The 121,896-nt window shown below is 35.6% G+C and overlaps 11 protein-coding genes and 4 long non-coding RNA genes across 21 annotated transcripts; 8 read left to right on the forward strand and 7 right to left on the reverse strand.

Moving 5' to 3' along the window:
- Nucleotides 1-10,955: 10,955 nt before the first annotated feature.
- On the reverse strand, nt 10,956-13,760 carry LOC149709155 (steroid 17-alpha-hydroxylase/17,20 lyase-like). Its single transcript, XM_089863926.1, has 6 exons — nt 13,702-13,760; nt 12,993-13,139; nt 12,710-12,918; nt 12,153-12,281; nt 11,987-12,091; nt 10,956-11,497 (listed from the first exon to the last, which is right to left on the reverse strand). The coding sequence occupies exons 1-6, from the start codon at nt 13,758-13,760 to the stop codon at nt 10,956-10,958; spliced, it is 1,191 nt and encodes a 396-aa protein (XP_089720052.1).
- A 1,708-nt stretch (nt 13,761-15,468) lies between these two features.
- Nucleotides 15,469-20,147, reverse strand: LOC149709156 (uncharacterized). The gene is made up of 5 exons (XM_089864561.1): nt 19,758-20,147; nt 17,209-17,337; nt 16,961-17,083; nt 15,767-15,866; nt 15,469-15,616 (listed from the first exon to the last, which is right to left on the reverse strand). The coding sequence occupies exons 1-5, from the start codon at nt 19,797-19,799 to the stop codon at nt 15,495-15,497; spliced, it is 516 nt and encodes a 171-aa protein (XP_089720687.1). The 5' UTR covers nt 19,800-20,147; the 3' UTR covers nt 15,469-15,494.
- A 65-nt stretch (nt 20,148-20,212) lies between these two features.
- LOC149709157 (uncharacterized) lies at nt 20,213-25,121 on the reverse strand. Its single transcript, XM_089864560.1, has 8 exons — nt 23,878-25,121; nt 23,240-23,814; nt 22,038-23,166; nt 21,864-21,954; nt 21,621-21,743; nt 21,222-21,443; nt 20,821-20,920; nt 20,213-20,555 (listed from the first exon to the last, which is right to left on the reverse strand). The coding sequence occupies exons 3-8, from the start codon at nt 22,091-22,093 to the stop codon at nt 20,425-20,427; spliced, it is 723 nt and encodes a 240-aa protein (XP_089720686.1). The 5' UTR covers nt 22,094-23,166; nt 23,240-23,814; nt 23,878-25,121; the 3' UTR covers nt 20,213-20,424.
- On the reverse strand, nt 23,004-24,081 carry LOC149709158 (apicoplast pyruvate carrier 1-like). Its single transcript, XM_089863927.1, has 3 exons — nt 23,878-24,081; nt 23,675-23,814; nt 23,004-23,166 (listed from the first exon to the last, which is right to left on the reverse strand). Exons 1-3 carry the CDS (start codon nt 24,079-24,081, stop codon nt 23,004-23,006), a joined length of 507 nt encoding a protein of 168 aa, XP_089720053.1.
- An 8,561-nt stretch (nt 25,122-33,682) lies between the features above and the next one.
- Nucleotides 33,683-34,955, forward strand: LOC149709159 (uncharacterized). The gene is made up of 3 exons (XR_016381317.1): nt 33,683-34,101; nt 34,176-34,760; nt 34,821-34,955. It is a non-coding gene; the product is annotated as an uncharacterized LOC149709159 (long non-coding RNA).
- A 2,828-nt stretch (nt 34,956-37,783) lies between these two features.
- Nucleotides 37,784-40,367, reverse strand: LOC149709160 (uncharacterized). The gene is made up of 7 exons (XM_089864562.1): nt 40,166-40,367; nt 40,012-40,100; nt 39,844-39,949; nt 39,478-39,787; nt 39,181-39,395; nt 38,734-38,999; nt 37,784-38,477 (listed from the first exon to the last, which is right to left on the reverse strand). Exons 1-7 carry the CDS (start codon nt 40,214-40,216, stop codon nt 38,195-38,197), a joined length of 1,320 nt encoding a protein of 439 aa, XP_089720688.1. The 5' UTR covers nt 40,217-40,367; the 3' UTR covers nt 37,784-38,194.
- Nucleotides 40,368-43,224: 2,857 nt separating this feature from the next.
- On the reverse strand, nt 43,225-45,599 carry LOC149709161 (uncharacterized). The gene is made up of 4 exons (XM_089863249.1): nt 45,369-45,599; nt 45,055-45,269; nt 44,697-44,962; nt 43,225-43,651 (listed from the first exon to the last, which is right to left on the reverse strand). Exons 1-4 carry the CDS (start codon nt 45,496-45,498, stop codon nt 43,429-43,431), a joined length of 834 nt encoding a protein of 277 aa, XP_089719375.1. The 5' UTR covers nt 45,499-45,599; the 3' UTR covers nt 43,225-43,428.
- An 11,354-nt stretch (nt 45,600-56,953) lies between these two features.
- On the forward strand, nt 56,954-58,473 carry LOC149709162 (uncharacterized). Its single transcript, XR_016380187.1, has 3 exons — nt 56,954-57,591; nt 57,705-57,810; nt 57,872-58,473. It is a non-coding gene; the product is annotated as an uncharacterized LOC149709162 (long non-coding RNA).
- A 6,751-nt stretch (nt 58,474-65,224) lies between these two features.
- On the forward strand, nt 65,225-68,498 carry LOC149709163 (uncharacterized). Of its 2 annotated transcripts, none has more exons than XM_089863251.1 (5): nt 65,225-65,693; nt 65,753-65,858; nt 66,247-66,556; nt 66,704-66,921; nt 68,136-68,498. In XM_089863251.1, exons 1-5 carry the CDS (start codon nt 65,614-65,616, stop codon nt 68,151-68,153), a joined length of 732 nt encoding a protein of 243 aa, XP_089719377.1. In that variant the 5' UTR covers nt 65,225-65,613; the 3' UTR covers nt 68,154-68,498. The 2 variants fall into 2 exon arrangements, with proteins under 2 accessions (XP_089719377.1, XP_089719376.1); XM_089863250.1 differs by lacking the exon at nt 68,136-68,498 and adding an exon at nt 67,033-67,286.
- Nucleotides 68,499-70,523: 2,025 nt separating this feature from the next.
- LOC149709164 (uncharacterized) lies at nt 70,524-71,580 on the forward strand. 2 transcript variants are annotated; one of them, XM_089863252.1, is made up of 4 exons: nt 70,524-70,732; nt 70,855-71,101; nt 71,162-71,315; nt 71,375-71,580. In XM_089863252.1, the coding sequence occupies exons 2-4, from the start codon at nt 70,961-70,963 to the stop codon at nt 71,557-71,559; spliced, it is 480 nt and encodes a 159-aa protein (XP_089719378.1). In that variant the 5' UTR covers nt 70,524-70,732; nt 70,855-70,960; the 3' UTR covers nt 71,560-71,580. The 2 variants fall into 2 exon arrangements, with proteins under 2 accessions (XP_089719378.1, XP_089719379.1); XM_089863253.1 differs by lacking the exon at nt 70,524-70,732 and having other exon boundaries at nt 70,833-71,101.
- A 179-nt stretch (nt 71,581-71,759) lies between these two features.
- LOC149709165 (uncharacterized) lies at nt 71,760-75,554 on the forward strand. The gene is made up of 7 exons (XM_089863254.1): nt 71,760-73,380; nt 73,444-73,535; nt 73,597-73,702; nt 73,757-74,067; nt 74,133-74,336; nt 74,427-74,692; nt 75,221-75,554. Exons 4-7 carry the CDS (start codon nt 74,065-74,067, stop codon nt 75,441-75,443), a joined length of 696 nt encoding a protein of 231 aa, XP_089719380.1. The 5' UTR covers nt 71,760-73,380; nt 73,444-73,535; nt 73,597-73,702; nt 73,757-74,064; the 3' UTR covers nt 75,444-75,554.
- A 2,924-nt stretch (nt 75,555-78,478) lies between these two features.
- LOC149709166 (uncharacterized) lies at nt 78,479-79,665 on the forward strand. Of its 2 annotated transcripts, XM_089863255.1 has the most exons (3): nt 78,615-78,808; nt 78,905-79,170; nt 79,299-79,665. In XM_089863255.1, exons 1-3 carry the CDS (start codon nt 78,668-78,670, stop codon nt 79,519-79,521), a joined length of 630 nt encoding a protein of 209 aa, XP_089719381.1. In that variant the 5' UTR covers nt 78,615-78,667; the 3' UTR covers nt 79,522-79,665. The 2 variants fall into 2 exon arrangements, with proteins under 2 accessions (XP_089719382.1, XP_089719381.1); XM_089863256.1 differs by having other exon boundaries at nt 78,479-79,170.
- A 13,625-nt stretch (nt 79,666-93,290) lies between these two features.
- LOC149709167 (uncharacterized) lies at nt 93,291-95,205 on the reverse strand. Its single transcript, XM_089863258.1, has 2 exons — nt 94,778-95,205; nt 93,291-94,358 (listed from the first exon to the last, which is right to left on the reverse strand). Exons 1-2 carry the CDS (start codon nt 95,203-95,205, stop codon nt 93,560-93,562), a joined length of 1,227 nt encoding a protein of 408 aa, XP_089719384.1. The 3' UTR covers nt 93,291-93,559.
- Nucleotides 95,206-101,791: 6,586 nt separating this feature from the next.
- On the forward strand, nt 101,792-103,975 carry LOC149709168 (uncharacterized). 3 transcript variants are annotated; one of them, XR_016380191.1, is made up of 6 exons: nt 101,792-102,086; nt 102,139-102,350; nt 102,417-102,634; nt 102,704-102,810; nt 103,036-103,145; nt 103,255-103,975. It is a non-coding gene; the product is annotated as an uncharacterized LOC149709168 (long non-coding RNA). The 3 variants fall into 3 exon arrangements; XR_016380192.1 differs by having other exon boundaries at nt 103,033-103,975; XR_016380190.1 differs by having other exon boundaries at nt 103,036-103,975.
- Nucleotides 103,976-104,181: 206 nt separating this feature from the next.
- Nucleotides 104,182-105,142, forward strand: LOC149709169 (uncharacterized). Of its 2 annotated transcripts, XR_016380189.1 has the most exons (4): nt 104,182-104,238; nt 104,444-104,718; nt 104,824-104,946; nt 105,011-105,142. It is a non-coding gene; the product is annotated as an uncharacterized LOC149709169 (long non-coding RNA). The 2 variants fall into 2 exon arrangements; XR_016380188.1 differs by lacking the exon at nt 104,182-104,238 and having other exon boundaries at nt 104,377-104,718.
- Nucleotides 105,143-121,896: the final 16,754 nt, after the last annotated feature.

Below are 121,896 nucleotides of genomic sequence, written 5' to 3' on the forward strand. Positions count from 1 at the left end.
GAGGGAACTATTTACATGGCGTATGTGATTCGGTTTTGTAACCTTCCTCCAAATATAAAATGATGGTGGGAAGAATCGTGGAACAATTACCTTGCTTTGTGGTACACTTCTCTCAAAGAGATGTAATATATACTTCTGCTTATAGTAAAAGCTATTTAGGTCAAATGAAGTAAGAACATCTACCATAAAATATTATTCGTTCATTTTAGAAAGTGTTCGAATCTCCCTAATGAATTTAAGGCTTGTTTATGTTTAAAAACATTCCTCGGTTTAGTGTTTATACTTTATGAAAACAAGATTTTCCTTGGCCGTGAATCATTACAAAAATAATAATTATCTTCTAAACAAAATGTAATTAGGTACATGAATATTCTAAAAAAAAAATAAGTGTTACTATATCTTAGAGCCATTTTTATTATTTTTTTATAACTCGGTCCTTGAATTTTTATTTTAATGTGAATCCAAAATGGAATTTATTTGGGTAAATCTTTTTTGAAAACCTATTACTATTAATGTATGGGATTTCCCATTTAACGAGTCGAAATTAGTCGTTTGAAAAACATTAACTTTATTTGCCTCAAGGTTACCACTGAAAGAAAGGACTTTTCAATTGGAATTTTGAGACAATCGGGAAGAGGTTCCTGATCATGTCGACACCATTTAATAATCTTTACCCCAGATATACGAAAAATCTGCAAATATTAATCGAATTTTTTTTACTGCATTTAAATTCAATGCAACCTTGCTTAACTTTCGGTTATTCATCAAGCTTAAACGTTACTAGTCTAGCACCGGGATAATTACTTCATTTTAATTTTAATTTTAGAATGTTAATTAAAAACATATTTGTCGACTGTTTTCCTGTAACCTTGATAGTCGCAAGATATTAATGAAACAACTGACTAATGTTAAAGTCTTTGTATTAAATGTAATTCATATTTTATGAAATTGTTGCCGAAGGGCAGGAACAAAGTCGGGCTCTAAATCCTGTGATTATTATAATTAGCGAACATAAGTTAGTCCGTCTTGACATATTTGGTTTCCAAACATGCGTATTTCAAATACACTATTTAATTATCATAGCTTTGAATTTTGTGATGACGTATTTTGCACCCCTTGCTTAACGATGCAGTTAATGATCGTCTGGGTACTGCGCTGCAGGCCCCGGATTCGAACTCTGGTCTGGTCTTTAATAATACCATGAATTTATTTATTAACATGAATATATATCTGCATTGACTAGTTGAACTACATATTCAGGGATGGGAGGGGCTTAGTTTGAGTGACGTCAGAGGATTTCTGTCGGTTTGTTTTTAAAGCTAAAGCTCTTGTCACGCGGAAGGCTAATTATGCTTGTAAATTGATCAACTACCGCATTAATTTAACTCCAACAGCAGGGAAAAACCAGCATCATCAATTCTCACGATTTAAAATGTTAGTAGTTTACTTTCAACCGTTACATTAATTTTCATAATGGCCAAGGCTTAGCACTTTACCAACAGTTTTCAGTTTCAGATTAGGAAAAACCATTGCAGGCACTTATTATAATTTCCTTTAAAATATCAATATCACTTTCGGACATCGTGTTGAGATATTTATTCACGTATCGGCGATCATTTTTAATATTCAGTTGACGCACTTTGGTGAACCTAACCGAAAATTGTATCCCTCATACAATTTTGTTAAACTGGTCGTCTGCTGTTCGAACTTCCAGGTGTCTCGATTTTGATTGGCTACCGCGATGACGTTAAACGCGTATGTAATAGAAAGGTCCCTCCCATCCCTGAATAACATGATAGAAAGGCTAATGATACACATATATATTCATGTTAATAAATAAATTCATGATAATACAAGTAACTAGGCTTGTTTTGTCATGCAGCTAAAGACAGCATAGCAACAGACTGAAAGAGAAACTATAACCTTAGTTTTGTTATTATAAATCCGTTGACACTATTAGTCTCTAATCAAGAGGATCGAAATCTTTACCTATAAATACACCCGAAAGTTCTTACTAGCAAACTCTCAGAATGACTTTTCTTTTAAACAAATTTGATATCGAAGAGGAAATCTTGAATAATTATCCCCGCTAGCTCAATATCGCCCTTAACGAAAGTTTCAGAGATAGGCAAACCCGATCTTCGTTACACTACCTGTTGGAATTATCAAACGTCCATAGATAAAAAGAGAAAGTAGGCCTATACTTCACTAGTTGTTACCCGCGGTGTCGCTCGCATGTAATAAGTGCTTACACCAAAATGATATAAAGAATGGGTAGATTTTACTGATGACTAATATTTTTATAGCACCCTAGGAGCGAAGGCACTCGGCATTGCCCGTCAGCCCGTCGGGACATTGTTTATTACTTCTCAATTATTCCATAAAGAAGGGTTTTTAAATTTCAGGCCGCCATTTAAAAAGATGGCAACAAATCGAACCCAAAAGACCATTCAGCCCGTCTAAAGGTTGAAGGAAACCAGTGTACTAAATATTTGCTAATCGGTTGAAACGCGCGGACTCGGTTGCATAGAAAAGATTTTTTACATTTCTGGGCGCCATATTTTAAGATGGTGGCGGTTTGGAAAAATCTTTCTTAGTACGCGCCTACTACTTATGAGTAACGTTACCGCAAATTTTCCGCCTTCTAGGGCAAGCGGTTTTGGGCTGGGTGTCGATTATCACTCAGTCAGTCAGGACTTCGATTGGTTGGTTCGTGTGTTGGTTGAGAGGAGGGTCGTTTGCGTCTCATTTTACATGACCAAATTCTGGGAACGAAGTAGTACTTTTTATTTTAACTATTTACTTTTGCTCTCATTGTATTTAATCACATATTTAAATCAAGAAACTAAGACGACCGCCGTAGGGCTTACTTAATCACCATGGTGATACTATGTGAAGGAATACCATTACCAAAATAAGAGTTTTTTTGTATCCATGCAAATATAGGCAAGGCAAACAGTTTCATTAAACTAAGCAAAGAAAAAAATTAGTCTCTTTAAAATAACCACAAAAATATAATTAAATTGAAAACAAAGTTTAAGACACGTTCTAAAAATTAACCTTCAGTTACAATAACTAATTATAAAGACACCACAAATAGAATCTGCCCGAGGCTATATATATATACTTTGGTTAAATGTAGGAGAGAGAGAGGCAATGAAAATCACCTCCTAATATAATAACTAAACCCTAAAAAAAAATTATTTGCTAAAATCATGAGCTTCTCGCATGCTACATGATACATTAAGATTAATAAAAATGTTTTCTATAGAGACAGGATAAAGGTTAAAGATTTAACCCGTTATATAGAAACGTTAGATTCAAAGGGCAAGTCCAATTTAAAATGCACTTTAAAAAAATAAAACACTTTAAAAATGTAGGTGGTACGTTTTACCAAGAAGCTGTATCTAGTTTACTAGGCAGAAGGTATAAATTCGCCAAATTTCTAGCTTTATTTCCAGTCCAAACGTAGGTCCGGAGTTAATCCCCGCCTCTAAATTACAACCAACATCTCATTTGTTCTTGAAAAATCACGTCAGCACGACGCGAATGACGGAAATTACGTATTGTCCGACCGAGGAGAGGCGAAATAGCCCGGCGGCCTCCTTTTACGTCCCCCTTATATTTTGAAAGGGGGGCTGGGACTATGACGCGCGAGTACTTAGGCAACTTAAACCTTCTCCCTAGTAAACCAGATATCGCTTCTTTGTTTTACTAAGTAAAATTTTTAAACTTTTGAAAAAAATATTGTAGACTTGTTTACAATTTTACGATTTAAAAGAGGCTTGCCCTTTAAATATTGCCCGAAAAACATTTTTTAAATTCTGTCCACGTATTCTTAATTTAGAAATGGAAAATTCTGTGAGATTACAGGTTTCTTATCTAAACTTAAATCTTTTTCGACCTTGAATTTCTAAAATATATGATTTTATTTTATTACAATTTTTTTCTTTTATTTTTGACGAAAGTAATTAATATCTTTGGGGCATTCAGTTAAATTTAAAACTTTTAACTAACTGATACGTGCTTTACATATTGAACAGGGTATTTATATTTATGAAACTTAATCCCAGACTAACTAATAACATTATCCATGGATCTTGTTAACGCTATAGAGGATGCAGGAACTGATTGATTGAAAGCTTTGTTAATAATGCACCAGCAAGCGAAGGGCTAATCACTGTCCATGTCCCTGTACACCGATTACGGATTACAAGTAATCATTTAGCACTAGGGCAGAGTTTTTACCTCTCAAAGTGTCGATGACGTCACGGAGAGGTATTAAACTGGACGCGTCTGTGTGTGTGTCTGTCACTGCGTTCGCAGTTGGCAAATCTAAACAAACGTGTTCGCATAAAGCAATTTTTGGCTTTTACTCCCATTGTTAGGATTAAGAAGTACGAGACGATCGGCTAGGGTTACGAGAAACGTCTAGCCTCCCAATGGCAGTGCTTCCACCAATGGTTCTCGCAATTGAGGGAGGTTGTGAATCAATCGCCTTAAATTAAATTTCCGAAAATTTGTTGAAGAGGCATACGCTTGAATTCAAACGTCAACAATAGCTATGTCGAAAATGATTTTAGGAGTAAAGTTTCTTAAAACGATTTAACTAGAAATCAGGTAAAATAATGACGATTAAAATAATTAATACCAATTATATTTATTTATTTATTTATTTAAGAAAAAACCTCTTAATTGCGTCTCGATTTGGAGAGGTTTATTTTGGTTTCCCAACTTGTTAAAGATTACCCGTAATAGCGTAATTAATTTAGCACACTCAAAGGTACCGCCGTGTACACCGATTACACCGAGAGTCTCTCTCGGCGAGAGACCGGCAACTTCCCAGCAAGATGATCGTTAGGATTATAGAATATCAAGGTAACTCCTTAAATCTTGTAGCAAATTCCAATTGACTGCTCAGGGCGCTCTCAGAGTACTCTGAACAGTGCTTGGTGTTGCACTGGTACACATCGAGATCACTTCTCTTTCGTAGTTACTTATTCCAATTGTCACACGCTCGGCCCAAGTTCTGCTCGGAGCCGATCTGTATTAGAAGACAGATTATCTATTTTAAATTCATGACATACGGAGTTAGTTACTTTTCTAACCATTATTCCAAAAATATACCTAGATACGGCTATCTTCTTTATAAATTATATATTAAAGTATAATGTATATTATTTAAACTAAATTTACTCGGATTCTGGATAAATGTACGTTGCGTGAGACAAGGTTTTTTTTCTTTATTTGTGCGTCATATATTTCCTTCTAAATTTCTATCTCTCCATAGTTATTAAATCGCTATTATTCCCTAAAAATAAAAGAAAATTGAAATAATAATAATAATGTGGCTCAATTCAAGGTTAATACAGGCGTTTTAATTATAATTGCGTACTTGTGGTAAATTCCCATTTTAATCAAACGTATTGTGGTTGTCTGCAAATGAACTTTATAATATACGAAAGGTTAGGGCGTAGTAATACGTTATGTTAATTCTTCATAAGAAGAATGAGTTAATAAATAAGACAAGTAGAAAAAGTGTCGGAGTAAATGTCTTTAACGTGTTTATTATACGAGGAACGCGTGACAACTATCTTTATTGTTAGACTGCAAATTATGATTTTTGTGGAACATTGCCAAGCACTTGGTTTGAGAGCAGTTATAGCGATAAGTATGACATTTTCTATTGCCGTAATCCTAAATTTGATAAGGGCAACTCTAAAATCATACCATAAGTTTATAAGATATGTTACATAAGTTTGTCACTAGTTACAAACTGGAGCTTGTCATAGATTCTCGTAAAGTGACGCTTGGTGAGGCGCTGTCAAAGGCTTATTACCGACTAAGTATGAAGATGGATTACAAAACAGAGTGCAGGACTTCAATTCTCTCTTGTCGTTCTCGAACTAGCACTCAATAAGTCTCTGGCATTACGAAATAGAAGTAGTGTCATGCTTATGGAACATATCTTATAAACTTGGTAATTCCTATTGGCTCTGGCTCAACATGAGTCGTTTCTATGAGTGTCCTGATAAAAAGCCTACTGGTTGGCGAAAGTCATGTTTCACTACTTTATTGTTATACTTATTGATTTCTTTAGTTACGTATGGTTTTTGCGTTGGAGTATGTTGCTGCCGTTTTGTAAATACTTGGCCGACTTTTAAAAATAATAATTGCATTTTTCTTAAAAGATCTCTGTGGTTAACAACAAAATGTTGCATTTCGACCTATTGAAAACGGTTCAAATATTTTTATTGTAAACGCAACTTATATGACTTCATTATGTATTTATTATTATTAATGAATTAATAATAATCTGCTTTTATAAATACTCCTTAATATTAAACCTTTTCATATAAGAGATTTAATGAAAAATATTTACATCTATATGTCACCAAATCTGCATAATTCAATCATTAAGAGTTAATATAAAAAATTTTTGAACAATATCCTTAAAATACGTTATTAAATTTCAGTTTAAAAATATGTTTTTCGTTTGGCAAAAAATCAAAAACTGGCCTTCAATATTTCATTAATCTCAATTATTTATATTAATGTTTTAGATTCAATATTAATCGCCTTACAGGTAGTGAGTAAAACGCGTTTGTACGAAGTAACATAATTGTGGATACAAATTTTTCTTAATAAATATAAAAAACATAAAATCGGTGTCTAAACAGGTAGAATAATAATCTGGTATACTCGTATTAAAATTTATTAAATAACGGTTTTTCGACGTGTCTGAATTTAATAAAAACCTTATTTAAATTTTAAAACTGGCAAAAAGAAAACATCGAAAGTTCTTTGTATTTTGTGGCGAATCTTTTCCTAAAGTACTGTATTCCAATAAATTTAAATATTATTTTTTGGCAAAACGTACAATACATTTACCTTAAATAATTTTTTACAATATTCAGGAAACATCGTGCATTATTCAATACTTTACTATTGTCTTTGAGGTTATTTTATTATTCAAAATATAATTATTTTTAAATTGTTGTCTTCTCGATTTGTTTTCAAAAATTTAGATTCTTAGAAAAAAAATCAACATTAAAACTCGAAATATTTCAAGGACGATTAAAGGAATGAATAAATTTTAAACTAATAGTAGGGGTAAATTGCCCGAGGGGTGAAATGATGTTCGGAACATCTGGAGAGGCTTATTTCGCGTAACGTCATAAAGATAACAAGTTGGGAAAACCAAAATATTACCTCTCCGAGGAGGACTACTTACAAACTTACTTACCCAGATATGGAAATGTTTCTTTTTTTAAGAACAAATACTGAAGTTAAAATTTATGAAATATTAAAGCAGTATACAAAGCATAGCAAATATACTGTAAATCAGACGACATTTTACATCCAATAAGGATATACTTGTACACATTAAAATCATCCGATGGGGGAAAAACGGGAAATGAAGAGCTAAACCTTTGGAGGGATATTACCTTTACGTTTTTGTAAAGGCCGAATTTTCTACTCCTCAACTGTATACCCTCTATGTTCAAAGCCATATTCACAACAGGGTTGCCATGTAAACACTATCCTCTCGTTTCACCTCAACGATTTTCTTAGTTTGTCAACATGACTGTTAACGTTACATAACACCAAAGCTTATTTGTGGATACACACACTGGAAATAAATGCGCACCATAAATAGCATGAAAACACGAAGCTATAATCCGATTACGATCAGACCTTTCACTGGTCTGGGCTGCGTCCAGCAGAGCTCCCCAAAATGACAGCGGATTTTGGAAAACGGTTACCGGTGAGATCTGTCGTCATAGCTTGTTTCCGGTCATCGGTGTTTTAAAAATGACGCTAGCGCAATAAAGCGTGCAAGGTACCAAGGCTTAACAAAAATTGTATGATAACATATTTAAAGAGATAGATAACAACGTCTTTTATAATTAAAATTAGAAAGTAACATGTCTCTTAAAATTCTCGCGTCATCAAATGGTTTCACGCCAATTAAATAGCTATAGTCCCATCAGAATCAGCAAGAGCTATTTGTATTAATTCCTCCATGTTTTTTCGCCAAGCTGAGAACTACGCGTTTTACGTCACGTTTTCCCAAAACCCGACTATTTTCTTTGAAGACCGCGCTGGCTCAGCGCTGAGCACCGTGACGTCAAATTCAAAAGCAAAATCCCGTCCTGTACGACACTGCTAACAGCGCTGAGCTCTGCTGAACGCGGCCCAGATATCCACCATGATTATAAAATCTAAGCCTAATTATTTAACAGTGTATTTAACTTTCGGCTCACTCTGAACCGTTAATGTCTCTGCATTACAGAAACGAAAACCAAACCCAAGCGTTTACTTTTTGGTTCACTAGGCCTATTGAAAAATAAAAGTACATTTGACCAATATCGTTGCGTTCGTTTTGAAATCACTATAGAAAGGATTATGCTATAAACAGATGTAGTATAGCTTAAGTAATATATAAACATCCATTTCAAATAACAATATTAAAAAACATTCTTGGAATATCAAAATGAAACAGAGCTTTAAAGCTACAAAAGTACTAAATGCATCGTAATTACGAAAAAGATTTCCACATATTCACTTTATATTATGAAAAAGTGAATATTAAGGTTCTGTAGGATTTCTTAACACATCAAAACAAAGCGAACTGCTAACTCGGCGCACTAGTGTGAAAACGGACAGACACACACAGACAAAAAAATAGACTGCTTTTTAACTCTTTCCGTTTTAATTTTGAGTTTAGAAACAAGATTATCTTAAATATTAAAATAAATATAATTAATATTAAATATTTTCTTCGTTAGTTGTTCGCCTTATTGAGCGTTACATCGTCTTGATAAAGAACAATTAAACATTCTTGAGAGACTTGACTAATATTGGCGTTTAAAATGAAGCATACGCCGGTTGCTTCACCTTATTCTAATAGGTAGTATATAAGGATTTCGAATCGCAGCTATGGATAAGAACAGCGCAATTGCGTGAACCTTTGGTGGAAGCCCCGCCATTGGGAGGCCGGACGTTTCTCGTAACCCTGGCCGATCGCCGCGTATGTCTTAACCTTAAGGATGATGATGGAGTAGAAGCCAGGTGTGCAGACTGGTGTCCATGTGGGATGGACAAAAACTATGACCAGAAGATGGTGGTGTAGAAGCCAGGTGTACAGACTGGTGTCCATGTGGGATGGACAAAAACAATGACCAGAAGATGGTGGTGTAGAAGCCAGGTGTACAGACTGGTGTCCATGTGGGATGGACAAAAACAATGACCAGAAGATGGTGGTGTAGAAGCCAGGTGTACAGACTGGTGTCCATGTGGGATGGACAAAAACAAAGACCAGAAGATGGTGGTGTAGAAGCCAGGTGTACAGACTGGTGTCCATGTGGGATGGACAAAAACAAAGACCAGAAGATGGTGGTGTTAGAAGCCAGTAAGTACAGACTGGTGTCTTTGTGGGATGGACAAAAGCAACGCCCAGAAGGTGGTGGTGTTAGAAGCCAGTGAATACAGATTGGTGTTCCTGTGGAATGGACAATTGACTAGTCAGATGAAATAGTAATGGCCAGTTGAATTGTGGATAGCCTCAAGTTTTGAATTTTCCGGGAACTGTGAATGCGGTCCGGAAATGGCGAACACATTTGCTTCGATTCGGAAACTGCGAACGCGGTCCCCTGGGGTGTAAGTCAATAACAACAGCCTGACACACACACACACACACCCACCCCCACACACACACACACACACACAGACATGCCTGTCGATTTTAGAACCTCTCCGTGACATACGTCACTCGGAGAGGTAAAAATTAATCTGCTCGCTGAATCTCATCTGGGTAGAATGGAAAATTTGTAAGGTACGTTTGTGATTTAGCGACATCTATTAGACTATTGGAATTTTAATTCTAGCTTTACGAAATTTGTTACAAACTTAATTGAGTTTTATCATGTAGGTCTTGCTTTAGATATTTAAATATTTTATTTTATTAATATATTTCATTGCTGTTTCGTTACTTATTGTAAAATATACATAGTAGGTGGAAGATACAAAACGATCAAGTTTTAATTTTTCTGCGCGGTGTGTGAGTGTGATGACTTCTTAATTGCAATTTCTTTATTAAGGGTTTCAATGCATGTGGGTTATTATAATTGTCTTCGGCAAGGATTCGTTTAATCAGGTTTTAGTATGTTATTATTAGGGGAAGAAAATGAGGTTTACTTGGGAGGTCACGGAAGGGGGTGTTGGGGTCAAGTCACCTCCGGGGGACAGTCGGCACTTATGAAGCATGAGTACCGAAATTTTCTGTATTCCCCTCAAACTTTGTCGCCCAGAAGTTTGGCTTACATGATTGCGCCACATTCCAGACTAAATTGCAATAATACTTTCATTTAGCGTATTTGATAAATTTTTAGAGGCTGCTTCACAGTTTCAATTACAAATAACAAGTAGTCTTAACATGTTTTTGAAAACATAGGCTTCTTGAAGTGTGGATTATATTGACGTTATTTCACGTTTTCGCATAAAAACATAGAGCGAATAAGGTGTCGGTGGTTCTACATCGTTAGAGATTAATTTTCAGGCTTAAAGGGCACTATTTATAAAGGCTACGTTGGTGTGGCGTATTATAGACGGCCGGTAGACCCTTCTAGATAAAACCCACACCCTCCCGTTATGTTAAAGAAAAAATATATGTCGTGGCAATAGCTTTTTAGCTACGAGTGTGAAAGACTAAATCGCTTTTACGATTATGATCTGTGAGTGTGTGTTTGTGGTTAGTTTAAATATTGATTAATTCTTTGATTAAGTGCGTGTAAGAACTGTACCCCAAACATGGGACCATCTCGTAGATTACCTTGGCGAATTAGAAAACGTGTTATTGTCCTACTTTAGCGCATACGAATTTAAGATACCCGTAATATCACCAACCACATATACCTAGCTAATACATAGATCTTAATTTGCGTGACTTGTATTCAAACTGGTAGAAGTTTAACTTCGTAATCAACGCTTAGGTTAAACACCGGATTGTTTTGTCTTTCTAATTCGGTTTTTCCCGAATATGAAACTAAACAAATCTGGTATTTTTGCAAAAGATTAGCGAGAATGAGGAAAAGTATATTTTTAGCCAATTTTTCGCCGATGCAACCCCTTTTCCCCTGACCAAAGGCCGAAAATCCTTCGATTTTAGATTTGACGTAACTCCCATCTTCTTCCAAGAAACGCTCTGGCTTGAATTTCATGGGTTCTGACCAGAGAGTAGGATCGAAGTGAGCCGATTCGTAATTTAGTAGAACGGAGGTTCCTTTCGGAATTTTGCATCCACCTATTTCAGTGTCGTTATTAGCTTTAGTAATTGCACCAAATGGCACTGGTGGTCTCATTCTTAATGTTTCTGATATGACAGCGAGTGTGTAAGGACACTGATACCGGTCTTCTTGGAGTGGTAGTCTGTTACCTGCATTTAAAGAAAGATAATTATTTCGTTTAGTAGAATGTTCTTTGTACACTATCAAATCTGATTAATCTCAATAACCACAATGCTTTAAAAATATTTTTAAGCATTATTAGAGTTATCCTGATTTCATGGCCCACGCGGTTTCATACTCTACAGTATACTCTATGATCAAAGGCAAACAATAATAGTAGAAAGTGAATAAGAAATAAGTCCAGAGTCTATTGAAATATTTTTTTTTCCTTGTGGTATACTAAGGGAATATGAGTATGAATGCAGAGATGGAAAATAGAAGATTTGCACTACGAAGTTCATGATCAACAAGGAGCAAAAAATTGAAACAAAAAGAAAATGGCTGAGCTATTTTCGTTGGAGAGAGGAAAAAAGATATCGTCATAAAAAGAAGTTCTGATTGGTTGCCCAAGAATCTAGAGAAAAATCGTGATGTCACATAAGGACACCTTTGTTCATCTATCTCTTATTTCTATTGGCCTTTGTTGGAATGAATACAGAAATTATATCGGAAATACCGTCAATTTCATCTTCTTATACCTATTTTGGCCAACAATTCCTCTCGTACACGTTTTTGAACATCGGGGTAGGTAACAAGAACAAGGAATATCCATGTTAGCGTTACTACACTTGTATCAGTTCCTCCTTAAATGATTTAAAAAATATAAGAATGTGGAACAATTTATTAAATATATTGTTGCGTTACCTAGCAATAGAATTCCGACAATCTTCTTCAAGTTATCATCTTGTAAATATTGGTTATGTTCCATTGTGGTATTTTCCCTTGCTTCTTGGGAAGACTTTAGGACAGAGTCGATGAAATTACGATTCATACCTATGAAAAGGAAATGAAATTAATACGTATTTGACTCAATAAGTCATAAATGTAATTACAAAACCCCTTAACATACGCTATTTCTACAAAATAAATATAAATAGTTATAGGCCTATTTATTTTGTAGAAATATAATTAAAAATAGAAAATCCATATATGTTAGGGAAATATTTTTTTCACTGAGATAAGGCTGATTACTGCTAAGATTTGATCATTAAGTTGAGGGTTCACAATGTGATGCGTGATAAATAGTCAACACGATTAGCAGTCGATGCTGATTGGTTGAAACGTTGCTTAGAAAACTCGTGTGTGGAGACAAGACGCGAGCGAAGAGCTCGAAATTCGAAAGCTCGTTATCGATAGTGTGGGCATGCCTTTAAACGTACACTTTTTAATATTAAAATTTTTAGAAATATATAAATTATCACCTGGCTCGAAAGTTTTCTTGTTTTCTTCGAACTTTTTCGTTACAAGTTGACCAAATCCTCTACAAGCTCTCCTTAGAGACAATTCTCTGTGGTAGTAAAATGGTAATAAAAGAATGGACACGTCTCCCGGTGTGTTTCCTAAATTATCGTGCATTGATTGACTCATTGTGTTTATAACATCCAACTCTTGTTTGCTTAGGTTTTCAGCTCTGTTTATAAAATTAAAAAAACAAAAATAAGCAATAAACTTAAAGGAAGTACAATTGTAAATTAAATACTGCACCCGAAAGTAATGTCAGAAACGATATCGGAAACTAGGGTTTCAATTTCGTGCGCTGGGTTGAAAGATTTTTTTGAGAGCATACTTCTAACGCTTTTCGCCACTTTGCTTTCAGTTACCGTCGCTAGTTTCTCCAGCTCCGCAAACCTTCTATAGAGATAGACGTAATACTTATAAATAAAAAAAAATAAAAATAAACATAAGGAGTTTATTATATAGGGAGTTACTGTGACCGGCTTTGGCGATAAAAAAATTTCCTGTTCAGGTGTGATGAGATTAGATGTGTTGAACATTTTTCAAAGGGTATTTATGACACCATATTTATATCTGATCAAATTCGATTTAAAAACATTGACTAGCACCTTCATAAGTCTTTTTTTAGCAGAAAACTGTAGTCCCCATCCTACTTGCTCTCACAGAAAAATATAAACGACTCTTATAGGTATTGCATTTTAGAAAAAAAAAGTAGGTGGTCAGGACCCGAAAATTCAGCATAACGCGCTGCGGTTGCAGCCTCAGAAAAATTTATCGCAAACGCCTAGCTGGAGGAGGCTTCTGATGTGAACTTTGATTGGGGTTATAGGCTTATGGTAATATCAGAAGTACTGGTATCAATTTAGGTATAGTCGAATTGGCGGGGTTTTGTGGTAAAAGGAGCTAGTCTTTTAATTGGTGATATATCTCATTCCATAAAAAGCATATAAATACAAACCTTGAAGAGGCATGTCCTATTTTTCGACTGATTTCCCATTTCTTTGTGTGAGCTTCCATTACTATAGAATCCATGTATTCCAGAAAAGGTCTAGCTTAAATAACATCAATAAATATTAGGATTATCATTTTGTTGAAAACATGTAAATTGTTCTTTGAAATTTTACGTACTAGATCTCAAATTTGGTCTGGAAATTACGTCGTTTCTTCTGGTTATTCGCACTTCTTTGATGTGTTTCCAATCGTTTACAATTACGAATGGAATTGAAGCGAACCAAATCGTATAAATGCTGCCATATTTCTTCTTGAAGCCTTCCATCAAATCCTTCACCGGTTTTCTAGTGACAAAATCAAAAGAAAGATAGCTATCTCATAAGAACCTTTTCCGTTGGTATTTTAATATGATGGAATATCCCCGCAAGCGTAAATAGACTTCGATCCCCTCAAGCGTAAATAGACTTCGATCCCCTCAAGCGTAAATAGACTTCGATCCCCTCAAGCGTAAATAGACTTCGATCCCCTCAAGCGTAAATAGACTTCGATCCCCTCAAGCGTAAATAGACTTCGATCCCCTCAAGCGTAAATAGACTTCGATCCCCTCAAGCGTAAATAGACTTCGATCCCCTCAAGCGTAAATAGACTTCGATCCCCTCAAGCGTAAATAGACTTCGATCCCCTCAAGCGTAAATAGACTTCGATCCCCTCAAGCGTAAATAGACTTCGATCCCCTCAAGCGTAAATAGACTTCGATCCCCTCAAGCGTAAATAGACTTCGATCCCCTCAAGCGTAAATAGACTTCGATCCCCTCAAGCGTAAATAGACTTCGATCCCCTCAAGCGTAAATAGACTTCGATCCCCTCAAGCGTAAATAGACTTCGATCCCCTCAAGCGTAAATAGACTTCGATCCCCTCAAGCGTAAATAGACTTCGATCCCCTCAAGCGTAAATAGACTTCGATCCCCTCAAGCGTAAATAGACTTCGATCCCCTCAAGCGTAAATAGACTTTGATCCCCTCAAACGTATTCAATTCAAAACAGTTAAACTTATCCAAGAAACGATATAAGTTATTAAAGTCAACACAATTAACCATCAGGCAATATTCAAATGTTAACAACCATTTATTAACCTTAATATATGGAAAAAAGTTTGAACGATTTAATATAAGAGTTGCTCGATTCATCCACGTGAGAATCGCTAAGCCTTTTTTGCATTATAAAAAATCTTACTTAATATATTTCCAAAGACGGGAAGTGGAATTGGACCGGGTGGTAACTCGGTACATCGTAAATATATTTGTGTAAATGATATAGTTATCCATATTACCGTTACAATCAAAAACAATTCGAATAAACCATCGAAAATAAACATATTTCTTTTCCGGACCAAAAAAACTTACAACCGTCTTAAATACTTATAATAACCTGTTCTGCCCATATAGAAAAAATTTGGGATCTGGTAAAGGGTTTTTTCAATTGAGTATAATGAACCTACGGTTCTTTTTTTCCCCTTAAAGTTTCAAGGACAGTAATTATTTCGGGTGCCCTTGCAACGAAGTTTTATTATAAATTCTTTCATTTTTTAATACAGAGAAACGGAAATAGTATATTATTATGATAAATTACGGTAAAAGATACAAAACTCGGAAAAATTTTCCCAAAAATAATTATTTGGGAAGATTCTTTTGACAATCTCAGATTAAATTCAGGTCAAAATCGAATTAAATATTTATAAAATTTAGTTTTATTTAGTGGTATTTTGATGAAATACATTGCTCTTTTATTTTTAACACCATTTAAAATAGAGTATTGTAAGACTTGCTAATATAATTGATCAATATAGGTTCGTCCAGTTTATTTGGGATTTCGCTTTTGGATTCAGATTTCTTAACTGGTAGCATTATGATGTAAACTGAGCCTAAAAAGTAACATTTTAATGAACATGAACTTCAGAAATGGAAGAATGAAATTGATCTTTGTAATGATGAAAGTGAATTGCAATTTGACGGCAATTTCCGTTTATAGCCTAGGCAAAATCAAAATTTTGTAATTAGAATTGTATGCTTACTAATGATGGCAAATGACAGTTGAAGAGTGAACATGTATCTCCATTCCAGCAGATCTTGCAAGGGCTGGACAATTGCAGTCGATAACAGGCTACCCACAAGCTATGGAAATATAATGTTTTTGAATAAAAATACGGCGCAAACAATTTCGGCGCCGGTCATTTAGACTATGGGCCACAAGGGGTAGTTTTTTTCGGGGCACGGTATCTTCGACGCCGGTTTCAAACGGATTTTAGTCGCCCGAACTAACTCTGTGTTGCTAAATTTCGGCTTTGGACACAAATCTTACATATCATCGCGTTTTTTATTCAGTCGCAACATTGGCATTATCGTAGAATGCGGAAAAGATTTATGACACTGGAGACTAATTACGCTTAGCTTAAAACTCAAAAGTGGTACGATAACAGTTACCTTAAACCAGAGAAACATTACAATGTTGGGATAGGTTAGGTTAAATATATAATGTGATACGTGCTAGTGTAAAACACATAAAAACCATTTGATAATAAATGTATCGGTGTATTACGTCTACAATGCCCGGCGCCTAAATGCCGCGGACCAATAAAAATACGTTATGCATAGCTATCGATAAAAGAGGACATTACCTGAGAAGTGCATACGAGTCCGACTAATTTCCCCGAATGAACTGGACCAAATATGCGTAGTACGCATATGGGCACGACAGCGTAAGTGCTTGTCGCTGCTGAAAATGCCACGAACCCCAATAAAGCGAAACAAATCATGAAGGGCAAACGTGGAAGATAGGACGCAAAATATAGCAATTGGATACTACAACCGAGACACAGTGATATTACAAGAAGACCAATCTTGATAAGAGTGAAAGAAAATATTAGTAAGATTGTGTCAATAAATTGAAACACAATCCTATAAGTATGGATTGAAAGGATAATTGCAGCCTTGAAGGTATCATTTACAAAAGGATAAAGGCGCGTCTTCTGGTGACGTATTTCTTTTGGATGGGCGTCTAATTTTGATTGGATTTGCCAAAAGGAGAAACAATAGCCTACTGTGATCATCACCCGACTCGACAAAGGAAAGAAAATCATTGTTTATTCTGTTATGGTTTTAACAAAGGCAGCCTACGGGAGATCCATACTTATAGAGAGTATTATTAGGTTATGGTTTTCATTCATTGAGTTTAATTAAGAATTATGGAGTGAAATTCTTTTCCTTACTTTGTGAGACGTTTTGTCCATCAATATGCCTGTTAAAACTTTTCCCAGCACTATTCCGGTCATTGAAAATGATACAGCATTCGTAATTTGATGGTCATTTTCAACAATGGAAAGTCCGTACGTCTAACGAAAAATAACAGACTAATAGTTAGTTGAATTTGTACCGAATTGTGTTGGTATATAATTCAAACTTTTAATGATTTCGAATATTATTCTAAGAATTTCAGAGCGAGTAAGGTAATAGTTACTTTAAAGAATGTGAAAATATAAACAGTTGGTAACGTCAGGAGAAAGAAAGTCATCCACAAACATATAAAGTATTTCCGCTTTAAATAATCTATTATACAAAATTCCGGAGTGATGCTATCGCTACCCTCCTGAAAAAAATTAAAATGTATAAAAATAAATGTTTCTGTTGATCATTCACGGTATGTTCAGATGTCGGTAACGCCGACTCGACATTCGAGCAACTCAAGGTTGACGTAGATATAAGTTTTCAAGAAAGACTAGTCCAGCTGACCCTCTTCCGTTCTGATTATTGCTAATGAACTTGATGTATATCAAGTTCATTAACGATAATCGGAAATTATAAATTACACGGAACCGAAAAGAGACTGTGCTCATCACCTGTGAAGGTTTATAATAATCATGTTCCTTGTGAAGATTTTGCGTGGTTTTATAACCGATGGTCAACTTGATAAAAGTCTTTCAGGGTTCTCCCTAAGGGTTCCGACATTTGCACGAAATCAAACAATCCTAGCCATGAAATCACAGAGGAATTTTTTAAATCACTGACGAAATATAGAAATAACAACTTTTTTTTTGAGAATGTCGAAGCCCTCGGTTTCCCCGGTCTTATGTGTTAAATAATTTCTAGCAAACTACATTGGTTGCAGAAATCTTTGATTTAGAGTCTTGAAATAGTAAAGAAGAACCGAGAAAGTTCAATGCTAAAAACATTATTCCCAACTTCCAAAGGAGCCCAGGCACTCGGTCAATAAGCTTTTCGTCCGTAAAATACCTACAAAAATTGCATCTATTTTAAAAAATGATGAGACAGGAAAAAGACACAAAGTAGAACCCTGATTGGTCAACCAAAAAGCATACACAGAAAGCGAGACTTGGCATGCCTCAGTTTAGTTATTTCTCTATCCCTTGTCTTAGAGATAGGTGATGATAATGGAAAGGTAGAAATCATACAGAGTACCATGTGCTTTGTAGGATAGATTGAACTAAAATGCCGATTCCTCTCTCAAGGCATGACCATGCAAATGATGTAAGAAAAGCTTGATGTGGGTGGCAGGTTCGTTCTCATGTTATAGATAGGGGTATACTGCTTTGTACCAATATATGCGGTCATATGTGACCTCAGGCTCGTTCAATAATTGTACAAACCCATCGTTATCTCCGGTATTGTTGTATTTTATGTTACTAGGATTAACTATTACAGTGTACATTTCCGTTAACATGATGGTTCCAATGCCGGAACCAGAAGTTATTATTCCATTAACAGTACCGTAGTGTTCTGGAAACCACTGTAGTACCGTACCAAATTACATTAAAGGAACGAAATTATGATTCGACTTCAGTAGTTAACATATCGTACGCATGGTCCAGCTAGTATAGCGGGCATGAATGCTAATCCACCTCCAATCCACGCGAAGCAAGCGAAGGTTGCTAAAAAGCTAACGTAGTTCACAGATATTGTGTAAACAGATACGAAGAAGAAACCACTAAGAAAAACAGATTATATTAACAAAGATTTGAAGTTTCACCGAAACATCAAGAATCACATCCATATTGGCTATGGATATTTTGTAAATAACTTTGCTGTTGGGCCATTAAACTAATGGACATGACTTCCACTAACATTCCACAGTCATGAACTGCATTTATTGGCCCATGTCTCTAACAGAGATTAAGTCTTAAAAGATAACTCTGGTTAACGAAAGTTCGAATATAAAGGGGACACATTAGAGAAAAGAAGGCTATGCTTCACTCATAATGCATTTCTTCACATGAAACGTTTCAGTGCTGATGAACATTCTTATGTGCTACTACCAGCCTGAGTTCATAAGATATGTTCCATAACCTTGTCCTTGGTTACTGAGAGCTTGTCTGGAAGTGACGTAAGTGAAACGTTATAGATTCTCGTAAAGCGACGCCTGTTGAGTCGCTGTCAAGGCTTAGTACGGACTAAATAATAAGATGGACTGCAAAAACGAGTGTAGTCAATTCTCGCGTCGTTCTCGAACTAGTTTTTAGTAAGTTTCTATATAGCATTACGAAGTATATGTAGTTTCATACTTTTGGAATATATCATTTAAACTTATGCTTCCAGGAATAAAAAAGCTAATAGGTTTTGTGGGCTGGAATTGAATGCTCTCCGTCATTATGGCGTCTTTCAAAGTGTGATTTAATTGGTTGGACATCTGCTTATATTCCTAGCTCATGTTCTAAAAGGTCATACGATTGTGACGTATAGCAACGCGAGGTCAGGAGTGGCAGGGAGATAAATTAGTCGTGACGCACAATATGTCATGAGTAATGATTAGTCTATAGTTCCTTTCTCAAAGACAGCCTAGATACGTTGAGAAAATGACTACATAAAACTTCCTCTTATCATACGAATTCCTGCTACTACATGGACATTTCATTAAAACTGTATTATAATGTTACAATAAAGCGAACATAATAACAGAAACTAATGAGCACCTGTTTGGTTCAATTCCGCCACAAAAGTGCTCAACTGAAAAAATTATCATAAATCTTTCACAATTTTTATTTCAAATCTTACCTTAATATGATTGTTCCTGAATTGCGGGTAAGCGATAGCCATACGAATCGGTTAAATATCCAGCCGGTATAAGTGCTAAATTCGTACTAGCATCAATGAGACTGAGAATCCATATCATGTCTTTCATCTTGATTGATGTATCAACTCGATTTCTTAAATATGAAAACACGTAAGGGTTGAGATTTCCAACAGAACCAAAAAATCCGATTGTAAGGAAGATTAAAAATCCACCGAGAACCGAAGAGTAAGCTCTCCATGATTGAAGAATCATCCGTACAGCGGAGAACATTTCCAAACTTATTATTTTTGTATTTTCGTGGTACACTATGCTACGATATAATAGTATTTGTGGGTATAGCAGTAGAGAGTCGCACTGATGTAAGAGAGCCTTATTATGGCAATATAATACTAAAAGCGAGAAGCATACCATTAATACGTACAACCTTGGCCTGTGAAAAGGGTGGGAAAACGCGAACGACTTAAAAGATAGATGTAATTCATCACATGTTTTTTCCACGCACATTTTTAAAATGCAAAATGGTTTTTAGCTAGTAGAGTAGCTTTATAGGTAAGTTTATTGTTGGAACACAGTAGTTGAGGTATTATTTTAATTTGAAGAAAATTAACCGAAACAGTAAGCGTTATCATCTTTTATTTTTAACATAATTTAAAATATAGTATTATAAGACTTGCTAATATAATTGGTCAATATTGGTTCGTCCAGTTTTTTTGGGTTTTCAACTTTTTTACTTGTGGATTCAGATTTCCTATTCGGTAGAATTACGATAAAAACCGAGCCTTAAAAAATATCAAAAATCATCACAATGAACACCCTTTGAAAATCAGACAAATGATCACTTTGTGCCCTTGGGATAAAGTACGCCTCCGTAGATGGGGTCAATATAAGGGGCAATAATTATAATTATTTAAGTATTCTTTAGAACTTTAAAATTTCACGCGTTTCAACAATTGATAATTGAGGGTCCTACGGTCGGTTAAGGACCAATACTTAAATGTATGTATGTTCGTAGCGTTGGCTTTCTGAACTTGATTTTATACTTACAAATGATGGCAATTACTAGTTGAAGAGTGAGCATGTATCGCCATTCAAGCAGATCTTGTAAGGGTTGAACCATTGCAGTTGATAATAGGCTGCCCACAACCTATGAAAACAAAAAATTCTCAATTAAAATAGGGCTTGCTTTGGTATCGACACAAGTTTATGTGATATGTTCCATATGTATGTCATTGGTTACTGAGACTTTATCATTAAGTGTTGTAGGTGAAACGTCATAGATTCTCGAAAAGTGACGCTTGGTGAGGCGCTGTACAGACTAAATAGGAAGATGGCGCTGCAAAACCGTCGTTCTCGAGCTAGATCTCAGTAAGTCTCTGGCATTTCGAAGTATAGTTAGTGTTATACTTATGGGTCATATCTTATAAACTTATGGTAGCGATAATTACTTGAGCAGTGGATACAAGTCCGATTAATTTTCCCGAATGAGTGGGGCCGAATATGCATAGAACGCATATTGGCACGGAAGTGTAAGTGCTAGTCGCTGCTGAAAGTGCAACGAAACCCAATAAAGCGAAACATATCGTGAAGTACAGTCGTGGAAGAAAGGACGCAAAATATAGTAACTGGATACTACAACCGAGACACAGTGATAATACTAGAAGGCCAATCTTAATATTAGGAATATAAAATAGTAGTTTTAGTAATAGTCCTATCACACACTCTAGAAGTATGGATTCAAAGGAAATATATATCCCTCTTCGCGATCCATACTTATAGAGAGTATTATAAGGTTATGATTTAATGTAAAGGTCCAGAATTCAGTCTTTATTAAGGGATAAATTTACTTTATGAGACGTTTTGTCCATCAACACGCCAATTAAAATTTTTCCCAGGACTATGCCGGTCATTGCGAAGGATGCAGCATTCGTAATTTGATGGTCATCTTCAACAATTGAAAGTCCGTACGTCTTACGAAACGATGCAAGTTTGTTGAATTAGAACCGAATTTTGTTAGTATATAAATTTCCAAAATGTTAGTGAGTAAGAATATTTTTCTGAGGATTTAAGAGCAAGAAGCATAGTTTTACTTTGAAGAAAGTGAAAATGTAAGTAGTTGGTAACGTCAGAAGAAAGAATGTGATCCACAAACATATGAAATCTTTTCGCTTTAAATAATCTCTAATAAAAAATTCTGACACGTTATTGTCGACATGCTCCTGAAATACAATAAAACGAGTAAGAATAAGAACATAGTTACATACGCCAATTGACACCATACACCGCTGCTGGTACCCCTGCTGGTACCCCTGCTTGACATCCAAGAGACACGACGGTGACCATTTAGCCCATGGATCGAGAATAGTTAACGTTGGTGGCCTCGATAAACTAAAACCAGGAGTTCATAATAATCCCCCTGCGGGGGGGGAAGTATGAAACTGGCCATAGAGCTAATGGTAAAAACCGCGAACAACAAGATTCTGTCGTTGCGCATAGAAAGGATTAGCCTGTTTATGGACATACAACCTTACAGTATATCGTAGTGGTATCTATACTCCTTGGTTTTCGTTCCAAAACACCCGTTGGCTGGGATCTCCGTCGAAAAGAAAAATGGCGATATGGTGGACGTAGAAACACGTTGCAATTCTTATATTAAAGATACTGGGAATAAATTTGTCCAAACCGTTTTAATTTAACCACGGAATCCTCACTCACACATATCACAACAAAACATCATTGACGATCGTTTAAATGTTTTGTAGAAAACTAGAAACCCCGACTAAAAGCCAAATTCTTAGCCAAGGCTTAATTTACACCGTTCCGACAGCCATTTTCGCTCCCAAAATCAAAAGATATAAATAGTGCTAAACCGGAAGTGTGTAAGTTAATGCGCGTGGGCGCTAAAAATGGGGTAACTATTTCTTTGGGAGTTAAGCGGTGTATGAATCCGCTGAGCTTTACGGCGAAACTTTATTGTTACGGGCTTTTCAACCAGTTTCGTACTTCGTGTTATTATGAACTCCTGCTAAAACTAAGGACCTTTGCTTGTGCCGTGTTATGACCATTGATTGGGGGATTTATACTGTTGATTTCTCATCGTCTAATTTTGACTTTACTCATATCATATCACGAAAGCTTGGACCCAAAATCCACAATTTTTGTAACAAATGAGTTTTTATAACGAAGTCTCGCACTTTTGCAGGAATGTCGGAGCCCTCGGTTTCGAGAACTTATAAGTTAAAACATTTTAAACTAACATTTTTCTTGGAAATAGATGAACTAGAGTCTTGAAAGAGTAAACAAGAGCCCAGAAAATTCAAAGCCATGAACAAGATTCCCATCTTCCAAATGAGTCCAGGAACTCGATCAATTAGATTTTCGTCCGTAAAATACCTGCAAAATTTAAAAGGATTTCCATAAATGATTCTTAAAAGGGAAAATTCTCTTTGTGATAAAAGATTAATACATCACAAAATAAATTCTAAACTACAATGTGGTTATTCCACTTCGTCATATTTATAATTGTTTAAAATTGGAAGATGTGGATAACCGTGCAGTGGTGGTAGGGCTTTCGTGGTTGTCAGATAAGGGAAAGTGAAATTCGGGAGTGCTGTCCACCAACTAGTTTTAGCAAGGGAAAATTAAATTAACATGAAGTAATAAAGCGTAGACGATGTGTGATTAACACTGATTCAGCTCTCAATGCTTCAAAAGTAGCACCACTTAGGTCAGTCAGCGTATGTCCCATCTATTTCTATTTCACATTGATTTTAATGATTTGGTACGCCATTGCACGGGGTTTGAACTCGTGAAAATGCGGGTATCCTACATCCTTTGTGCTTAGATATGGGGGCAATTGTGTGAGCGCTTGGTGTTCTGGGAAAGAAATAATTGCACAAACCCTTCATTATCTCCAGTAGTGTTGTATTTTATATTATCGGGATTAACTATGACAGTGTACATATACGTTAACATGATGGTTCCGATGCCGGAACCGGATGTTATTATTCCATTAACAGTACCGTAGTTTTCTGGAAACCACTGAATTGTAGTACAAAAACGCATTAGGGTAACGAAACATTCAACTTCAGTAACATAACTTACGCTAGGACCAGCTAGTATAGCTGGCATGTATGCTAATCCACCACCAATCCACGCAATACAAGCGAATGTTGCAAGAAAGCTGATGTAATTCACAGTTATTGTGTAGACAGATACAAAGATAAAACCGCTATGGAAGACGTGATGTTTAAATTCAGAATTGAAGTTGCGACTAACTTCAATTTCAGTTGCCACAAAAGTGGTCATGGACCATTTTCAAATTAGTTCGAATTGTAAGCAATAATTCTACAAATGGAACAATATACTACTAAAATTGGAATTTATAGTCTAAAGTAGCTCATCTTGCCATTGAACTTAACTCCAAACAATAAAAATTTAAAAGTTACTTATTGGCAGACGCATTGAAGAGAAACGGAGTTGCAAATGCGAACTGATACAATAGTAAATCAGTAACAATTTTGTTTACCATGAATCTATATAACAACGAATATATCTGCACCTCTGGGTGAGATTTGGGTGGGGTTTAGTTAAAGATCACATCATTCACGTGCTAAAGGTTTCTTTCTCAAGTGTTAATAATTGGCTAAGAGGCAGCAGTGACCGCCGGCTCTTAAGAGCTAAGTCTTAAAACGAGTTTGATTTCTGGGGTAACGAAAATATCCCTTGCACTTGTTATCACGACTCCTGACATCATTAAATTTGGTTTTTAGAGGTGTTTAATATGAAATTAACCGTATCTCGAAAAATACACGTTAACAACTTCACAACATAATATCCAAATGAGACTACATTACCATAATATGATGGTTCCTAAGATTGCAGGCCAGCGATAGCCGTATAAATCAGTTAAATATCCAGCCGGGAAAAGTGCAATATTAGTACTAGCATCAACGAGGCTGATAATCCATATCATGTCTTTCGTCTTGATTGACGTATCGACTCGATTTCTTAAGTATGAAAGCACATAAGGATTCAGATTCCCAATAGAACCAAAGAGCCCGACTGTAAGGAAAATTAAAAATCCACCCAGGACCGAAGCGTACGCTCTCCAAGATTGGACAACTCTTTTCACAGCGCAGAACATTTTCAAACTTTATGACTAGTTTTGAGTAGGATGCGATGCTACTAAATAATAATTTCGGTACAGCTGGCAGTATAGATGTTCACCCGTTAATACACCTACTAGATGAGTGAAAATCTAGTTAAATACATAAACAACTTTGATTGTCGTGGATTTTTGTTATGTTTTAGAATTTAGTGATGCCACGAACATTCGGTTACTATTCGGTATTCGGCCTATTCGGCCATTTTTTTCGTATTCGGTATTCGGCCGAATATTTCGTAATATTCGGCCGAATACCGAATCTCCAATCATGAAGGGAAAAAACGGAAAAATTACTCAAAAATTATTTATTTCAATAACAATTTTTACTTTAATATTTATAATCTACCAGTGGTAAGTTGTGATGAATAAAAAAAAGCATATAGTGACACGATCTACTCGCAAATGAACCAAAAACCTAAAGACGCTATAGACGGGTCCTATAGTGTTAAAGAGAGAGCGTTGAAAAATCGTAACTTCCCCCTTTTCATTCCTCCTTCCCGAGTTTATCACCAACGTTGAAAGCTTCCACGCAGGCGCGCGGTAGCAGAGGCGGTAGAGAGCGGATCTAAACAGTGTATCCCTCTCTCTGCTTGCGCGCCAATATTGCGCAGAGCAGTAATCGCGTTACAGCTAGTGGCGAGAGGAGAGGAGAGTTTTCCCACGTGACCCTACATTTCGCGTAGCCGTCTGCCTATTCATCTCACCATATGAGACCTGTCCCATTGCGGTCCGTGCGGGGGATATACGTATTTCGCGGAACGGGTTACAGCTCATAACCGGTTTCGCGCGAGTTGCACATATCTCACGCCCGAATATTCGGTATTCGGTATTCGGCAAAATCAATATTCGCGGCATCACTATTTTAGATATTGCAAAGCTTTTTGAGCGAATATTCCAGTTTTAATATAAGTTCCTCAGATATGTACCAAAAGTATGCCACTGGTTACTGAGAGCTCTTCATGAAGTGACGTAGGTGAAACATCATCGAATCTCGTAAAGCGACGCATGGTGAGAAGTTGTCAAAGGTTTGTACAGACTAAATAGGATGATAAACTGCAAAACCTGGTGTAGTCAATTCTCGCTTGTCGTTTTCCAACTAGCTCTCAATAAGCCTCTAGCATTACGAAGTATAGATACAGTCATACTTATGGAACGTATACTTATGGTTTTATGAAGTGAAAAACTAGCGGATACGGTAGTTTCATTTAGTAGTAGACGGATATGACGTTGGGATCAGGTCACCGCCGACGGACACTGGGTAGTCGGTAGGTTTCGCGTTCCTTCAAACAAAGACAGAAGCTTGGCTTACAGGAGGTTGTCACACCACTACCAACGAGATATACAAGGCCCATGAACGCTCGCTTCGAAGGGGGGGGGGGTCCCTCACCCATATTTGACTTGTGTGGTTGATAGCTGGCGCTTTTTAGTCTCTTTAATACACTTACTAATAATGAAATCCCGCCGCGCGCTCCTTCGCTCGAGGGTCTTAACTTAGAGCAGGCAGCTAATCACGTGAGGTTTACGTAATTTTTTAGCCTTAAACGCGCCTCTAGCGGAGAATCGTGGCGATTTAAAAGGTCCGGAAAAAATAAGAAAATTGGCGCCCGCATGGGATTGGTATATCTCTTTGGTAGTGGTCACACGACGTTTCGCGTAAAACAGTTAATATGCTTCTTGAGGCGTATCGAAGTTAAATGTATCCAAAGTTGAGGGAGTTCGCCCAAAAGCTTTCTAACTATTAGATGACTTTTTAAATGAATTTTAAAAAGTTTTTAAACTCACCTTGGTTTGCGTCTAAACAATAAACTATTGGCCCACGTAAGAAAAGTTAAAACTTCAGTCGCCTAATGCTAAGTCAATAGAGGTATAAAATATTAACTATAAAATTTTAGTTTCGTCTAACGTAACAAATTCAACCTACAGCCGTAGATTTTAGAGTACCCTATCACGCGTGTTTTCCACGTACACTTTTTGAAGTAAATTTTTTTTTGATTGTAGACTAGCTTTAGTAGTAGGGCACTGGCGCTCTCCGTTCACACATGAACAGTGAATTATAGAGGACCAGAATTGGGTAAGGGAAGTTCCCGTAAAAGCAACTGCGATTCCAAAATCAATGACTTAGTTCAGAACTGCTGTTTTATGAAATAGAAGTATTTAACTAGCGTTTTGAATAATTCTTAATCCTACAGTTTGCATTTGCTTTCAAGTACAAATAGATCATTATACCACAATTTTTACTATTCTAATACTATTGAGTTTCAAATAACCAAACCTAACCTAACCTTACCCGACTTAATACCATTGGGGGTTCAAATAAACAAACTTAACCTAACCTTACCTGACTTAATACCATTGGGGGGGGGGTTCAAATAAACAAACTTAACCTAACCTTACCTGACTTAATACCATTGGGGGTTCAAATGAACAAACCTAACCTAACCTTACCTGACTTAATACCATTGGGGGTTCAAATAAACAAACTTAACCTAACCTTACCCGACTTAATACCATTGGGGGTTCAAATAAACAAACTTAACCTAACCTTACCTGACTTAATACCATTGGGGGTTCAAATAAACAAACTTAACCTAACCTTACCCGACTTAATACCATTGGGGGTTCAAATAAACAAACTTAACCTAACCTTACCCGACTTAATACCATTGGGGGTTCAAATAAACAAACTTAACCTAACCTTACCCGACTTAATACCATTGGGGGTTCAAATAAACAAACTTAACCTAACCTTACCCGACTTAATACCATTGGGGGTTCAAATAAACAAACTTAACCTAACCTTACCCGACTTAAAACCATTGGGGGTTCAAATAAACAAACTTAACCTAACCTTACCCGACTTAAAACCATTGGGGGTTCAAATAAACAAACTTAACCTAACCTTACCCGACTTAAAACCATTGGGGGTTCAAATAAACTAACTTAACCTAACCTTACCCGACTTAATACCATTGGGTGTTCAAATAAACTAACTTAACCTAACCTTACCCGACTTAATACCATTGGGGGTTCAAATAAACAAACTTAACCTAAGCTTACCCGAATTAATACCATTGGGGTTCAAATAACCGAACCTAACTTAACCTGACCTAATACTAGTGGGGTTTAAACTATTTATATTCAAAATGCTTTACCTCAAATTACCATCCTTTCCCTGATTGGCTAACGAGCTTCCTGCGTCGTTCTGAAGTGTAGTTTCATGTTAAAGTTAAAATAGAGATGTTGAATTTAAATATCCTCTCTTGTCAGATTACAGCATTAAATTTTAGGGATTACCGGTGACCCGCCAAGTTATAGTTTATTATGCTAGCAGCAAACGAAGTAGGAGTTATTTGTCTGTACTGTTTTTCACGTACACCTATTAAATTGAATAATACTTACCCCACCTTTTGTCAAGAGAGGCCGATCCCTATAGAGTGTCGATATATCAAGCATCCCTGCTTAAACTCAGCAGTTAAAATTGCCTAATGATCAGCTCAAAAGAAAACTGTCTGAACTGAAGCACGAGCTCATCAATTTGGAAGAAAACCTATCGTTATATAAAAAAATGGGGATCATAATAACACCCTTAAACATTCAACCACAAGAAGCATCTCCTCAGGCCATTGCAGATATACAAAATTTTATAAACTGTTTCATCGCAAATCTTTCAAGTAGCCGTAAGTTATTTTTATGTTATGTTTCCCTTGAAGAAAGGGGCGCCGCCAGAGGTTTGCCGTTAGAGGGAGATCTATGCCTACACGCAAAAACAGCTATTTTTTTAAAGGTATGTCTCTGGTTGCGGCCTGAAAAAAAGCTTATAAGTGCTAAGTTTTTAATCTCCAAAAATGAGTTAATATTAACTTAAAAGGGTATAATAGCTTATAAATTAGACTACCATAAATATGTGAATATTAATGGTGACGTTCAAACCACAAGTTAATGGAGTATAAGGTTTTAAGTCTTATTATAATCCCACCGGTTTTTGGTAATATTTTACAGCAAAAACTTGAAAGAGCCCCACAGCCGACAGATACTGCTGTGGAGAAAATGTAGGTAGCACGTTTTTAATCGAAAGTATTGTATTATCTTTCTATAGCAATGTTTTCACTATAGAAGGTAAAATATTTAGAAAAACAAAGGAATATTATTCAATGCAGGTTCTTTATTTAACGTAATTTCTAATCAAGAGGTGTCGCAACGTGTTTTTTGGTATGTGATGTGAAGTCAAGGTCTTAAAGAAACATGTAATAAAGTATAGTATGATGTCAATAACATGATTTTTTTTATTATATTCACATTTTCACCCCTGCATATGCGAGTACTGGTTTTAAAAAATGCAATTTGGCAATTTGCACTTGATGTCGATTTGATGTTATCCTTTCAACAGTGCAGAAATTTTGAAATAGAGATTCTAAGATCATTTTTGTCAGTGTTACATTTAGATTATTTATTTGCGAGTTGTAAATTGGTACAAAGCATTGCTACAATGAATGCGTTTAACGTTACATTCATTTCAAAGGGAGCTATGTCATTTTACACAATACAATTTTTTTCACGATATGACGCAAAGGTTAGAAAGAAAAAACTATTCCAAATAGGGGATTGTAAAAAAGAAAGAGGTCACGTGAAAGTGTTTTCAGTACTGCCAGATAACTTTAAAAAGAAGGCTGGACATATTTAAAACGTCCTACTACACCCCCTCCCCCGCCCATCTTTTTTTTTTGTGGGACAAGGCCTAACTGAAAACTTTATTTTGTGGATTTGGATTTGGGCGCTGCAGATAATTAAACCATAATATAATAAACTTTTAAATTAATCAGTCATAGTAAATTAAATAATAAATTGTAATTACTTAACTTGAATCCATAACGATATTTTTAATCCCCAGCCTTGGTTCTTAAAGTTGACCTAAAGGAGCGTCTGCTCAAAGGTTCAAAGCAGCTGCACCACGTGACGAAACACTTTTTAGTGCCTTCCCCCCTATTTGTTTCCCCTCTTAATCTTTTTTACAATCCCCTATTGCTATATGAGTATACTGAATAATATTTTGTTCCATTAAAAACCTATCAAAGTGTTATCATTAAGACTATTCAATAATAAGGATTTACTAAGATAAACTTTAACATTTTGTCTTTGTCCCCAAGACAAAAAGTTTAAGACAACGTGTTTTTCGCAACATGTATCAGATTTCTTTGTAAAAATAATAATACAGCCTCGACCGCCTTGGCGATAAGAGATGCAAGGATTCCAACGAACCATATTTGAAAGACCGGTAATAGAAATCCAAGAGCCAGCACGGTAATATCATTTGTTTTAGACAGTTCGAAGTTGATTTTAAATCTTATTTGAAACGCTTTGTATCTCAGACATGGAGTTTCTTGAGAAGTTTCGAAGAATCGTATTGATCTTGAAACATAAAGTAAGTTATTTTGAAAATTCAAAATGTTACAAATAAAAAAGAAGCTGTGTTAATAAATAAAGCCGCTTTGAAGCGTGTAGTGAAATCGCTTATGTTCAATGACACATAAACTAACTACTTGTAACTAGTTGTAGTTTATAAAGGGATTTTGATCAATCACAACACAAATACCAAAACTTACAGATAATCAATGCGCTCCAAGATGTAACGAGGCAGCCTTTTATTGTAGAAGTAGTGAGTGCTTCCAAAGTAGTATTTTTTCGTTCCAGTGTAGACAACTTTATCTTTACTCAACATGTGTAGAAATTTATGATCCATATTCTGATTGTCAAACACTGCTACTTTTCCAGCATAAAACTCTTTCTTGATGTGATCTATGTGATCAAAGTAAATTCCGTTCTGATCCATTCTATCATTCAATTCCATGAACAAATGCGATTTGTCCTCCTGCAATAAATGAAATATCAATTGAACTTTCAAGAAGGTATTGACTAAATACCATTTTATTATTTGCTTTCAATTGATGCTTATCTTACCCCCACACTGTAGCTATTTATCCTTGCTTTTAAGTATGTATCCATATATTACTTAAAAGTAAGCCCACGTAATATATGATGAGTTTAAACTGAGTTTAATAACAAACGTAAAATACACGTATATGATAAACCTACCATAAAGATTTTAAATAAACTTGACTCGGTGCAAATTGCAGGCATTATTTTGGGTTTCCTAAGTATATCCTCGATGGAGTTAATGTAGTCAGCCTTCGAAATCATCAGTTCACTTTTTAAATTGCCAGAAAATGCTCTCATTAAGACGCTAGCTGCCAAAACCCAACCACCGTAAACAAGAAGAGATGGAGCTCTCCGTCCAAAATCATTCTGAGCTAGAAATATATTTTGAAAACATTTATTGATCTTGTTGAACTGAATCTCATCAAATTGAATCTGATTTTTCAACTTTCTTACGATTCTGTAACAAATTGGCAAGTAGAGTAAAGATGAAGCTGAACACGGAATCCTTTTTTCTGGATCCACTTCCTCCATATTGCAGATGGTTGATTATTAAGGCGCAGAACGGAAGGATTAGAGTTGTGATGGCAGTTGTGATCCAAACACCTGGACTTAATCCTAATATATTGTAACGATCCAAACCGGAATTGTTACGAGACACAACAGATAGGATGGAGACCATTGGAAATTCAACAGCCGAAGATACGTGCGTTTCATGGAAAATGTCGTTATCCAATCCCATTGGATACAATAATCCATCTATAATCTAAAGCAAACGAGAAGTACTCAAGTGCATAGTACATGCTGCTTATTATTGAAGTTTTACCCCATGTCTGACAGCCTCAATTGAATTAAAGTGTGGATTGTCAGTTTGTGTTTGGGCTGTGTTATTGAGAAGTTCGATTATGTGATCTGGAGTCACATAAACCACACTAAAAATAAATACTTTGTGAATGAGCAATGTGTTTGAAATTTATTATGATCTTTTACAAACAAACCTTGCGTTAAAAATGTTACAGTATACAAAGTGCCCATATTTATACAATACAAAGTAATTATTAGATTGTTTGCAAACGTCTCGGCTCAATTCCTATATGGTTTGAAAATTAAAAACAAATATTCTGGTTTTCTTACTCTTATTTAAATTTTACTTACTCTTGGAACATTGAATTTGAATTCGTATAAATCATTGCTAGAATTTGCCATAATACTTGGGACTCGTGTCTGCGTTATCACCAAAGAAATACTCCATTTGTTCTGAGGAAACTTAGTTGATAAAATATTTGCTAAAATATTAGATGTATCGCGTAACACCGTTCTGCCAAAGCATTTGAAAGTTCACTTACAGAAATTTCGTTTCTCTACAAAAACAATCTTCATTAACATCGCACGAAACACTCTCCATATTTTAAATTAGATATATTTCCCAGTAAAAGAGTGTTTGCTTTGTATTCTTTTAAATTAAGTTAATCGAAAAAACTTTTATAGCGAAGCGAAACATCGTTTTAAATTTCAGTAACTTTATTTTAGTTTGTTTCGTTTTATATACTAAATGCAAAAGTATATATATTAAAACAAAAAGTCTTGTTTGCCTATTATGCACCTAGCAAACGATGCAAGTCGATCTCTCTCCCAAGTACGGGCAGTTCTAGCTACGTCGTTTTTAAAAGTTTTTTTTAACCTAAGTTTTCGTATGCTCAAATGCAATGCACTTGATTATATCATCGGGTGCTTCTGGTGAGTTTTCTCCTTAGAGTTCGAAGTACAGAATACATTGTCACTCAATTTTTAATTGCTTTTTTTATTTTAAAAAAAATAACTTTAAAATAATGAAACCGTGATAATTAGATTTAAAACACTAATTAATCTAATTAATGGGAAAATAAATTATTGCATCAGTATGTGCACTACACAAGAAACTGAAGGTAGGCCTACAGCAAGTAGACCTAATCCAATCCAATTCCCACAACTCTAAGTAGAAAAGCTTAAAAAGGGGTAGGAAATTAGGGAAATGGGCATGACCTGACGCTTTTTCGCGAGTTTGTTCGAGACTTTTAGTTTAATAAATATTTACTTTTGCTAAATGTAAATATTCCCATATGGAACACGGAATAACCTTTCGCTAGATTACAATATGAAACGAAATATATTTAATGCACCTCATAATATTTTCAGGAGATAAAATGAAGAGATGATAATAGAATATTTAAGAAAGGCTTTTGACCATTTTACAAAATGAAAATCGATCTTTTTCCTTTCCCTATTACCCGTAATTAGGTTTCATATGAGGCAAAGTAGTTCCTCTCTCTCTCTCTCGTTAGAAGAGAGAAATTTATTATCGTGCCCCAAAACCTTGCGAAAGTTTCATTTCCACAGCATTTAAGTACGTATCACAGTTTAGAATATCATATGGCATTATTGATTTGGGAAACTTATATTGTCTACGATGTTAATATGATGTTATTAATTTTACCGTGGAATTGTTTACTGCAATTTTGTAAATCAAGTTGTTACAGCATATTCTTAGCGTTACATAATATTCAATACTAGCTATGTTATTTTTATGAAGTACAAAATTAGTTCTTTCAACGTGATTGAAAGGTTTGAAAGATGCTGCTGAGATAACATAACATTTGTGTTTGGAGAAAAACTAAATTTGATATATTCTACACTGTACTGATATGAAATACAATTGTAAGGAATATGTAAAATAAGGATTTTGCAATCAAATGACAAGCGTAGTTTTTTATCCTCACATCTGTTTCCAAATATCTTCTTCGTTATGTTTTCGAGAAATTTAACCTCGATATTTTGTTTTGGTTAACAATATGAAATTTTACGTTTCAAATATTATAGTGATACTGAATATTACATTAAAACCTTTTCTGTGCTTTTTTATCTATGTCCCCAGCATATCTCGCCTACATTTTGGGAATCAAGGAGCAATGTGAATTCTCTCCACCTACGTCACATTTGCCATTTTCAATATTTCGTTTTCATTATGGTTTTGAAAAGAATAATGCCACTTCGACTGTCTTGGCTATTATAGATGCAAAGATTCCAAAGAGCCATATTTGAAAGACGGGTAATAGAAATCCAAATGTTAGCACGGTAATTTCGTTTGTTTGAGATAGTTCGAAGTTCATCATTGTCCTGGTTTCAAATGCATACAATCTGTGTGTCGGTTCTTGCTGAGATGTCTCGAAGAATCGTGTTGAACTTAAAACAAAGTAATTAAGAGACTTTAAAATTTCAAAATTTTAAAGCTAAAGTTACAATGTTTAATTATTTCACGTAATGTTAGGCCTTTCATGAGGGATTCAGATCAGTGAGAGACATCTTTAATGGCGGGCAGAAGATTGTCAATATAATCAGGGAAAGATTTAACTTTAGAAGTAGGAATGGAGAACGGTTAGTATGCACTTCAGGCCGACTTATAGTCCAGTATAGAGCCCCTCCCTCCAACACGTAACGAAAATTTTAAATTATGTTATAGGCTCACTTAAAGTACGTTTTGATGACGTTGCTGACGGGGACGGCGAAAAATATGTAATTCCTTTTTACCTCTGTCGCTATGACCCGTATCTTCTTTCATACTCCCCCCCCCACGTCCCGTGGAAGGGGGTCCGGGACTTTGACACGCGCCCTACTCTATTCTCAATTCCTTCTTCTAAAATTAAACCTATCCCTTATATATTAAAATACGATACGTTTGAATTTGGCGTGTTAGTGCAATTTTTTAAAGTGTCGTTGTACGAATATAAAGGTGCATTAACTAACAGATAATCAATGCGCTCCAAGATGTGACGAGGCAGTCTTCTATTGAAAAAGTAGTGAGTGCTTCCGAAAGAATATTTCTCCGTTCCACTGTAGACGACTTTATCTGAAGGTAAGCTGACGAGAAAGGCAGATCCAATTCTCATTACACTAAACAATGCTATTTTTCCAGAATAAAACTCTTGCTTAATATGATGAATGTGATCAAAATAAATTCCGTTCCGATCCATTCTCTCATTTAATTTCACGAACAAAGGTGATTCATCTTCCTGCGTTAAATATTACAATAAATGATTTCTTCATTATCATGTATGAAAAACCTACCATAGAAATTTTAAAGAAACTTGACTCGGTGCAAATTGCAGGCATTATTTTCGGTTTCCTAAGTATGTCCTCAATGGAGTTAATGTAGTCCGCCTTCGAAATCATCAGTTCACTTTTCAAATTTCCAGAAAACGCTTTCATTAAGACGTTAGCTGCCAAAACCCAACCACCGTAAACAAGAAGAGATGGAGCTCTCCGTCCAAAATCATGCTGAGCTAGAAATATATTTTTAAATGTTTATTGATCTTGTTGAACTGAATCTCATCAAATTAGATGATAGAACTCGATTTCTAAACGTTCTTACCATTCTGTAGCAAAGTGGCTAGAAGAGCAAAAATAAAACTGAGAACGGAATACTTTTTTCTAGTTCCACTTCCTCCATATTGTAGATGGTTGATTATTAAGGCGCAGAACGGAAGGATTAGAATTGTGATGGCAGTTGTGATCCAAACACCTGCACTTAATCCTAGAATATTGTAACGATCCGATCCGGAATTGTGACGAGACACAACCGTGTGGATGAAAACCCTTGTAAACTCAATACCCGAAGATACGTGTGTTGTTTGAAAATCGTCATCGTTCAATCCCATTGGATACAACAATGCATCTATAATCTAAAGCAAACGACCATTACTGAAGTGTGCACTGCATGCCTATAGATTTTTACCCCAAGTTTGACAGCCTGAATGGATTTCCAGTTCTCATTTTCAGCGTATGCTTCCCCTGTTTCATTTAAACGTTCGACTATCTGAGAGGGTGTCACATAAACCACCCTAAAATTAAGATTTTCAGTATGCGCTAATCATCTGAAATGATAAATCTTTTCAAACAGACCTTGTGTTAAAAATGTTACAGTATACAAATTGCCCATATTTATACATTTCATGGTAATTATTAAAGTTTTTGCAAATGTCTCGGTTAAATTCCTATATGGTTTGAAATTACTAACAAATAATCTGGTTTTCTTACTATTATTTAAATTAGACTTACCCTTGGAATATTGAATTTGAGTTCGTATAAATCAGTGCTGGAATTTTCCATAATACTTGCGACTTCACGTTTGCGTTATCACCGTGATCTTCTGAAACTTTGTTGTTCGAATATTTGACTAAATAAGACGTTCTTTCTTTTAGAAACGTTTATTGCATCGAGTAACACCGTTATGCCAAAGCATTTGAAAGCTCACTTGCAGAAATTTCGTTTTTCTAGCAAAACATTCTCGGAACATTAACCCCGCATTTTCTTCATTATCATCGCACGAAACACTGTCCATATTTTAAATTAGAAATCTTTCGCGGTAAAAGACAGTGTTTGCTTAGAATTCTTTTAATTAAGTTAATCGAAAAATGTGGATCTAGCGAAGCGTTACATTTGCTTCTTTTTTCTTAAATTTACTTAAGTTTGGTTCTTTTAATATGCTAAATGCAAAGTATATATTTTATGACATAAAGTCTCTTTTTCGCACCCTTGTATGTGGTTAGCTACTTATGAACCAAGCAGACGATGAAAGTAGAGCTCTTGCCCAATCATGGGAAGTTCTAGATACGTTATTATAGGCAATTGTTATTATAATTATTTTACTTTTGTTGCTGGTAGATTTAGTTCTTGGAGTTCGAAGTACAGAGTATAGTGAGTGACCGCTTAGTCCATGCGAAATCAATGATTAATTACGTAACAAGGCGAACTCTAAAAAATGAAAGCACTGATAATTATTACTTTCATCACCATTATGCGGAAGATATAAGAAACCGCAGGTACAGCAAATAGGCCTCTGCATAGCTCTCGTGATTTTATCCAATTCCCGCTTCTCGGAGTAGCTAGGCTAGAGAGGGGTAGGAAATTGGTGAAACGGGCATGACCGGACTCTTTCCTGAACATGTACGAGACTTTTTGTTTTAAAACATGTACTTTTGTTAAATATTCCCTAATGGAACACCAAAGAAGCTTTCGCTAAATTACATCCGAAACTAAATATATTTAATGTACTTCTTAATGCTTTCAGGAGATAAAATGCAGTGATGCTAATGAAATATTTAAGAGAGACTAAGCAAACATTTTACGAAATGAAAATTGATCTTTTTCCCTTAAATTGTGTTAAAAGTCAGCCAGAAAGTGTGGCCCGCTTTTTAATTTCGTTGGTTCTTTTTAAACCCATGCATTATGAGGAAACCTTTGTTTACCCCTTAGTTCCCCTCTCTGGTTAGAAGGAGAACATTCCAATAATGCCCCAAAACTTTTGGAATATTTCATTCTTACAACATTTAGGTGTATCACTGTTACCAGAAGTGAGATGAGACTAGAAGTATTGAGCTAACCAAATTCTTCACTCGGCGAAAGTGAATATTCTTGATAACACACCAACGGTTGGCCCTCTAGTGGCGGTTTCAGAATTTCCCCTCCAAAACGTGAGACGCTCGCGGTGGTAGACGGCCGAACTAGATTCAACACCCGCGTCCGTGTTTCGCCGCTTTAGGTTGAGGGGAAGGGGGTAAGAAATTTTTTTGGAACTCGACCAATTTTTTTCTCTCCAGCGTAGGCGCGATTGAAGCGGCGTAAAATCCTCAAATTTGTTCACTAATGCCAGGATCTATTACCAATGCTAGAGCCCTTCACTTCTAGTCTCATCTCACTTCTGCTGTTACGAATATGCCATTATTGATTCGAGAAAGTTATATTGTCAATATGATGTTGTCTATCTAACTGTGGTAGACAATTGAGGAAAATATTGGTAGGATAGAAAGTTTTTTTCAACCTTAGATACGCGTTATTTTATTGTTCTTTTTAATAAATAATGTATCAAAGTGTTACAACGTATTTTTACCTTTACACACTTTTCAATACCGGCTATGTTATTTTCATCGAGCTTAAGGTAACATTTGTGATCTGAGAAAATCAAAATTTGATATTTACTACACTGTACTAATAGGAAATAAAGTGCTTTCGTAATGAATGTGTTAATTAAGGATTTTGCCATTTTCGGAAAAATTCAAATGACTTTTTTGTCATCAAGGCATTTCAGCAGAACATCCCAAGATCATTAGATGTTTTGGAATTTTAACGAAATTAAATTGGATATGGTTTAATATGATCAAAATATTTCGCAGTAATATTTTGTTTCTACAAAAAATAAAATACCAACTAAACTTATATCATTCAAACTTTACAAAATAGAAATTGCTAACATTGACTTAGTAATTATATTTCCGCCACTTTTGAGTAGGGTTAAAAGTCAAACGTGTTTTTCACTCTATGCACTTTTTGCGCCTTAATCAAGATTTCTTTTTCACTGTCGTTTGAAATGAATAATACAGTTTCCACTGTCTTCGAAATTATAGATGTAAGGATTCCAAAGAGCCATATTTCAAAGACAGGTAGTAGAAATCCAAGTGTTAGCACGGTAATTTCATTTGTTTGGGAAAATTCGAAGTTCATCTTTGACCTTTTTTTAAACGCTATCAATCTCAGACACGGAGTTTCCTGAGATGTTTCGAGGAATCGTGTCGATCTTGATAAATAATGTAAAGGAATTTAAAATTCGAAATGTTAGAAATTGGAAAGGAGTTGTGCAAAATAATTTAAACCGCTTTGAGATGTTACAAATTCTTGGGGAAATCAGGCCCCAATCAAATTGGAGAACTTCTAACGTAATCAAGAAAGCTAAATTACTTCGTTTAAGGCGTGTAGTGTATTCGCTTCTTGATCATGTTTTATTCTGGTAGTTGACACTTAAACTACGGGCCAAAACACAAAAACCGACTTACAGGTAATCAATGCGCTCCAAGATGTGACGAGGCAGTCCTTTATTAAAGAAGTAGTGAGTGCTTCCAAAGGAGTATTTCTCCGTTCCAGTGTAGACGACTTTATCTGGAGTTAACTCTTGTAGAAAGAGATGACCAATATTATTGCTGTCAAACAGTGCTACTTTTCCAGAATAAAACTCTTGCTTAATATGATGAATGTGATCAAAGTAAAGTCCGTTCTGATCCATTCTCTCATTCAATTTGACTAACAAAGGCAATTTGTCCTCCTGCAATAAATAAAATACGGAATGAACTTTTAAAAAAATATTGATTGAATGCAATTTTATCATTGCTTTTTTGACCCCATTGATATTTATCCTTGAATTAAATTAAGAATACATGTCTTATTTAAAAAGCAACCGGAAGCGATGTATGAATAGTTTTAACTGGAGTTTACAATCAACGTACCATTGAGGTCTTGAAGAAACCCGACTCGGTGCAAATGGCTGGCATTATTTTGGGTTTCCTAAGTATGTCCTCGATGGAGTTAATGTAGTCCGCCTTCGAAATCATCAGTTCACTTTTTAAATTGCCTGAAAATGCTTTCATTAAGACGTTAGCTGCCAAAACAAAACCACCGTAAACAAGTAGAGATGGAGCTCTTCGTCCAAAATCATACTGAGCTAGAAATGAATTTTGAAAACGTTTATTGACCTTGTTGAACTGAATCTCATCAAATCGAATCTGATTTTTCAACTTTCTTACCATTCTGTAACAAATTGGCTAGTAGAGCAAAGATGAAACTGAACACGGAATCCTTTTTTCTAGTTCCTCTTCCTCCATATTGTAGACGGTTAATTATTAAGGCGCAAAACGGAAGGATTAGAATTGTCATGGCAGTTATGATCCAAACACCTGGACTCAATCCTAAAATATTGTAACGATCCATCCCGGAATTGTGACGGGACACAACAGATAAGATGGAAACCCTTGAAAACGTAATAGCCGAAGATACGTGTATTTCATGGAAATCGTCGTTATCCAAACCCATTGGATACAACAATGCGTCAATAAGCTAAATTAAACTATCATTACTGAAATGTGCAGAACATGCTTATTATTGATTTTTACCCCATGTTTGACAGCGTCAATTGAATTCCAGTTTGGATTGTCAGTATGTTCTCGTCCAGTCTCGTTGAGAAGTTCGATTACGCGATCCGGAGTCACATATTCCACCCTAGAAACTAATTATTTCTGAATGCGCAAATAATAACAAATTTAAATTACTTGCAAACTCACCTTGTGTTGAAAATGTTACAGTATACAAAGTGTCCATATTTATGTGATAAATAATTGGGAGCAGAGATGCAGATGTCACTACTATCTTCCTATGGTTCGAAATAAAAAATTATTAGTCTGGTTCTGTCTCTGTAATTGTTATTTTAAGGCCTACTTTTGGAATATTGAATTTGAATTCGTATAAATCAGTGCTGGAATTTGCCATGATACTCGCGACTCGAGTTTGCGTTACATCGAAGAAATATTCAATGTGATATGGTGACACTTCGTTCTTTGAATATTAGCTAAAATAAGACGCTATTTTTAAAGAAACGTTTGCTGTAACTAGTAAAACCGTTCTGTAGAAGCATTTGAAAGTTCACTTACAGAAATTTCGTTTCTCTAGAAACACATTCAGGGAACATTAAGCTCGTATTTTCTTCATTAGCATCGCACGAAACAGAATCCCAGTATAAATGCGTGTTTTAGTTATTTTAATATACAAAATGCAAAAGTATATATATATAATACAGAAAAGTCTCGCTTTCCCACCATTAGTTCTTTTGCCTTAGTTCTTATATGCTTAAGTACTGTGTGCACTTTTCTTGATTATATCATCGGATGACTCTGGTATGTTTTCTACTCAGAGTTCGAAGAGCAGAATATATTGAGTGAGTCAGTGAATGAGTTACTGCAGAGTCCACTTGAAATCAATTATTTATTTTGTAACTTTTTAATTTAAAAATTGAATTCTAAAAAAAATTAAAAACCCTGATAATTAGATTTGAAACATTAATTATTAGATAAAATATAATTTACCTCGATCTATCACTACAATTCAGCAAACTATGTTATTTCAAAACTCAAGAAATCGAAAGTGGAGCAAATATACCTCGGCATAGCTTTCGTGATTTTTTTCAAATTCCCGCGACTCGCAGAGGGAAGGCTTGAGAGGGGGTAGAAAATTGAGAAAACGACCATGACCTGACGCTATTTCCTGAGTTTGTATGAGATTTTCTGTTTTAAAACGTATACTTTTGCTGAATATTCCCTAATGGAACACCGAAGAACCATTCGCTAAATTACAATCTGAAACTTAATTTATTTAATGGACTTCATAATGTTTTCAGGAGATAGCATGCAGAAATGCTAATAAAATATTCAAGAGAGACTGTTCATTTTTCGAAATGAAAATCGATCTTTTTCTTTAAATGTTATTAAAAGTGAACCAAAAATTGTGCCCCCGCTTCTTAATATCGACTTCTTTTTCATTTGGTCTTTTTAAGCGTATGCATTATGAAGAACCCTGTGTTTACCCAGTTATTAGTTTTCATAAATAGTTCCCCTTTCTCGTTAGAAGGGGAGTTTTTCAATTGTGCCCCAAAACCTATCGAATATTTCATTTCTACAACATTTAGGTACAAATCCCTGCTACAAATATGGCCATGAGTGAATCATAGTATATGATTCACTCATGATATGGCATTATTGATTTGAGGAACTTATATTGTTAATATGATGTTATCTATCTAACTGTGGAAGCCAATTGAGATAAATATTCGTAGAAACAGAAGGGAATAAGTGAGAAGGGAGACATTAGAGCCTGCTTTGGTAACGAGAGTCCGACCAACCTCAAGAAAACCGCGAAAACTTTGCGCAAGTACACAGCTTTTAACCAATTTACTGCAAAAATAGTTCTTTAAGTTCTCCGCGGTATCGGCCCATTTGTCTGCTAGATTTTCATTCTCCAAAGGCTTAGGGCTGTCGATGTTTCGTTCTTGTGTAATTATAACCTCAAGTATGTATTTTATTGAAACTAATTTATATTTTTTAATATTAATTCAGAATAATTAGTTTTCATCTATTTATTACCTTCAAATTATCTGATTTTGGTATGTTTTCAATACCCGTGTATCTAAATTAATTGCGCAGCTTGATTTCGTTTTTATCTCCTTCAATGTAAAGTTGTAAACAAAACTACTTTTTATACGTCAACCTTCTTATCTGACGTCACAGCTAAGACAGAAGTTAGATAGCCAATCAGTGAAGTGTAGTTGATTTGAGGTTAGTAAGACTGTTGTTAAGAGTGTAAAGCATTATGGAGATATAGTGTGTCCCTTCTCTCTTATTCCCTTCTGGTAGAAAATGTTTTTCAAACTTCGATACGGGTTATTTTATTGTGTTTTATAATGTATCAAGGTGTTACAGAAAATTATTAGTGTTATATACTTTCAATACAGGCTATATTATTTTCATAAAATGCAATTTTTTTCAACGTGCTTAAGGTAACATTTGTGTTTTGAGAAAAACAAATTTGATATTTGTACATTGATAGATTGTACTAACAGGAAATTAAGTACTTTCGTAAAGAATATACACCTTTGTAAATAAGATTTTCTTTTTCTTAATGGTTGATCCAATAAAAGCCTTTATTATTATTATTATTATTATAAGGATTTTGCCATTTTTTAAAAAATTTAATTTACAAAGGTATTTTTTCTCTTTGCAAACAGTCAAATATACAATCTTTATCCAAATATCTTCTTCATTATATTTTCAAAAAGTTTAACTTCGATTTAGCATCGGTTGTTATATCATCAATATGTGTAAATACTAATGTATGTTAACTAGGCCCAAAATCTGACCACCATATATAAGTTACAGCCGCGGATGTAAGACGACTGTATATCTGGGCGGAAATAGCTATATAGGTCACGTGGGGAAAAGAAACTATATCTCTCCTTAGAATTCTGAGTGGTGGGTTTGAAACTTCGCTCATGCGCAAAGAGAAAAGATGCCAATTTCTGTCTCACTTACAAGTTTGGAGGGGAGGTGTTACAAATCATATTTTTTTCTGCTGAATGGGTGTCTTAACAAATTCACTTGTGAAACGTAAAAGATGGAACTCTATATTATGTTAGCTTCTATACATATCCAAGATATTCCATCACAAAAACTGCAAGTTATTCTAAAGTTATTTCTAGCTTAAGCTACTAATGAACATGAAAAATCAGAGTTTAAACACATTTTTTCATCACCGTCACGACCCTTTGGTTTTTTTTAAAAAAACAACAAAACATTTTAACTTCCATGGCAACCCTTTTAATTTGATTTACTTCATTAGCAAATTTCAAGTCGTGTATCATCAAGACATTTCAGAAAAACATTCCAAGATCATTAGATGTTATGACATTTTAACGAAATTAATGTTTTTTATTTTATTTTTGTTTGAGATGTAAATATTTCGTTAAGGTTTGGGTATCAATACACAATATTTATTGGTTCTTAATCAAAATAACTTACTAAAGTGATATCATGAAGACTTTACCAAAATAAACACAGACTTTGCAGTTTTTCCGTGACCAGAATCATTTGCGCCAGTTTCAAGAAGATATGAATGTCAAACGTGTTTTTCGTGCCATTTTCAAAACATGGTTTTCAATATAATTTTGAAAAGAATAGTACAATTTCCACCGTCTTGGCAATAATAGATAGAAGAATTCCAACGAGCCATATTTCAAAGACAGGTAGTAGAAATCCAAGTGTCAGCACGGTAATTTCATTTGTTTGGGAAAATTCAAAGTTCACTTTTGCCCTTCTTAAAAAGGCTTCCGATCTCATACACGGACTTCCCTGAGAAGTTTCCAAGAATCGTGTTGATCTTAAAACATAGTAAGGTAGTTTGAAAACTCGAAATGTTAGAAAGGAATGAACGTTATATTAACTTGGCTAAATCAGGCCCCAATCAAATGGTGAACTGACAACATACTGAAAAACTATATGTTATTGTCTAATTGCGTGTAATGTAATCGCTTCTTGATGACCTGTATTTTGATAAATGACGCTTTAACTAATTCGGGTAGCTAGTTGAAGTTTATGAACTGAATTTGATTAACCAAAAAATTATTAAATGTACTATTGGATATGTACAAATTCTAACGCATTATAGACTCCCAACTACGCCAAAAGGGCGACCAAATATGTGTTACACCCGCAGATGCTATAAATCGTCGCGGATATACCTCGGTCAAGGGGGGGGGGAAGAACTAAATCTCTCTTGAGAAGTCTGATTGGTGGGTTTGATATTTCGCCAATGCGAAGAGACAAATTTATGACTTTATCTCTCTCTCGCACAGGTTTAAGTATGGGAGAAATTTTTTTCTCTGCTGAACGGACGCCTCACCGAAATGCCTTGTGGAACGTAAGAGATGAATGGTGAACTGACAACATGCTGAAAAACTATATATTATTGTCTAAAGCGTGTAATGTAATCGCTCATTGATCATATTCTGTTAAATGCCACGTTAAATAATTACGGGTAGCTAGTTGAAGTTTATGAACTGAATTTCATCAGCCCAAAAACTATTAAATGTACTATTGGATTTAAGGGCGACTAGGATTTAAGGGCGACTAAATATGTGTTACACCCGCAGATGCTGTAAATCGTGGCGGATATACCTTGGTGAAGGGGGGGGGCAAGAACTATATCTCTCCTGAGAAGTCTGATTGGTGGGTTTGAAATTTCGCCCATGCGCAGAGACAAATTTATGAATTCATCTTTCTCTCTCTCGCACAAGTTTAAGAATGAGAGATAATTTTTTCCCTGCTGAACGGACGCCTAACCGAAATGCCTTGTGGAATGTAAGAGATGAGACTGCATAATACGTTAGTATTTACGCATATTATCAATGCATAAAGTAACATACAAGTAATCAATGCGCTCCAAGATGTGACGAGGCAGTCTTTTATTGAAGAAGTAGTGAGTGCTTCCAAAGGAGTATTTTTCTGATCCAGTGTAGACGACTTTATCTGCACTCAACATCCGGAGAAATTGATGCTCAATATTCAATTTGCCAAACAATGCAAGTTTTCCCGAATAAAAATCTTGTTTAATAAAATCAATGTGATCAAAGAAATTTCCGTTCTTTTCCATTCTCTCATTCAGTTTCATTAATAAAGGCGTTTTTCCTTCCTGCGTTACATAAAGCATTTATTGAATTTAGTTATTTTCAAATATGGTTTTAGCGTCCTCTTACGGATATAACGCGTTTTTAAAGAGCTTACCAAAACATCTAAGAAGAAACTGGTCTCGGTGCAAATTGCTGGCATTATTTTCGGTTTCCTAAGTATGTCCTCGATGGAGTTAATGTAGTCAGCCTTCGAAATCATCAGTTCACTTTTCAAATTTCCGGAAAATGCTTTCATTAAGACGTTAGCTGCCAAAACATAACCGCCGTAAACAAGTAGAGAGGGAGCTCGTCGTCCAAAATCATACTGAGCTAGAAATATATAGTTTTCAAATTGATTATTGCTCTTACTGGACTGAATCTCGTGAAAATGAAACTATTAGATCGAACTTGATTTCTCGACGTTCTTACCATTCTGTAACAAATTAGCTAAGAGAGCAAAGATGAAACTGAACACGGAATCCTTTTTCCCACTTCCGCTTCCTCCATGTTGTAGACGGTTGATTATTAAGGCGCAGAACGGAAGGATTAGAATTGTCATGGCAGTTATGATCCAAACACCTGGACTTAATCCTAAAATATTGTAACGATCCAACCCGGAATTTTGACGAGACACAACAGTGTGGATGAAAATCCTTGAAAACTCAATACCCGAAGATACGTGCATTTCACGGAAATCTTCATCATTCAATCCCATGGGATACAATGATGCGTCTATGAGCTAAAGAAAACAACAATTACTCAAATGCATAGTACATGCTAATTACGGATTTTTACACCGTGTCTGAGAGCCTCAATTGAATCATAGTTTGGATTTTCAGTAATATGTCGGTCTGTCTCCTTGAGAAGCTCGATGATACGATGCGGAGTCACATAAAGCAGACTAAAAATGAGTTATTTCTGTATAAGCAATGTAATCGTAAAGAATGTTAATTATTTGCAATCAAACCTTGTGTTGAAAATATTACAGTATACAAAGTGCCCATATTTGTATGATACATAATATTTTGCACCAGAGCTACAGAGGTCTTCGGTATCATCCTACGGTTCGAAAATGAAAATTGAAAAGACAATTACAAAAATACCTACAGGTAAACCAGCACAAAGGGGCGGGCTGTCATCGAAGGTTATTTCCCTAGCGCCGAGAGGCAATTGCAGGCGGATTCCGAGCTCACTACACGCGAGATGCTTGCCAACTCGTACTGCCTTTGCGGAACTTCTTGGCGTGAGGGAAATAATAATCCTTTGCGATTATTCTTCTCATATGAGTAATGTAATTATCAATTGTATGGTTTTCACTCGTTTGTTAGGCTTACTCTTGGAATGTTAAATTTGAATTCGTATAAATCAGTACTGAAATTTGCCATAACTCTCTTGACTTCAGCAAAATTCTATTAAACGGATCTCCGCGGACTTCGTGACTACAATGTGAGGCTGATCTTAATTAAAAGGCGTTTTCTCTCTCCCCTGAATGTTTTACGTATTATTTTTCGGATAAAAATGAAATTCAATATTTTTGAGGCTTGGACTTAGAGTAAACGCAATGTTTCATTTGTTCACATTCTACTTTAATATTAACCCTTTCTGAGATCAATAGTGACGCATTTTCTTGATTATGATAGCGCGAAACACAGTGCAATACTTTAAATTTCGATATCGACCCAGATTAAAGCTTTCTTTGCATTGAATTATTTAGTGTCATTTTTCTGGTAAAACTAAAATATAATACATTTAAAAGCTTACTTACAGTGAACGAAAATGATCATTAGTTTTGTTTCTATAGTTACTATAGTTTTGCGAACACAAAGCTCGTCTTTTCATGTTGAACTTTGCAAGAAACACAGTAACATATTAAATTATCATATCGACCAGGAATAAGGGTGTGGTTGCTTGAATAATTTAAATTAATGTAATCGAAAACTCTGTAAGTTTTGCTCTTTTATTTTGCTTCAAGGGAGGATGAAAAGGAAAGCCAAGTGATTTTCTATCGATTATACTTCTAATTATAAGATCAATTCACATAGTGAAACATGCATGGAATACTGCATAAAAAGTTAAGAATCGATAAAAAATGTTGTGGTTTCCTTTTCATCTACCCTTTAATGTATATATATTCCCATATGGAACACAGAAGAATCTTGATTACAATCTCAAACTAAATTTATTTCTTAATTTAGTTTAATTTACAAATACTAGTAAAAAATTCAAGAGGAACTTTGTACATTTTAGGAAATGTAAATCGATGTTTTTTCTTACATAGTTTGAACGGTGACCTATATCTAATCTTCCCTGAAGATGAATTCGCCTCTAAAAATAAGCGGGGTTCTTTTAAGCCTTTGTCAGCTTAGCGCTAATGGGGAAAGCTGAGTTTTCCCTGCAATTCGGTTACATTGGAGGCAAAATATCAATCGCTTTATTACACTGTACATCTGCCTGATTTGACTATGGGAATATTGATTTGCCGAAATCAGATTGGCAATTTTTACGCAATTTCATTACGGTGTAATTTATTCAACCTTGGAATATATTTTGAAAAGCAATCATTCGGAGATCGTTATTGTTAAGACTACAGCTTTTTCCTTTAATTGGAAAATTGTCAATGTTACAAGAGTAGTTACAATGCAATTTTAATTACAAGCTATATTATTTTTACAAAATGAAAATTGAAGGTTTTTCCATGTGATTGAAAGATAAACCATTGAAAACTGCAATGGTGAGAAGTGAATACTAAATAACACATTTATTATGACATATAAAATTTGATATAATTTACATTGAACAGAAACTGAAAAAGCGTTATCTGGAATAATTTGGTAAAATCAAATATTAGGATTTAGCGAGAAATTTTAATATTCCCAGAATATTTGCATTACAATTAAAACGCATTTTTCTTCACATATTTCAAATGCATATACAAGATGATTTTTTAAAGTATTCGTTTTCTTTATTATTTCTCAAAGATTAGAACGACTTTGAAAAAATGTTTCAAGTCGACTGTTGTCAGATTTGATTTAATTTTGCGAACCCAAGTTAATAAATCCGTTAAGAGCTGCAACAAAACGCATTAGGATTTACTACTGGTAACTTATGCCAATTACTTTGTAAAACTTCTATAATTCGTCAGAAAATATGCTCTAACAGTTAATTTTAGATAAATTACTTGGGTTTCACATTAACATATAACGAATTGTTAATGAACACGGAGTCAAATACATAGTTTCGTCACCATGACAACACTTTGGCTCCCTTTTAAAGACACAAAGCACTCTTATCTTCGTGACAACCCATCAAGCAGGACGTTATTCGATTTATTTTCTTCATTTGTACAATTTCTAAAACTTACATATTTCGACAGACAATATGCTTTTGCAGTTAATTCAAAATACATTACTTGAGTTTCTCAACTATATAATGTATGACTTTTGGACACGAAATAGGAAAGTTCAAACATATTGCTTCGTTACCGTGACAACACATGTCTCCAAAACACTGATCCCCGTGACAACCCTCGAGCAGGAGCTATTCGATTCATTTTCTGCATTAGCATAATATCATTAAGACATTTCAGTGAAACATTCGAATGTCACTGGATACAAGTTCAATCATTAACCGAACTCTTCAAAGCAAGTTTTGCCGTTTTCTCAATTTCAGAATTTATTTGGATGAGGTTTGAATTGGAGGTGAAGGAAGGTAGAGTTACGGAAGTCACCTTTTATTTTTTTAATATTTTTCATTGAAGCTTGAATAATTTCATTTACTAAAATATAAATTTGAATCTATATTTTCAAGACCGAAAAAATTGTCAATCTCTATTTTCAAGACCCAAAAAATTGTCAATCTCTATTATAGAGAAGCAAAAAATTATCAATCTATAAATTCAATAATCCAAAAATTGTGAATATATATATTCAAGACTCCAAAATTAGTGAATCTATATTTTCAAGGGTCTACAAAATCTAAATGAAACTCATTTGAGTGACGAAGCCTGAAATTTACGAGAATTTGAAATTGGGTGAGTGACAATTGGACGACAATGAAACCGACAGAGCGTCAATGGGTTGGATTGAAAATTAGTTTTGAAAAAAATTGTTAAGAATCCACAAATGTTTTGCGAAAGACCTCACCTGACCAAACTAAACCAAACCTTGCATGACCTGGTCTCACTACACCTATCCTAACAAAAATTTCTCTGTATATTTCCAAGAACCAACAAAATTGTGAATCTACTCAAACATGTCAAATCTGACTACGACGAACAATTTTAAATATAACATTCCAACTGTGAGTACAAAAACTTAAATCTGCCTTTGTCTGTTTTAGGCAGTTTATTTTTAAAAATATACAATCTGATTTTTTGTTGTTATTATTCATCCCAGAGACACGAGATTGATTTCAATATTTGCACACATTATTACTTACCTGACCAAGGAACAACATTTCTTTTTGGAAAATTCGTCTATTGTAACCTTCTCAATGCTACGTATGTTTGTGAATCCTAGTTCTTTGATTTTGTCAATCATAAACCACCGAGTTATGTTTGAAGATTTAGAGTGGATCGATCACATAATTATCGCGAATTCTATCAGATGAAATAGGACATATGAGCTACTTCATATGTGGTTTTACCCCAATTTTGAATTGACTTGCATTTTTAGAAACATGTTGAAAATATATTCTTTTGAATGCCAGACCTGTGCTGTGACCTAAATTTTGATACCTTTGAATTTTTCTTGTAACCTTGCACTAGAACCCGAGTTATTTCACGTATTCAAGTAGTCGTTGTGTTATTTGACGCCACACCAAACAATATTTTGGCCAAAAACCTAAAGAGTTGAGTTGTTCGGATATTGCCTATTTTATTTTCACTCTTGTATCTATAATATGGTGGGAAAACCTGACTTAAGGAAAGCATTAAGGCATTGAAAAGTGTCAAACTTGTTATTGTTATGTTACTCATGGCGTCTCATTTATTAGATTGGTCTATGTGACTCATCAGGGCATACTTGAACTTTTCAATAGTTCCGACTTTACAAGCACGGGAAATGTTTACGATTCAGTTGAAGCTACAAAGCGTGGGGCAATTTTGTTGCATTTCTTTTATCGCTCCTGATTTTTAATTTTACACGGAGTTTTGATTACGGTAAAATTCAAGGAAGAGCCCAAAGCGGCTGTCCCGGTGTCTGCAGAGAGAGAAAGAGAGATAGAGAGAGAGAGAGGTAAAACGGTGGCGCTCTGAATGAGAGAGGGGTGAAACGCTGGCGCTCTGAATGAGAGAGGGGTAAAACGCTGGCGCTCTGAATGAGAGAGGGGTAAAACGCTGGCGCTCTGAATGAGAGAGGGGTAAAACGCTGGCGCTCTGAATGAGAGAGGGGTAAAACGCTGGCGCGCTGATGAGAGAGAGAGGTAAAACGGTGCCGCGCTGATGAGAGAGGGGTAAAACGCTGGGGCTCTGAATGAGAGAGGGGTAAAACGCTGGCGCTCGGAATGAGAGAGGGGTAAAACGCTGGCGCTCGGAATGAGAGAGGGGTAAAACGCTGGCGCTCGGAATGAGAGAGGGGTAAAACGCTGGCGCTCGGAATGAGAGAGGGGTAAAACGCTGGCGCTCTGAATGAGAGAGGGGTAAAACGCTGGCGCTCTGAATGAGAGAGGGGTAAAACGCTGGCGCTCGGAATGAGAGAGGGGTAAAACGCTGGCGCTCGGAATGAGAGAGGGGTAAAACGCTGGCGCTCGGAATGAGAAAGAGGGGTGAAACGCTGGCGCTCGGAATGAGAGAGGGGTGAAACGCTGGCGCGCTGAATGAGAGAGAAGTAAGAGAGATGAGGCCCTTGTAGAGAAATAATTTTCGTGAGCCGTGTAAAATTAGTATTAAGGCCCAGCCCTTGGGCCATCTTGTTCCCATACATGTCGACCTTAAATTATCCGTAGTTTAATTTACATTTCCCTTTAACTTTAGCTACTAGACGGGTTATTGTATCCAATGGGACTAGATGAGAGCCGTACAAAGGAAACTCACATATCTCCTGTTGTGGAAGTTTCGATGGCTCAAATCTACACTGTCGTATCTCGCCTGGGTTCAGGGTCGGATCGCTATAATATATTAGGATTAAGTCCAGCTGTTTGGATCGCAACTGCATTCACAATTGTTCTCATTCCGCTCTGCGCCTTTATAATCAACCGTTTGCAATACAAAATAATGGGAACTAAAATGGAGGATTCCGCTTTGCATTTTATCTGGGTTCTGTTGTCTGATCTGCTTCAAAATCGTAATATCAGACAAAGAAATTCTTTTTTAAATACTTCCGTTCCGAAATTATTTTATTTTTCAGCGCAAGGTCATTTGGGTCAAACGTTACGAGGATTCTTTATTTACGGAGCCTTTACTTTGTCATCTAGTGTTTTAATGAAAGCATTTTCTGGGAATTTGAAAAGCGAACTAATGATATCAAAGTCTGATTACATTAACTCTTTCGAAGACATCTTGAAGAAACCGAGTATCCGTCCCGCTATTTGCACTGAAACACAATTCTTCTTCATATTCATCGTAGGACTTGTGGTTTAAATAATTATAACACAATGAAAAATATATCCATAGTAGTAGCACTTAGGTTCCCTTTTAACAAAGCGCCCCTGCCTTTGCATCTAATGCGTCAGGAATCCTAGTACCCTTTGCATTTATCCTGCCTTTCCCTCTGAAGTGAGAGCTAGCCTGAACCTTTTCTAATGTGCCCCTGCTTTTCTTCAATACGTCTGCTGGCCTAACTTCTTTCGAAGGTATTTGTCTCGATCTTCTCATTTAATTAATCTAATAAGCTAGCCAACTCACCGTCGTATTTGAACCATTATTTTCAATGGCTGCTAATGAATCGCCTATTTTTTCAAATTTGATTACTGATAACTTTTGTTTATAACATTTTTGTTTTTTGAGCCTTGACAATCACAAATTATAATACAATTCGATAACTTATGTAACTCTGATTTAAACGCTGGATTTGAGATTACATTTCTACAGACCCCAAAGTGCTCTCAAAAACTGCTTTTTTTCCCGAAACAGCAGCCGCTATTTCTAAAACGGCAGTTTTGAACAACGCCCCTGTTTTTAATGGAATTGCGGTTGCTATTTCGGGAACTGCTCATGCAAGGAATACCCGTCTTAATTATAGAAAAGCATTATGAAAATTTGACATCTCAGAAAAACATTTCACCCGACCTGGCCTTTAAATAGCTTGATTTGGTCACTTTCACTTAATTTTAGACATTTTTTTAATACTTACCCTGCAGTTTGCTTATCATGTAACATATTATTGTGAAATTGTATTTCTTTGAACGCAGGAGGATTCTTCTCCTATATATGTCAAAATGCAAGATCGAATGGACAAAAACGGATTGCATTTTAATGAAATTCTAAGAATAACAGAAGAGTTTTACTCTGGCAAAGTTGCCTTGATTCAAAGAGGCGAAATCCAGTGGAATTCTCTGACCATGTTGAGCAAAGATAAAGTTGTTTACACTGGAACCGAAAAGTATGCCTTTGGAACCTCTCATTTCTTGTCTAATAGAAGACTGCCTCACCACATGAAGGAACTCCTTGACTATCTGTACGTGATTCATTAAGCTGGTATTTTACGCGTTAAAGATGCTGTATAATTTAAGCCTTCACTGCTCTGGGCGGTGTATGAAATTTTGACCCATTGTCACTGCCTCTATTTACTAAGAGCCTTGATAGCTGTAGATCCAAGCGTGCATAGCATCGTTCGAAAAGAAACGAGCATACTATCAAAGACAAATTGAAATGACATTAAGATAAGCGACCAAACTTCACTATGAAATGTATCAACAAAAAACAAAAATACTCTTAAGTTGCCGAATGTCTGAATAGCCGATTCATATCCTTTGGAGAGAGGAAAAAGGTTACGTCATTAAGTATAGCCTGATTAATGTATATCAGAAGTTTAAAAGATATTTTCCATAAGTTTTACGCTACCTATACTACGTCCACTGAGGGCTAGTTCGAGAACGACGCTAGAATTGAATGCACTAGGTTTTTCAGTCCATCTTTTTATTTAGTTCTGAACTAAGTCTTCGACAGCGCCTCGCCGGGCGTTGGTTTACGAAAATCTATGACGTTTCACCTAAATCATTTCATGACAAGCTCTCAGTAACCAGTGACAAACTTACGTAGCATATCTAATGAACTTATGTTTATATACGTATATATGGAAAAAATAAGGGTAATTTCTTCCACCACATTCAGTTATTTCTCTTTATCTTTATAATTACCAAGAAAGCATTCAAACTATTGATAGTCTCCTCTTGTTTGCTTTCAATTCGAAATTAATTAGATTTTTTGGGGTGTTTTTGATTTTTTAAAAAAAAGTACAACTTTTTCTATCTAGTTCAACGAGATTCGTTGAGACTGATCAGAAAGCTCAAACCACAAGATACAGCGCTTTTAAACGAAGAGAGGCAATGTCTTTTGAAAAACCGCAATTGAATGAGTTAGTCGTGTTGAAAATGGGATTTTTGTTGCCAGTCTTTGTTCTGTGGTTCTACGGAATCTTTGCATCGATCGCCGTCAAGATTCTAGAAGTTGCCTACTTTTTCATGTTTATTCGTAATCGTGAAGTGTAACAGTTTGGAAAATAAGTCTTTGGCCATTCTTTGTTTAAACAAGAACCAACGGGTACCTACTTTCTTTGAACAGTAGGTTCTATTTGTGGTAAAACTGTTAAGCAGTAAATGTCAATCCACAGTACACTTTTCATCAGCTTCATATGAAGTTTTGTTTTCAATTTGTAAATAATAGCACTAAATGATATAAATACTACAAATGAAACAATGTTTACCACTTTTAACGGACTTTTCGAACGTAGCACCATGTAGGAAACCCAGAGTTTCAATTCCGCAATGTTTTTAGTATTTAACATGTAAAATACATTGCCTATTTGAAAACTTAATTTTACCTAACTCAAACTTACGAAATAACACTTTTAAATATTAAACGAAACTAGGAATATGAATTATTTATATCATTAAATGTAAAATATTATATTGACACGATTTGCATTTCGTCAGAAAGATATTGAAAAATAGAGCAAAGTTTCTTAAATGCTTTTAGCTTCAAACATAGATTTAGTAAACGACTCCATTTCCATTTTTCTCTGTGGCCTAAAAATGAACTCAATTGTTGAAAACATGTATATGCATAGTAATGGTTTTAATACCATTACTATCTGAAGTAGGATAAGGGACTAGAAGTAAAGAGCTCTAATATTGGTAATAGATCCTGGCACTAGTGAACAAATTTGAGGATTTTATGCTGCTTCCATCGCGCCTAAACTAGAGAGAAAAAAATTGGTCGAGTTCCAAAAATATTTTCCTACCCCCTTCCCCTCAACCTAAAGCCGCGGAACACGGACGCCTGTGCTTGAATCTAGTTCGGCCAATCCACCACCACGAGCGTCTCACGTTTTGAAGGGAAAATTCAGAAACCGCTACCAGAGGGCCAACCGTTGTTGTCTTATCAAGAATATTCACTTTCACCAAGTGAAGAATTTGGTTAGCTCAATACTTCTATTCCCTTATCCTACTTCTGTTACTATGCATATAATTTATTTACACAAAATCTGAAGGCAAATGTCTTTTTCGTGAAGACATTTAGGACAATACAAATCAATACAGTGAGAAAGTTACTTAAAAATGTCATTTTTATCTCTCTTCAGGGAAAATCGGGTCTCACTTCTTGCATTTATATACATAGTAATGGTTCTGAATAATATTACTAAAATCTAAAAGGGCATGAGAAATTTTTTTTAACTTTAAATGAAGTATCTCTAATCAAGATAGTGAGAAAGATACTTATACACATCATTATATTTCTGTCCGGAGTAAACACGATCTCATTTTTTGAATATATATATTCACAGTAATGATACTGAAAGCGAGCTTTTTAAATTACATTAAATAAATGGCATCAGAAGGGGATAATAGAAGAACGATGACACTCTGTATCCTCTTAATGCTTTAGTTACGTAACGTCATTCTTCCCTGGCTCACCCTTTTAGTTTGCTTTCCCGCTCATCAAACTACAAATAGGCATCGCACCGTAAGGTGAATTCTATAGTTGTTTGGCACTAAATCCGCAGCAATCATCCCACAAACCTCGTCTTGACGTGGGACAAAAATGCACAAGCGCGTCTTGCCAAATATTTAAACGCTAATAGAGTAATGATGATGGAACTATTTATCGCGTAAGCGATTCGGTTTTTGTAACCTTGCTCTAAGTGTTCTGATGTTGGGAAGAGTGACGTTACACTTACCCCGCTTTGTGGTACACTTCTCTCGAAGAGAAGTATTATATACTTCTGATGGCATTAAACTAAAATAGATGTGGAGATTACTGTCATAAATTGTAGACTTGCGTACTGTGCATTTGTAATAATTGTAGATCAAACCTTGCTCTAAGTGTTCCGATGTTGGGAAGAGTGACGTTACACTTACCCCGCTTTGTGGTACACTTCTCTCGAAGAGAAGTATTATATACTTCTGATGGCATTAAACTAAAATAGATGTGGAGAATACTGTCATAAATTGTAGACTTGCGTACTGTGCATTTGTAATAATTGTAGATCAAACGGGATTGGTTCATTTAGGTACAAGCCTTTAAACTGAATAAAACCTATATGTTCGCAAAATCAAACTTGACATATTTTACATTGAGCAGAAACTAAATAATCCGTGTTGTGAAATAATTTTGCAAAATTGGGATTTTGCCAGTTTTTAAAATCCAAGAATCCTTTGCAATACTTATGAGACCGTTGAAATGAAAACATAGTTTTCCTTCACGGACATTCTTTTTAGTAATTATTTTCCGAAGAATAATAGGACTTCGAAAAATCGACAACATATTTGAAATCGAAGGCTGTTGACAGATTTGCCATAATTTTTGCGAATTAAAATCAATTTATTTATACAAATTACTTAAATATCTGCTCCATTAGTATTTGCTACTGGTATATTATGTCAATTACGATCTAAGTCTAAAAAATCATGTCAAGAAAAAATGTTACTTCGTTATTTTTGCTTAATATTTAAACGCTTATTGAATTTCACAATAGCATAATGCCTTGTATGAAAAGTTCATATATTATGTTTCGTAACCGACTTGCAGTGGCAACACTTAAAATAAAGCCAGGATTAATATTACTATTAATATTTTGAACAAGCACAATACTGTGATTTCCATGGCAGCCCTCGAGCAGGGAGTATTAGTTTCACTTACACAATAAGAACTCTTTGTAAGTTTTTTCAGTTCCCAAAATCATTTGCGCCACTTTTGAGAAGAGTTAAATGTCAAAGTGTTTTTGCTCTATGCAATATATGCGCACTCTTTAAGATTTAGTTTTCATTATCATTTTGGAAAGTGTAATACAACTTCGACTATCTTCGCAATTATAGATGTCAGGATTCCAAAGAGCCATATTTCAAAGACAGGCAATAGAAATCCAAGTGTTAGCACAGTAATTTCGTTTGTTTGAGATATTTCGAAGTCCGTCTTTGTCCTTGTTTCAAACGCATAGAATCTATTAGTAGGTTCTTGCTGAGATGTCTCGAAGAATCGTGTTGAACTTAAAACAAAGAGACTTTGAAATTTCGGAATTGTGAAGCTAAAGTTACAATAGGGAAATAAGCCAGCTTAATTACTTCACGTTATACCCTCTTCACACGTACTCAAAATAAGCCATAGTTTGTTTATTTTAAGCCATATTTGGTTTAAATTAAGCCAAAGTTTTTAGTCGGTTTAAAAGGCTTAAAACGAACGATTTCACACGAAATTTAAATTTCCCGCCAAAGTGATGAAAATTCGCATAGTGTGCCTCCACCTAGGTACCTACGACTTTTCTTCTCGAATAAATGGCTGATCGGCGAGGATTAAACCTAGGAGGATGAAACCATAGATATAGTAAAACTATATATCTATGGATGGAACCAGGCTAGGAAATAAGACAGGTTTACGGGTCAAAAACCAGTTTATTAATAGCTTGGACCATTTTTTTTATTCAAAACGTGAGGGTCACTGGTCCCAATGACTAGTTTATTAATTCCTACTTTTATTAAAAATTGATATGGGGACCTCTTTAATTATTTTCATTTTAACATAAATTTAAACTCCATGAGTCCAGTTGTGTATACAACCCTAAGCCGAGAGAGAACGACCAGTCCTGGGACCAGTAGAAAAATAAATAGGGGAAGGGTCACTGGTCCCGGGACCAGTTTCATATTTAAGACATCAGGGGTCACTGGTCCGGAGGACTAGTTCAGAAATAAACCTTATTTCCAAGCCTGGATGGAACTCGTTCCATCCTCCTAGGTTAGGCCTAATGTTTGGAGACAGGAAAGCAGCAGACTACGCGAAAAAAATTGACCCAAACCCGGAAAGAAAAGGTTAACCGCTAGACTTCGCTGTTTATTAAACAAGCCTAACTTCAGTTTAGCTAAACTCGGTTTAAAAATCTTTTCCGAGTGAAACACTAACCATAGTTTATGAAACAAACTTTAGCTTATTAAACCTGCATTTTATGCCTCGTGTGAAGAGGGTATAAGGTTAGGCCTTAATGAGGGACTCAGATAAATGAAGGTAATCTATGGTGCAGTCACGCGTTGCACAAGCTTGTCAATATATGGTGCAAAAGTAAAATTTTGATTTTTAAATTGGTCTTTGAATGACTATAAAAATGTATTTACTAACAGGTAATCAATGCGCTCCTTGATATGACGAGGCAGTCCTTTATTGAAGAAATAGTGAGTGCTTCCGGAGGAGTATATATCCGTTCCAATGTAGACGACTTTATCTTGGGTTAAGTGTACGAAAAACGAAGATCCAATTTTCATTTTATTAAACAATGCTATTTTTCCAGAAAAAAAGTCTTCCCTAATTTGATCAATGTGATCAAAATAAATTCCGTTCTGTTCCATTCTCTCATTTAATTTCAAGAACAAAGGTGATTTGTTTTCCTGCGTTATATATACCATTAATCGTATGTAAATATCATTTTTGGGTTGGTTAAGCATACATGAAAAACCTACCAATGAAATTTGAAAGAAACTTGACTCCGTGCAAATTGCTGGTATAATTTTGGGTCGCTTAAGTATGTCCTCGATGGAGTTAATGTAGTTCGCCTTCGAAATCATCAGCTCACTTTTTAAATTGCCAGAAAATGCTTTCATTAAGACGCTAGCTGCCAAAACCCAACCACCGTAAACAAGAAGAGAGGGAACTCTTTGTCCAAAATCATGCTGAGCTAGAAAAATATTTTGAAAAAGTTTATTGATCTTGTTGAACTAGATCTCATCAAATCGAAATTGATTTCTCAACTCTTTTACCATTCTGTAACAAATTGGCTAGTAGAGTCCACATAAAACTGAACACGGTGTTATTGTTTCTAGTTCCACTTCCTCCATGTTGTAGACGGTTAATTATTAAGGCGCAGAACGGAAGGATTAGAATTGCGATCGCAGTTGCAATCCAAACACCTGGACTTAAACCTAAAATATTGTAACGATCCAACCCAGAATTGTGACGAGACACAACCGTGTGAATCACAATTCCAGAAAACTTTATTCCTGAAGATAAGTGCACTATATCAACATCGTCATCGTTAACTCCCATTGGATACAACAATGCGTCTATAATCTAAAGCAAACTACCATTACTGAAGTGTGCATTGCATGCCTGTAGAATGTTTTACCCCAAGTTTGACAGCCTGAATGGAATAAAAGTTTGGATTATCATCGTATGTCTGCACTGTCTCATTGAAACTTTCAACTATCTGAGAGGGTGTCGCATAAATCACCCTAAAAATTAAATATTTCTGTATTCGCAAATCATCTGAAATTTATCATAAACCCTTTCGAACAGACCTTGTGTTAAAGATGTTACAGAATACAAAGTGCCCAAATTTAAACAATTCATAGTAGTTGTAATAATTATTACAAACGTCTCTATTCCATTCCTATATGGTTTAAAATTAAAAAGAAATATTCTGCTATTCTTACTTTTGTTTAAATTATACTTACTCTCGGAATATGGAATTTGAATTCGGTACTGGAATTTGCCATAATACTCGGGACTCGAATGAGTTGTCGCGCCAAAGCTATTGAGGGTAATTAACAGAAATTTTGTACTAGAGTGTATACGAAAAGTTTGGTCTTTTGCCCTGAAATATTCGTTTTATTTAAAGTAAAACTCTTGCATAAACATTTAAAAGAGTTGACCTTCATTAAACGAAATGTTTCATTATTTTCGTTTCTATAGTAACCGTTTCTTGGAACATTAGGTACACATTTTCTTGATTAGCAACGTGCGAAACGCTGTCCGCATTTTAAATTATAATATTGGCCCGGTTTAAGAGTGTTTGGTTTGAATTATATTATATCAAAGGCACCCAGCTTTGCCCGTCAGCCCGTCGGAATGATTTCTCACAAGCGCCAAGAGCCAGCGAAAGACGGAGTCCGAGCTTTAGGCTAGCCAACTCGCACTGCCTCTTGCAATGCTTCTTGAAGCAAGGGAAATAACCATAGAAGGTGGAACGCCCCTTTGGTGATTGGTTCTCTTACAACATTAGTGGAATGGTATACAGTCTGGTTTTCACTCTTTTATTTTTTAGTCTTACTTTTGGAACGTTAAATTTGAATTCTTATAAATCACTACTGATATTAGTCATAATTGTCTTCATTACCGTTGGTGTTATAACGAAATGATCTACTAAACCGATCTCCGCTGACTTCGTAACTAGAATACGCTTTATTGTAAAAGGAGATGTTTCTCCCAATGAAAGATTTTTCAGGTAAAATCGAAATTCAATACTTTTACCTTCTAATTTAATATTAACACTTAATGGGATCAATAGTTGAAGTCAAACTGAGGATGGACTAGATTGGGCGACACTCCTTCGCTTCTTCATATTTCGAATTATTATAACTCAAATCCAAGTTCCAACGCTATTTAAAATATCTGAAGGCAACTGAGAGTTGACAATATTTAGGTCTTTAGAGAAGTTTTACGAAAAAATCTGGTGTACTCCTAATCGAGAGAAAGATACTTGAAACGATCATTAATGTTCTCTTCGGGCTAAATAAGAGTTCATTTGCTGAATATATTAGTATTGTAATGGTTTGTATAATGGTACTGGAATCTCAACACTAATGCAAAAACGCCATTTAAATCTCCAACAAAGTTTTGTTAAAGCGTATTTTCCTACCAAGATAGGAACAAAGATACTTTAAAACATCATTATGTTTCTCTTCGTCTTAGGTCGATGTCATATCTTGAGTATATATGCATAGTAATGGTGTCAAAAATATTACTAAAATGTGAAGGCGAGGAGAAAATCCCATTATTTTGAATTTTAATGATGTTTTCCCAAAGAGTTTTAGAGTAAATGTAAAATAGATAGCGAGAAATGCACTTACGAAGATCAATATTTTTCTCTCTGGGCACATTTGTTGAATATACAGCGTGCTTCACGACCGAAAATAAGTGACATCTATTGGCAAATTTGGAGTCAAAAATGTTCTGTGCTATTTTGCCCTAAGAGCCACCGATTACGAGTTATAATTACAGTGTTTTTTCGGATGACCTCATAAATTTAAGTAAGAAACTGAAAGACAATGATAATTAATCATCCGTTGGACACTGAAATCATTTCTTCTTTTACGATGGACCTTAGGATAAATGTCATGGAACATTTTCAACTCAAATCTTCTATAGAACCCACGTATCTTTAGTCTTAAAACCCTTTTGGAGCACCCTGCTCAATCAACAAATGAGCTTATTTCTCTATCCCAGATAGAGAAATAATGTTTATCAGCGTATTTCTCGCTATCTTGTTTACATTTACTTTAAAACTCTTGAAAAACATCATTAAAATTCAAGTTAATGTCGATTTTCTCATCACATTCACATTTTCGGAAAATATTAGTTTTAGATTTAATTTGAAATTTGTGAAAAAATGCGAAAAATCACGGAAAAACCTGCCTTCTTCATAATAGAATTCCCTTGGCACGCTCTTAAGTATCAAAATAGATCTTTTACCTTACGAAGTATATCTCTAGTCCAAATGTCGCTCCTGAACACAACCCCGCCTTTCAAAACCAAAGGGAATCTCATTGGCTAAGTGCTAGTAAGGAAAGTTGGGTTTTCCTCGTAATCCGGTTTCATTGGAGGGAAAATGTCCCCCACTTTCATGTACACTCTCACCTTTATATCTTGAGATGCGGACACAACCTTGGTAACGTATTGATTTCAGATATTTTAAAGGTGTGACTCGATGTAGACACGGGGGTAAAACTTAGCCTTCCACCCTGGTTTTAGCGCCTGCGCTGTAGGTTTGGGGATCGTGAGAGTACGCAGAGACGGAAAGGTATCATCTTCCTTCTACGTCCCGATGCTGAAGATTGCCAACCCCCTTTATTATCGTAAAAGAAATGCAAGAAAAGTATTGGTAGATAATTTTTTATATGGATTTTTCATTGTGATATTATAATTGTGGTTCAAGGTGTTACACGCCCTTCAAAGCAAGCAATGCTATTTTTCAATTTACAGTTGTTTTTTTCTATTTTCACTGTAATGCAAACTTGTAATGAAATCGAAATACTAAAGTTCAAATGCATTGTTTCTTTACCGTGATTTTAAATAAATTATTCTGATCTCCGTGAACTGGAACTTAATCGATTCATTTTAAGCGAAACGCTCTAACATCATTGGAACTTCTTTAATTAAGGTAAAGAAGCTTAAAACGAACGTTTCGACTTTCGAAACAAGTTATGCAATTTTATCGAATTTTATATCGATTTTCGAAATAGCAACTGTTTTTCGATAACAACGATGTGCAATATTGTTTTGATTGGTTAAGATTATGAAATTTTACGTTTCATACATTGTGAACAAACTGAATATTGCATTGAAACATTTTCTGTGCCTTTTTTCTCAATGTTCCCAGGATCACTCGCGTATATTTTGACAAGGTTCAAATAGAAAAATATTTTTCTCCACAAACGTGTAATTCATATACAAGTTCAATTTGAAAATATTTCCTTTAAATTATCGTTTTGAAAAGAATAACGCAACTTCGACTGTTTTGGCAATTATAGATGTAAGGATTCCAAAGAGCCATATTTGAAAGACAGGTAATAGAAATCCAAGTGTCAGCACGGTAATTTCGTTTGTTTGAGATAGTTCGAAGTTTGTCTTTGTCCTTGTTTCAAATGCATACAATCTGTGTGTCGGTTCTTGCTGAGATGTCTCGAAGAATCGTGTTGAACTTGAAACAAAGTAAGAGAGTATGAAATTTCAGAACTATAAAGCTACAGTATGGAAAAAGCAAGCTTAAATATTTCACGTAATGTTAGGTCTTTCATGAGGGATTCAGAGAAATGAGAGATATTTTTAAAACCTGGCGGAAGCTTGTAAATATACTGAAATACTATCATTTGGATTTTGGCTTATTAGTGCAACGAATATAAATATGCATTAACTGACTAACAGAAAATCAATGCGCTCCAAGATGTGACGAGGCAGTCTTTTATTGAAAAAGTAGTGAGTGCTTCCAAACGAGTATTTTTCCGTTCCAGTGTAGATGACTTTATCCGAAGGTAAGCTGTAGAGAAACGAAGATGAAATTTTCAATGCATCAAACAATGCAATTTTTCCAGAATAAAATTCATTCTTAATATGATGAATGTGATCAAAATAAATTCCGTTCCCACTCATTCTATCATTTAATTTCACGAACAAAGGCGATTCATCTTCCTGCGATTAAATATAGAATTAATTGAATGCTATTTAATTTCGGCTGAAGCATATATGAAAAACATACCATAGAAATTTTAAAGAAACTTGACTCAGTGCAAATTGCAGGCATTATTTTGGGCTTCCTAAGTATATCCTCGATGGAGTTAATGTAGTCCGCCTTCGAAATCATCAGTTCACTTTTCAAATTGCCAGAAAATGCTTTCATTAAGACGTTGGCTGCCAAAACATAACCACCGTAAACAAGAAGAGATGGAGCCCGTCGTCCCAAATCATACTGAGCTGAAACATATTTTTAAAACGTTTACTGATCTTGTTGAATTAAATCTCATCAAATCCAACTTGATTTTTCGACATTCTTACCATTCTGTAACAAATTGGCCAGTAGAGCAAAGACGAAATTGAACACGGAACCTTTTTTTCTATTTCCACTTTCTCCATATTGTAGACGGTTAATTATTAAGGCGCAGAAGGAAATGATTAGAATTGCGATGGCAGTTGTGATCCAAACATCTGCACTTAATCCTAAAATATTGTAACGATCCGATCCGGAATTGTGACGAGACACAACCGTGTGGATGAAAATCCTTGTAAACTCAATACCCGAAGATATGTGCGCTGTTTGAAAATCGTCATCGTTCAATCCCATTGGATACAATAATGCATCTATAATCTAAAGCAAACGATCATTACTGAAGTGTACATTGCATGCCAATAGATTTTTTACCCCAAGTTTGACAGCCTCAACGGATTTCCAGTTTGTATTAGCAATTTCTGTTCGCCCTGTCTCTTTCAAACCTTTTTCAATTCCATCCGGAGTCACATAAACCAACCTAGAAATGAAATATTTCTGTACAAGCAATATATTTGAAATAATAAACCTTTAGAAACAGACCTTGTGTTGAAAATGTTACAGTATACAAAGTGCCCAAATTTATACATTTCATGGTAATTGTAATATTTTTCGCAAACGTTTCGATTCCATTCCTGTATGGTTTCAAATTAAAAACAGTTATTCCAGATTTCTTAATTTTCTTTAAATTAGACTTACTTGCGGAACACTGAATTTGAAATCGTATAAATCAGTACTAGAATTTGCCATGAAACTTGGGACTCTATTTCGCTGTCGCGCCTAGATCTGTTTACTGATTCTTGGATTTTGGAATATATGCTAAGGATCTCGCCTTTCGCCCTGAATTATTTATTAAATTTAAAGTAAAACTGTAAAAGCGTCGTGAAATATCATTTGTAAGACTTCATTTACTTTAATCGAAATTTTTCATTATATTTCATTTCTACAGAAACCATTTCTTGGAACATTAGCGAAGCATTTTCTTGATTAGCATCGCTCGAGGCACCGTCCATAATTTTAATTATGATACCGGCCTGGATTAAGAGTGTTTGTTTGGTTTGAATTATATTATTTGTACTAAGGCTCCCAGCGTTGCCCGTCAGCCCGTCGGGATATGTTGATTAGTTTTCGAGCCGCAAATTTTAAAGATAACGGAAAATATAAGCCTGAAAGCCATAAGGTCCGTCTGTATGTTATAGCGAAATCGGTTGATTCTGTAGGACTTTTATTACACACAACTGGGGTTTTTTTTTACATTTCTGGCCTCCATTTTTGAAGATGGTGGCTGATTTTAAAAATCTTTTCCATGGAATGTCTATTACTTAAAATTAACGTCCCTGCAAAATTTAAGCCTTTTATGTAGAGCTATTTGGACTTGGCGTTGATTATCAGTCAGTCAGGACTTTTTTTAATATAGACATAGCCTAGCTCTATCATATTATATATATGCTCCTTGTCTTTATTTACTCTTGATGAAGAAACAACAAGGTTTACCTCTAGCACTACCCTATAGTCCACTGTATAAAAATGATAGGAGGAGGCATATTTTCGCGCCGTTTTTGTGACGTACATTTTATAGCCAGTAAGAAGCAAGCCTTGTTTGGACGTGGTTTAATTTCTCATAGCAGACGACATAGCCCACTCGAATATAGCGCTTACGTACGCAAGTTGCTCGTGCTATATGTAGGCCGAGCAGCTTTTGTTCGTCAGCGAATTATTCGAGTCGGATATTCTGCCACTAAATAAGTTTCTCTTATTGCCGAGTAAGAGTCTAAAGAGAGTAAGCAATGCATTTTAGTTATTCATGTTATCAGCCAGTGTGTCAGATATTTTACTAATATAGATATACTTCTTGTCATTATTCACTCTTGAATCCCTACAAATCTTACACGAAATGCTCTCAAATATGGTTTTGTGTCCTTACTATCGATCCTGCTTTTCCAAATGACATTAAGCTTAATGTTTCGTCTTCTAAAAGCGTAACCTTTCGAAGAAAGCGCTTTTGAATTTTAAATGGGAACACTAGATGTTCATTAAGAGAAAGTAATCTGGTAATGCGAAACTTAAAATGATTTTGGAAATTAACAGACACAAAACTTTGGAGTTAAAAGAGCAAGGTACAGCTCTCGGCGTTGAAGCATTTTAATACAAGCAAAGTCAGAAGTTAGAAAATTTTAAAATATTAGTTCAATTTTATAATTAAATGGTGCACTGTGAAATATAAAAATAGAGTTGGTCAGTGTCAGGATCACCGTTAATCAAGGGAAGAAGAATGTCAAATATTAGTACATACGACTTCAGATATAATGTCCCAACGGTTAAATATTATCAATATCTTTTGCATTAAGTCGAGGGATAGTAGCATATAAATTAATAATCAGTATAAATTAAATGCTACTAGCCCTTTACGACAAATTACAAGTTTATATATCTCTGTCAATTGGTTTTTTGAGTTAAACATTTTTAAAAATTTCAAATCAAAGCATCGTGATGGGGATATGGATTTGTGCAACTGTGCTGACTATGGATTAACATATACCTTTGGAAAATTCGTCTACTGTAACCTACTGAACTCAAGGTGTGTTTGAAAAGATGTAAAATGCATTCTGTAAAAATCATTGTGCTATAATTTTTTAGTTTGGTCTCTGTTTCATCGACGCGTTTAATTGAGCTTCTCGAGAAGATTGGTCATAGTGAAACGGGAAATTTAAACTGGAATTCAGTTGAAGCTACTAGCCATGGGGTAAAAATTTTAGATTAAAAAATTTATATTTAATCACATAATCATAACCATATATTACTCTCTGTAAGTATGGGTCAAACGGATATTTAATGTGACCAACGATAAAGGGACTTTTCCGGTTGTGATATTTCTCGTGGTGGATTTGGCTGGAAAAATAACAGTCGCCAACTGTGATAGCCCAGCCTCTACAAAGGAAAATCACAGTTGGCCATGCCTGTATTATGTTAAAGTTACGAACAAAAACCCCTGAAACAAAGATGGCGCCGTAAACTGTCTAACTTCTCTCGCATGAACCATGATGATACTATACTTATTGAGGATTATTTGGTTATGATATTTGTAAAATTCTCTGATTGATTATAAAATATTAACCTTGGTGTAACTCTAGATTATAGATGGATTATTGTATCCAATGGGAGTAGCGGATCATGACCTGAAAACAATGCACGTATCTCCTAGTGTTAGCTTCTCCAGTGTTAGAATTTACACTTGCGTTTCACGCGAGGATTCCGGGTTGAGTCGCTACAACATATTGGGATTGAGCATGGAGGTTTGGCTGGCTACCGTCGCCATGATGCTATTCATTTCGTCTTTGACTTTACAACTCAACCGTTTTCAACGACAAAGCGGTGGAACTGGAAATAACGATTCCTTGTTCAATTTTCTCTTTATTTTGCTGTCCGGCATTTTAGAGAATGGTAAGACAACATAGTAAAGATACTTTTGTTATTGCTGAGTGACAAAATATTCTCACACTTAATTTAATTGGACAATTAAAATGCCAATTGCATTTTTACACAATTTGAGTAGCGGCAGATCAGATTAAAATAATAAAATTCTTTCAGATCATCAAGATGATTTTGGACCAAGGATGCCTGCTCGACTTATATATGGTGCTTGGCTTTTATCAGTTACCGTTTTAACGAAATCGTTCTCTGGCAATCTGAAAGGTGAAATGATGACTTCGAAATCAGATTATATTGACTCGATTGAAGATATTCTTAGGAAACCGAATATAATGCCCGCCATTTGTACAGAGTCGAGATTCTTTACAACTGCAATGGTAGGCGAGCAATTTGGTTATATTTCTCTGTTTTGAGCTGTACGGAGTGTAGGCCTAATTTGCGCCCCTTCAGTGGGGAACTAAAACTATGTTTATTATTTTTCATCGTAGGAAAATGATTCTCCCCTATTTCTCAATTTGCAACAACGAATAATAATAATAATAATAATAATAATAATAATACTTTATTTAGTAACATACGTTGCAGGCAACCACAGAAGGCCTAGGCCTGTAAAGTGTGGTTACCGGGACAGATACACAAAAAATGACATATATATATATTATAACATTATAAATACAAATCTACGAATGACTAAAATTTTGAGTAAATTAAAGTAAAGAATTAAGCCAGTTAATGGACAAGAACGGAGTGTATTTCGATCACATTGATTTCATTAAGAAGGACTTTTACTCTGGCAAAGTAGCCTTGTTTCAACCAGGGGCAGTCCATTCCGATTTTCTGAAAAAACTGACCGTAGATAAAGTTGTTTACACTGGAACGGAAGAGTATGACTTCGGAACCACCAATTTCTTTTTCAACAAAGGACTGCCTCTATTCATTAAGGAACGCATTGATTATCTGTACGTGATGGATTCATGTGAAATTTATGCAGTATATCCAATCTCTCTTTACATTATAATTTCCCTTACGTTCTCACCATAAGCCTACCTGTCACTGAAATCACAATTAAGCAATTCCAAACAAAGTGTTATGTTTATCTCTGCTTAGTTGAGGAAATGCAGTGATAAATTTGAGAATCATGCCAGGAAAAATAAGAAAATACGCAGGGACTCATTATGGTGCCGCGCGATGATGCTTAGAGATGTAGATGGAGCTTGTATCGTATTCCAATATTAACATCACCAAGGCCCAAACGTGACCGTTGTATGCGTCCACATCTTGAAGTTTCATCATCACACAGTTTCTTCCCTTTAATAAAGAGCTTGACTAAATAACAGTATGACGTTATAACCGACATAATTTTGAATCGATTCTGTTAAAGTATGCTCAAAGAATTTAAAATTAAGATTATTTGATCAAGCCTATAATGATTTGATGAAATGTGGTTCCTCCTGCACAATCTCAGTTGAAATATAAAAAATTATTTTTGCGAGGAGCTTAATTTCGAAACAGTGAGACGATTTATTCATTCATCATGACGTCAAGCCCGTAATAATTAAGTTGTATGATTGCATGAACTATGTATTTCTAGTTCAACAAGATACGTTGAGACTGCTCAGGGATATGCTTACGAAAGATTGCAGGAATTTGAGAGAAGAAAAGCGATGAACTTCGAAAGGGCTGAATTAAATGAGACCGAGGTACTTACACTGGATTTTCTGTTACCAGTTTTTCTAATATGGTTGTACGGGGTCCTGATATCTGCAGTTGTGAAGATGGTAGAAGTTATCTTGTTTTTGTATTGTTACCAAGAATGAATTTGATATCAAACAAATTTGAACTATCAACTTGTTCGTCAACAATCGTAAACTGTCACGGATCGCATTAAAACTAAAACATGGTTAATTTATTTGTACTGGTTTCACATTCATAAAAATAAACCGTGCAAAAAATTATTTTATTCAATTGTTTTAATTTTAAAATCATAGTTATTTTATTGCTAATAAGCAAAAATGATAAAATGAAAATGAATACGGAATAGGTTGGGGCGACTACTCCTTGGCGTATATGCATATTTGGAAATATTATAACACAAAAATATCTGAAGGCAAAGTTGACGATGTTTAGACCATAACTGATGTTTTGCTAAGAGATGTTATACAGGGTGTTTGTGAAAAGTCCATCAATAATGAAAGGGCGTATTTATTGGGCCATTTTGAGTCGAAAATGTTCTATGACATTTTGCCGTCCGAGCCACCGTTTTCGAGTTATGATTTGAATATTTTAGGGATGACCCCTTCATTAAATTAGCGCTGTCTTTCAATTTCTTAATTAAATTTAAGGGGTCATCCGTAAATTACTCCAATCATAACTTGAAAACAGTGGCCCGAACGGAAAAATGTCATAGAACATTTTCGACTCAAAATGGCCCAATAAATACGCCCTTTCATTATTGATGGACCTTTCACAAACACCCTGTATACCTCTAATCTAGAGGAAGATACAAAGATCATAAATGTTCTCTTCGGGCTAAACATCAGTTCATCTGTTGAAAATGTATGTATAGTAATGTTTGGAATAATGATACAGAAATCTGAACACTAATGCGAAAACGTCATTTAATCACCAATGATGTTTTGTAAGAGCGTATTCCCGATCAATATAGTGACAAAGATACTTTAAAACATCATTATGTGTCTCTTGAGATTCGTACGATCTCATTTGTTGAATATATATGTATAGTAATAGTCTGAAAAACATTACCAAAATGTTAAGGCAAGGAGAAAATACCATTATTTTAAACTTTAATGATGTTTTGCAAGAGTTTTAGAGTAAATGTAATCAAGATAGCCAGAAAGCCACTTATGAAGCTCAATATTTCTCTATCTGGCTTAGATACGAGCTCATATGTTGAATATGCAGAGTGTTCCAAAAATGTTTTTAAAAACGAAGATAAGTGGTTTCTATAGGCGAATTGGAGTCAAAAATGTTCTATGACGTTTTGCCCTAAGGGCCACAGATTACGAGGTATGTTTAGAGTGTTCAAGTGATCTTCTAAAACCAAGAAACAAAAGATTGTAATTAACCGTAGAAAACTGTAATCATAAAAAATGTCACATAAATTAAAATGTTCTGTTAAATACAAAATGTCACAGAATATTTTCAACTCAAATGGCCCATAGAACACATGGTGCCTCGGTCCTACCACCTTTTTAGAAACTCATTGTACGTGCTTAGTAATGGTTTGAAGAACATTAGTGAAATGTGAAGGAAAAGGAGAAAATGTATCTTTAATGATGTTCTCCCAAGAGTTTTAGGGTAATCAAGATAGAGAAAGGCACTTACGAAGATCAGTTATGTTTCTCTCCGTGCAAGATACGAAATCGTTTGTGAAATAATGTTGCCTTAAAGGAGGAATGCGGTCGATTCGAACAAAGAGACAGAAAGAGAGCTGGGTGCATTTTTAAAATCTCAGTTAATACACAATACGAACCCAAAGCAATCAAGATAATCAATGTATGGCAAAGATTTACCGTGAAAATGTAGAATTTAACTAAACTTATTTTTGGGTTTGAAAACCAACTGGGTTCGTAGGTCTTGCGCCAGGACGCGATTAGTTTGTTTCTAGGATTTATTCCAATGTGTTTGAGGTTTTTCTGGTGGTGAAATAATTAAGGTAGAGTTGCACAAGACTTAACGAGTTTTTTGAAAAAAACATTGTCATGTAAGCTTGGAGCATAATTTCAGTTATTAGAAGAAAATGTGAATCTAGATATTGAAGAACCGAGCAATTGTGAATCGATGCAATCATGACAAATTTGAGTACGACTAACGATTTTAAATATAACGTCCCATCTGTAAGTACAAAATACCGCATATTCTTCTGGCTGTTTCATTTACAAAATGAGTGGTCTCACTATATAAATGAAACTGATTCTTGTCGTCATGATTTATCCTAGATACACAAGAGTGATTTCGATGTTTGCACACATTATTACGCACCTGAACACGGAACAACATTTCTCTATGGCAAATTCGTATATTGTAACCTTCTCAATATACGTATGTTCGTTGGAGAATTCCAGTTCTCTAATTTTGTCAATCAAAAACCACTGAATTATGTTTAAAGATCGAAATTAATAGTGGATCACATTATGGAAGCATATAAACTCAATTCTAACAGATTAAGTATGATCCAGGGGTAGTGAAAGTAGCATTTGAATTCAATTCTACCTTCTGAATGTTGAAAATGTATCTTTATTGGTGTTACGACCTAAATTTCGATAGCTTTGAATTGTTCTCTTCAACAGCTAGGCGTGTGAAAGTTGAAGCGGGTAAATTCATGAATGTGTGTTATTTGACGACACACCAAACAATATTTAGGCCGAATTAATAGAAGCATTATGGCAATGGAAAATGGCCTACTTACTTTTCGGCGTTGCATTTATTAGATTGGTCTTTGTGACTCCTCAACATGTAGTTGAATTGCTCAGAAATTTGAGCTATGACGACACAAATAATCATGGCTTCAATGCAGCTGAAGCTATAAGGCTTGGGGTAATTGAATTGTATTACTTTTCCGGTTCATGCTTAATTTTTACCCTAAACTGTCCGTAGTTTAACTTACATTGCGCAACTGCATTCGCAATTGTTCTCATTCCGCTCTGCGCCTTTATAATCAATCGTTTACAATACAAAATATTGGGAACTAAAAAGGAGGATTCCGTTTTGCATTTTATCTGGGTTCTTTTGTCTGATCTGCTGCAAAATGGTAATTTCAACCAAAAATATTCTTTAAATTCTTGCTTTCCAAAATTATTCCATTTTTAGCGCAAGGTGATTTGGGTCGAACTTTTCGAGGATTCTTTATATACGGCGCATTTGCTTTGTCATCTAGTGTTTTAATGAAAGCATTTTCTGGGAATTTGAAAAGTGAACTAATGATTTCGAAGACTGATTACATTAACTCGTTTGAAGACATCTTGAAGAAACCGAGTATATTGCATTTGCACTGAAACGAAATTCTTCTCAATATTCATAGTAGGACTTATCGTTCAAATAATTATAACACAGCACTTATTTACCCCGAAGTTTGCTTACCATGTTTTTCATGTAACTTATTATTGCAAAATTGTAACTTTTTGAACGCAGGAAGATTCTTCGCCAATATATGTCAAAATGCAAAATAAAATGGATGTAAACGGATGGTATTTTGAAAACATTGGTAGTGTTGAGAAAGAGTTTCATGCTGGCAAAGTCGCCTTGATAAAAAGAGGCCCAATTCAGTGGCCAGTTCTCACCAAGTTGAGTAAAGATAGAGTTGTTTACACTGGAACTGAAAAGTACGCCTTTGGAAGCTCTCATTTCTTGTTTAATAGAAGGTTGCCTCACCACATCAGGGAACGCCTTGACTATCTGTACGTGATTCATTCAGGTTTTAAATTACGCATGATTGTCGCGTTATAACTTAAATTACGCGTGATAGCTTTCACATTCCAGAGCGGTGTCAGAGTTTTCGACCACTTGTCCCTCCCTCTAAGTATTTAGTAATAGCCGCGATTGCTGTAGACCCAAGCATGTTTAGCGTCCGTTCGAAAAGAAAGCAGCACACTATCAAAGGCAAGTAGATATAACATTAAGACTGAGGCAGAAGCGAGGGCGTAAGCGACTTGAGATTCATGTTTCCTATGACCTAATAAAAAAATATTCACTCCAATGTTAAATCTATCATCAACAAGAACCAAAAATACACCTAACTCACCGAATTCCTGAAAAAACGCCATAACGATGATGGGTTTACCTAAGAATCTAAATAGAAGTATATGCAGAAACCGCATGCAGTTATATCTATTTGATATTCTCCTGCAGACAGTTGCCCTCTCATTTTGAACATAGGTCATTTACATACCAATGAATTTTTAGCTTCTTTTTTTTCGATTAAAAGGATTTAAATATTTTTGTCTCTAGTTCAACGAGGTACGTCGAGACTGATCAAACGGCTCAAACCAAAAGATACAGCGATTTCGATGAGAGGCGATGTCCTTCGAAAAACCGCAATTGAATGAGATTGCTGTCTTGAAAATCGGATTTTTGTTGCCTGTCTTTATTTTATGGTTCTACGGAATCTTTATATCAATCGTCGTCAAGATTCTAGAAGTTGTTCTATTTTTAATTTTCATTCAAAATCGTAAAATGTATAGGTTAGGACAGAAGGAATTGAGAACATTCAAAGGTTGAAATGAGCTCAGAGCTGTAATACCTTGGCCTTAGGTGTACTCCCTGACTATTCGTTATACCTTAACAATTATGTCGATTACAGCAATCTATACTTGCCTATTTTTCACGTTATCAATCTTGCAACACCAAATAGCAGGAAAAATACCTTTTCCATAGAAACTGTTGGCCATAAATACCTATGCTAACGTGTATATACATTAAGTGTATTAAAATCTAATGATATGTAAAACGTAAAAGCTTCGCTTTATACATAAACCAAATAATCTAGTTCAAACAAAATTTTATACCATGTTTCGCGCGTTGCTAATGAAGAAAATGCGTGGCTAATGTTTCAAAAAATGGTTACTATAGGAACTAAAATAATGAAACTTTTCGATTTATGCAAGTGAACTCTTTCAAATGATATTGCCTAAGGCTTTCACTTTAAATATAATGAATAATTCATCACGAAAGACCAAACCTTTTGCATCTAATCCCGCATCAAAGTTTGAGCTAATCACACTCAAAAGGATCTTGGCGCGACAACGACAACGCGAGTCCCGCGTGTTATGGAAAATTCCAGCAACGATTTATATGAATTCAAATTCAATGTTCCGAAAGTAAGTCTAATTTAAACCAAAGTGAGAAAGAAGAATATTTGTTTTTAATTTGAAACCATATAGGAATTGAATCGAGACGTTTGCGTAACATTTTACAATTACCATGAAATGTATAAATATGGGCACTTTGTATACTGTAACATTTTCAACGCAAGGTCTGGTTATAAAGGTTTTTATTTGAAATTTATAGCACATACAGAATTAATTCATTTTTAGATTGGTTTATCTGACTCCGGATGAAATTGTCAAACGTATCAATGAGACAGGCCAAGAAACTACGGAAAATTCAAATTGGAATTCAATAGAGGCTGTCAGATATGGGGTAATTGCCAATCGGTATGTACTGTCCACTTCAATTACAGTTCACTTGCTTTAGATTATAGACGGATTATTGTATCCAATGGGCTTGAATGAATACGATTTCGATGAAATGCACGTATCTTCGGGGGTGGAGTTTTCAAGAATTTACATCCACACTGCTGTGTCTCCTTACAATTACGGGTCGGGTCGTTACAATATTTTGGGATTAAGTCCAGGTGTTTGGATCACAACTGCCATCACAATTCTAATCCTTCCGTTTTGCATCTCAATAATAAATCGTATACAACTTGGATTAAGTGGAACTAGAAAAAAAAAATACCGTGTTCAATTCCATCTTTACTCTCTTAGCCAATTTGTTACAAAATGGTAAGACAGTTGAGATATCAAGTTAGATCTTCTTATTTCTGAGCAATTGGAAAATTAATTTCTAGCTCAGTATGATTTTGGACGAAGAGCTCCCTCTCTGTTTGTTTACGGTGGCAGCTAGCGTCTTAATGAAAGCATTTTCTGGCAATTTAAAAAGTGAACTGATGATTTCGAAGGCGGACTACATCAACTCCATCGAGGACATACTTAGGAAACCCAAAATAATCCCAGCCATTTGCACCGAGTCGGGTTTCTTCAAGACCTCAATGGTAGGTTTTACGTGTATACGACCCTCTCAAGAACGCTAAAACCACTTTTTTAAAATCATCAATATGCAATAAATACTTTCTTTACCGCAGGAGGACAAATCTCCTTTGTTCGAGAAATTAAATGAGAGAATGGAACAGAACGGACTTTATTTTGGCGACACTGATGAAATTAAGGAAGGTTTTTATTCCGGCAAAATAGCACTGTTTGATGGATTGGTATTGGGGAAAGATTTTGTGGACCTTATGAATCCGGATAAAGTCATCTACACTGGAACGGAGAAATACTCTTTCGGAAGCACTCATTTCTTTTTCAATAAAAGGCTGCCTCGTCACATCTTGGAGCGCGTTGATTATCTGTATGTCCGTTCATTGATTAATTTTTCTTACACCTTTTCGGTCATTCTTACTCGATGTAAATGAAACTTTTATGTAAAACACAAATTATCGTATACATTGACTAATTTTGGCACCGTCCAATTTCCAATTTGCCCTCGCTTATCTGAACTCCACAAGCACCTATTACACCTCAGATATTGGAGTTTATGTATTTTGCTTTACTCGGTCAGCCGTGCCTCTTTGACGGTAGTGGAACCACTTCGTGGGCCGTTTGCCAAATTTAGTGTTTAGGGACTTTTCATTGTTTCCGTAAGAAAGGATTTTAAAATATCCAGTATATGATAGTACATATACTTTGATTCGTTAATAGGTTGGGGAAGTTTGGTTTTATTATTTAGAAATTGTATTTCTGAAAAAGTAGTTTACTGGCTACCGTCTGATGTTATTTTTACGCATCTTTTTATCATTACATGAAATAATCCGTAAAGGTTCTTTCTCTATTGAAACTTTGAACTCCAAAATTTCAAATTCTCTTTTTGTATTTTAAGTTCAACGCGATTCATTGAGACAGCTCAGCAAGTTCCGACTAAAAGATTGTACGAATTTCGAACAAGGACTAAGATGAACATCGAACAGCACCAACTAAATGAAATTACCGTTCTAACGCTTGGTTTTCTATTACCTGTTTTTGAAATATGGCTCTTTGGAATCCTTACATGCGTAATTGCGAAGGTAGTCGAAGTGGGAATGTTCTTTTCAAATCGAGAGTGAAAACTAAATCTTAAAAAAAGGCACATATATTTTTGACTCACAATGAGAAAAAACTTTTTATTTCAACCTCCTCAAACTGCAAAGTACTTAATTATAAAACTATTCGGTGTTTCTACAATGTAGAATTTGTGAAAATAAATTAATGTTACTTAGTGTGTAAAGAACACCAATGTTTTTTTTTTAATACTTTGTCTTTTACTCCTTTCCAAAAATAAATGTTACATTTTGTAAAATTTACAATACACGATTTGTTAAGTATGAAACGTTAACAGTACTTTGTAACACTTACTGATACCAGGAGTTCATAATAACCCGAAGTACGAAACTGGTTAAAAATCCCGTAACAACAAAGATTCGCCGTAAAGCTCAGCGGATTCATACACCGCTTAACTCCCAAAGAAATAGTTAACCCAATTTTAGCGCTCACGCGCAATAACTTACACATTTCCGGTTTAGCACTATTTTTATCTTGTGATTTTGAGAGCGAAAATGGCCCACGTCTGCTTCTGTCAGAACGGTGTAAATTAAGCCTTGGCTAAGAAGTTGGCTTTTAGTCGGGGTTTCTAGTTTTCTACAAAACATTTCAACGATCGTCAATGATGTTTTGTTGTGATATGTGTGAGTGAGAATTCCGTGGTTAAATTAAAACGGTTTGGACAAATTTATTCGCAGTATCTTTAATATAAGAATTGCAACGTGTTTCTACGTCCACCATATCGCCATTTTTCTTTTCGACGGAGATCCCAGCCAACGGAAGTTTTGGAACGAAAACCAAGGAGCTTAGATACCACTACGATATACTGTAAGGTTGTATGTCAATAAACAGGCTAATCCTTTCTATGCGCAACGACAGAATCTTGTTGTTCGCGATTTTTACCATTAGCTCTATGGCCAGTTTCATACTTCCCATCCGAAGGGGGGTTATTATGAACTCCTGGTTAAATACATACTTTCGGCGTAAAATTTCCCAAACGATAAGTATAAGAAATGATTTAGTACGTTTAGTAACGCGTTTTATGTTACGATATAGTTCGAGTTTTGATTCTTTCGGATGATTGCATTTTATAGCGTACCGAAATGCTACGGCGTAGCATTCACATTAGGCTCCGCATTTGGGGAATGGACTTTTTGTAGTATAGAAAAATAAATGATACTTGGGAAAGTCGATTGATGCACAATATAAGTTTTTGCAAATTTTCACTTGCTTGTCGCAAATTGCTCTAACGATTGATACCGTTCAAAATTCCATTTCGTCAAGGGGAGAGGGCTACAATCACGATTTGCAATTCCCTTTCTCAAGAGAGAAAGGGGGAACGAAAATGGAGGTGGGAACTACTTTGTCTCCTGTTTTATGCACTGACGCTGTTTAAGGTAACCAATGGCAAGCTGTTGGGTTTTACGAGGTAGGCTGAGCTTCAGGAGCGACGTTTGGAAATATCGATTTTCTTTTCCTAAAATGGACGAAGTCTCTCTTGAATTCTTCATTAGCATTGCTTCATTAAACCTCGTGAGAACATTATGAAATACATTAAATATATTTAGGTCTTAGTAGTAATTTAGAGAAAGGGTTCTTCGAGGTTCCATTAGGGAATATTTATGTTAAAGGAAAACGCCAGACTTTTAGTTTTCAAATTTTATTTTAAAAACTATTAAAATATTGAAAAGAATGACATACGGCTACTGGACAAAAACCTCAGATGGTAATTGTTCTTTCGGAAAAGTAAGGATTAAGATTTGTCAGATAGTTTACTCGGGTTGAATACAGTATTTAAGCTAAAATCCAATCGTGCTAGAACCGTGTATGACTAAGAAGAGTGTGCTGTACTTCTCACCCAAATGAACGCTCTCTACACGAGCAGTTGTTCACCATGAGGCCGCTAAGAAACTTAATTTATTCATATTTCTATAATTATTATACATTACGCTCTTTCGAGTTAAAACGAAGATATTTCAGTCTGAATTTTGCCTTTAATTATATTAAAATAGTCAAACTTTCGAAAATCTAATGAAAGGCCACCTTTGCTATATGTATATACTTTTAATTAAGTTAAAGATTTCAAACAGAACACGCTTTTAATCTGGGTCGATATCATAATTTAAAATATGTACTGCGGTGATAATGAAGAGAATGCGGTTTAAGTACTTGCTAGAATGGTTGCTATAGAAACATAACGAATGAAGTTTCAAATGTATTGCCATCGTTTTAACCTGAAAAATACTAAATAATTCATATCAAAAGACGCAAAATCTTTCTGGAAAAGCGACCATTGCAAACATTCTACGTAAAAGGTTTAAGAGATCAGATTAAAATATTCTTTGGTCGTTAACACTAACGGAAATCGCAAGAATTATGGCAAATATCAGTACCGATTTATACGAGTTCAGATACAATATGCCATCTGTAAGTAAAGCTAAAGCCAATGAAAGAAACCATGATAACTATTTTTCCCTACCTAGCACGATGACAACATGGATGTATGCAGGGAATTTAATAATTACTATGAAACACATAAATACGGGCACTTTGTGTACTGCAACATTTTAAACACCAGGTCTGTTTCCAAATAAATAAAAAAATATTTGAGAATCCAAAAATAATTTTATTCTTAGATTAGTTTATGAGACGCCGGAGCGGATAACAAAACTTCTCAATGAGACAGGTCAAACATTCGTTGGCAATTCAAATTGGAATACAATTGACGCTGTCCGAAAAGGGGTAAAAATCAATCATTTTTACTGGTCACATCAGTAATGGTCGTTTGCTTTAGCTTATAGACGCATTATTGTATCCAATGGGCTTGGATGAAAACGATTTCAAACAAATACACGTATCATCAAGCGTTGAAGTAGACAGGGTTCACATCCACACTGTTGTGTCTCGTTACAATTCCGGATCGGATCGTTACAATATTTTAGGATTAAGTGCAGGTGTTTGGATCGCAACTGCCATCATAATTCTAATCCTTTCATTCTACGCCTTAATAATCAACCGTCTACAATATGGAGGAAACGGAACTAGAAAAAAGGATTCCGTGTTCAATTTCGTGTTTGGTCTACTAGCCAATCTGTTACAGAATGGTAGGAAAGATGAGAGATCAAGTTCGATTTCAAATTTTTCAATTTCTGTGAAATTGAAAACTATATTTCTAGCTCAGTATGATTTTGGACGAAGAGCTCCCTCTCTATTTGTTTACGGTGGTTGGGTTTTGGCAGCTAGCGTCTTAATGAAAGCATTTTCTGGAAATTTAAAAAGTGAACTGATGATTTCGAAGGCGGACTACATTAACTCCATTGAGGACATACTTAGGAAACCGAAAATAATGCCAGCCATTTGCACCGAGTCGGGTTTCTTTAAGATCTCAATGGTAGGACTTTTTCTTAGATACGTTCTCTCTCGCCCGAGGGACGCTAATCGGTTTATGAAAATAAGCTATGTTAAAGTAATACTTTGTTTATCGCAGGAAGACCAATCGCCTTTGTTCGTCAAATTTAATGAGCGAATGGATCAGAACGGACTTTACTTTGATCACATAGATCACATTAAGAAAGAGTTTTATTCTGGAAAAGTAGCGTTGTTTGACAAATTGAATATAGAACATGCATTTCTCCGGATGTTGAGTTCAGATAAAGTCGTCTACACTGGAACGGAAAAATACTCCTTTGGAAGCACTCACTACTTCTTCAATAAAAGACTGCCACGTCATATCTTGGAGCGCATTGATTACCTGTAAGTCGTTTTACACTTTCGTTCTTCGGTTGATGAAAATTAATTCTAAAACTACAACACGAAACCACGAATAAAAACCGTAGCTTTCTTCTTTCCCGAAATATGAAAGTTTCTAACTTTGTTTCCAGTTCAACACGATTCTTCGAGACCTCTCAGGAAGCTTCTGGTCTGAGATTAAAAGCGTACAAAAGAGGGTCAAAGATGAACTTCCAACTTTCCCAAACGAACGAAATTACCGTTCTTACACTTGGATTTCTATTGCCTGTCTTTGAAATATGGCTTATTGGAATCTTTACATCTATAATCGTCAAGACAGTGGAAGTTGCGCTATTCTTTTTGAAACATTGTTGAAAACGAAGTCTTCGAAAGAGAACATCTTGAAATTTCAACGATCTCAAATATATTGCAAAGGACTCTGGGATCATTGACAAAAATGGCAAAGTCTAACGTAGTAATTATTATTTCGGAACAGTGTTAATGTGGTCAGTATTTGCACATTGCAAAAAAAATCAAATTTTATTTTTTTTGTCAAAATAAGTTGATGTTTTTGAATATTCACATAATACCGTTGTAGTTTTCAATTGTTTCTCTTTCGAATCTTTCCAACATATAGAAAAAAATAAATTTACATTTTGTAAAATAACACTGCTCGATTTGTTACGTATGTACCGTTAACAATATATATTGTAACAACAAGAGAACATAGAACTACGTACAAAGAGTCAGTCACTCTCATTCTAAAATTGTTTGCCCTGTACATTTAATGCCATTTCTTGAGCAGACGGGTAAAAATGACTTCACTTGATTGGCTAGAATTGCATTGATCACTAGTGTTTCTCAACGAAACGTCGTAATCCCCATAAGTGACGAGTGTAAAAAATAGTACCAAGCCTCCCTCCATGAGTCGGTATCTTTTGCTCGAAAGATTTTGAGACTAAAATTACCCAAGGGGAGAGGGCAACTATAAAGATAATTCCTTCCCTTTCTCAAGAGAGCAGGGGAAATGTAAATGGAGGTGGGAACTACTTTTTTTCCTCGTGTAAACTTGAACGCTCTTTAAAAGAACCAATGAGATGCTGGTGGGTTTCACGAGGTAGGCCGAGCTTCGGGAATGACAGTTGGAATAACGATTTTCATTTCTTAAAATGGACGGACGAAGTTTCTCTTGAATTCTTTATTAGCATATCTGCATTAAACCTCTTGAAAACATTGCGAAATGCTTTACAAATATTTAGATTTTTACTTTAATTAAGAGAAAGGCTTCTTCGGCGTGCCATCAGGGAATATTTATATTAAAGGAAAAGTTTAAAATAGAATTTTTCTAAATTTATGGAATTTTTCTAAATTTATTTTGAAGATTATAAAAACAAGGAAAATGACGAACTCCATATTGGATGAAATCATCAGGTGGTTATTGTTCTTCAGCAGAGAGCTTTCGGTTAGGGAGGGGCTAAGATTCGTGAATTCCCGAAGAATCATGGTAGTAGAGTGTAACATAAAACCGTCGAGAAACTTTAAATACTCGCATTTTCTTGACTGTTAAAGATTGGTACATGTTTCCAATTTGAACTAATAATTATATATTATGCTTTTTTGAATTAAAGCGAAGATATTCCAGGCTAGATTTTGCCTTAAATTATATTAAAAGAGTGAAACTTACGGAAATTTTATAAAAGGTAGCCTTCACTATATATTTTTTTAGTTAAAGAAAACACACTTTTAACCACGATCGATATCATAATTTAAAATATGGACGGTGTTTCGTGTGGTGCTAATGAAGAATGGTTACCATAGAAACGAGAATAATGATACATTTTGTGAAGTTTCAAATGTATTTTACATCGGTTTTACCTGAAAAATACTAAATTATTCATATAGAAAGCCATAAAACCTTTCTAGAAAAACGACATTTGCCAACATTCGAAATAAAAAGTTTGAGGAGATCAGATTAAAAAATCCTTTACCCGGTAGCACTATCAAAAGTAGCAAGAATTATGGCCAATATCAGTACTGATTTATACGAATTCAGATACAATGTGCCATCTGTAAGTATAGCTGAAACGAACGAAAGAAACCAATAAAGCTATTTTCTTTACCTAGGACGATGGCAACGTGGATGTGTGCAGTGAATTTAATAATTACTATGAAACTCATAAATACGGGCACTTTGTGTACTGCAACATTTTAAACACCAGGTCTGTTTCCAAATAAATAAAAAATACTACACATAATTGAGATTCCAAAAATAATTTTATTCTTAGATTAGTTTATGAGACGCCGGAGCGGATAACAAAACTTCTCAATGAGACAGGTCAAACATTCGTTGGCAATTCAAATTGGAATACAATTGACGCTGTCCGAAAAGGGGTAAAAATCAATCATTTTTACTGGTCACATCAGTAATGGTCGTTTGCTTTAGCTTATAGACGCATTATTGTATCCAATGGGCTTGGATGAAAACGATTTCAAACAAATACACGTATCATCAAGCGTTGAAGTAGACAGGGTTCACATCCACACTGTTGTGTCTCGTTACAATTCCGGATCGGATCGTTACAATATTTTAGGATTAAGTGCAGGTGTTTGGATCGCAACTGCCATCATAATTCTAATCCTTTCGTTCTACGCCTTAATAATCAATCGTCTACAATATGGTGGAAGCGGAACTAGAAAAAATAATACCATTTTCAGTTTTATCTGGACTCTACTAGCGAATTTGTTACAAAATGGTAAGGCAGTTGAGAAATCTAGTAAGATCTTATTTCTGTGAAATTTAAATAAAAACATTTCTAGCTCAGTACGATTTGGGACGAAGGGCTCCCTCTCTACTTGTTTACGGTGGTTGGGTTTTGGCAGCTAGCGTCTTAATGAAAGCATTTTCTGGAAATTTAAAAAGTGAACTGATGATTTCGAAGGCGGACTACATTAACTCCATTGAGGACATACTTAGGAAACCGAAAATAATGCCAGCCATTTGCACCGAGTCGGGTTTCTTCAAGACCTCAATGGTAGGTTTTCATGAATGCTAAAAACCGTTTTTATAAAAACATTTTCGCCAACCTGCAATTAATTCTTTCTTGAACACAGGAGGACAAATCACCTTTGTTCGTGAAATTGAATGAGCGAATGGATCAGAACGGACTTTACTTTGATCACATAGATCACATTAAGAAAGAGTTTTATTCTGGAAAAGTAGCATTGTTTGACAAAATGAATATAGAACATCTATTTCTACGCATGTTGAGTCCAGATAAAGTCGTCTACACTGGAACGGAAAAATACTCCTTTGGAAGCACTCATTACTTCTTCAATAAAAGACTGCCTCGTCACATCTTGGAGCGCATTGATTACCTGTAAGTCGTTATACACTTTCGTTCTTCGGTTGATGAAAATTAATTCTAAAATTTACAGCCTCGGAGTGCATCTTACTCATAACCTGTCCTTCCACTCTCACATTTTGAAGTCTTGTGCGCGAGCTAATGGTCTTTTAGCTGTAATCAATGCTAACTTCCCCAATATTTCACCCGCTCTTATCTCTCGCCTCTTTAGCTGTTATGTGCGCCCTATTCTAGAATTTGGCTCCCAAGTCTGGAACCCCTCCCACATCCAGGATATAGCGTCTCTCGATAGGGTCCAAAGCCGTGCTTCTCGGCTTCCTTACAGTTTGAAATCCCGCCCAAGGGCACAACGCGTGTCAGCCCTCGGTTGGCCCTCCCTTACTCTTCGACGTTCTTACCTGGATCTTATTAGTCTATTCAAAATTTTAATTGACCCCTCCCAATCTCATTTTATTCAAGCACCCCGTTCCATTAACACTAGAGGTCACTCCCGCAAATTGTTTCTGAAACCTTTCAAGACCGATGTATTAAAACATTCATTCTTCCGTCGCACAATTCCCCTTTGGAACGCCCTCCCCGAGGATGTGATATCAGTCCGGTCCATTGCTCTATTTAAAACCCGACTAAGGGCTCACTTGCAACTTTAAGAGTTCACTACCTATTTAAAAAAAAAAAAAAAAAAAAAATTAACTACCTATTTTTTACTGTGATATGACAATGTGATATGCGATAATGTGATATAAACCTGTTTTGTATGTAGGGAGCTGTATGGCTGACTCAGCCCTAGCTCGACTTTTATTAAAGGAACAAAAAAAAAAAAAAAAAAGCCGAAACCGTTGTAAGAATCTTTTATCTAAATCACACATGATCAAGACTGGATTACACTGCAGTTTATTTATTTATTTTTTGTATCATGTTTTGAGTCTCATCAAAAACGGATTTATGGGATAAGAACGTCGGATCATAGCTTTAGCCTCTAGTACCATCCTCGCATACTTTATTGAGAAACTTCGTCTGCTTATATTTTGACTCCACCCACAAATTCGATCTCTAGAAGTAGCTATATACAGAATTTGTGGGTGGAGTCAAAATATAAGCAGACGAAGTTTCTCAATAAAGTATGCGAGGATGGGGAGTGAATTCGCTAACTCCGACGTTCTTATCCCATAAATCCGTTTTTGGTCTCATTTTGATTGACTTTAACGAAACCATTTTGAGATCCAATTTCCTCAATTTAATACTTTATGTATTTGAACTGAATGAAATAAGAATCATAACTTTCTTCTTTATTGTAACATACCGAAATATCAAAGTTTCTTACTTTGTTTCCAGTTCAACACGATTCTTCGAGACCTCTCAGGGAGCTCCTGGTCAGAGATTAAGAGCGTACAAAATAGGGTCAAAGATGAACTTTGAACTCTCCCAAACGAACGAAATTACCGTTCTTACACTTGGATTTCTATTACCTGTCTATGAAATATGGCTTATTGGAATCTTTACATCTATAATCGTCAAGACAGTGGAAGTTGTACTATTCTTTTCGAAACCTTAATGAAAATTTAATCTTCAAAAGAAAACATCGTGAAATTTGAACGATCTCAAATATATTGCAAAGGACTCTGGGATCATTGACAAAAATGTGAAAGTCTATCGTAGTAATTATTATTTCGAAACAGTGTTAATGTAGTCAGTATTTGCACAATGTAGGAAATATCAAACTCTATTTGGGTCAATATAAATGTATTTAATTAAGTATTCACGTAATCTCTTTCAAACCTTTCCAGCATAAAACAGAACAAAAAAATTACAATTTTTATAATAACATTGCTTGATTTGTTCAAGTATGTAGGCCTACCATTAACCGTATATTGCAACATCAAATGTTCATAGAACTAGGTACAAAGAGTCAGTCACTCTCACTCTATAATAGCTTGCTTTGCATATTGCGTGTCATTTATAAACGCGATTTGACTTGATTGGCTAGATTGCTTTGATCACGGGTATTTCTCAACCAATCGTAATTCCCAAAAGTGACGACTATAAAAAGTAGTTCCCTAACTTCCCTCTATGGGTCGGTATCTTCTGATCTGAAAGATTTAGAATAGAGATTAGCCGCTTGAGAGTTAAGTTTAATGAATATTTAAAATTAATAGCTTTAAAAATTATTAGTTAAACGCGCTTCGCCAAAAGTTTCCCAAACGATAAGTATAAGAAAAGGTTTAGTATGTTCACTGTACTGTGTACTTTATCGTGTCCATCTTTTTAAAGCCTCGGCACAATATAGTTTGAGTTTTGATTCTTTTGTATCATTGAATTTTATTACCTCCCAAAATGCTTTTTGCTCAAGTTTTTTTAACAATGTTAGACCAAGAATTAATTTACTATAAGAATGCCTAAGTCACTAGATTTTACGCTTCCACTCTTATGCCGGTGTTAGAGGACAAGTAAGCCCCACCCATTTCATGTCCGTCATTGCTCTGCGCTTTCCTATTGGATACCGTGGGGATAGGTCATACCATAAGCATATCAAACTACCCGTAAGCGTGAATCGGCGGGAAATTAGCCACAGTCATAGTCTAGTTAAAACTCGCGACACAAGTCTTCCTGGTGGCACAAAAGGGAAACTTTATTCAAATCACGCAAGGGATGCTACCGGAAGTTTGGGAATAAATACAAGGATTAATATATATCCTAAACTTACCTATTATAAGCTCTACCTCTATTATTACTTGTAATCATATCAAACATTGTCGTCTGCTAGTGGGGCTAAAACGTGGATTTTGAAGTTCGCGCAATAAAGGCAATGATTGGACGAAATCATCAGGTGGTTATTGTTCTTCAGCAGAGAGCTTTCGGTTAGGGAGGGGCTAAGATTCAAGAATTCCGGAAGAACCATGGTAGTAGAGTGTAACATAATGCTCGCGCAAATAAACGCTCTCTATACCAGTGGTCCTAGGTTAGGCATTCTCTTGAATCTCTTCACCATAAAACCATTGAGAAACTTTAAATTCTCGTATTTTCTTGACTATTAAAGATGGGTACATGTTTCCAATTTGAACTAATCATAATGTATTATGCTTTTTCGAATTAAAGCGAAAATATTCCAGGCTGGATTTTGCCTTTAATTATATTAAAATAGTCAAATTTAAGGATATTTTATAAAAGGTAGCCTTCACAATATATATTTTTAGTTAAAGAAAACACGTCGCTTTTAACCACGATCAATATCATAATTTAAAATATGGACGGTGTTTTGTGTGGTGCTAATGAAGAATGGTTACTATAGAAACGAAGATAATGAAACATTTTGTGAAGTTTCAAATGTATTTTACATCGTTTTAACCTGAAAAATACTAAATTATTCATATAGAAAGCCATAAAACCTTTCTAGAAAAACGAAATTTGCCAACATTCGAAATTAAAAGTTTGAGGAGATCAGATTTAAAAGTTCTCTGCCCGGTAGGGCTATCGGAAGTCGACAGAATTATGGCTAATATCAGTTCAGACTTTTACGAATTCAGATACAATATGCCTTCTGTAAGTAAAGATAAAACCAACTAAAGAAACCAAGATAACCATTTTTCTGTACCTAGGAAAATAGCAACATTGATGTATGCAATGAATTTAATAATTACTATGAAACACGTAAATATGGAAAGTTTGTATACTGCAACATTTTAAACACCAAGTCTGTTTCCAAATAAATAAAAAATATTACACATAATTGAGATTCCAAAAATAATTTAATTCTTAGATTAGTTTATGAGACGCCGGAGCGGATAACTAAACTTCTCAATGAGACAGGCCAAACATTCGTTGGAAATTCAAATTGGAATTCAATTGACGCTGTCCGAAAAGGGGTAAAAATCAATAATTTGTACTGGTCACATCAGTAATGGTCGTTTGCTTTAGTTTATAGACGCAATGTTGTATCCAATGGGCTTGGATGAAAACGATTTCAATGAAATACACGTATCATCAAGCGTTGTGATAGACAGGGTTCACATCCACACTGTTGTGTCTCGTTACAATTCCGGATCGGACCGTTACAATATTTTAGGATTAAGTGCAGGTGTTTGGATCGCAACTGCCGTCTCAATTCTAATCCTTTCGTTCTGCGCCTTAATAATCAATCGTGTACAATATGGTGGAAGTGAAACTAGAAAAAAGGATTCCGTGTCCAATTTCGTCTTTGGTCTATTAGCCAATTTGTTACAGAATGGTAGGAAAATTGACAAATCAAGTTCGATCTTCCAATTTCTGTGAAACTCATTTCTAGCTCAGTATGATTTTGGACGAAGAGCTCCCTCTCTATTTGTTTACGGTGGTTGGGTTTTGGCGGCTAACGTCTTAATGAAAGCGTTTTCTGGCAATTTGAAAAGTGAACTGATGATTTCGAAGGCGGACTACATTAACTCCATCGAGGACATACTTAGGAAACCGAAAATAATGCCAGCCATTTGCACCCAGTCGGGTTTCTTCAAGACCTCAATGGTAGGTTTTTCATGAATGCTAAAAACAGTTTTTTAAAATTCGGCAACCTGCAATTAATACTTTGTTTATCGCAGGAGGACCAATCGCCTTTGTTCGTCAAATTTAATGAGAGAATGGATCAGAACGGACTTTACTTTGATCACATTGATTTTATTAAGGACGAGTTTTATTCTGGAAAAGTAGCATTGTTTGACAAAATGAATATAGAACATCAATTTCTCCACAAGTTAACCCCAGATAAAGTCGTCTACACTGGAACGGAAAAATACTCCTTTGGAAGCACTCACTACTTCTTCAATAAAAGACCGAGGGGCTAGTCATTCGCCAAAATTTTGTACACCTGATTACTGATTTCTGAATTTTTATATGAATTCCTATGATTACTGGACGAATTCCTTGATTTCTGTGATTACGATTATTTTCGGTGATTTCCATAATCATTACACTGATTTCCCGTTATTGCCGCGGATTACTTGTGATTTCCGTTTGAATTCCAATGAATTCCGGTGATTATTTGGTGAATGCCGTGATTACCACTGGATTCCTCGTGAATTTCGATGAATACAGTGATTATTTCTATTTCAACTGATTATGATTTTTATTTTGGATTATCGAATTCCTCAATTGATTATGCGCGATTATTTCACGAAAGGCGTGATTACCGAGGTGATTACAAAAGATTACTAGTAAATCATGTGATTATTTCTAATTTTCTCAAGATTTCACGTGATTTCCAGTGATTATCGGAGATTTCTGATTACCTTTGATTACCCGCAGAAATGATTTTGATTACTGATGATTTTCAAAGAATTCTAGAAATCAAGTAATCGATTTCTGCGGTTTTGTACACCTGATTATTCAAGTGACTAACCCCTCGTAAAAGACTGCCTCGTCACATCTTGGAGCGCATTGATTATCTGTATGTAGATTTACACTTTCGTTCTTCGGTTGATCAAAGTCAAATCTAAAACACTAAACCGTTGTTAGTGTCATTTAACTAAATCACACATGATCAAGACTCGATTACACTGCATGCTCTAGACATAGCAGTTTAATCTTTTTTTGTATCATGTCATGAAATCTCATATTGATCGACTGGAATGTAACCGTTTTGGGATCCAATTTACTCTTTTTTAGTACGTAATGTATTTGAACAAACACGTCACTGCGTACCATAGTCTTTGGCTTGGGTAAACGGTTTCATACTTTTCAGATAACACGAAAATGAAATAAGAATTATAACAGTCTTCTTTATTGTAACATCCCAAAATATCAGAGTTTCCAACTTTGTTTCCAGTTCAACACGATTCTTCGAGACCTCTAAGGAAGCTCCCGGTCAGAGATTAAAAGCTTATAAAAGGGGGTCAAAGATGAACTTCCAACTCTCTCAAACGAACGAAATAACTGTTCTTACGCTTGGATTTCTATTACCTGTCTTTGAAATATGGCTTATTGGAATTTTTACATCTATAATCGTCAAGACAGTGGAAGTTGCATTATTCTTTTCGAAACCTTAATGAAAATGAAATCTTTATGAGAAAACATTACATTTCAACGATCTCAAATATATTGCAAAGGACTCTGGGATCATTGATTGACAAAAATGGCAAAGTCTATCGTAGTAATTATTATTTCGAAACAGTGTTAATGTAATCAGTATTTGCACAATGTAGAAAATATCAAATTTTATTTTGTCAAAATAAATTAATGTTATCAAGTATTCACATAATACCTTTGTAGTTTCTCTTTCGAACTTTTCCAACATATTGTAACACCAAGATTTCATGGAACTACTTATGTGCAAAGAGTCTGTCACTGTCATAGCTTGCCCTGTACATTTAATGCAATTTCTTGAACAGACGGCTAATAACGACTTCACTTGATTGGCTTGAATTACTTTGATCACGAGATTTTCTCAACCAATTGTTATTCTTAAAAGTGACGACTCTCAAAAGTGGTTAACTCCATTAGTCTGATTCTTCTGCTACGAAAGATTTAACTTTAAGGGTTTCAATTGCAGAGCTCTGTCAAAATTGGGGTAAAATTCAATAATATAACGTATGAAAAAATTAAATTTCTTGTTGCAAAATGCCACCGAACAATAACCGTTCCTATTTCTTGAAAAATATCTACATAACTTAAGAAAAGTCAATTTTAATTTCGTTAAAAAGGAACCTGTATCTAATGATCTTGGAATATTTAGCTCAATGTCTTGATGATATTAAATATAGTACACTAATGAAGTAAAGGGAGCAAACATGCTTCATTTCGAGGGTTGGCATGGATATTGAAATGTTTTGTTTTCTTAAAACAAACAAAAGGGTTGTCACGGTAACGAAACAATGAATTTGAACTTTGATATTTTATGTTCATTAGTAGAAATTTGTCCTATTTTGAAACCCAAGTAAACCATGCAGAAATAATGTAAAAATATATCTGTAACTCCATTTTTTCAATGGATTTCATAATGTACATGGTAATAATCACTAGCAGTAATAATTACTTTTACAACTTAACAGTTCTTTACTAACTTTGTAAAATTTATTAAGAATCGCCAAAATTATGTCAAATCTGACAACAATATTTACTTTCAAATTCAGTACCAAGATGAAAAATATTAATTTTCATCATATTCTTGCAGCTTTCTAAAAGGGAGCATATAAATAGATCATAATATTTAGGATAGGAACAGTCTTTTCGAGTAAAATATACATGATACGTTTTGAAAAATAAAAAAGCATGTTTTGTGTTTTAAGGATTAACTATTGTGCTATAAATAATCATAAAAAGTATCAAATATAATAATGGGGGTCAACAAAATAAAAAATATAAATTCATGCCCCATCCTCCCCACACCTCACACCCCACCCCCTGACGTACCAGCACCATCTGACGGAATCTGGGGCGTGACTTTCCACCCCCCTCTTGGGTGGATGTTGACCAAACTGAACACTTGTCGGTCCTTTGGACACCCTCCTCCTCCTCACTTCAAATTTTCGTCTCAGCTTGGTTGGGGACGGGTGCCTGCACTAGCTACACCCAAAAATAACAACCAGTTTCACCCGTCCTCCCCCCAGCTTCGACTCGAATTTTCCGTTCGTCGTCAGAGGGTGTCCGAAGGACCGACAAGTGTTCAGTTTGCTCAACATCCTCCCCAGAGGAGGGAGGGGTGGAAAGTCACGCCCCAGATTCCGTCAGATGGTGCTGGTACGTCAGGGGGTGGGGTGTGAGGTGTGGGGAGGGTGGGGCATGAATTTGTATTTTTTATTTTGTCGACCTCCATTTCCCCCCCCCATGGCAACAGTGACGTCAGGAGGGGAGGATAATGAGGGATTTCGAAATGTTTTTAATCTAATCGGGCAGATTGATATTTTCTCACAAACAAAATACTCGAAATCCTTATTATCCTCCTCAGATAATAAAAAACTAGTCGAATTTCCTAATATCCTCCTCCTTAGAAAAGAAAAAACTAGTCAAATTTCTTAATATCCTCCTCCCTCCTTAGATAAGCAGGCAGCTAGAAAGGACTTGCATACCCTTTCAAATGAGTCTACGGATTATTATAAGAACATGGATGATACTTTTGGATTCTATGACGGTGATGGGGAAAATAAAATTGAGGTTTTAAAAGAACAAGTTGATAAACTCCAGGCGGATGTCATGCTCCTCCGCAGTGGTAAAAAAGTATCTTTTTCTAAATCCTCCTCCCATGAAAGAGAAAAAAAATTTTATTTTCCCCATCACCCTCATAGAATCCTATAGTATCATCCGTGTTCTTATAATAATCCGTAGACTCATTTGAAAGGGTATGCAAGTAATTTCTAGCTGCCTGCTTATCTAAGGAGGGAGGAGGATATTAAGAAATTTGACTAGTTTTTTCTTATCTAAGGAGGAGGATATTAGGAAATTCGACTAGTTTTTATTATCTGAGGAGGAGGATAATAAGGATTTCAAGTATTTTGTTTGTGAGAAAATATCAATCTGCCCGATTAGATTAAAAACATTTCGAAATCCCTCATTATCCTCCTCCTGACGTCACTGTTGCCATGGGGGGGGGAATGGAGGTCGACAAAATAAAAAATACAAATTCATGCCCCACCCTCCCCACACCTCACACCCTACCCCCTGACGTACCAGCACCATCTGAATCTGGGGCGTGACTTTCCACCCCTCCCCTCTCTGGAGAGGATGTTGAGCAAACTGAACACTTGTCGGTCCTTCGGACACCCCCTGACGACGAACGGGAAATTCGAGTCGAAGCTGGGGGAGGACGGGTGAAATTGGTTGTTATTTTTGGGTGTAGCTAGTGCAGGCACCCGTCCCCAACCAAGCTGAGACGAGAATTTGAAGTGAGAAGGAGGAGGGTGTCCGAAGGACCGACAAGTGTTCAGTTTGGTCAACATCCATCCCAGAGGGGGGGGGGGGTGGAAAGTCACGCCCCAGATTCCGTCAGATGGTGCTGGTACGTCAGGGGGTGGGGTGTGAGGAGGATGGGGCACGAATTTATATTTTTTTTGTCGACCCCCATTATTATATTTGATACTTTTGTGATTATTTATAGGAGTACGGGCAACAAGAAGATGTAAAAAATTGTATTGAAAGAAATAAAACCAAATTATTATTGTTTGTCTGGAAGAAAATGATTCGCAAAAGCGATAAAAACTATAGGGCATCACTAATTTCATAAGCAGATAATCTTCTCCTTTAAGTGTCCATCCTTAGGTCTTTAGTGTAACGTCTCCAGCCCCTTTCCCTTACGTCAGCGTCTTAAAAAAATCGGCCGCCTTAAATACAATTCAAAGCAGGGTTGGCAACTACCTATCCAGTCCGGTTTAAACCACCTGGTTTAATCCGGATTAATCCACTTAAAAAATCCACCTAAAATATCCGGCTTAATTATGAATGGGGAAAAATCAATTTTGTGCCATATAAATAATTAAAATACAACCAGAAACAAGGCAAAAATACATGTAGCGAGAACTAAAGATTATTTATTATGAATGACAAAACTAATAGTTATGTTACCGGTTACTGTCCAGTTAGGCAGGACGTTACGCGATTGGCCGGAGGACCTTCTTTAAAATTATCCTTAAAATCTGAACCTAATTTGAATTTTAAAATCATTCTGAGATATTTCCTGGATGTTTCACTATGCAGACTGGTCTTATAATTAGTAGAAGAATCGATAAAAAATCACTTGATTTTCTACTTCACCCTCCCTTTAAACTGTGGGCAATACGTTTAACATTATTTCGATTACAGCAGTCTATTGCATTACATATCTATTATTCACGTTATCAATCCTGCAACACAATATGGTAGGAAACATACTATTTTCAGTGGAATAATACTATCCCATAGAAGCTATTGGCCACTAATACCGAAGCCACCCTGTATACTTAATATAATAGAGATTTCCCTCCCTATCAATCACAGTTTGGGCGGAAACATCAACCGCTGTTTTGGGAAATTGCGCTGTATTGAGAAACGCGGAAACAGCAACCGAGATTTTGCTTCCACTTGGTTTTGCAAACCGCTGTTTTGGGAACCGCTTTATTCCAAAACGCTCTTTTGAAAACCGCTCAACTACCCGTGAACCGGCATTTATACGTGCATGTATAAATCCCGCCCACTAGCCTTTGCCAAGCCAAACCCGGAATTTATAAGGAAAGTCCCCTTGTAAGGGATCCATTTCGTGAAAACATTTTATCAGTTAAACTAGCAGACTATATTGGAATCGGGGCTAGGGGTCGGGGAGTGCCCCAAAACTAAAATAAGACCTAAACAGAAGTACTTTGCCTTCAAAAAAACCTAAAATAACTCGTGTTTTTAAAAAATCCGGATAAATCCAATAAAATCCGGTTTAATCCAATAAAAACCACTGGTCTGGATTTTATTCAAATTATCCGGATTTTTGCCAACCCTGATTCAAAGAGAAGTATATATTTGGGTGGTCTGATTCTGTTGGGTCGGTTTTAGCGCAGCGTGTCTTTTTGGCATGGGCTATTTCTCCCGCTAGCTCCAACTAATTTTTTCCCGGATCACGAGGTAATTTTCCACCCCTTGCGCTACTGATGTTTTTACGTTTCGGAAAAAAAACCAGGGCAAAAGCCAAGCAAGTTGTTTACAGTGGTTTTTTGGCAATCATGATCATGGGGGAGATAATAACCGAACAAAAAACCTCGCCAGCAATCGACAAGAGGTTTTTTTATCACCTCTTGCATCGTCTCGCGTGTCATACTAAGGTTGGGGTTAGATGGATTAAATGCAGAAGGTGGACAGAATACGGTAAGTTAGCAATTTATATTAATACTAGTGACATTTTATAAACTTAATAGCGGTTTGAGTTAAATATAGTCACAATTAATTATAAAATCGGTGACAAGTACAAAAAAAAGAGACAATCACTAAAATTATCAATAAAACCGTCATGTTTTTGGCAGTCAAAGTACAGTTGGTAAAATAAAATAAAAAATAGGTTAGCCAAATATCAACAGTATGACGGTATCTAGAAAAGATTAGTAGCTTTCCAAGTTTTAGGAAGAAGATTTTCAGATTTAAGCAACAGATGTTTCGGTTCCCGATCGCGATAGCTTTGAATTAATCGACGCTGCATTATTTTTCAAACCCGTTAATGAAGAAATACTTTGCAATAACGTCTGACGAAAACGAATGCTCATGAAAAAGTAAACGAAAAATGTCATGCAATTCGATACTAAGTATCCCAAACACGAATGAGCCATTTTATGCAAAAAGTCGTAATCAATTTCTTCTGCCTCGTATATAAGTCCAATGACGTTAACAATTGAATCCGGTAGGTTTGCGAGAATCAGTAAAATGAGAACAAGAACGAGAGTCAACGTTATTCTTTCTTCGTTGCTTTGTAATTTTGAATTCGTCGAAACACTGTTCGATCCAGGATTTCTATTGACAGTGTTTCTGGCGTCGTTGGTACAAGAGCCCATCATGGCTTTTCTTTTGGATTTAGCTTGCCAAAGTGTGACCAATAGGAGAGACGTAGTTGCAGCCGTAACGAAGCACGGTAAGGCCGTAATGCATAATATAAAGGCGAACGCCACACGTGTTGTTGTATCGCAATCTTTTAGGATACTGCCACTGTTTACCTGGTACAGGGTTTTGGGTACAATTTCAACCTCATTATCGGTAACTTGAAGGATGAATAGCGATATTCCCGAAACTTCATTAACGAGTAGAAATATAATTCCAGTTACGATGGAAAATAAAGATATTAGCGCGAGAATCCATATTGCGTTCTTCTTTGTGCAAATTCGTATTGATGACAAGGGCCACGTCACTGCAACTAGTCGCCAAGCGCTGATTGTTACGGTTAACCAACTAAATTAAAATGGTTACAATAAATAACTAAATCATAGTCAAATACAATTGGTCTACTATTCGTAATCATCAGGTCATGTATGTACATTAAAATATTTCGAGTGAAAAGTTTCAATATTAGCTTCCAAGATTAAATTTTAACTAACAAAGTGAAGTTAAAACTTGTAAAAAGTATCTATGCGTACATTTTTCTCATTCTCTCAGTGTTGCCAGACCGTTGGTGAGGCAAGAGACGGTAGAGATAAAGGCTTTCAGTTCAGAATGAATCAGTACTTGAGTAACTTGGCTCACAGAGGGTCTGACAACATTTCCCTAATTTAACAATTAGAGATTTGAGAAATTATCTCTAGCCCTTTTAGTGAAAAATATCTACAGGTTTTCTAAATGGTATACGCCCAATTCCAGATATCATACCCTACCTTGAAAGACACATGGCGAAGGTCAAGCAGGCTACTGCCAGATATTCGACCATGGCCCACGCGTATGTCCGGTGTATATCTGGCGATTTAGCAGCAATTATATCCGGAACGAATTTAGCGAAAACGATAACATTCGCAACTTCGATACAACACAGCAGAAAATTTAGAGGTGATTTCATTGCGGGCCTCGTAAACACAATTATATTTAAAACGTTGCACAAAATTCCAATCATTATCAATGTGGAGTATATCCATGTTGGAATACCGAGTGTTAAAACTCTCAAATCTTCGTGAAATGTTCTTAAAAATTCCGAGTATTCTTCCAGAGTCAATATCAAATTTTCCGATGTATTTTTGGACATACCGGAATCATCGCACGGTGGGAATAGATAGCGATCATAAACTGATTCGTTTAATAACAAAGACATGTTACGTGAGCGAATTATGCATATAGATTTAGAGAATTACTTTAAAAGAAGAAGATTTTATCTTATTTTAGACATAGCGTTTCACTACATAAGAACGTACTTCGGTAAAACCCCATAGCGTGCAACGTCAAGGACACATACTAAAGAAACTTGATTTAAAACTTAAATCCGGTACAGGCTTTTCAACAATTAAAGCTTGTAGCTTTCAATGCCTTAGGGCTTTAGAAACCTGCTAATGCTCAAGATGCTTGTCTTGCGGCGATATCAGGGAGACTCTACATGAGAAAACTTATCACAGAATTCATGTTTCTAAATAAGAGAATGTTTTGCCATCAGAGTATAGTGAACTTTTCTGGCGTGCTCTTACAATAAAGCAGTGCTTTGAAATTTCAAGTGACCATGATTCCCGCTCGCCTAGCTTTAAACAGTGTTATCAAATTTAGGTTAACTTTGATATGCTAGATACAAAGCTCTCCTTGCTCGTTCTGAGGTTTTTGTGTAGATAAAGCGCCTATGCGAAGGTATTAAAAAAGGCATCTTATGAAGGAAAGGGGCGGTTAAAAATGGATATCACTTTCGGCCTCACATGATTGTTCTTGAAAAAGAGTGAAACTTACCAAATTCTAAACACAACTAGAAATATCTCTCAATGTGATGCGCAGAACGAGGTTCCAAAAAGTATGACTTCTGTTATGAGTGCTATGGTTTTATGAAAAAGGGGCTATCATAGAGAAAGCAGAGTCGAAGAGGAAAGGGCAAGGTAACTTGAACGGCACAGTCATCTCTGTATCTCACGCGCATGCGCGCACCTATCTCAGCGCACAGCTGAGGAGCCAGAGCTCAGTGACACTTGGATGCACGAACCAAACACGAGCAACCGCAGAAGAAGCCTAGGCCTTAGTCTGTAAACAATTTCTCTTGACGGAGAATTATCTCGCCGATTTTCCTTCTATCAGTGCTCCCCGGTTACATACATTGCTCCCTGGTGGTATGCCAGGTTGAGTTCGTGTGGTAAAAGTCAAAGGTGTTTTATTTTTTTCCCAAAACCGGACTCGGACTGACTGCTAAGAGGCTGTTCGGGTTATCTTCTTTGAATAGCGCACTTTGTATCGTTCAAATATTAAACAATTTATCGTGCACGTAACAAAACATTCAGAAGTAGTTTGTTTTTCTCGGAAAATTACGAGCAAAGAACTTAAAGGGATAGTTGCGTTCAAATTTTAATACCAAAATGATTTGTTGTTGTTTTTTTAAAATATTTGAAAATGTAAAAGTTAAGGGGAATAAGTTAGTTTTGTTTATTTGGAAGTTGAAAAAATTTCGAAAATATCATACAATATAGACAGTTTTTCTAGGAGATAACCTATAATTGTGCTGCCTTCTGGTGAAACGATCTGTAGCTCGGAACTGACGTTATATCTTAGGCAAGTATCGAGAATGCCACGTGTGGTTAGCGTAACTGGGTCATTTTTATAGTGACATACAAAGAATATTTAAAGCATGTATACATCAAAGGCTTCCCTTGTTTATGTTATGTTAAACATTTTTTTTATCCATTTAACAACCTATTGATATGCAACTATCTCTTTTTAAGTATGGAAAATTTTAAAATATTTTCGTAAATTTAAAATTACAGAAAAACTCTAAAACCTCTTTATATCATTTTTGAAATCGTTCTTTTACAATCGAAATGTATATTCTTTTTTAGAAGGATTTTGAGGGAATTTGTAAAGGTCGAAGTTTTTTTTTTTAGAGAACCAGCTAAACATAAAACTAGGAAATGATAGAGGAAACATTGGAAATCTTTATCTTCCAAGTTGCAATTTAAGGATGTGAGCTTGTACTTCAGTCTATAGACAGCAACGCTACGTCATCTTAGCACAAACTTCGGGATTAAATGAAAGATTTTATGATATTTTAGAAAATTAAAGAAATTTACGGAGATAAACCACGTGTAATTAGAGTTAAATAATAATTTATTTAAAACATCCAAATTAAAAATGAGACGTTTCGAGCCGCGGCTCGTCGTTCAGTCTGGTGAACCATAGTGAGTTTCACATTAATAAGCTATACACTAAAAAACTAAAAAAACAATATGTCTAAAAAAAGGGGGGGAGTATAACATTTTATCCCTAGGAGATTATTTACATCTAGAGGGTGCCAGGTTGGCGCGGGAATTTATTTATTTTTATTTTTATATTTTAATAGATTATTAATGTTCCAATTATTTTTTAAGGAGATTCCGGCTTCTAAATTAAAATTGTTATGTTTAAATTTTTTTATAAATATGCTTTCAGTAATTTTACGTTTAAAATAATCCTTTTCTTTAGCCAAAATAGAGATATTATCCCAATTAATCTGGTGTGAAGTATTAAATTTTAGATGAACAAATATGGCATTTGTATCTTTTTTGTTTTTGACATCTCTTTTATGTTCCTTGACTCTATCAAGTAGTTTTCTTTCTGTCTCCCCGATGTAAACCTTATTACAGGTTTTACATTCAATTTTATAAATTATGCCCGAGGTATTTAAAATATCAACTTTATCTCTATCAGATTCCGATTCCCATTTAACTAAGGCACTCCTTAAATCCTTAGCTTTTTTGTTAATAATTTTAATATTAAAAGGTCTTAACTTCCTCTGAAGGGTTTCATTAAATCCCTTGTAATAAGGTAAGAAAAGCCATTTTTCAGATTCCTTATTTTTTTTGGCTGTTGTAGTAATATTGGAACGTATAAACTCTAGACATCATAAAATCAAATTTACTGTTGAAATAGAAAAACAGGATAAATTACCTTTCCTTGATGTCTTAGTTGATAGATCCAATAATTCTAGGAGACCAGACCACTCCCTCTACCAGAAACCAACCCACTCTAATAAATTTCTTAATTATAATTCATATCATGCACATCATATCAAAAATGGCCTAGTTAAAAGCCTTAGTTATAGAATCAATAAAATCTCTAATCAGCCATCCAAAGACCTTGTTAAAATTCGGAACCAATTGTTAAATAGCCAATACCCTAAACCTATTTTAAATAAATTCCTTAAACAAAACAATTCTATTACCAAAATTACTACAACAGCCAAAAAAAAATAAGGAATCTGAAAAATGGCTTTTCTTACCTTATTACAAGGGATTTAATGAAACCCTTCAGAGGAAGTTAAGACCTTTTAATATTAAAATTATTAACAAAAAAGCTAAGGATTTAAGGAGTGCCTTAGTTAAATGGGAATCGGAATCTGATAGAGATAAAGTTGATATTTTAAATACCTCGGGCATAATTTATAAAATTGAATGTAAAACCTGTAATAAGGTTTACATCGGGGAGACAGAAAGAAAACTACTTGATAGAGTCAAGGAACATAAAAGAGATGTCAAAAACAAAAAAGATACAAATGCCATATTTGTTCATCTAAAATTTAATACTTCACACCAGATTAATTGGGATAATATCTCTATTTTGGCTAAAGAAAAGGATTATTTTAAACGTAAAATTACTGAAAGCATATTTATAAAAAAATTTAAACATAACAATTTTAATTTAGAAGCCGGAATCTCCTTAAAAAATAATTGGAACATTAATAATCTATTAAAATATAAAAATAAAAATAAATAAATTCCCGCGCCAACCTGGCACCCTCTAGATGTAAATAATCTCCTAGGGATAAAATGTTATACTCCCCCCCCCCTTTTTTAGACATATTGTTTTTTTAGTTTTTTAGTGTATAGCTTATTAATGTGAAACTCACTATGGTTCACCAGACTGAACGACGAGCCGCGGCTCGAAACGTCTCATTTTTAATTTGGATGTTTTAAATAAATTATTATTTAACTCTAATTACACGTGGTTTATCTCCGTAAATTTCTTTAATTTTCTAAATTACTTCACACCCGTGTATAATAATAGTTATGTTTGACCTTTTTAAATTTTATGATATGTATCACTGCTCAATGAAATTTCTTGTATCACATCTTTAAGTTCTGATTAATCTTTATCGATTTAAATTTAACTAACTGACTCATTCTAAGGAACTTCTAGCAGGGATAGAAACATAAAATTCGGCATTTAGGTATCATTTAATTTATAAAGAGAGAGAAGAAAAAAATTTAAAATTAATGAAATTTCTCTAAACACTTTTTAGTTCTAACTTTAAAAACTAAAGTTTATACTAGTTGCCATAACTAAATATGTTTCATTTTATATAGTTGAAAGCGGCGATGCAAAATGTATTCAGAATTAATTATAAAATCGCTAACATATATTAAAAGTACAGTTGGTTAAATCAAATATAGTATATCCAAAATATCTACGGCATCTGCAGGTATTAGTAACTGTTCAAGTTTAGGAAATATTCCCGTAAGATTTTCAAATTTAAGCTACGGAAGTTTCGGTTCCGGATCGCGATATCTTTGAATTATTCGACGCTGCATTATTTTTTAAACCCGTAAATGAAAATATAATTTGCATTAACGTCTGACGAAAACGAATGCTCATGAAGAAGTAAACGAAAAATGTCAAACAATTCGATACTAAGTATCCCAAACATGAATGAGACATTTTATGCAAAAAGCTATATTCAATCGCTGCTGCCCCGTATAAAATTCCGACGACGTTAACAATTGCGTCAGGTAAGTTTGCGAGAATCAGTAGAATGAGCACGAGAACGAGAGTCAACGTTATTCTTTCTTCGTTGCTTTGTAACTTTGAATTCGTCGAAACTCTGTTCGATCCAGCATTTCTATTGGCAGTGTTTCCTGCGTCATTGGTACAAGAGCCCATCATTGCTTTTCTTCTGGATTTAGCTTGCCAAAGTGTGACCAATAGGAGAGACGTAGTTACAACCGTGACGAAACAAGGTAAGGCCGTTATGCACAATATAAAAGTGGACGCCACACGCTTTGATGTTTCGCAGTCTTTTAAGATTTTGGCACCGTTTAGCTTGTACAAAGTTTTGGGTACAATTTCTACCTCACTCTCGTTAACTTGAAGGATGAATAGCGATATTCCCAAAACTTCATTAACGAGTAGAAATATAATTCCAGTTATGGTGGAGAATAAGGATATCAGCGCGAGTATCCATATTGCGTTCTTCTTTGTGCATATTCATACCGATGACAAGGGCCACGTCACTGCTACTAGTCGCCAAGCACTGATTGTTACGGTTAACCAACTAGAATTACAAGGGTTAAAAGACAGAAGACCTCATTCTCAAATACAGTCAATCATCAGGTCAATATTTCATATTAATTAACAAAGAAGTGAAGTTAAAATTTCCGATAAGTATCCACACAAGTAGAATAATCTTACACCAAGTTCCTATGTAAGATTTTTTGCCGTAGCCTCTGTGTCTGAAAGTTCTGACGTTAAGCTTTTTAAAGTTCCCAACGGAGCTCGCGTGAATGGAGAGATAAAATTTCTAAAATATCGGCCACGACCGAGAACGAGCTTTTGAAGCAGCGCTCCACAGCGGTGGAGAGTGAAGTTAATTTTTTTATCCGAGTAAGTTCAAGCATGGAGGGTTCATCCAAGTGCACGGTGTTTGCGTTTTTTATAGCAATGGTGTATCGTGTGGAGTGCAAACGTTTTTAAAGAGGGTGATTAATTCGACATAATTAGAAGCCGACGGAATTATATTTTTCTGGCACGGAAATACTCTGAGTTTGTTTTGAGAGCCCTTTATCTATTTCTAAATTAATACATTTAAACCTAACTTGCTCCGCCATAACGTAAACTCCGATCGCCTAAGATCTACGCGAGCGGATCTACGTCTCTATTGGCCGAAAAGCTCAACACAAGTTTCGTAAAAATTCGTACCTTTTTTTAAGGGGGGTGGAATTTTTTTAGTGAGACTCAGCTTTCCGCGGCTGATGTTAGTTGGCGCCGATAAAAAATGTTAGTAGAGAAAAACTTTGGGTGTTCAACTACCATTTACTCTACAGTAAATACATTCGGCCTAGCCTTGGGATATCAGGTTTTAGGAACATTCGAGATGAGACGTTCGTTAGAGATAACCTGACACACATTACCCTCATTCCTAGGCTGGAAAGCTATGTCCTTTTAGATCATCTCCTTTTGGTATCCATGCATACGTTAAAACTGCATGATTTTTTATACTCGTTGTATTTCTTTAAATTAGCTTTTCCCGGTTTCTTCAGTGATGCCAGACCTTGTGTTAGCCAAGAGGCGTCAAAGATAAAAACTTTCAGTTTAGAATAATAATCTAAGCTTTGTCTACGAAGGGATTTCCAAATAAGCCTGTGGCTTATTTACAGGTGGGTCCCTTTACAATGCACGGAGGGGTGGTGGCTAGCTCCTATGCCACAGCTAACATACAGCGCCCTACACTAACTATTACCGTTAACCTCAGCAAGTTTTGATGGAAAGGAGAAACCGGGTTAGACCGTGGAGGAAAACTCCTTTTAACAAGCAGGGAGAGAACTTTCAAACTCTACGCAGAATTATTTGTTCCCAGATTATCACCCCGTGCCACAGTCTAGGATCAAACCCGGGATCCTTTTGCTGCGAGGCGAGAGCGCTAATCGCTACGCCACCCCACCAAGAATGAATCATTACTGTGAGTAATTTGGCTCACAGAGGGTCTGACAACATTTCACTAAATTAACTATGAAACATTTGAGAAATTTCAGTGAAACATATATATAGGTCTGCTGAATATTATTCGCCTAATTTCAGCTATTATATCCTACCTTGATAGACACACTGCGAAGGTTAAGCAGCCTATTGCTAGATATTCGACGATGGCCCACGCGTATGTCGCGTGAATATCTGACGAGTTAGCAGCAACTATATCCGGAATGAATTTAACGAAAACGATGACATTCGCAACTTCGATACAACACAGCAGAAAATTAAGAGGTGACTTCATTGCAGGCCTCATAAACACAATTATATTTAAACCGTTGCACAGAATTCCAATCACCACCAGGGTAGTGTAGATCCATGTTGGAATACCGATTGTTAAAATTCTCAAATCTTCGTGAAAAGTGCTTCTAAATTCCGAGTATTCTTCTAAATTCAGTATCAAGGTTTCCGAAGTATTTTTGGATGTATCGAAATCAAAGCAAGGTGTGAAGAGAAAGCGATTATAAACTGATTCGTTTAATAACAAAGACATGTTACGTGAGCGAACTATGCGTATAGATTTCGTGAATGACTTTAGAAGAATAAGATTTTATCTTATTTTAGACAAGACACTTGGTTATATAAGACCGTAATCCAGTAAAGCCCATAGCGTACAACGTCAAGGACAAAAACTAAAGAATCTTGATTTAAATTTTAAATCCGGTACAGGTTTTTGAATAATTAGAATCTTGAAGGGGTGTAGCTTTCAATGCCCCAGGGCTTTGGAAACCTGCTGAAGCTCGCGATGATTGTCTCCCAGCGGTATCAGGGAGACTCTACATGTGAGAACTTATCACAGAATTTCTATTTCTAAAGACGAGAATACCGATCACAACTTAGTGAACTTTTAGCGCTCCAACAATAAAGCACTGTTTTGAAATGTCGAGTTGCCATAATATTCTAAAGAAAAGGCAGGATCGAATTTGTGTCATTCCCGCTCACGTGGATTTAAACAGTGGTGTGAAATTTCGGTTGACCTCTATATGCTAGAACCCAAGCTATCCTAACTCGTGCTGAGGTTTTTGTACAGACAAAAAACCCACATTTCCTACAAAAAGAGTCATCCTACTATATAGGAAAGGTGGGATCAGAAATGTACATCTCCTTCGGTGTCATTTTACTGTTCTTAGAAAAGAGAGCTACTTTCCAAATTCTAAAAATGTTCTTTCCATTTAATAAGCAGAGACAAAAAATTCGAACAGGGAAGGTATCTTGAACGGCAGAGTCATCTGTGTCTCACGTGCATGCGCACCTACCTCAGGGTACTGCAGAGAAGCCATACCCACAGGCACTGTAATGTATTTATGCTCAAATCAAGCACGAACAACCTCAACAAAGCTAAGCCTCGGCAGTAGGTTCTAAACAGATTTATCTATCATTTCATTTCTCCTCTTTTGCGTAGATTGCGCATGCGCGGAACTGTAGGACCGAGGCAGCGCTCAGTAAAGGTTTTGAATTTGGTCTCTCCAAGCCTCGTTCTATCAGTGCTCAATTGGCAACATACAATTTTCTTCTTACAAAGAGTCTCCCTGGTGGTATTCAAGGTTGAGTTCATTTGTTAGGTCAAAGGTGTAAGACTAAGAGTGATTATATTTTTTTTTTCACAAAACCGGACTGACTGCTAAGAGACTGTTACCTTCTTTGAATAACGCACTATGCATCACTAAAATATTAAACAATTATCGTACACGCAACAAAACTTCAAAAGTAACCGAGGAAATTTTACTTAATTAAAGAACAAGCTAAACATAAAAGTAGGAAATTATACAGGTATCACTGGGAATCTTTGTCTCCCAGATAGAAAGTTCGAGATGTGAGCATGTATTTAAGTCTAAAGATAGAAACGCTTGTGGAATCTTGACACAAACTTAGAGAGAAAATGAAAGCTTCAATCATATGTATCCCTCTAAATGAAATTCTTTGTGTCACATCAATAATTTCAAAACAAACTTTATTAGTTTAAATTTAAATATTTTTAAACATCATAATTAATCATCTAAATTGAGGATATAACAAATTAGCCCAGGACTATTTTGCTATAGATTATTATAAACTTTAAATTGAGAATTGTGCATATATATATCAAGGATAATATAATCTGTATAGAGTGAGTATTCAAATATGTTAAATATTTCTTAATAGAGAAATATGAGTATATATGTGTTTGATGTTAATGACTTTCGTTGAGAAATATTAGTTTTATAAGTTCTAAAAGCACTTCGAACACTTTACTCGAAGCAACTTAGACCCTTTTAAGCAACTTTTATCATCGTAACTTCGTTGTGGGTAAAGGTACAAGGCTGAAGTTTCTCTTACCAAGAGAACTTCTGATTTTAAAAACTTGATGGCGCTGTTGTTAGGATCAATACCAGAATCCAAAAATTAGGTACAGTACATACCTACAAAAATAAATGTGATCCTAACAAAAACCTTAACATGTAAAAATATTCCTAACATATATAAATAAGACGTAATCACTAAAAGTATCTATAAAACCATTTTGCTTAGTAGTACAGTTGGTTAAATCAAAAATAGTGTATCCAAAATATCTACGGCATCTGCAGGTATTGTAGTAACTTTCCAAGTTTTAGGAACTTTTCCCGTAAGTTTTAAGCGACGGATGTTTCGGTGCCAGATCACGATATCTTTAAATAAATCGACCCTATAATATTTTTCAAACCCTTAAATGAAGAAATACTTTGCACTAACGTCTGACGAAAACGAGTGCTCATGAAAAAGTAAACGAAAAATGTCATGCAATTCGATACTAAATACATCAAACATGAATGAGCCATTTTATGCAAAAAGCCGTAATCAATCTCTTCTGCCGCGTATAAAAGTTCAATGACGTTAACAATTGAATCCGGTAAGTTTGCGAAAATCATTATAATGAGCACGAGAACGAGAGTCAACGTTATTCTTTCTTCTTTGCTTTGTAATTTTGAATTCGTCGAATTTCTGTTCGATCCAGGATTTCTATTGACTGTGTTTCTGGCGTCGTTGGTACAAGATAACATCATGGCTTTTCTTCTGGATTTAGCTTGCCATAACGTGACCAATAGGAGAGACGTAGTTGCAACAGTGATGAAACACGGTAAGGCCGATATGCACAATATAAAGGAGGACGCCACACGTGCTGATGTTTCGCAATCTTTTAGGATATTGCCTCTTTTTAACTTGTAGAAAGTTTTGGGTACAATTTCTACCTCACTCTCGTTAACTTGAAAGATGAATAGCGGTATTCGCGAAACTTCGTTCGCGAGGAAAAATATAATTCCAGTTATGGTGGAGAATAAGGATATCAGCACGAGAATCCAAATTGCGTTCTTCTTTGTGCATATTCGTACCGATGACAAGGGCCACGCCACGGCAACTAGTCGCCAAACGCTGATTGTTACGGTTAACCAACTAGAATTAAAAGGGTTAAAAGAAAGAAGACCTCATTCTCAAATACCTTTGGTCTACTGTTCGCAATCATCAGGTCAAGTTTTCATATTAACTAATAAACAAGTTAAACTGAATTATTTTACCTCTCAGAGTGACGATGACGTCAGGGAGAGGTATTACAATGGATGTGTCTGTTTGTGGGTGTCTGTCTGTCACCGCGTTCGCAGTTTGCAAATCGGAGCAAATGTGTATGCTATATCTGGAAGGCGTTCGCAGTTCCATTTTATCGTCGTTACGGTAAAGATGTACGCGGCGATCGGCTTGGGTTACGAGAAACAATTTGCCGCCCAATGGCCGGGCTTCCACCAAAAGTTAACGCAATTGCGGGTTTTCTTATCATTTACTGTGATTTAATAGCCTTATATAGCCTATATTTCCAAAAATTAATAAGGAGGCGTACGCTTGAATTCAAACGTCTACAATAGCTATGTTTAAAATGATTTTAGGAATAACGTTTGTAAAAACAATTTAACTAATAATAAGGTAAATAACTGATGATATAAATAATATCAATTATATTTAAGAAAATCGTCTCGACTCAGAGAGGTTGATTTTGGTTTGCCAACTTGTTTATACTTGTATTTCATTAAAGGGGTTTTGTTTCCTTCAGTGTTTCCAGACCTTTTGTTTGCCAAGATTTTTTTCTCACAACATTGCTCTAATTTAACTACGAAACATTTGAGAAACTTTCTCTAGCTCTTTCAGTGAAAAATATCTACAGGTCTGATGAATGTTATACGCCTAATTTCAGTTATTATATCCTACCTTGAAAGACACACTGCGAAGGTCAAGCAGGCTACTGCCAGTTGGTCGACGATGGCCCACGCGTACGTTTGTTGTATATTTAGCCATTTAGAAGCAATTATATCTGGAATGAAGTTAGCGAAAACGATGACATTCGCAACTTCCATACAACACAGAAGAAAATTAAGAGGCGATTTCATTGCGGGCCTCGTAAACACAAATATATTTAAAACGTTGCACAGAATTCCAATCACCACCAGGGTAGTGTAGATCCATGTTGGAATACCGATTGTTAAAATTCTCAAATCTTTGTGAAAAGTGCTTCTAAATTCCGAGTATTCTTCAAAATTCAGTATCAAGGTTTCCGAAGTATTTTTGGATATATTTGAATCATAGCACGGTGTGAAGAGAAAGCGATTATAAACTGATTCGTTTAATAAAAAAGACATGTTACGTGAGCGAACTATGCGTATAGATTTCGTGAATTACTTTAGAAGAATAAGATTTTATCTTATTTTAGACAAGACCGTAATCCAGTAAAGCCCATAGCGTACAACGTCAAGGACAAAAACTAAAGAATCTTGATTTAAATTTTAAATCCGGTCCAGGTTTTTGAATAATTAGAATCTTGAAGGGGTGTAGCTTTCAATGCCCCAGGGCTTTGGAAACCTGCTGAAGCTCGCGATGATTGTCTCCCAATGATATCAGGGAGACTCAAAATGTAAGAACTTATCACAGAATCTCTATTGCTAAAGAAAAGAATGCCGATCAGAACTCATGCGGTGCTCCTGCAATAAATCAGTGCTATGAAATTTCTAGTTGCCATGATATACTAAAGAAAAGGCATTATCGAATTTGTGTCATTCCCGCTCACGTGGATTTAAACAGTGGTGTGAAATTTCGGTTGACCTCTATATGCTAGAACCCAAGCTATCCTAACTCGTGCTGAGGTTTTTGTACAGACAAAATTCCCATATTTCCTACAAAAAGATTCATTCTATTATAAAGGAAAGGAAGGATCAAAAAAGTTCATCTCTTTCGGCGTCATTTTACTGTTCTTAGAAAAGAGAACAACTTTCCAAATTCAAAAAATGTGCTTCCCAGTTGGGAAACAGAGACTAAAGAGTCGAAAAGGGAAGGTATCTTGAACGGCAGAGTCATCTGTGTCTCACGTGCATGCGCACCTACCTCAGGGTACAGCAGAGAAGCCATACCCACAGGCACTGTAATGTATGCATGCTCGAGTCAAGCACGAACAACCTCAACAAAGCTAAGCCTCGGCGGTAGGTTCCAAACAGATTTATCTATCATTTCATTTCTCGTCTTTTGCGCAGATTGCGCATGCGCGGAACTGTAGGACCGAGGCAGCGCTCAGTAAAGGTTTTGAATTTGGTCTCTCCCAGCCTCGTTCTATCAGTGCTCAATTGGCAACATACAGTTTACTTCTTACAAAGAGTCTCCCTGGTGGTATTCAAGGTTGAGTTCATTTGTTAGGTCAAAGGTGTAAGACTAAGAGTGATTATATTTTTTTTTTCACAAAACCGGACTGACTGCTAAGAGGCTGTTACCTTCTTTGAATAACGCGCTATGCATCACTATAATATTAAACAATTATCGTACACGCAACAAAACTTCAAAAGTAGCCGAGGTAATTTTACTTAATTAAAGAACAAGCTAAACATAAAACTAGGAAATGATACAGGTATCACTGGGAATCATTGTCTCCCAGGTAGAAAGTTCGAGATGTGATCATGTATTTCAGTCTATGCGATAGTATTAATATTTCAAATACAAGAAGTTGGTTAGCTTTCCTTCCCAAAAGAAATAAAATTATATCATGAGTTAATAATATGTTAGCTCCCTAGGGAGCTAACATATTATTAACTCATGATTATATACATCATCTTGGTTAAGGCTGTTATAAGTGAAGCTTTGTTCTGTAGGCTATCATCGCTCAGTGGCCCACTTTTTGTTATACATGCCTTTGCATTCTGCTAAATTCATTTTTTAAAAAACTGCCGTTAAATTACATCTCATATTATAAATGAAGATAATACTCAGCATGGGTATGATCAAACAAGAGATAAAACGAAGGTCAAATACGTAATGGCACCCTTGAACATGCCGTCAATAAAATTGCTATCAATTACACAACACCTTAAAAATGAGAAGCGAAAATATCCACTTTGCATCTTTTTCAGTAGATAATATTCCGAAATGTTAGTAATTGACGATCGACGCTTTCGTACATGTAGAGTTCTCAAATGAACCGCAAAAATCAATTCGCGATTACTATCAATAATTCCGGATAACGTAACCAACAAAACAACGGTACTAGATAATGGTAATACCACGCCAATTATCCAAGAAACATGATCGAGTGAAAAAGTTCCGAGCAATTTGCAAATTATCGTAAATTCCAAACAGAAGAAATCTGCCCATTCCACTAGCCACAGTAAGAGGCAAAACTTCATCGAGTTGTCAAGATCCAGGACATCGTTCAACAACCGCGTATGCAAGACGCACAGTTTGGTTATATCTTCATCTTTCTTAACCATTTGTGCCAGTAATTTCAGTTTGATTCCGATACAAGCTACTGACAGAACCAGTGTCACTTGGAAAAGGTAAGTCAGTGATATTACGGTGTAGTACAAAGTGCTTTCAAATACAAGTATGCAATAGGCGGTTATGGCACCGGATTTTAAAAATTCAGAATCAAATAAAGTCTGGCGAACGTAACTCTCTACCCAATCATAGTCATTTAAAAGGATAATCCTTATGGCTATCGACATTGCGCTAGTTGAAAAAATTAACAATGTGATTGCACTGAGACTACGTGGTAATTTGATGACATCACTACCGTTTGAGATGAAGTACATTATTTTCACGCTTGTTCCAATGATAGACGTTTTTCCGAACAAACACGAGTTGACCACTAAGGTAATAGAGCACATTCTAAGTACGTCACCAATGGGTAACAAAAAATCTGCAATTTTTTCCAGGTTTAATTCGTAATGCACCGTGAAAGTTAACATGTACAGAGAGTACGTGTTGATGACGGTGAAAAGTAACCAATGTCGAACTGAACGCTTTTCGTTTACGTGACGGTAAAGGCCCAAAACACGCAAAATTCTGAATACGATGATGAAAACTAAGTTTTCACTTATACATTTCGGAGGTTTAACATTTTTTGGACGACACCGACTCTTAGTAATTTTATTTCTGATCGCCCTGAAAACTGACAGTAATCGCTTCATTTTTACGAACTATTTTACAGTTTACTAACCTACTAATGACATGAATTTAATAACTATATTTGGAGTACGAAAACTGCTTGCTTTATCGCTACAAAAAGCTTCCGGAAGAGCCAGAAGAATTTATTATTCTAGTCAAAAATTTACACTAGTACCGTATACCAAGGTCTCACAATATTGTGTGAGTATTCTATATTATATGAATAAAAGGAGCACGCAATTGGAGCGCGTGTGGTGTATATTTTATTGTCCCAAACAGAGTTACATGGAAAGGCCAGTGTTAGAAACTATGAACAAGCGCATATGGTTAAAGGGTTAAAGGTACTAACAATCATTATTTTAACAAAATGTTATTTCAATTACATTTTAATATGAACCATTATAAATATAAAAATCTTATTTGAAGTTCAGCTTTCAAATCGTACTGATCGGTACTGACAACACTTTTTCATTGAATATAAAGGGGTCTCAATAACAACTCAGGATCCAAGCACACAAGAATAGCTTTCTCGCGTTTTTTCCGAGAGGTGGCGCGTTGAATGTAAAGTACTTTTAAGCTTTATTCTCTCAATAAACAGTGATGGAAAAAGATCCTCCTGATCGAAACGACTGTCATATCGTCCTTAGGGCTATCCGTTGCCCTTGGGTATATCATTTATTCAGTTTAGTTTTCAATTTACAAAATGAATACATTTCTTCCAGTTGTTTTATTTGGAAAGTTTGGATGTATGACTACTACAATGCAATAGATATTATTTTCACACTGAGTCTCTACACCTTTGAAATAGATTTTTACTAACATTATTAACTAGAAATGGAAACGTACCCGCGAGCATGGTTACTATCGACCTGAAGTAAAATTAGAATTATGAAAGGCCATTCTCTCAGATATCTGAGAATATTTTACTAACGTCATCTGGGTTTTAATTTAAAATTCGACTTTTACCATACGCCAACTGACTTCAAGCCAGAAGCGCAGACCCAAAAATCAATTTGGCCAAAGACAAAAAGAAACAACTAAAAGTGAGACAGTATTGTATTGTCTATTTTTAGTTCCTTTCCTCTTCTAAAACGCTTCTTTTAAAAATTTGAGCCTGTTTCTTTTAATTTATCTTTTAGTTTGTCATATAGAACCTAGCTAGACAACCACTAACGACAGTTTCTCCGCCATGATACCTGAGAAAATCTGACATTAAAATTCTACCTCTGCGCATTTCTAAACGAACCAATAAGATCACCCCCTCATTCGTGAAAGCCCGGTTAAGAAACTCGTATGACCGTTGTAAATTTTGAATGAATTTATTTTTAGGTGTATTACTATGGACAAAATAAATTTGTGATCACACAAGAGATAAAACGAAGGTCAAATACGTAATGGCACCCTTGAACATGCCTTCAATAAAATTGCTATGAATGACACAACAGCTTAAAAATGAGAAGCGAAAAAAACCACTTTGTATCTTTTTCAACAGAAAATATTCCGAAATGCAAGTAATTGACGAACGACGCTTTCGTACATGTAGAGTTCTCAAATGAACCGCACAAATCAATTCGCGATTGCTAGCAATAATCCCGGATAACGTAACCAACAAAACAACGGTACTAGATAATGGTAATACCACGCCAATTATCCAAGAAACATGATCGAGTGAAAAAGTTCCGAGCAATTTGCAAATTATCGTGAACTCCAAACAGAAGAAAACCGCCCATTCCACTAGCCACAGTAAGAGGCAAAACTTCATCGAGTTGTCAAGATCCAGGACCGCGTTCAATAACCGCGTATGCAAGACGCACAGTTCGGTTATATCTTCATCTACCTTAAGCCTTTGCGCAAGTAATTTCAGTTTGATTCCGATACAAGCTGTTGACAGAACAAGTGTCACTTGGAAAATGTAAGTCAGCGAAAGTATGGTGTAGTACAAAGTGCTTTCAAGTATAAGCAGGCAATAGGCGGTGATTGTACCGGATTTTAAGTATTCGGAATCAAATAAAGTGTCGCGAACGTAATTTATTAGCCAATCATAATCACTTATAAGGATGTATCTAATACCTATCAACAATGCGCTTGTTGATAAAATTATCAATGTGACTGCGCTGAGACTGCGTGGTAATTTGATGACATCACTACCGTTTGAGATGAGGTACATTATTTTCACGCTTGTTGCAACTATAGACGTTTTCCCGAACAAACACGAGTTGAACACAAAGTTAATTGAACATATTCTAAGTATGTCGGGAATGGGTAACAAACAATTTGAAATGTTATGCAGGTTTAATTCGAAATGCACCGCGAAACTAATTATGTACACAGAGTACGTACTAATGACGGTGAAAAGTAACCAATGTCGAACTGAACGCTTTTCGTTTGCCAACCGGTAAAGACCCAAAAGACGCAAAATCTTGAATACGATGTTAAAAGCGAAGTTTGCACTTACACATTTCGGAGGTTTCAAATTGTTTCGATTAGTAAAATTCTTAGGATATCTATTTCTAATTGTCCTGAAAAGCAACACTAATCTCTTCATTTTCATGAGACGTCTCACACTTTTCTAACATAAAATTAACATTTTAGGCATCTTAGTTGATATCAGGCATCTTAGTTGATATCAGGCAATCATTTGACTCAGAACAAAGAAAAATGAAACGAGGGAAAAGGTAAAACCAGACAACGCGGATCATAGTTTTTCTCTATAAATGAAAGTTTCACTTCGCAAAAGCTTCTTAAACTGTTTACCTGTTTTAGGCTATTGCAAGAAAACCATCGCGTGAGTTAAGTTGTTTTACAGGGAGTAGAAGGGAGGCTGGTTTATAAATCCTTTTAGCTATGCAAAAGCTGAGCGTTTTGGTGAACAAGGGGATCATTCTAAGCTAAGAAAGGAACGGGTATATATATTTTTTATGGCATAGTAAGATGTTTCAAAGTTTTAAAACATTGTTTTGAAGGTAAGCGCGCGGCAGGGCAAGAAAATGAGATGTAATCTCCTAAGCTCACAGTGTTCGAGCCGCAATAAAACAAATTCTTTGCTATCTTATTTGGAATTATAGAGTTCATGCTGACGGAAGTTACAAATAATCGAGTTAAATGGACTCCAAAGTTGGCAGCGGCTGGTGGGTATAAATAATTTGAAATGCATCAGGCACTACGTGACTAAGGGTAGGCGTGGTTCAAATAAGCTTTAATTTCGAGAACAAGGACTAGTTCTCACTCCAAACGGAGTCTTTGGGTCTTGGCATCAAGGGGTGGAGTTAACTGTCCCTCTAAGCTTAGCAAAGGCTAGTTTTAAATCCGCCCTCGTGGATGAGTTCTTATCATTCAGAATATTAGGGGTGCCACAAGAGCCGACATTTGCTTTAAGTGGTTAGGGAATTTTAAAAATTGCTTCCTCAACTGGACACACCTCTTAAGTATTTTTGCTGCAACTCCCTTCACTTCCACTCCCTGAGTCCCGTTTACACTTTAGAAAACTTTAAGGAACGTAAAGTAGAAAAGCGTGTTATGTTTGACAAGGAATACGTCGTGTAAGAATAAACACTGCTTCCAGTGACTAAAGACCTACATCGTGGATTTGATTAAATATACTGAAGCATTATGGATTCTAAACTAGGCCACCAAATGTGCATTACAGCCGCGGATGTGATATGGCTGTAAATTGAGGTGGAAAATTGAAAAGGAACAATTTTTTGGGGGGAGAATTATGAGTGGTAGGGTTTGAAATAGATAAGTAAATAATAATATTTATTGACGGGTAAAAAGAAAGCCAGGGGCTTATTGTGGCTCGACTCAGTTAAACACAAATAGTAAAATGACCTACGACCATTGACAGTGTCGGTAGCAACGTTAACCTTGGCGCGATACAACGTTTTTCATTGGTTGTTTCTAAGATTTTCCGCATCAGTTTGATAGATGGCAGCATGGTGCCTGTTTTAAAATTACTGATTAGTGACGTGAACATTTTTTAAAAAGCGAGTTGGTTATATCCGTGTATGTGATGGGAATTTCAAATAGGGCGAGCTAATAGCTGTTTTTGAACTATTCTTTAGGGGTTAAAATATTTTTAGGAGTGATAGAAAAATTCTACGTATCTAAATATGTTAAATAAACTACTATAAAATCGTACAATATGGGGATTAATTTGATCTGAGAATAACCCTTCAATATTATGTATGTGGAAAAGAAGGAAATAATGTTTATAAAAGGGAGTGCATTTATTTCATACGGACACGTCGGCATTATCTATCCATTACCCACGTTATTTTATCTTTATCCATACTCGGAAATTATCCACAGATCTTACATGTTAAATCACATTAAATCCACAACTTTGTTTATAAATACTCAGTTATCCACGAATTTGTGGATAATGTATAGAAAATGCAGAGCTATACGAACAGTTTAAAAAACAGGCCTATTAGTTAGAGAAGATAATGGAAATGTTTTCCGAAGCAAAGCGAAGTTTCACGTACTCACACTGCATTAAAAGTAAAAGCGTTCTCAAACGAAAGTAGTTTTATTTGTATATTTCCGTAAAGCAAACATTCACAAACTCCATTTGAATCCTTTTTTCTAATCGAAGAATAGAGAAAGCTTCACCCTATTTTTTTTGGGGGGGGGGGCGGCAAGTAACGACCCATAGCAAAACGTTATTAGCTGATGATACTTAAGATGGCGCTTCAGAAGTTCAGACGTTCTTATGCCTTATGTCGGCTATTGATTTGGGCGATCGAAGTTGTTGTTTAATTTATCATTAAATATGAAAGGTTTCTAGATGTAAAATTTCGACAGCGAAGTAATAGGAGCTTCAGTTAGATGAAGGAAATTTCAATTAAAATGTTATATGTCTTATGTTATTGAATAAATTAATTATCAAAATCAATTAGGCATATAATTAGAAAAATGTATTTTTACTTTAATTGTGTAATGGATATTTTTGTAAAAACGTGAACCACATTTTTTATAAAAAATATTTTTAACTATACCTAATGAAGTGTTTGGGTTTTATTGAGACGATTAATTTAATGGTTTTCTGTGAAATAATTTTATGATAAATACCAATGATAATGGACATATTTAATTTTTATATCTTATATCGGGTAGTGATTTGGGTATGTCGAAAACAACTAGATGGAAATTCTGTTTTAATTTGATCACTGGTATAAAAGGTTGCCATATTTTTAAATGGCGGCCAGAAATTTAAAACCCTTCTTTATGGAATAATGCCCGCATGATAAGTAATAAAATTGTCCCGACGGGCTGACGGGCAACGTCGAGTGCCTTCGCTTCTAGATTGCTACAAAAATATCAGTCATCAGTAAAATCTGCACATTCTTTATATCATTTTAATGAAAGTTCTTATTACACGCGAGCGACGCCGCGGGTAACAGCTAGTAGATAATGTAACGTAATAAATTTTCCAAATTTCTGTGACCTGTGAATTCGGTCCAGAAACTAGCAACACATTCCTCTCCGTGACATTCGTCACTCGACGAGGTAAAAAAGTTATTTATTACTATTTTTTTTAATTTTGTCTATTTTGAAGCTTAAAAAATAGGCTTGGCTTTTTCACTAGTATGCTGTGTCAGTTTTACGTCAGCTTCCAAACTGGTAAGATACATTCGCATAATCCCTTGATAATTAGTGTTATTATTGAAATTAATGCTAATGATTCTCAATGAAATTAATTTAATGATAGAATTAAGGTATTTAATAGTCACTTTATTATGTTTTTTAACTACAACAATAATGGAAAACGTGTAATTATAATTTGAAAGTTTAATAATAGGTTTTTAAATGGGTTGTTTTTTTCAAACCGTGCCGATTAGGTACAGACTGTTAAAAAAGTCTTTGCGCGTTGCAGTTTTCGCACATATTTTACTATATTTCAAAAGCTATTCAAGCTAGCGCTCTGGAATAAAGTGCGTTATAAAAGTTTTGCATTTCTCTTTCATATTTTACCCGTTTCACAGTTGTCCTTTGCATACTTATACCGGAAACCGGAAAGGTCAAAATTATCAACTTTGAAAATATTGGATTCTCGAGGATATAAATGCGATTTTCGGATTCCTTGGGGTCGATTCATATTTGAAAAGTTTTCACCAAATTCAATTCGGATGAATAGGTCACGAGTAATCAGCCTTTATTCAAAATCTGGCAAACTTGGTTAGATTGGTGATAATTCATAATCGAGTATCGAATCTTTGTCGTAATAATGCTTGTTAGATGTTATGGCACTTTATGCATATATAAATGATTGGTCTTGTGGCGCGATACTTTGAAACAATTCAGACGCTCATTAAAGGGATGGTGAAGTGGAAAATTAAGTAATTTTTTATTGATTCTTCTATAAGACCAATCTGCATACAGTGCATAGTGAATTATCCAGGAAATAACACTGAACGATTTTTATACGTCAATTAGTTTGAAATTTCATGGATAATTTTAAATAAGGATCTCCGACCAATCGCGTCCTTTTATAAACAATTTTCTCGTGGCACGTTCCGTGTTGAATCAATTTATCGCGAGATTTGAAAAAATTTGCGCGATGTGACAATTGTGGCGCGAGACATGGAGCGTGCCACGAGAATTAAAGGCTAGGGGAGGTCCAATAAAAAATCAAGCAACAATTAAAACTGAAAGTGACTGCCTTGTTTGTAAAAAATAGTTCAATAAAGCACACGAACATTCTTCAATTTGAAACTCGAAGGAAGTCTTATTATTTGAAAATTTTCGTCCAAATAATTTTATAGATATTTTTCAACTTTTAAAGAAATTAAAAGTTATTCGAAATAGCTTTTGTGGCGCGAGACATGGAGCGTGCCACGAGAATTTTGTTAACAAAAAGGCACGGCGTTACGCGATTGGTCGGAGGTCCTTATTTAAAATTATTCTTAAAATCTTAGCCTAATTTGGATAATAAAATCAATGGGAGGTATTTCCTAAATTTTTCATTATGCAGACTGGTCTTATAAGAACCGGTAAAAATCACTTTAATTTCCACTTCCCCCTCCCTTTAAGAGAAAACTCGCGTCTTTTGAAGAGGATAAGCGGTTTGAAAATATTGTTATTTGGGCCATGATATCATAATATTTAGAACTCATATTAATTACGTCTAGGTCTTCAGCCCGACTCATTGCAGCCTAGTGAAAATCTCACTCATGATGGCATATGCGCTTCACGAGATCCCTTCAAATAGACATATTCGACTATTCCATTTAAGACACAACTTCAGAGGAGATGGCTTCTATGCTAGGAAGGTTCGCTACGCGATTGAGCTTCGCTAAACGGAGCCTGGGGTTGCCTATAGCCTCATGCGTATAGAGCAAATGTCAGGCCATTGAAAGATTTCATTTTAGAGGTAGGAATAGGGAACAGAGTAATCTAGGCGCGCGTCAAAGTCCCGGACCCCTTCCTCGGGACGGTGGGATATGAAAGAAGAGGCGGGTCATAGCGACAGAGGTAAAAAATAATTACGTATTTTTTGCCGCCCCAGTCAGTAACGTCATAAAAACCTAGTTTTAGTGAGCCAATCTGAAATTTTAAACTTTTTATTACGTGTTGGAAGGAGGGGCTCTATACTGGGCTATGAGTCGGACTGAATTAAACACTAACCGTTCTCTATTCCTACTTCTAAAATTCAATACATCTCTGGTGAGGCTTAATAATAAAGCCGACCACAACCAAAGCATGGGCAAAGGCGTATTTCACAACTGACGTTCAAAGCTACCGATGGCAAAACCTAAAAATTAAATGAAAAAAAAAAATTTATGCCGGTAAGAATGATCACAACTGATAATAACAGCTAACAGCTAAAACGAACCCGAACGGTAAAAACTTGAAGTTAGTCTCTGCGCTGCTGGTCTGCTACTCCTTTTGTTTATTTTCTATGGCAAAAACACTAACTTAGGGAGGTATTGGGATATTAGGGCATTTTGTGTTTTAAAAAATTTATTGTGAAGGAAAGAAAACAAGCCTGTTTAAAGCTATTTCGAATAACTTTTAATTTCTTTAAAAGTTGAAAAATATCTATAAAATTATTTGGACGAAAATTTTCAAATAATAAGACTTCCTTCGAGTTTCAAATTGAAGAATGTTCGTGTGCTTTATTGAACTATTTTTTACAAACAAGGCAGTCACTTTCAGTTTTAATTGTTGCTTGATTTTTTATTGGACCTCCCCTAGCCTTTAATTCTCGTGGCACGCTCCATGTCTCGCGCCACAATTGTCACATCGCGCAAATTTTTTCAAATCTCGCGATAAATTGATTCAACACGGAACGTGCCACGAGAAAATTGTTTATAAAAGGACGCGATTGGTCGGAGATCCTTATTTAAAATTATCCATGAAATTTCAAACTAATTGACGTATAAAAATCGTTCGGTGTTATTTCCAGGATAATTCACTATGCACTGAATGCAGATTGGTCTTATAGAAGAATCAATAAAAAATTACTTAATTTTCCACTTCACCATCCCTTCAATGAGCGTCTGAATTGTTTCAAAGTATCGCGCCACAAGACCAATCATTTATATATGCATAAAGTGCCATAACATCTAACAAGCATTATTACGACAAAGATTCGATACTCGATTATGAATTATCGCCATTTAAATCGAAGTTGCCAGATTTTGAATAAAGGCTGATTACTCGTGACCTATTCATCCGAATTGAATTTGGTGAAAACTTTTCAAATATGAATCGACCCCAAGGAATCCGAAAATCGCATTTATATCCTCGAGAATCCAATATTTTCAAAGTTGATAATTTTGACATTTCCGGTTTCCGGTATAAGTATGCAAAGGACAACTGTGAAACGGGTAAAATATGAAAGAGAAGTGCAAAACTTTTAAAACGCACTTTATTCCAGAGCGCTAGCTTGAATAGTTTTTGAAATATAGTAAAATATGTGCGAAAACTGCAACGCGCAAAGACTTTTTTAACAGTCTGTACTTGATGTTTAAAATCGATTTAATGCTGGGTTGAGTTGAAGTTGCCTTGCAATTTTTGTAAAACCGCTGGGTTAAACTGGATATAAACAATGGCGTACGTTAATCCCATTCCCAAGAACGACAGGAAAAGCCTTTTGGTGATTAAAAACATCCCAGCTAATTTCAGTCCCAAACAGTCTCTGTTAAAGTGGTTGATTAAAAACTGATATTCACGAAGCTTGCAATTGGATATCGCTTCTTTTGAAAGATACGCTAGTTTAGCGTTTACGTTATTCATGGCTTCGGGTATTCGAGCCGCGGATATGGTCACCAGATATGTGTTAATCATATCTTGAAAAGCATCCGGCATGATTCCACTGAGAGAAATTCTGTTATATGGTGAATCAATGTCCATAACGAATAAAAAGATGCCGTGGCAGGAACTGAAGAAAGCCAATCCATACCATAAAACCTAGAGAAACAATAAAATTGATTACTTCCCTAAAGGCTCTTTCAGACGATCCAACTAAATGACTCATTAGATTATTCAACAAGTTGTAACAACTTGCAAACTTTGAAGGCGGAAAGTTGAGTAAATAAATCTTTTTTTACCACTAAATGGAACTTTTTAAGCGCCACCTACCTTGGCACTTACGAATGAGATAGTTTTCACACATGGAGAATTGATACCATTTACACCAGGAGACCGGGCTACTTGGAGGACAAAACCCGTCTGCTTTTGTCTTCCAGGTAGCCTGGCCTCCTGGTGTAAATGATATGAATCCTTCATGTGTGAAAACTATCTATAAACCACGAAAAGTTTTAATTTTTGTAATGCATTAAATTGGCTGAAGAATTCAAATCAAAAAGTTGTGTCAGCAAAAATTGGATCACTGATGCAAGTGTTCCTAGCCAACGTTTTTGGTTCCTCAACTGATCCAGCTTCTACTAGTTGATTCAACTCGAGCTGACCCATCAAGGTGAATCAAAAAGTTGGATTGCCCGAAAGAGCCCTAAGTGCTAGAAATTGCAACATATTCAGTATTGTTTGATGTCGTTTTATCTTTACCCTATCAAGTGCGTTATGATGGAACTTCGCAAAGTATAGCATATTTGATATAATCATTTTGCTTATTAATGAAGAGTAGTATAACTTGTTCAGTCTTAAACATAGTACTAAGTATGAACTATTTAACGGCATCCACAATCAAAATTACACGGAACTCGATCTTACCATTACATTCCCAAGTAGTTCGTTGATACGTTCAGTAAACCTACAAAGAACCAGAAAAGTATTGTTGATAAGTTCCAAGCTATCAAACCCGGCGTGTTCCAATAATTCTCCAAGATGATCGGTCAATGCCGCCGCCATCAGACAAAAATAAGCTGTTAAAATTATTAGAAAACTTCGCAATGTAGCCAAGGCAAAGGTCCGGCCAAATATAACTAACGTTGCTAGAAACGTTTCTAAAGCCGGTGCCACTTTCAAGTTCGGTTGAAAAGTCAAATAGCTAGCATAGGTGGGAGTGGTGCTGTATTCGTTTCGAACGGACTTATCACCCCATAGGAATACACCAACGACCATAGCGTTGTAAAACATGGATAATATAACGTATATTCTGATACGCCGAGTAATTTGGTTTAAACGATCTGGCGAGACCATCCTCAGATGGTTTGTAATTTTAGTCAACAACTTCCGGGCTTCTTTTCGACGTAGTAACACGTAAAACACCGAAATTATGGAACCACTTTGAGCCACAATTAGTCCTATGCTGTGTTCTAGTGATAGTGTTTTAGTAATAGTTGAATAAATGGTGCAGACTAAAATATAATTAAGAAATGCAAGTGAAATCCAAAAGAGGCACAGAATGACGATATTTGACTTCTCGCAGATTACAGGGATTGACAGGCTAACTGTGGTTTTTGTCGACTGCGTTTTAATGCAACTAACTCTTCTCGAATGGTAATTACCCATGTTGATTGTACGAGAGCTGGGTGCTACTGAACTTTACGATCACTCTAAACAGAAACCTTTCAGTGTTTCATAATAATTTGCGTCACCTTCTTTTGCATTCATTTGATCGTTTGTATTTTAAAAGAAACACAAGTTCCCTTATTTTTCTCCGAACCCCACCCTATTGACGTTATTTTTTAATATATGAGGCTTGTTGTCAAACTTGGAAACCTTAAGTAAATAATGTAATAATTCAAAACGGATCAATAGTTATATATGGTCGCTTTACAAAACTGACAGTTCGTTTCATTTTATGATATATAGCATGGTTTACCTAAGAGAAATCAATATCTCTCAAAACGTAAATGCTTTGTGAACGCAGAATTAGTTTCTGAAAACAATCTCAAGAAGTATTCGCGCGCCATAGTCCCAGTCCCCCCTTCAAAATATAAGGGGGGGGGACGTAAAAGGAGGCCGGGCTATTTCGCCTCCTCTCCTTAGTCCGAAAATACGTAATTTTCGTCGTTCGCGTCGCGCTGACGTGAGTTTTTAAGAACCAACGGGATGCGGGTTGTAATTTAGAGACGGGGATTAACTCCGGACCTACGTTTGGACTGGAGATAAAGCTAGAATTGTGGCGAATTTATACCTTCTCCCTAGTATACTAGACATCGCTTCTTGCTTGTATTTTAATTCTACAGCGTCAGTTTGGTAGCATCGCAAAACTAAAGAGTATTCTAGCACTAAATTATAGAAGAAACATAGGTGTTAGCATTGTTTTACAGGTTGGTCTGAAAAGGGTGGTAACGCAAAAGCACTGTGAGTTTTAAGTGCGAATTTGAGTTGAAAAGTTTCTATGACGTTTTGCCTTCAGTGCCACTGTTTAAAAGTTATGATTGTAGTGTTAGTTATGACCCTAGAATTGTCTTTCACTTTATTATTCAAATTTAATTGTTCATTCGTAAAACACTCCAGTCTTAACTTGTAAACTGTAGTACTTAGGGCTGAACGTCATTGAACATTTCGACTCAAAACCACTCATAAAACCCACTATACTTCGGTCTTACCACCCTTTATGGAAAAATGTGTACATCTTTTATTGACATTATTTAAATAGCCAAGCCACCCTCTAGTCACTACGTCAACTCACTTTAGACTATACGAAAGAAATTGTTGTCCAGTATTTTTTTTAATAATGTTGATGACTTCAAATATAATTTTTTATTGTGTCATAATATTTACAACTATCATCGTAACAAAAATAAGTGGGACACTAAGTGAGATGCGTCAAAAAAATGTGTGGTTCCCAGTTAAACATCGTGTCCACCAAATAACTTGCAATTTGTGAACTACTTTACAATATGAGCTTAGGCACACTTCAGCCTTTAAGTGTACACTTTTACCAAGGGCTCGTTAGAGTTCTTAGATTTGAGACTGTTGAATTTATTTAAACAAAATGAGCATTCTGATATGTCTTACTCCATATGTGTACCAATTGTCTTGTCTTAGAGGATAGGGTAACATGTTTGTTGGGGCCGTACCTCAGAAAATTAATGATTTAGGCTCCATGTTCTTTGACACTTTTGACTGGGTCTGACCCAAATAACACACCCTTTAACATGTGACATACTTATCAGAAACTTTCTGTATGTTGCCTATCCTTACGCGAAGCTACATCTCCAGGTCTCGAGCCAGATACAAACTCCTAGGAAAATTTATTGAA

This window comes from Phalangium opilio, unplaced genomic scaffold, assembly GCF_054372755.1.
Source record: "Phalangium opilio isolate 3A_F unplaced genomic scaffold, DU_Popi_V2 ptg000013l_1, whole genome shotgun sequence".
NCBI classification, from domain to species: Eukaryota; Metazoa; Arthropoda; class Arachnida; order Opiliones; family Phalangiidae; genus Phalangium; species Phalangium opilio.

Coding starts and splice junctions, on each gene's coding strand:
- LOC149709155 (XM_089863926.1), bottom strand. CDS start 13,760: ATGGAAGCTCACACAAAGAAATGGGAAATCAGTCGAAAAATAGGACAT. Junction 12,092..12,152: donor TGTCGGAATTCTATTGCTAG/GTAACGCAACAA, acceptor AAATCATTTAAG/GAGGAACTGATACAAGTGTA. Junction 11,498..11,986: donor GGAATTGTTGGCCAAAATAG/GTATAAGAAGAT, acceptor GAGATTAATCAG/ATTTGATAGTGTACAAAGAA.
- LOC149709156 (XM_089864561.1), bottom strand. CDS start 19,799: ATGGCTATCGCTTACCCGCAATTCAGGAACAATCATATTAAG. Junction 15,867..16,960: donor TGGACAAAACGTCTCACAAA/GTAAGGAAAAGA, acceptor ATATTTCCATAG/CTTGTGGGTAGCCTGTTATC. Junction 15,617..15,766: donor ACTGTCATTTGCCATCATTA/GTAAGCATACAA, acceptor GTTACTTTTTAG/GCTCAGTTTACATCATAATG.
- LOC149709157 (XM_089864560.1), bottom strand. CDS start 22,093: ATGTCAAGCAGGGGTACCAGCAGGGGTACCAGCAGCGGTGTATGGTGT. Junction 21,444..21,620: donor TGGACAAAACGTCTCATAAA/GTAAATTTATCC, acceptor CCTAATATTAAG/ATTGGCCTTCTAGTATTATC. Junction 20,556..20,820: donor ACTAGTAATTGCCATCATTT/GTAAGTATAAAA, acceptor ATATTTTTTAAG/GCTCGGTTTTTATCGTAATT.
- LOC149709158 (XM_089863927.1), bottom strand. CDS start 24,081: ATGACCACTTTTGTGGCAACTGAAATTGAAGTTAGTCGCAACTTCAAT. Junction 23,815..23,877: donor CTATACTAGCTGGTCCTAGC/GTAAGTTATGTT, acceptor ACTACAATTCAG/TGGTTTCCAGAAAACTACGG. Junction 23,167..23,674: donor ACTACTGGAGATAATGAAGG/GTTTGTGCAATT, acceptor TAAATTTTGCAG/GTATTTTACGGACGAAAATC.
- LOC149709160 (XM_089864562.1), bottom strand. CDS start 40,216: ATGGCAAATTCCAGCACTGATTTATACGAATTCAAATTCAATATTCCA. Junction 39,788..39,843: donor TTGACGCTGTCAAACATGGG/GTAAAAATCAAT, acceptor AGTTTAATTTAG/CTTATTGACGCATTGTTGTA. Junction 39,396..39,477: donor AGCCAATTTGTTACAGAATG/GTAAGAAAGTTG, acceptor ATTCATTTCTAG/CTCAGTATGATTTTGGACGA.
- LOC149709161 (XM_089863249.1), bottom strand. CDS start 45,498: ATGACAATTCTAATCCTTCCGTTCTGCGCCTTAATAATCAACCGTCTA. Junction 44,963..45,054: donor GTTTCTTCTTAGATGTTTTG/GTAAGCTCTTTA, acceptor TATGTAACGCAG/GAAGGAAAAACGCCTTTATT. Junction 43,652..44,696: donor TTGGAGCGCATTGATTACTT/GTATGTTACTTT, acceptor CTATGTTTTAAG/ATCAACACGATTCTTGGAAA.
- LOC149709163 (XM_089863250.1), top strand. CDS start 65,614: ATGGATTTGTGCAACTGTGCTGACTATGGATTAACATATACCTTTGGA. Junction 65,859..66,246: donor TTGAAGCTACTAGCCATGGG/GTAAAAATTTTA, acceptor GTGTAACTCTAG/ATTATAGATGGATTATTGTA. Junction 66,557..66,703: donor GTCCGGCATTTTAGAGAATG/GTAAGACAACAT, acceptor AAATTCTTTCAG/ATCATCAAGATGATTTTGGA.
- LOC149709164 (XM_089863252.1), top strand. CDS start 70,961: ATGGCCTACTTACTTTTCGGCGTTGCATTTATTAGATTGGTCTTTGTG. Junction 71,102..71,161: donor CTGAAGCTATAAGGCTTGGG/GTAATTGAATTG, acceptor AACTGTCCGTAG/TTTAACTTACATTGCGCAAC. Junction 71,316..71,374: donor GTCTGATCTGCTGCAAAATG/GTAATTTCAACC, acceptor TTCCATTTTTAG/CGCAAGGTGATTTGGGTCGA.
- LOC149709165 (XM_089863254.1), top strand. Junction 74,337..74,426: donor GTTTCTTCAAGACCTCAATG/GTAGGTTTTACG, acceptor TCTTTACCGCAG/GAGGACAAATCTCCTTTGTT. Junction 74,693..75,220: donor TTGGAGCGCGTTGATTATCT/GTATGTCCGTTC, acceptor TTGTATTTTAAG/TTCAACGCGATTCATTGAGA.
- LOC149709166 (XM_089863256.1), top strand. CDS start 78,668: ATGAAAGCATTTTCTGGAAATTTAAAAAGTGAACTGATGATTTCGAAG. Junction 79,171..79,298: donor TTGGAGCGCATTGATTACCT/GTAAGTCGTTTT, acceptor CTTTGTTTCCAG/TTCAACACGATTCTTCGAGA.
- LOC149709167 (XM_089863258.1), bottom strand. CDS start 95,205: ATGTCTTTGTTATTAAACGAATCAGTTTATGATCGCTATCTATTCCCA. Junction 94,359..94,777: donor TTCGCCATGTGTCTTTCAAG/GTAGGGTATGAT, acceptor ATTTTAATTTAG/TTGGTTAACCGTAACAATCA.